At 34.9% G+C, this 144,179-nt stretch overlaps 4 protein-coding genes, 2 long non-coding RNA genes and 2 pseudogenes across 8 annotated transcripts; all 8 read right to left on the bottom strand.

Annotated features, from left to right (window-relative positions):
• Nucleotides 1-2,006: 2,006 nt before the first annotated feature.
• LOC132638145 (uncharacterized) lies at nt 2,007-3,616 on the bottom strand. The gene is made up of 3 exons (XR_009581613.1): nt 3,143-3,616; nt 2,368-2,427; nt 2,007-2,261 (listed from the first exon to the last, which is right to left on the bottom strand). It is a non-coding gene; the product is annotated as an uncharacterized LOC132638145 (long non-coding RNA).
• Nucleotides 3,617-16,399: 12,783 nt separating this feature from the next.
• LOC132635090 (14 kDa proline-rich protein DC2.15-like) lies at nt 16,400-17,152 on the bottom strand. Its single transcript, XM_060351320.1, has one exon. The coding sequence runs from the start codon at nt 17,088-17,090 to the stop codon at nt 16,668-16,670; it is 423 nt and encodes a 140-aa protein (XP_060207303.1). The 5' UTR covers nt 17,091-17,152; the 3' UTR covers nt 16,400-16,667.
• Nucleotides 17,153-20,306: 3,154 nt separating this feature from the next.
• On the bottom strand, nt 20,307-116,170 carry LOC132635093 (uncharacterized). Of its 3 annotated transcripts, XR_009580421.1 has the most exons (4): nt 115,948-116,170; nt 114,923-114,999; nt 22,074-23,331; nt 20,307-20,617 (listed from the first exon to the last, which is right to left on the bottom strand). It is a non-coding gene; the product is annotated as an uncharacterized LOC132635093 (long non-coding RNA). The 3 variants fall into 3 exon arrangements; XR_009580422.1 differs by lacking the exons at nt 114,923-114,999; nt 115,948-116,170 and adding an exon at nt 24,400-24,585 and having other exon boundaries at nt 22,166-23,331; XR_009580420.1 differs by lacking the exons at nt 114,923-114,999; nt 115,948-116,170 and adding an exon at nt 24,400-24,585.
• On the bottom strand, nt 25,267-25,790 carry LOC132638146 (14 kDa proline-rich protein DC2.15-like; annotated as a pseudogene).
• Nucleotides 43,055-43,677, bottom strand: LOC132638147 (14 kDa proline-rich protein DC2.15-like). Its single transcript, XM_060355121.1, has one exon. The coding sequence runs from the start codon at nt 43,644-43,646 to the stop codon at nt 43,236-43,238; it is 411 nt and encodes a 136-aa protein (XP_060211104.1). The 5' UTR covers nt 43,647-43,677; the 3' UTR covers nt 43,055-43,235.
• LOC132635092 (14 kDa proline-rich protein DC2.15-like) lies at nt 95,948-96,623 on the bottom strand. Its single transcript, XM_060351322.1, has one exon. The coding sequence runs from the start codon at nt 96,482-96,484 to the stop codon at nt 96,095-96,097; it is 390 nt and encodes a 129-aa protein (XP_060207305.1). The 5' UTR covers nt 96,485-96,623; the 3' UTR covers nt 95,948-96,094.
• On the bottom strand, nt 103,477-104,213 carry LOC132635091 (lipid transfer protein EARLI 1-like). The gene has a single exon (XM_060351321.1). The coding sequence runs from the start codon at nt 104,160-104,162 to the stop codon at nt 103,740-103,742; it is 423 nt and encodes a 140-aa protein (XP_060207304.1). The 5' UTR covers nt 104,163-104,213; the 3' UTR covers nt 103,477-103,739.
• Nucleotides 116,171-117,141: 971 nt separating the features above from the next.
• LOC132638148 (14 kDa proline-rich protein DC2.15-like) lies at nt 117,142-117,788 on the bottom strand (annotated as a pseudogene).
• Nucleotides 117,789-144,179: the final 26,391 nt, after the last annotated feature.

Below are 144,179 nucleotides of genomic sequence, written 5' to 3' on the forward strand. Positions count from 1 at the left end.
TTTGTTTTCCGAGAATGCAGCTCTCACACGTATGAAGGTCCACCGTCTTCAGCTCCGGAATTAAACCATTTGTCACCAACAGCTTCATCCCCTTCTGGCTGATATGCCCCAGCCGACAATGCCACAAATCTGTCTTCTTTGTGTTGTCAACCACAGCAACAGTATCACGACAGCTAGCCGTCATGTAGAGAGTGTCAATCTTCTTTCCTCGGCCAACTACCATAGCACCTTTCGCCACCTTCCAAGACCCATTACCAAAGTTGAGATCATATCCCTCATCATCAAGCTGACCTACTGAGATCAGGTTTCGCATCAGCTTTGGAACATGTCTAACTTTTGTAATCTTCCATGAGGATCCATTTGACATCTTCAAATTAATGTCTCCCATGCCAACAACGTCTAGCGGCTCTCCATCGGCTAAATAAACTTTGCCGAGATTCTCAGCCACGTAGTTTGTCATTATATCATGATGTGGGGTGGTATGAAAGGACACTCCTGAGTCAAGCACCCAAGAGTCTATCGGGCTGTCAACCGATAGCAACAACGCATCGCCAATGTCTTCCGTAGCAGCGTTGATTCCAGCCCCCTTGTTGTCCTCCTTCTTTGGCGCCCTGCAGTTCTTCTTGAAGTGACCTGGTTTTCCACAGTTCCAACAATCAAATGTTCGTCCTGGTCTGGATTGACCCCTGCCATTCCTTGACTTCGATCTGCCCCTATTTCGGTTGTAGTTTCTGTCATAGTTTCTGCTTCTGTTTTCAACATTAAAAGCAGAACTCGTCGATGCCTCTCCAGAATCTGTCCTACGCACTTCCTCAGCAAGGTTACGATCCCTAACATCGTTGAACTTTAGTTTGTCACTGCCGACAGAATTACTAACCGCTGCTCTCATTGGCTCCCAGCTATTTGGTAGGGATGCCAACAAAATTAGAGCTTGCACTTCATCATCGAAGTCAATTTTTACCGATGACAATTGATTTACAATGGTATTGAATTCATTTACGTGTGCAACAACATGAGCATTTTCCATCATCTTTAGATGAAATAGTTTCTTCATGAGAAATACCTTATTATTTGCCGAAGGTTTCTCATACATGTCAGACAATACCTTCATCATATCTGCAGTGGTCTTCTCCTTTGCCACATTGTGAGCAACGTTCTTTGACAGCGTCAGCCGAATGACTCCCAGAACTTGTCTGTCGAGGAGATTCCAATCTGCTTGCTTCATCTCCTCTGGTTTCGGACTCAGAGGTTCATGAAGCTTTCTGCCATATAAATAATCTTCAATTTGCATTCTCCAGAACGCAAAGTCTGTACCATCGAATTTACCGATGTTGTGCGTCGTACCATCTTCGCCTCCCATCGTTTCTAAATCACAACACAACCTGTTGCTCTGATACCAGTTGTTAGGATTTAAATCCCAAATCCGACCTTTGTAAGCAGGTTCCCAGGAAAGATTGGAGGGTCACAGCTGGACCACTTAAATACCAACCTCCTTAGACAGAACCTACTTACGCCGTGATGTAAGCGAAGAATAAATAGCACACACAGATTTATAGTGGTTCACCCTCAATGTGAGAGCTACGTCTACGTTGCTGCTGCAGATCTTATTAAAGAAGAAATATTACAAGTGTTTACAACACTCAACCTCACAACCTCAATCCCAATTACACTCAAGAATTTTACCACAGAAAATTCTCTCAAAGACCTTCTCTTACTTAGGCCTTTCACTAAGAGTATTTCTCTTAGATTTTTTCTCTCTTGGGATGTGTATAGCAAATGATCTTAATGATATCTTACAAATGAACCATAAGCTACCTATTTATAGGAATGAATTTCCTATGATGAGGTAAGCGCTTACATCACAACTATTATGAGGTAAACGCTTACATCACGACTATGTGAACAAAAGAATTGACTTGTTTGGCCAATTCCACACCTAACAAATACTACCAACCTCGTAAGTTGCATTCTTCTCATTATTTGATAACTGGAGTTTCTAGGTCAGAAATCGTGTAAATCCTTAAGTTCGTAATTGCCAAAAATTTATATTCTCAAATAACAAGGTTCGAAAAAAAGAACACAAACTATGCCAATTCAACATCAGAATTGTTTCATAAAGCATATAGAAAGGGAAGTAGCATTGCTGGAATGCAAAGAAAGATGAGATTTTTCTTGGTTAGTTGCATTTTAAATGAATGTAGATACTCACCCTATATCCACTGATGATGAAGGTTACTATGTCTCACCAACTCATCTGCTCTCTGCAAGTATTCACAAAAATATTAGCTACTACAACTGTAAGCAGTACCTACTTTAATAGAGAATCTTTATTAGAGTTTCTGGATAGAAATAGATAAGCAGGAATACCTTAAGCAATTATGCAGCTATAACAAAGAATCTTGAAGTTTATCTAACTCAACGAGGTCCCTGCCATTCACAAGAAGATAACATGAATATTAAATGCAATGACCAGGGGAATCTCATTGTACTCGCATAGGGTTCAGCTTCAAACAAGCTTATCTACCCGTGTATGACCAGTTACGTGGTGAATTATGTATCCAATTAAAGGTCGTCGAGACTAGTTTCTAAAGCAACAAACCATATTATGATTATCAATGTTTGCAAAGAATCATCGTATCTCAAGTAGTTCCATGTGGAAACAAACAAAACACTCTTCCAGAATCAACATGTAAGCCATCTAACAGAGAGACAATGCTCTTAGTAAAGACGAAACAATATACAAAAAATTGAAGGGACAAAAAGCTTGTACGGGCTTAGTACTACAGAAATCAAGATTCAACCGCTAATTCCCATTGTATACAGCAAAATAATTTAAACAAAACGAAAAAGAAATTATAGGACTTAAAATATTCCAAAACAATACCTAAATTGTTCGTTCATACTAATCTGAGAGATTCATATAGTGAAAAGTGCCATGAATTTAAGAGATATCCAAATCCAAACAAACGAGTTAGGCTGAGAGAATGGTGATTCTCCAAAATCTATATTCAGAATAGACACCACCGCACTGAAAATAATGAAATTGGAAAGAACTATTTTCGTCAAGAACCCACAGAAACCTGGTATTTTGAACAATAAAAAAAATATAAAGAGAAGACTTTGAAAAATTATGGGGCCATACCTTGAAGATTCATGTTTGCCGAGAGAGGAGGGACACCTTAGGGCTGGCTGGTTAAAGTTGCCAAGGAGGGGGGAAATTTTCGTGGATAGCTTTTGGGGGGAAGGGTTTGGGATTTTCAACTTTTGGGTCTTGAGGAAATTGGGAATTCGGGTTGTAGTCTTTTTTTTTTCTTTTTCTTTTTCTTTTTCACTTTGTTCACTTTTCTGCTACTTCTGAAAAGATTAAAGAGTATCCCAATTCGTCCATGTATCTAGTCTAGCATACACGTATCGCTATTAATAATTTCACACTTTACATCCTCCAATTACATGAATAAGAACTTACTAGACTAATCTAGAATTTTCCACCAATTCATGTATCTCCTAATACATTAATTCTACTAGTTCATGAACTAAATTAAATATAATGTGAACAAATTAAATAATGTGAACAAGTTTATTCTTTCAACATCCCCCCTTAAACTTGATTCACTACTCCAAGAGCCAACCACAGCTTCTGAAAAATATCAATCTTCAACGGCTTGGTGAAAATGTCCGCAACTTGGTCTTGAGATTTCACAAACTCAAGCTCTACCTCCTTCTTCGATATGCAATCTCTAATGAAATGATACTTAGTATCAATATGTTTGCTCCTTTCACGAAATACCGGGTTCTTGGTCAACGCAATGGCCGATTTGTTATCAATACAAATCTTAGTTGCATCTTCTTGTGGTTGGTGAAGTTCTTTCAACAAGCTCCTTAGCCAAATTGCATGACAAACACAAGAAGAAGCTGCTACATACTCTGCTTCACATGTTGACAAAGTCACAATTAGTTGCTTCTTGGAATTCCATGTAAATGCAGAATTTTCAAAAAGGAAAACAAACCCGGTAGTACTTTTCCGGTCATCAACATCACCAGCCCAATCACTATCACAATAGCCAACAAGCTTGAAGTCCTTGGAAGATGAATAAAAAATTCCATAATCAAGTGTACCTTTGATGTACCGGAGTATTCTTTTGGCTGCTTTTAAATGAGAAGTTTTTGGAGTTTCCATAAAGCGACTGACAAGTCCAACACCAAAAAGGATATCGGGTCTCGTACAAGTTAAATACCTTAAGCTTCCAGCAAGACTCTTGAAATATGTGGGATTGATATTTTCTCCATTTCACGCTTGAACAGTTTAACTCCACAATCCACGGGGGTGCTAACAGGCTTGCAATTCTCCATCTCAAATTTTTTGAGAATCTCCTTTGCATATTCTCCTTGAGAAATAATGATGCCATCATTCTTCTGCTCCAGTTTAATGCCAAGATAGTATGACATTAGGCCAATGTTCGTCATCTCAAATTCTCTTGTCATTGATTTCTTGAATTCTTTAAACATCTTTGGATTATTTCCTGTCAAGATCAAATCATCCATATACAAAAAACAAGTAATGTGTCACCATCTTCATTAATTTTTACATAAAGTGCATGCTCATGTGGACACTTTAAAAAACCATTTGCTTGGAAGTATTTGTCAATTCTACAATTCCAAGCCTGTGGAGCTTGTTTCAAGCCATAAAGAGCCTTCTTCAATTTCAACACTTTATCTTCATCTCCTTCAACCTTATAGCCCAAAGGTTGATCAATGTATACTTCTTCCTCCAAAATCCCATTCAAGAAAGCCGACTTCACATCCATTTGATGGATTTTCCACTGATTCTGAGCTGCCAAAGAAATAATCAAGCGGATTGTCTCCAAACGAGCAACTGGTGCAAACACCTCATCATAATCAATACCGGACTTTTGCTTGTACCCCTTTGCTACCAATCTTGCTTTGTACCTCTCTACTTCTCCTTTGGAATTTTTCTTTAGCTTGTAAACCCATTTGACTCCAATGGTGCTTTTTCCTTTTGGAAGTTTTGCCAACTCCCAAGTGTCATTCTTCTTGATTGCCCTGATTTATTCATCCATCGCATCTCTCCATTTTGGATTACCGACAGCATCTTCATAACTTACAGGCTCGCTGTCTAGCAATAAACAAAAGTGAGTTAAATCACTTAAATTTTCTGTTACTTCTTTCGTTGCGTCATACAAGTCTCAAAGACTTCTAGACTTTCGAGATACACTGATTGAATTGATTCCCCAACTTCTTGAACTTGCGGTGTTGGAATTTTGGGAGAGCAAGACAATAAAAATAATACTCAAACTCACTAGAAGAGATGATTTTTATTCAACTTGGCTTGGTTCAAATGGCTAGATTACATGACTACTTATAGGTGAATTCGTCCATGTATCTAGCCTAGCATACATGTATTACTATTAATAATTTCACACTTCACATCCTCCATGTGCTTCGAAGCTTATTTTTTGAATGGTTTGTGCTCATTTAGTGCATACATCAAATTAAAAATCTTAAGATGTTAAAGAAGCAAGTTATATCTGGCATACTCTTACGCAAAGAGACTGTTGTGCAGTTTAAACACGACTAAAAAGTCCCAACTAGTTAACGTATAGAACTCTTATGGTGTGAATTTCATTTGTGTAGATACATATTAGATGTATGATCCATTCATATTTTGTGCAAACAGAAGGTGGCAGTCCTGTTGAATTAGGAGGTTTCAATGATGTTTCTTGGTGAGATGATTGATGGAGTATCATAAGATATTATTTACTGCTCACTTTCTCTTGGACGTTCACAAGAAACATTGCCTTCCATGCATTTGACACAATCTACTAACGCCTTCGTGTAGGTTATTCACCAGAGACTTGGTACTGGAAAAGCATCGGAGCACTTCTCGGGTTTCACTTCTCTTCAACGTCCACTGATGACTACGATCACTATCCAGTCTCACATAACTAAATTTTCTCTTCAATTTTTTTTTATCCATGTTGTAGAGAGTTATTATATTGTGGATTTGCGGGGACATGATGAAACTATAATTTCTCTTGTAAAAGCGTACGGATATGCTTGAGTAGAAATAGAACAACATTTTTCTATTTTAATTAATGATATTGTTGAACCTTCAATTATGTTTTCTTACTAATGTATAGCGTTTATTAAAACAATTGAAAATCTTTTGCTATATTTCATGCTAAAAATATGAATTCCTAGCTACGATATATAAATTCTTGTGGCAAATTCTCCAATTTGTAGCTATGAGATATGTGGATTTCTATCTAAAAATATGGCTTCTTAGCTACAACATAAAAGTGCTCGTGGCAAACACTTCAATGTATTGCTATGAATTTTTGAATTCATAGCTAAACGCAGGTACTATTGCCACGAGAGTAAATTATAAGTTTAGCCACAAAATCTGAATTTGCATGGCAAATAATTTTTTTTTTTTTGCTACGACATTAAGAACCTTGTGGCTGTGTTAAAAGATAGCCACAGATTTGATTGGTCGTGGTAGAAGAATAGAATTATTTGATACAAATATATTTTTCATGGCAAAAATGTTTTATCATTATAGCTACAGCACAAGACTTTTGTGGCAATAAGTATTAGGCCTTAGCCACGGAGCATGTAAAGTTTGTAGCTAACTTTTAGCTACGCTACATTTTGCTACGAATGCTACGGGAAAAAAAATTGTGGCTAAAGTGTTTAGCCATGGAAAATTTCATATTTAGCTACAACGTATTTCGTAGCTATAGTTACATTCTGTTGTAGTGTCCAAGTACATGAATAAGAACTCACTAGACTAATCTAGAATTTTCCACCAATTCATGTATCTCCTAATACATTAATTCTACTAGTTCATGAACTAAATTAAATATAATGTGAACAAGTTTATTCTTTCAAATTAAAGTCTGTTTATTAGAATTTAATTAATTAACTCTGAGTCGAGGGGTAATTATGATTTTATTATGGGCATTAACGCTCTTAACTGCACAAATTATCAGCTTCCTATTTCTTTCTCATTTTTTGCCTCTTTTAGCTTCCGTACGTTAGATAACATTTGATATTCTTTTTCAAATTGTATAAATTGCACAGAGCACTTCAAGTTGCTCAATTAGTATCTGTGTATCTTTTTGTCTTATGTCAAATCATTATCTCCTTAATTTTCTTCCCCTCACCACCTTCTGTAAAAGTTTAAGATTCGTTACTTTTCTACAAATCTTTTCACTTTCTCTCTTCAAACCTTTTAGAATTTTGTACTACACCTTTCAAGACTATATTTTATGACAGAGAGTGAGTCAGAAAATTGGAATTAAAAATGGTGGATGGACTGTGCGGAGAAGAAGTCGAGATGGTGATACATATTAGATGCACTTGTATTCTAGAAGGCTTGATTTAAAATTTGAATTTATTTTGTCTAATCCGGTGTTGCATGCTCACACAAAACATGTCGATATTGATTTATTGTCGTGTTATATTTATTATATATATGATTCAACTAATATTTTTGGTCAAATTCACAGATAGAAGGACTCATAAGTTCGAATCAAATAAATGGTACCTATACATGCAATTATGATTTATATATATCAAATTAATTTTCTTATGTCAATAATTAATAAGTATCTCTATAACAAATAACTAATATAGTTTTTGTGAAGGTGTCCACCATGAAATTGATGACAATGCTCTACTAGCAATCCTAATAAAGACATATGTTAATCGAATTTCCATACAACTTCTACAAAATATTACTTTCATTCGACGATAATTTCTTGATATGTATGAGGCTGGAGTAAGACGAAGGTTACAATTTCTTAAAGACAAGGCAAAAACTTTAAGATGCCAAGTATTTGAAACCATAAGTGACGTTGCTCATATTCAGATTTAAACTATGTGTTGGTTGAAATATCAGAGATGTTAATATTTGCTATCTTAAAAAAAACTGCATAAGAAAAGGTTATATAAATTGTTGACTGTGTACAATTACAGATTATAGTATTAGTTACATAAGTAATAGAAAACAATGCTACGAAACTTTTCTCTCTCTTGAAAATGAAGGGCATCATTTCAACTTTACTTGATGGTAACTTCCAGTAAGATAGTGTTTTGCAACGATAATGAATACTGATTGTATAAGTTCATTATTTGTTAATTTGAGCATGCATTCTTCACTTTCCATTTTATTGCAATTCATCGCACACTTATTCAATTACCATTTCTAATGTTTTAAGAAGTTTGAGCTAATAAGCATGTCGAAAACTAGTGTATATATATATATATATATATATATATATATATATATATTAATCGTCTACGAAGTCTTTTGATATAACGAACTAAAGTTCTTACTAAGCTGCACATTTAAATTCTTTCTTAGTGAAGTACTTATACATGATATTGTTCTATTAGAGAACAATTGTTTGAATCTTTTTTTGTAGTTGTTCATTTACAAAGAAGTTGAAACTTTTTTTGCTTCAAAATTTGAATAGAAAGTTGCCCCCTCCCCCCCTTTTTTTTTGGTTGAAAAATTGCAAACAAACAAAGTTGCAAAAGTTGATATCACTTTTCCAAACAAACCCCAATATGTAAACTAAATATGATTATCGTATGTACAGTACGTAATTTTAGTCTCCAAGTGGCCAAATTGGGGAACTGCGTAAAAAGAAAGTAGACCAACATATGATTAAAATGAACGTCATTGAAATTTTGGAATGTTGGATGTCAAGATCAATATGTCTATATTATATCCACCTTTAATTTGTGTCCGTAGGAGTATATATGAATTGACGTGAAATGTCCTCTCATTTTTATTATGAGAATATATATGAATCATGGGCTGTCTATACATACCTGTGGCTAATAATAGTTCTAACAAAGCACCTTGGCCCTATTTATGTAAATATCAGAGACAAATCGCTCTCTTAAGCCTTAAGTCCACTCTCTCCATTCCGCAAAATAATTAAACGACTTCTTGAATGGACATAACACACGAGCATTTAAAAATTTAGCGGATGCATAACTTGTGTTGAAACACAGATATCGAAAATATATGTGAAATTGGATAGAAACCCTAGGTTTCATGTGAGAGAGACGAAAGAGAGGAGAGATTTTCATCTGAAAAATGAGAATTTGTGTTATTGTTCCTTTCTCTAGAATATTCTCCAGCTATATACATCATACAAAATGAAAGCATGTAAGGACCAAATAGCAAAAATTACATTCACTAATTACAATTGGGCCATCAGCCAACTATACTTATTTACAATTGGGCCTATCATTGCTTGGACCTTGACTGAATTGGGCTCACTCCAACATCCCCCTCAAGCTGGAGGGTGTGGACACTGCCAGCTTGCCAGCAAATGGTGATGTAGAGGTCCTGGCAAAGCCTTTGTCATAATATCAGCCAGCTTATCAGAATTGCGAACATAATGAAGGGAGATAAGAGATGAGTGCAAACAATCATGAACATAGTGGCAGTCAATCTCGATGTGCTTTGTTCGCTCATGGAATACTAGATTCTTAGCAATCCGAAGAGCAGCCTGGCTATCACAATGAATAGGAACAAATTATGTAATGGAGAGACCAAGATCACCAAGCAGCCTAATCAACCAAACAATCTCAGCTACCACCTTGCACAAGGCCCTATACTCAGCCTCAACAGATGACAGTGCAATGGTAGGTTGTTTATTGCACTTCCAAGACAAAAGACAACCACCAAGAGTTATATAAAACCCAGTAATAAATCTTGAAATGGGGCAAGAAGCCCAGTCAGAATTAGAGAATGCCACAAGAGAACAATTAGAAGAAGAGTTCAATACAATACCCAAATCAGGAGCAGACATGAGGTACCTCAGAACATGGAGAGCAGCAAGCATGTGTGGTACTCGTGGACAATGCAAACATTGACTAAGGTGTTGTACAGAGAAAGAGATATTAGGCCTAGTGTGTTGTAAAAAATTAAGCTTGCTAATCAGTCTCCTATAAGAACTAGGATCAGGAATAGGGTCACCAACATCTGAAGTCAACTTGAGAGATGAGTCCAAGGGAGATGAAACATGAGTGAAATGAGAACAATGAAACTCTTCCAATAGATCAGATGTGAGCTTGTGTTGATTCATAAGATAACCACCTGAATGAGGAACAATTTCCAAACCCAAAAAATAATGGACAAGACCCAGATCATTGATCCTAAACTGAGCATCTAAGAATGCTTTGAAACTGGTCATTTCAGCAATATCAGATCCAGCCAGTAATAGATCATCAACATAGACCACAAGCACAACTAAAGAATCCCCTGAAGACTTTGTGAAGAGGCAATAATCATTTTTGCTAGGTATGTAACCTATGGATAACAAGGCTTTAGATAGTTTGGAAAACCACTAGAAGCCTGTTTGAGGCCATATAGTAACTTTTTGAGCTTGCAAACCAAAGGAGTGGATGAAAAAAAAAAAGAAACCTGAAGACCAGGAGGTATTCTCATGTAAACATCTTCATGGAGATCACCATGGAGGAAGGCATTGCTAACATCAAGTTGAAAAACAGTCCAGTTTCTCTTAAATGCCAATGACAAGAGACACTTGGCAGTAGTCAACTTTACAACTGGACAAAATGTTTCAGTGTAATCTATGCCTTTCTTTTGGGTATCACCTCTGATAACAAGTCTAACTTTATACCTCTCAACAGTGCCATCAGACATTTGCTTGATCTTATATATCCACTTGCAAGGGATGGCTTTCTTGTGAGAAGGAAGGGGAACAATGTCCCAAGTATGGTTTGCCTTAAGAGCTCGAAATTCCTTTAGCATGGCCTCTTGCCAAGCAGGAGGAGAGACAACCTGTTGGTAAAACTGAGGTTCATGTAAGTGAAGGTGAGAAGTGGAAACCTTGGAGTTTACAGTGATAGAGGAAGGTAGAGGAAAAGTAGAATTACAGATGTAATCAGAAAGAAGATAAGAAGGAAAATAGAAAGATCTGGAACTTCTTCCAGGAGGTGGAGGTTGAATAGTAGAAGGTACAGGTGGAGTAGCTGGAATAGTAGGAACAGGTGGAATAGGAGGATCAGGCGGAATATGCGGAATAAATGTAGATGGAGGGACAAGGACATGATGAACATGATTAGTTGGTGCAGTGTCAACAAAAGAAAGATCAGGTGCAGGAAAGGGAGAAGAAGGTGATATTTGATAAGGGAAAATATGCTCATAAAATACCACATCCCCTGAAAAAAAAATGATAGAATGTGTAGTGAATTGAGTAACTTGTAACTCTTCTACCATAAGGATACCCAAGGAGTACACAAGGAATTGATCTAGGTTGGAATTTATCCCTACCAGGTTTAGGTGTATCAACATAGCAAAAGCAACCAAAAGATTTTAAGTGTTCATAGACGGGGGGATGACCACGTAGGACTTCAAAAGGAGTAAGATTGTGTAGGACAATAGAAGGAAATCTATTGATAAGATAAGTTGCTGTAAGACACACTCACCCCAGTATTTCAAAGGAAGTTTAGACTGGAATAGAAGAGCCCTACATACTTCCAATAAATGCTTGTGTTTTCTTTCTATCGCCCTATTTTGTTTTGGAGGGGGGAGGGGGGGGGGGGGATATGAGGAATAGCATTCTGATGAAGGATTCCATTATCAAAGAAGTATTGTTGGATTTCAGAACTACTCCCCAATTCATAAGCATTGTCAGACCTAAAAGTATGGACATTGGTTTTGAAATGTACTTTGACCATAAGTGATACAAGAACGGATAAGCAGAAACAAGAAATTAAGAAGAAAAGTAAAAATATAGATAGATTGACACAAAAATAGAGATGGTATTTATACCAAACTAGGCTAAGACTAAAAGACTAAGGTTTATTACAAAAATAACCTTAATGAAATAAGGGTCTTCCTTGAATCTTCTTCGAAGATGATGACTTGCATTTAATGAATAGCCACTTTGCACAAATAGCCATATTCCTCTCTAGTTCGACCTCGCCACTCTGTCTGATACCATGCTTCTCTCTTTCAACTGGTAACAACCTAGCGGGTCGTTATATGCGTTTTGATCATTTTACCCCTGCCCGTACATTTTCAAGACTAGGAGCGAGTCTAATGAGAACTTAAAAAATCAGAATTCTACTTTCCACGAAGAGCAAGTCTCATTGAACTGCCCCATAGTCCATAGTTTCAAGTCCAGTTAACAGAATCAAAATCAGTGTAGATCTAGATGTATCAGAAGGTTGAAGATAAAGGACATGATTGTGATTAATTTTTGCCATTGTTGCTATTTTTGAGCTTCGTAACCTAGAAATTGTTCGAATTACTTTGATTTCGATTACAATTACAAGGAATTTGAGATTCTAAGATTCATAACCTAGGAATTGTTCGAATTTTTTACAATTTCAATTATAGTGTAACACCCCGTACCTTTAACCTAAGCTTTGACCATGATCCTTGACTTAGAAAATCAGATAAAGAATGTGGGAATTTGAAATTTCCTCTTCAGTTGTAAGATGGTAGTTTACGCCCATGAACAGTGACCGTATTTCAGTATACGGCCCGTAATTCAAGTCGTAAACTAGTACCAAGGATTTCTGAGCATTCTGGAATTTGACATTTAGATGTCAAATGGTTAAATACGGACCGTATTTCAAAACATATTTGGAATTTGGGAAAACTTCCTTGATGAAAGTTGTAGAAAATTGAAATACCTTTCCAACGGTATATTATGGGGGTCAAACAGACATCTTTGCAAAGAGTTATGGCCATTTTACTGAAGAGACGCAGTGCAGTCCATATTTCAAAATATGACTATGCTCATGATAACCCTAGGTCCATGTCTATGACTATATTATGGTTGAATTGATATTATTCTATCATTGTGTTCTTGATACTCATTATGATTATTGAGAATCTGTCCGTAATCCATGAAAACCCATATTTTGTATTCCATGGGTTCTTGCATGCATGTTTTTTACTAAGAATGATTATTTCATGAATATCCTACATGTCTACAAGTTTTCATGCAACTATATTATATAATTATTTTCATGCTATGATACAAGATACATACATGCTAAATACAAGTTATTTCATGAAACCATGTTTACGAGTTATTTCATGAAACCATGTTTACAAGCTATTTCGTGAAATCATGATTACAAGTCAAGTACAAGTTAATTCACGAAAATCATGGGCTTCTTAGCCAATTATATCATGTTCATGTTTTTGGGAGTTGCTTTAATTACCAAGGAGGGCTTCAGATAGCCTGAAACTACGTAGCCACCGTAGGATGAGGATCGCTCCACCCATGTCCCGGACGATCTCTCATAATGACTGGATCCTTTCATATTTTATTAAATCTCATGTTCCCTGGCAAGGACTGAGTGTTCTGCTGGCGGGATGCAAGCACCAGACCATGGATCGGTTATAAGTTATTGCTCTCCCTACTTATGATATTTTTACCATGTTTTATATATATATATGTATTCATGTTCATGACCAGGTTTCAGTTCTTATCATGTTATTCCATGTCCCATGTTATTTCTTTCAGTTGCTTTACATACCAGTACATTTAATGTGCTGACGTCCCCTTTTATTGCTCGGGGGCTTGCATTTCACGAAGCAGGTACTGATATTCAGGACGACACATCTGCTCAGTAGGACAGCATTCGTATCAGCTTATTGGTGAGCCCCATCTCATTCGGGGTTTAGTCAACTTTTGTTTTATGATTAGTTATGCATCTAAGGTATGCTGGGGCCTTGTCCCAGTAAGTATGTTTTCCAGTCATACTCATGATAGAGGTTTCATAGACTAGACAAGTCAGTTATGTTATGTCAGACATTCGGAGTCGTATAGCCATTTTGGCTCATTCATGTTATTTCCGCACTCATGTTTAAACAAGTATTTTTATTAAGTATTATGATTTGCTACGTTTCATAAAGGCTTATCATGCATTCACGTTATATTCCGCTCATGTTATGCCTCATGATGATTCAACAAGCCATGTGGTTCGCTCGGTCACATGCAGTAAGGCACCGAGTGCCGTGTTTAGCCCAGGCAATGGTTCGGGGCTTGACATATAGTTACCAGAAACTTGAAAAACTAAACTTCAAAATGAGCTAGCTTGATCGATAACTGGTCTGCTACCATATTAGAATATCGATTACACCCTGTCTGTATAATCGGGATGAGAGGAAATGAAGATAGTTAGAAGAGAATGTAATTTGGAATGGAAAGCCTGATCTTTTCATTCATAGAGGTAGTATATATATACATGGCTTAACCGACCTAGGGGTGTCAAGTGGGCCGGGCCATTTAAATGTGGGCCACAAGGGGCCGGGTCGGGGCCGGGCCGGGCCGTAAGTTAAGTGGGCCGGGCTTGGAGAGGGAAAGGGTGTCCGGCCCAGCCCACCTCGGATAGGGGCTACACGTCGGGCTAACCGGGCCCGTTAGTGGGCCGGGCTGGGTTTTAGTTAGTGGGTCGGGCCAAGTTTTAGTTAGTGGGCCGGGCCGGGTTTTAGTTAGTGGGCCGAGCCGGATTTTAATTATTTTTTTTAAAAATTCTAATGCTAAAATTTATTAAGTTTAATACTTTAAAATCTAGTTGTTGTCAACTTTATTTTAACCTTCAAGTTCCTTAAATTATACTTTGGCCCTATTTTCAAACTATAAATACCATTCATTCTTCTCCATATTATCTCACAATTCCCTACTCTCCTCTTTCTCTAAATTTCCTACTCATCTAAATGGGAACAATGCACATGAGTTTTGATACTAAACCAAAGTTCTTAATTTAATTATCTCATCTGATCCTAAGTCCTAATGTCATGTGCAGATTGTCACGTCTCCATCATCGGTGGAGACATTTCAATATGCTAAAAAATATTTAATTATTATTATATATAAAATATTTGAAACTAATAATATTATATTAATATATTATTATATATATAACTAATAGTTTATATTATTATATAGTATACTGTATAACCTATTGAAATATTTTTGAACTTGTGTAAGCCAACAGCAAGATAGTAACTTAAAAGGGGTATTTGATTTATTTCACGCATCAGCAATTTCAGAGGTAAATTATTTTTCATTCAGTAGCAATTAAATATTAACGAATTCGATTCCTCTTCATTTTTATTGTCTCCATTTTTCTCAAGTTCTTACTTGAATAAGAGACACATTACATGAGTTAAAATTAATGGTTAAGTTTTAATTAACTAAAGTAAGATTCTAACTATGGTTTGAATAATTAATAAATATTTCATATATTTGCTTCCAAAATTTTAAGAATCCCACAATTATAGCTACAACTATTTTATTGGGATACAATGTTTTTAGAATACTTATTATTAGTAATAAATGTAATACTTATCTTTTTTTTTTAATTTGAAGTGGGTCGGGCTGGGCCGGGCCGGTGCCCCGATGGGCCATCACCCGGGCTTATGGTGGGCCGGGCTGGTGGGCTGTCCACCTTGTCCGGCCCAGCCCCCTAATAAAACCCACCTAGCCCAGCTCCTTACACCTATTAGTGGGCTTGGGCCGGGCCGGGTTTACCGGGCCGGGTTCGGGCTGGCCCGGCCCACTTGACACCCTTAAACCGACCTAGAAGAAAAGAAAATATCTAGTTTAGCTAAATACATAAGTGGACCCCACGATAACTATCGACCACTAACACTAACCAGTTGTCATTAACCAACTAACCACACTGTTACATTGCTAATCACTCAGTCGACTACACACTCATATTCCAATACAAGGAACATATTTGCAAGCCTAAAACTATTATTATTATTATTATTATTATTATTATTATTATTATTATTATTATTATTATTATTATCTAATCATGCTTTGAAAGCATCACACATTTTAAGAGTTCAGTTTTACGTACTGTACGGGAAAATATAATGTTGTTTTGTTGAAAACTAGGTTGTAGTCATGACATCTCTTGCTAGGACGTATAATAATTTCCTATAGACTTCGAATTAGAATTTTGAGTTTATGAATTCTAGATTATGGGTAGGTTAACTTAATGGGTTCGAGATAAATTATTTATATGTTATTAAGTGAAATTTTTAATACAAATCCAAAGATCTGATCAAAACTATTATATTAATTTTTACTAAACCTGTAACTAATGATGTAAATTCGTCCCTGATCTCTCCTAGCTAGCTTTGCTTATTAATGTACTCGTTGGAGGTGGATATGTTCCCTTTTTAAATGTATATTTCAGTTTTCAATTATTTAATCACTACCTCTTTGATCTGCTTGTATTAAAGTACATAAGCACTTAATATTTGTGATTGTCAAATATCTCACTCGTTCATTTAATAGAGGTGACAATGGTATTGTTAACTCCAATTAGAAATATGAAAGGAACATTCGTACACATATAACAAACGATAATACACATTTTTTATTGACATAAGGAGAAAACAAAATAAAAAACCTTACAACAAATAGACTTCTATATACTGTGAAGTACAATAAGTTTAAAACTAAGAGTACATTATGATGTACAAAGAGGAACTTATTTCAAACTACAACGGGAACGAGAAGTTACCACGTACACACTAGAATTTCTCCCTACATGAGAAATCCATAGCTAAACGTTGATACCAATACATAAGAAAAATAAAATCAAAATATGTAGTAGTTGTTTCAATTAGGACACTGGAAGTCAGATGGAACCTTTTTGCCACATACATTAAGAAGAAGGCTTAGAGAAAGAGGGATATTAAGGTTAATCCCAAGAACATTTAATTTAATGGCAGTGCATAGACAAAGTGCAGCCTCAAGATCAACAAGTCCATTAATGAGAGAGCAACAAGGTTTCTTTGGAGGATTTCCAATTACAAGTCCAAGTAAATTTCCAAGAACATTAGCACAAACACCTAATTTTAGAGCGTCTATAGGGCACTTGCCTTTGGAACTCGGGCTCGGGCTCGGGGTTGGCTTTGGCTTTGGCTTCGGCTTCGGCTTCGGTTTAGGACTAGGACAAGTGCCACATGCACTCACAAGAGAGAAAAAAAGAAGGTTCACAAGAATAAAAAGAGCAAGGGAAGTAGTTTTCTTAGAAGCCATATTTCTAACTATAGTTGTTTTAAAGTAGATTTTTTGGCTTTGGTTGATATTGAAAAGATTATAGGAGGGGGGTATTTATAGGATGCAAAATTGAGCATCATAGTCGAGAGAAATCATAAATATATAAATTAAATAGTTGAAACCATGTGTCCCCAAGGTTACGTTTTAGCTGGCATCACAAGCAAAGATTACTCAAATCTCTTGAAAACATTATTAGATATGAGACGTTGCAAATAATTACCATGTTCTTCGCGAGAGTCTACACCTATGGATAAAAGACGAGAAAAGTAAATTATATTGGGAAAAAAATATGCATATTTAAGACGAAAATGTAAATACTAGATCTACCAATGAGCTACCACTTACACTATTAGAAAACAAGAATTCTCTGTCGCTCAACAATAAAAATTGGTTGCTAATTTTATCTAAAGACGGATTAGCAATGAATTATTTAAATCCTATTAATTAATTATGAGCTATTTAACGATATATTAGCAATAAATTGAGTAGGTAAGTCATATTTCTTATACCGTTAATGAAACATTAATTTATTAATCATATTTACCAAAAAAAAAAAATTATGACTCATACGTAGTATATAGACTAATATCCAAATATAAAACTACATCGTTTAAAAAAAGAATTCGTTACCAGCAACAAAATAAGTACTCCCATACACTTGAGGATTCCGAAAAAAAGAAAAGAAAAAAAGAAAGAATTAACAATACTATTTCAAACTTCTGCGTTAACAGAAAATATAGTATTTCTTGGTTTAAATTAAGATACCCTACTATCTTAAATATATGAACATTTGGAGTTAATTAGCTTTTTATTTCTTTTCTGTTCCTCAATATTTTAGAGTGAACATTACTGGAAAAAAACAAGAATTTAGCAACAATCTTCATAGTTAATTTGTCGTTAAATAACCTGTATCTAACATTGTTCTGTTAACCTGTCGCTACTCTGTCATTAGATAGAATAGGAACGACTTTATTGTTTAGCGACGGAAGTTATATATTCATTGCTAATTCCTCTTTTTTGTACTTGTGTATTTTTTTTATTGGAAATATAGTTTTTCTTTAATTTGTAGTTAGCTTTGTTTATTTATACTGCTTTTAGCCTTTGCCATAAGTAAGATAAAGTTCATTTCTTCTTGGTCCATGTCTTGTACAATAAGGACCAAAAGTTGTTATCTTTAAAAGAAGTTTTGGCCGGTAACGAAATGGTTAAAAAAGAAGAAGAATGGTGACAATTAATTAAGGTTAAAGAGATGCATGATTGAATAATATAACCTTTTCTTTTCTTATTTCTTAGCTTTCTTTTGTTTTTTCTGGGTTGTGTTATTGATAATTCCTTGCCTTAAATTCTGTAAGGTTGTCACTTTTACGTAAAAGGCAAATATGAGGTCAAATCATGCTTAATCATTGAATTCCCTTGATCCAGATCATCAAATGAGAATTGGTTTAGCAGAATTCATGCAGAATATTTTGTCGCTGTGATGGCTGCTAATCTTTGGATTTTTGTGTGATTAAATCGGGACAAATAACGTAATGATTTAATTAGTTGAAACCATGGTCATTTCATTGTAGAAGTATCTGGCTCAAGTTGCATCTTCTGATAGCTGTAGTGGGGAAACTAGGGACATTTTTGAGTCACGGACGCAATAGGAATGTAGCATGGCTCCACCTTATAATTATTAAAAAATAAAGCGTAAGCGTTAGTAAAATTTAGGTCATATACAATGACAATTAATTCAATTAGTTGTATTTGGTACTTCTCTTATTTTCTAATTTATTATATCAGACTTATTATGCAGAACTTTTTTTGTTACTGTAGGTCAATGTATAGCACCAAGGAGTATGGTAAAATGTATGAGATTCTTCATTCTTAATTAGAAAAATCTTTTGTTCAAATCTTCGGAATGAACAAATTCCTAATAGAGAGTGCTTTAAGTCTTTAATAGGTCTTATACTTCACAAATCTAAATTAATCGGGTCAGTAAAATTCTGTATACTCAATAATTATATGAAGAAGGAAAGATTAATGCATAAATTTTTTATATACTAAACCGTGCACGGACTTAAACTCTATCTAAATTTACGGGAGCACTTCCAAATATTCAATGTTACTATTAACTAAAATGGGATTTTATCTTTTGGGATAGTTTTAAAATAGTTTCTTGAATTTATTTTTGAACAGTTTTGACCCCCTAAGTTTTGAAAAAAAGTGATCATGTTAGGTCTCCATCAAATATTTAACAAACTTTAACTTTGAGATTTTATAAGAACTATAAGAAAAAAAGTAGATTTAACCAGAAACGTCAGGAAAGTTGCATCAAATCTCAAAACCACAATACCAAAATCACATCAGACAACAAACATAGATTAAAGAAATCACAGATAAGCTGCACCAAACTCCAAAGCTAGATTGAAAGAAATAGCAGAAACGATAAAAATTGCACCTTCAAATGTGAGTTCTCTTAGCTTAAAGCTGTTTTTTTATTTCACAGTTCCTATTAGATCTAACGTTCAAAGTTTGTTACTCCCTTTGTCCCAATTTATGTGGCACTTTTCTTTTTTCAAGATTCAAACTGTATGAACTTTGACCATCATTTTAAGATGTATTTTTCATCAAATTGATATGAGAAGGTTGCAATTTATAGTACTTTTCATGTAGTTTTTAAATATATAAATTTTAATGTTAAAATATCGAGTTAATTTAATCAAATTTAGCTTCAAAGTTTAGTCAAATTGACTCTCGAGAAGCGAAGTGCCACATAAATTGGAACGGAGGGAGTAATATTTATGGAGATAAAAACGCTCATGTTTTTGACAAACTTACAGAACCAAAACTGCTCGAAATATATTTGAGAGGGACCATTTTGAACATATACACTCCGAATATAATAGACCCTTTGTTGTATTTTTTTTTTCCCTAACCAAACTAATCTTTTCAGTCGTCAACTGATGAGGAAGCAGTTTAATAGCAGGGTAGGAACTGTAAGATTTATGGTTTGGAACGAAAAAAAGAAGGGACAGCGTATACCTTATATTATATTAGACAGATTGCCCTTTGTATGCTTCTCAACATTGTAAATGCAAATAGTTATCTTCGCACAACGATATCATGGTAATATATTCAATATCGTTCCAATTTTATCAAATATTTCTTTTAGAAACTTGTAAACTATTGGAATTTGAATCAAGCGGACATCGATCAATAAAGATACGAATTCTACTATATATATATATATATATATATATATACTAGATGGCCTGTGCCCGTGCTGAGCACGGGCTTTTCCCCAACATCGCTGTACATATAAGATCTAATATTGGAATTTCATGGTGGTTCTAATTGTGTTATAACATTATCCAAAGAAAAGAAAATATCATGCTAGAAAGACAAAAACAGTGAGATTGTCAATGTTCATGTAGGTGGTCCAACTTATGCGTGAGCTATGCTACAATTGGGTGAAATCTAGACTTTAACAGCTGTTGGCAACACATATCTCAGCTGGGTCTCCACTGAAAAAAGAAAGGCAAGAATTAGAATTAGAATGTTGAAAGTGCAATCAAATTTGAAGTATCACTTCAGTTAAAGTTTGATGCTAGAAGTCTCTACTGAATTAGAAAAATACCAACCCACACATTGTAATGCCAGCTAAAATAAACACCAGTTTAACATCACTATCTCTGCTGAAATAAAATCTCTAGCAAATCATAATACCTATGGCAAAATACCCTACAGCTGAGGAGGCACATAAAAGATTAGAGGAAAAGTAAGTATACCATAAGAAAGCTGAGCCAAGAATTCCTTTTAATAAAATGCTAAGCAATTGACCAGAACAGGTACCCCGAAAGGATTTGGACACACAACATACTGATTAAAGCCTTTGGTGTAAAGTACCCTCCCGAAATTTCCTAGTTAGTGTTTTATGTTTGTTGGTTCTTCATCATACATGGATGGTGCTCCTATCTTTTGTGCTTTTGGCTCCACATGATATTTAGCAAAAGGCCATAAGGTACCACAAAAATGCCAAAATCTCAATTAACTATTTATGTTTCAAAGTGATAAGAGATATGATATACAAATGTTCTGCCAGTCACCTTCTATATCCACTCGACAAATGACTTGGTAGACCAAAGAGATCTCCTCACCTCCTAATACTGCAACTCTTCTTTTTCCTTGTATATCTAGTTCTTTTCTTGCAAGGTACCCAGTGTTATTGTTCAGTGAAATCCTCTCTGTTCAGCCCTTTCTTTACACTATTGTACGCATGACTTCACGAACAGAATTAAAATAATATCACATCAAAAACTTAGGTATTCATGAGAATAGATTACAGTGGAAGGAATTAATTCCGTGTCTAAATCCTGAGAGTCTCAATTTTTGTATGATGCTTTGAATCAAAGAATGATTGAGAATATTAAGGTATATGTTAAATAGTTTTTTTTTGTAAGTATATATAAATTGTTCTTCATCCCACCACAATGCAATATTTTTAATAGCATTAATAACATTTAATTATTTTCTAATTATATTTCTCCATAATCTAAGACATGAGAAAGCTTCAGCATAATTGTTAGTTTTTTACCATATATTTATTGATGATCTACTGCTATAATAGCATGTTGAAATACATTGAGACACTAAGGTTGTTCATCCATATTTTAGATTATAGAGTTGCATCTATAGTCGTTGACGCAATTAGCATAAAGTAGAATAATGATCTCCTTTGGCCTTGCACCATCATATTTCCGAACATCAACTAACACTTGTATGAATTTGGTTAAAAAACTAATGACTCGAGCTACATTAATGAGAACTAATTAAGCCAGGCATGTATTTTTCTAGCTAATCTAATGTCAATCAAGGCGTATTATATCTCCTTTCAGCCAAAGATTTTCATTAGGCAATATTTATTTAGCATTTTCTTGTTGGTAAACTGTTCTTAGTTAGCTTGTACAGGACGGAGTCCACCTGAAATGCAATGCTTCCAAATTGAACTCTCTTAAGTGCAGAAAGATCTTTTTAGCTTCTATCAAATACTTCCCATACACACAGTAGCTTACTCTGAGAAAGATCATGATTTGCTTTCCTGGTCTCATTTGCATTATTCTGAATCTTAAGGATTATAGCTTGTACCTTTCTCTTAAGACCTCTACTCTCTTGGATTAAGACTGGATGTCAATGAGATCTGTAGAGAAAGGAAAGGAAAAAAATGTATCACTATCCTAGATCATCACCAAAGGGAAGGCAAAAGTTACCTCATTATGGTGACCAAGTCAAGCCTCAATTTTATCAACTGGGAAATTCACCTTCTTACCCTCATCCTCAAAGTTAATCCCTATCACAACTCAATTAAATTGATCAAATCTGCCAACATGTAACAATTAGTATTCACTTTATTCCAAAAGAATAAGGGAAAAGACTGGTTGTTACATTCCCTTTGTAAGGGATAAAGTGTTTTAATTAAGTCTTTGTTGGAGTAATTGTATTTCAAAAATTGATGAGAAATAGATTTCATAAATTAGTACTCCAATTCCAAATAAGAAAGCAGTACCAGTAGCATTAATTAGATAACATTAACTTTCATGAATCAATTCCCTAATTCAGCCAATTCCAAAAGAAATACTAACTAAATCAAAACTCTAAACAATGAAATAGTACACTCCTAAATATAGCTTCACACGCCGATTATTCCACCTTCTAGAGATCCATTGGTAGCACGAGGAAACAGAATCACAAACGTTATAACAATGCGAGTATTATAATTTACCAGATTTCAGCCTAGAGAAAATCGAACCTAGTTCATATGAATATATGAAATATTTAAAGCTAACAACATACATAAAAGTTATTCAACCACAACTGTGTTAGAAACACTGACAACAATTTTACACTTTGTTAGAACTTAAAACTCATTTCTGCCAGTAATTTCTGCACTCTTTTTGTTGTTGATTCTTTATTCATCTCAATTTTAGTAGCAAGAAAAATTCTCGAATTATAGCAAAGTCCTCATAGAAATTTGCATCTTTCTCCAATAGCATAAAGAGAAGAAGAGAAATTTGAGATGGTTCAACAAAGCGTAGAAGTATCCAGATAGACTTTAAATAAAAATCGAAAGCAATTGGGAAGCTTCATTTAGATTTTTGATCAATGAAAAATTTATCTGTTATAGTCAAAGCAGAGTAACCTTTTCCCCGCTTGAGCGACTTTCAACTTCAGAAACCTGCACCTGCATTCAAAATTGTGCAACCACATATTCCAACTAAATAGATCCATCTTCGGTAATGTCATGTATTAAAATTTTAAAATCCATTGCATTTACAATCTATTAAAGAACAAAAATTGGTAAAGTAGATGATGCAGTCTTTTTTATTTGGTGCAGTAAAGATGAGTTACAAATTAAGGTGTGTGAGAAGTGGAATTGGTGCAAAAATGATGAGGCAAGGTGAATGAATATCTGGTTAACTGACAGAATCTAACTACACCTCTACTGAAATTATATATATAGAAGGAGCAGCAGTGTTTAATTGTTTTTCCATTTTTTCTACTGAAAGGAAATGCATTAAATAAATAGACAACAATCTTAACTAATACCTCACAGATGTTAACTTGAATGTCAATGATGTATTTTAAACGATAATCACAAGGAAACTCAGGACATTTTCGTATACATAATGCTGTCATTTCTCAAAATGTAACATAGTAAACAATGCTATTACCAGAAACTTATGGTGTTGAAATGCTGAACAACAAACTTCAGCATAAAGGAAATTTGTGATGGAAAGCTAGATAAAATATCAAATGGAACTTCTGATAAGATCATAAAAAAGGCGGTCAACCAGTATCCGTCCTTATTTAATACAACTTTTTTCTTAATTGAGATTGGCTTGGTCCTAAATCTACGCTAATGAAACTACTTATCGAGAAAAGCTAGTCAATACTTTTTTCCATCTCTTTGTCGAGAAGAGCTAGTTTTAGAGATAACTTCCGCTCATAAATTTGGATTAATACAAAATAAAGTAATTACTCAATTTCACGAATAATGCAAGCATTTCTTATCATATTCTACCATCATAAAAAGCTTTAGTCAAGATGCAGAAGCTTAACTTCTTTCAGCGATTACATGAAAGATCATGAATTGGTGAATTAGCCTTATATACATCTAAGAAGTTTATCACCTTTGATATTTTAAGAGCTAACTGTAGTTTACCAAGACAACAGAGTCTGGCTTTTGTAAACTGTCACTTTTGCTGCATTATGAGGTGATAATACAACATGTGCAATGCTAAAAGCTCACCTTTATCAACTGCAAACTGCCGACCAATCCTTTGTCACCGATCTGGTTACGTTGCCTTTACTTCTATGTACTATTATCTGCCACAAGAAGGTCGTAAGAAGAATTTTGCAATGAAACTCAATTTAAAAATAGAAAATGTAGAAATTTACTCGCCACAAAGCTTATGCAAACAGCACTGAGAAATGGAATACAATAGCAAGACAAAGATTAATTAATGCCGAAACCCCAGTCCCCAAGCGGCCAAACCTAACTTAACTAGGATTCCTATTTCTTGTAAAAGGTAAACAAATTAGATAAAATAATCCTAAGGTAAATGAAACTGTTGATATAATTAGCTAAACAACGAAATAAAAAGTAAATTTAGTAACCATTAAATGAACAAAAAAAAAACTCTCATTATCAGGCTAAATAATTGAAGATTTTGAGTCTACATTTTCCTCCCGCCTTAAGTGGAAGATTTTAAAACTTGTCACGATATTTGGGATTATGTTCCACCTTATATTTCTAAAAATATATAGCTGAAAATTAATGAATCATAAAATGGATTGCACCTATTTAAGAAATCTATATTTTAAGGGTTGGAGAGAGATATATCTATACTTCTTTTATTCTTTAATTGTAGTATTATGTTTAAACTCTTCACCTCATGTAATTTTTTCCTGTCATTAATAAAAAATAAAATATAGGAGTTCGGCGGAAACCCCACCTACAATGCGGTAATCCTATTTAGGGAGAAAAAAGTGACCAAACGAACAAAAATATATCATAAGCAACGAACAAAAGAGTTACCGAGAAATATATTAATTCGAATGGGAAACACAAATAAATAGCGCAAGGGGCGCTAATTAATTCCAACAAATGAAAAATCCAAAATAAATTAGCCCCATAAGTAATGGGAAACAAATTGAACAATTTAAACCTCTAAAACAAATGAAAATCCAAAAAAAAAAACCTCAAGAAAACAATTTAAAGAAAAAGGTTTAAAAAAAAACATTTATGGACAAGTGAATCCCTTTGGAGCATCCTTACTACAAACATTAAGAAGCAAGCTAAGTGAAATAGGGAGATTAAGGTTAATCCCCAAAATATTAGCCTTAAGTGCAGTGCAAAGACAAACAACAGCCTCTAAGTCCACAAGATTTTCAATAAGACTGCAACATGGTTTAACAGGTGGAGTTCCAAGTGTAACATTCAATAAACCATTAAGCACATTAGCACAAACACCTAATTTTAATGCATCAGTTGGGCATTTGCCTTGTGAATTAGGAGATGGGCTTGGTGTTGGCTTTGGCTTTGGTTTTGGTTTTGGGCCAGGGCAAGTGTTGCATGCACTAACCATAGTGAAAAAAAGGACATTGAATAACTAGAAAGAGGACAAGTGACTTAGCCATCTTGATCTCAAAGCTAGTGCAATATTTGCTAATTAGAGAAATGTGAATTGATTTGTGATGATGAAGAATGTATTGATATGGTGGGGTTTTTACAGGGTGGATTTGTAAGGAGGGGGATTAAACGAATTACAAGACATCATTCTTTAATCCATGTGTAAGTCAGGAATTTAGCCTGGCAATGAGAATTAGCATATTTTTGAATATCTTGGAAACATGTGAAGTAGGAAATTAAAACAAGTTGCCATGTTCCTCTCGCTGAGTTCCAAAATCCAGGAATTTTAATTGTTTTATTTCGTAGCCCGTGATTTTTGCCCGAAATGTCATGGTATATCAGTATTAAACGATTTATTTTATGTACACTTACAATTTTACATTATTAGCGTATTTTAACATGATAGCAGGTAATATACCTTATTTTCTTTTAATTATTAATCCCATTTTTATTTTCTTGAAAGTTAGATATAATTATCTAAGTAACTGTAAAAATTATTTACGGGATCAGTGTATATAGTAACACAATTAGTAATATGCTTTGACGCATGGAAAATATTTAGCCAAAAAGAAATTAGGGACATGACAACATGCATTTACAGGTTAGTCGCCCTCTTTGCTTGAACGTAAATTTTGGCGGGTTATCACTTTCTAGGACAATGTTTACTGATTCTTTTCTTTTTGTTTCTCTTGCAATTTATGGATCTTTTGAATCATAATCTAAAAATTCCGTTTGAATAAACTGAAAATCTTGAAAAAATATTATATCATGATCTAAAAGTTTACAGACGTTAGATGACATTCTAATCTTTTGTCAGTACCAAAAACTATATTTGCACAATTTTATAAATACGGACAAAATTTAGAAAAGGAACATTTGTGTGAATGGTCTAGTAAGCCCAAAAGGAGTTGGGCTGGGGAAACTGGAACAAACCAATACCAAATGCACCATGTGTGAAATAACATAATGCTACATATTCCATATGTTCCAATTTAACCGTTTTAATGATCAAAATTACATTATTTGACCATTAATTTTTTTTATTTGACCATTACATTAATCTTAGTAGTTAGTATATTTAGTCGACTACTGGAATAAAAGCTTAATTTGAATGGTGGTTCTTTTATCCTTATTAATTTATAATAGTACTTCAAAATGTGATCTAATTGTCCAAGAAAGTCAAATTTATACACTTAAAGTCGCATGGAGAAAGCAGAAACAAACTACGATTGTTTAATTATTTAGTTGAACTAGAGAAATTGGGGACATGGTAAGCTGCAGCTAGCCTGCCGCATGCATGCAAGAAGTCATGAATTTTCACATTCATATTTGAACGTCCAATCGGATAGGAAATATACAACCCTGCTATGTATAAGACAAACCTGGCCGTTTTATTAGAATTTTAGAGCCTTAATAGTAAGAAATTTAACTATTATAGAAGCACGGGTTTGGGGCAGGGATTGACGTGGTTGCTTCATGGAATTCCAATTCAATCTAAGGGCAATTTTGACATTTTAGTTATCTATACAAACTTACGTTCTTTACAGCATCAATTAAATAGCCACCTCATTAATTTTGTAACTGACATTCATCATCATAATTCATCCTATCTTCTTCGCCTTCTGTGTCGGTTAGTTCATCGCTGCTTCAATTTCTGGTTTTGTTTTTCTAAATACTTTTGATGCATTCACTGTTTGTTGCCTTAGTCTGTCTTCTGTGAACAAAACTTGAATTTTGCACATTCAACTCTTGTACAGTATTAGAAGAGCTTGATAAGGAAAACATAACTTTAAAGACAAGTGGTCTTTTGAACCTTCTTAATCTATATTTATATATAATATAAAGCTAGACATAGACAAGGTGATGTGGCACCTCTCTATGGCCTAGAATACTAGTTATCTTTTTTCGCCTTTTTTTGAATTTATTCTCACTTTAAAAATTAATTAATTTGTTATACTTAAAAGCCAATAACACAAGTCATGAAAGAAAAAAAGGTCACGACGTCACCTAATTATATTAAAGCAGCCCCTAATTAAAGTCTCATACATAACTGCCAATAAGCGTTTCGGTCCTTTCTTATCTCAGTTTTATCCGTTTTCAGTTTGTATCCTTTGGTATCTCATAGTAATTAATTACTACTATCCTCTTCCTTGATCCTAACATTATATATGATAATTCCAACATTTCCTGTCACTGCTTCCTTTTGATTTTCCCTTTGATTTCTTTAAAGTGTGCATTTTGATGGAATTAGACGATTTCCAATTCGGTGATAAACTTTGAGATGTATGCTTCTGGGGTAAAAGGGGCTGCATCACACAAAGTAAAGAAAAGTCTCCGGTTTGCAATGTTAATGGCAATTATTTGTTCTTGGAATAATAATATTACTTTCAAGGGTCACATGATATATTTTTACCTTAATCACTTTTGTGGTTGTATTCACATTGATATCATTTTATTTATCTAATATATATGATGTATTTTTATATATCTTTTGATTTTTGGAAACAATGTTGTGCTTTGTTTCCGTTAGTAGTAGTGAGATAATGGTATAGCCTTTTTAGTTTGACGTGTACAATTTGTTTTGGCTTTTATTACAGATTAGAAATTCTTTGCAAAGAGACACTCTATTTTCCTATTAATGTTTCTGATTTATTGGAGACAATTTGATGTTTATGCAGGAATACTGAAGGATCAATATTGAAGCATGGTGAGCATTTGTCTCAAACGTGTCATTTATGCATCTAAATATTGTTATTTATACTTGTGTAATATAAGTTTCCTTTTTTTTCCTTTCCCTCAAATGTTTGAACACTTTATAATATGCAGGGGAGGAGTTAGGAAGAGACAAGGGGGTCCATTTGAACCCCTTCGGCGAAAAATTACACTGTGCATATAAGGTTAAAATTATTTTTTACGTATATATCGTAGATGTTGAATCCTCTTGACTTCTTCATGTGTTACTTCTTTATATTTTTCAACCAGTTGGTGAAAATCCCGTCTCTGTTCCTGATATATAATATGTAAATGATTGATGTATCATCATGGATTGTTCTGATTTGCAATTGAAAGTCCAATATTTCTAAAAGTTATCAGTTGGAACATATTTCATGTTAGGTGCTAAGAGTAACAGTGATAGTAATTCTTTGGCCAAGAATTTACAATTTTTTGGTATTTTTTTCTCCCCTTTCAATGTTCTCTTTCTTCAATCTTTTTGCACCTTTTAGTTACTTTAAAGATATTATATTTAACTCTTCTCTAAAATTTATTCTCATTAATTTCTTTCCTAATTAATTTGGACACCATATGAACTTATGATTCTTCTCTTTAAAGGTAGGGATCTAGTAGCTCAGTTGGTAGGCTACATGAACTTTCACCTTGTTGGTGAGGGTTCGAATCCCCACATTGTAACCCTCTTCCCCATTTCCCCATTTCCCCTATCCCTATGTAATAAAAAAATAATTAAAAAAAAAAGATTCTTCTCTTCAAAGTAAATGGAGTAACCAATCCTCGCATTTAAACTAGGGAAAATGTCACGACCCAACTAGGGGCCGCGACAGGTACCCGGGGCTAACTACCGAGCACCAATCGTTCTATGTCTCATCATACTCATTTAATGCTCTTTTATCACTTTTATACTCAAATCGTAGGAAAATCATATTCCATATAAAACATAAATACTTATATATATGCCTCTTGGCCATCAAAATAACATTTATATTAAATAGCATCTCGTGAGACCATCTAATACACACTGCGTATCTACGAGCCTCTACTGGAGTACTAAACATAAGGACGGGACAAGACCCCGTCATGCCCAAAATACATATATACAAAAAGATAATCATAAGCACCTCCGAACAATGGAGTGCTCTCAACTCAGCTGCTAGCTCCTATGAGTCTGGATCAAACTCACCTCCCTGTTTACCTGTGGGCATGAACACAGCGTCCAAAGAAAACGGACGTCAGTACGAATATTGTACTGAGTATGAGAGGCATAACCAATAAAAGAAATAGATCATGCTGTCTTACTCATACTTGTCATCATATCATATATGCATAAATGTAATAGTATAAGCCGCCCGTCCATATAGGTACGGTGTAATAATGTATAAGCTGCCCGTCCATATCGGATCGGTGTGATAATCATAGCCCGCGTCCGGGCCTCCCGCGTCCGGGGTATAAGCTGCCCACTATAGTGGTGTGTATGTCTGCCCGTCCATATAGGAGCGGTGTAATATCATCATCATAATATGCTCATCATTATATACTCATCATAATACATACGTAAGAACTCAAGGACAACTATACTTTGTCGGGGTGACGTAGGGTCGTGATCCCCCGACTTTATTATGGACATCTACAAGTATTCTGCCTCACCATGAAGGAAGTAGTGTATAAGGTGAGTGTATTCCATAACAGACATCTGTAACTTAATAATGTTCTACCTCACCTTGAAGGGACAATACATAAGGTGAGTGTATACAATACATGACATACTTAACTTAATGGTATTCTGCCTCACCTCGGAGGGAACAATTATGAGGTGAGTGTATACTACATACGACATCATTAGCATTATAGGAACGTCATAACATGAACTCTAGAGTCTTTAGACTCAAGTTTATCATCATTGTACTCATAACATATCTCTTATCTCATATAGTTATTCATGATCATAGACTCTTGACTTTCTGGGGTATATATAGAGAATTCATGTAGAGAAAGGAGAATCATACCATCGGATTCATGCCAGAGGCGGACCCAGGATTTTGAGTTCGGGGGTGCTGGACTCAGGAATTTTGAGTTCGGGGGTGCTCTATTAACTATTTATATCTGTTTCCTTTATATTTTCTATACAATTATACACTCCGTGATTAAGTTTAATGGGTGCCGGAGCACCCAAACTTTACACATGGGTCCGCCCCTGATTCATGCCATAGAAAGAAAGGACTAGCCTCACATACCTTTGACGTTTACTATTCTTATCGCTTGCTTGCTTCCCCTATGATGCACTCATGTATACCTTCAAGAGAATTCATACCGTCATTAGCAAAGCAATTATAAGAATGGACTGCTATTTTTAGGGAAAATTGGGCAGCATTTCCTTTGTTTCTACTACTTTTCCCATGTCATATTTCAACTCCCAACACTCACAATACTACTCACAATATCATATCAATAATCTTCATTCATCTACATTTGGCAAAATCTAACATTTTCTCCAATTTCTTCATATTTATGATTATGGCTCATCATCGCGTTTTCGCATATCTAATACTTATTTCGTGATCTAAATATCATTTATAACGTGTTTGTAATCTCAACATATCCATTTTCATGATTTCATTTAACTACCATCCAATTGTGACACTATTCATCCACTCAAGACCCACTTCCCATGCTTTTCTACAATTCAAGTATACTAGCTTTCCAATACCTTAAATAATATGGGAAAATCATGAAATTTACCTCAAATGATAGTGGAATAAGCTTGGAGTAGAATTCCTCCTTTTGCACCAAAACCCTTCTTCACCTTCCTTGGGATTTCTTGAAAGAGATGAACTTTCAATCAAGTTTTATACACCTTGTTCCATGAATTTTGTGTTGTTGATCTTGATTTACCTTTGATTTTTCTTGTGGATGAATATTGGAGTGGGTTCTAGAGGGTTCTTAGAGAGAAGTGGTGTGGAAAATGAAATGAATTTATGAACTTGGGTCCTCTTTTTAATGGCTTGAAATCTGATCCTTCGGACAATTCTACGCCCATTTTTACGGACCGTCAAACTGTTTGACGGACCGTCAAAATGGACCGTAAAATTGCCCAGCAAAAAATGGGTTTCTGTGACCGTTTTACGCTGGTCTGGGTCCATTTTACGGACCGTAAAAATGTTTTACGGTTCGTCAAAAATTTCTACGGACCGTCAAATGGTCCGTAGAACTTCTCTGCTCAGACAGTCTGTCGTATAATGGCCATAACTTTTGATCCCGATATGCTGTGAGGGCCCACGACCTATGGTTAGAAATCTCTTTCAATGATCTACAACTTTCATCCTGTGGTGTTTTTCCCAAATTCCAACTTTATAATAGCATTTTGGCCCCTCCAAACCAGATCATCCGAAAATGTTTTCCTTAACTCGCCTTTTTGGATGGCTTATGCCCATATTTGGCATATGGGTCCTTCTTGACACCTACTTAACACTTCATTACCAATATAAGGGACATTATAACTCTTCTCCAAAATATCATTAAGCCATCATTAATTCGATACTCGAAATTCTTACCCGACACACAACATATATCTTGCTTTCCTTAACAACTTTCGTCTCCTACCTCCAATGTCTTTGAAATCTCATTTAGAATCGTTAAATATTATTTCTTACTTATCAAAACATCATATGTATCATGCCCTTCGTCAGTCAATTCACTGTGCATGAACGAAAAATTTTCCGAGGTGTAACAGAAAAGGGTCAAAAATACCCCTCTACTTTGGGAAAGGGGCTAAAAATATCCTCCGGAATTATTTTGGGTCAAAAATACCCCTCCCATCCTTAAAGTTTTCAAATATACCCCTGTCTTGATGGAAATTATCCCCCAAAATAACCTGAAATCAGTTTTTACACCCGCTCCATCATTTAAACTCGACCCAACTAAATAATAACCCATAAGATCCCCGTATTCCCCCAATATGTAGGTTTGAAGTTTGAGGGAATTGGGGGAATAAGGGGATCTTATGGGTTATTATTTAGTTGGGTCAGGTTTAAAAAATAATTTTGGGTTATTTTGGGGGATAATTTCCGTCAAGACAGGGGTACATTTGAAAACTTTAAGGATGAGAGGGGTATTTTTGACCCAAAATAAGTTCGGAGGATATTTTTAGCCCTTTTTCCAAAGTAGAGGGGTATTTTTGACCCTTTTCCCTTTAAACTATTCTTTTACTGAGGCAACATTCCAGCAGCTTGATTCTTCTATCCAAAGTAAATGGAGTAATCAATTTTCAATCTTGTAATGTACTTGAAGTAAAAGAGAAGATCGAACCAAGAAATTGGGGAATTTTATTAGACAATCAAATCTGTTACAACTAGGGTTACAATTGAATGAATCTAATCTAACTATAAATGTTTTTGAGCTGTGATAAACCCCTGCAGTGGCAGTGGAGGATTATGTAACAATGGAGGAATTGAGTAGAGAATAAGAAGAAGAGAAAAGAGAAAAGAGAAAGAGAGAACAGAGATACGAAGAGAGAGAATTAGCAATAGCAATTTCAGGCCTAACCCTTTTTTAGCCAATTCTAGTGTATATATAAAAGGGAATTGCCACGTGCTTCCCATGTGCATTGGGTTCATTACAATCCATCCCGCTTGAAATCAACCTTGTCCTCAAGGTTGTTGAAGGAGACAATGGCTAGTTGCTAGCGGTTGTTCACTTCTAAATGGCAGGTAACCCTGAACACCTACAAAAGTGCCAATGCCAACGACTACAACGCAAATGTGTGAGCTTGTCCACTGAAGTCGTCTCAGGCTGCCTATCAACTCTCGCATCGGTCTGTTGTATCATTGAAATTGTAGCAAGAGATTTTTCAATCCTTGCATAGGTGCCAAACACAATCATCCCAAAAAGCTCAGTTTTAAGGTCATTCTCTTGATAATAGCAACCGGTTAATACACACCAAGAAACTATACTCTTCTCCATTAAATCATTATCAATTTTATCCTCATATTTCAGGACAAACACCATAGCAGGATGCATCAAAACTATTAGTAACCATGATACCCATTCATGAAGTTTTGAATGCGGGTTACAAATATCATGTGACACTTACAGGCAAATAAAAGTTACTAACCAGAGACGTTATGTGACAAACGTTTGAAGCCTATCAAGATGTCAGATCTAAGAATGTTGCAGGGACTAGATCAGAGAGTGCGATCCGGCAAACAATCGAAAATCTACAGGCTTCTTTTTATGTTTTTTTTCTTTGTTGTCATAAAATTGTGCCCGGTGTTAAACGCCTAAAAGTCTGCAAATTCGAGTTTTCTTACTCTTTCCTATAGTTACTGTTATTAATCTATATTAATTGATGCACTACTTGAAATTCAGGCAAATTATTTATCTAGACTCTAAACTGTTACCGCACTTAAGATGGGAAAAGCTTTCGAAACACACAGGAAAATAACAATTTCCAATCAAAAGAGAGAACTACCTAAGCTATTGGTGTCTTTCAGTTAAGGGAAGAAGAGTCATACGTTTGTTCTTCGGAAAAGAAGAGGGTTCCGAATTTGGCTGATCGAAATTTAGAATTTATTAGGCCATAGTCATTCATAAAGATTTGACGTGTGCCTGTTAATTTGTATATATTCTCTAACAATGCACTATAGCTCGTGTAGTTGATGCCAATTTGCTAATTGCAAAGGTGTGCTAATGATGGTGTAATTTGTAATGAGTTAGCAAGTGAAAATTATATCGTGAATCCGAATATGAAGGGCTTTCTTTGTTGTATGCTTATTGCCATCTTCATGGAGTATTTGTTTCCCTCGATGCTTTTTTATTTTGCTTTCTGTCAAGATTACATGCCTAATTTCTTTGTGCCTAAGTTGCATCATTATGTTAGCACTAATCACCTTCCATTGCCTAAATGTTGGAAAGGCGCTGGGTGATAAAACATGGTGTAGCAATAGGCTACCTCAAAATGTAGACCCATCATCTCCTTCCCCTCTCTTTAAATAACTCATATATAGCTGATATTTAGACCTAACTATAGGGCATTTAATCCCATCCATGTGATGGGATATATTTTCTTTTTTAATCATTTGTTTCATCTATATATATTTTGTTGTTCCTTCTTAGTTTTTTATTTTATTTTTGTTTGAGAGGCATGAACAATGTTAAACTCTTTAATCATAAGTGTCAATATAAGAAACAAAATAATAAGGAAACAAAGAGCAGGTTGGAAAAAGAAAACGACATTTTAGGTTTACATTACCTAGAGTTTTGCATTATTATTATTTCTCCTTGCTATTTTTTCGACTTTTTATATTCTTATTCGAATTCATGTATACTCATTAATTGGTTACTCCATAATTAACTTTGAATGTTTTCACAGATTTTTCAAAGAACTTTATATAAGGTGTTAAATGAATCATCAAAAGAAGATAGAAACATGAAAAAGTAGTTTTGATTTTTTTTTTTAAATATTAGTTTTGATTAAGAAAGATTAAATTACTTTAATATAAAATATGAAATTAATATTCAATTATATATTTAAAAAGTGCACCAACCGCGCGAAGCGCGGGCAAATGCACTAGTATTTATATATATTAAGGAAAAAAAGTTAACAAGAATATAATATCCGAATCAAAACTATTAAGTTCTGCAAATGTGTAATTAATGATATAAAAATTGGGAAAATTTCACTTATAAACAATTTATGGGTCAAAATTACATATTCATAGCCCATATTTTAAAATACAAACCTACAACCCAACATTTCATGGCCCGACTTGAATATTCAACTTTATACAACAATATACAACTTTATACACCTACTGTAGACAATGTATCAACCTTGTATAAAAGTGTATAATAATGTATAAGAGGTGTTTATACACACTTTTACACTGGCATACAATATTATACAAACTCATGCAAGAGGTGTTTATACATAAGAGGGGCTTATACAAAATGTATAAGATGTGTTTATACACACTTCTACACCGTATAAACGTATACACACTTTTACATTGTTATACAAAATTATACAAACTTTTTCTCTATTTGCATATTTTAATTTCTAGATGAACGGGATTGAATTGAACCCCGAGGAAAAACAGCAAATAAAAGCTACCGGTAGCAGTATAATTGCAGTCAAAATTAGAAACAAAAACATAATGTGCATAATATTGTTTCAAAACGACAAAAAAGAAGTTAAAAAAAGAAGAAGAGAAAATTTAAAAAATAAAGAAGCAAGTAAAGAAGAAGACATTACCTGTACGGAATCACATACACAACAACGAATAGCATCTGGCAGTTTGATGTGGGGGGGCTAGCTCGGGTAAAAAGATAAGTATGGGCTACAATGGGTAAATATTTTTCCCTAATTAGCATAGAGTGTAAAAATCCCATAAAAATAAGTCACTGACCTCCTATACTCACCGAAGTTGGAACTTGGATGTGTGTGCTTGTTAAGTGTATCTTTCAACTTATTTTCAATTATTTATCACTACCACGTCTGCTTGTTTTCAATACCTAACCGCTAAATATTTGGGAATCTTAATTATCTCACTACTTCCGTTAATTGAAGTCATAACAATGCTGTTATTAACTCCAATTCAACTATGAACAGAGCATATTTATAAACATATACACATAATGAAAAACAATACACATTTCTCCACATATTATTATATATATAAGGGAGAATATCCATTTTTTGTAGTCCTCGCATGGATTTTTTGTCTCTTTTTATCCCTAATTAAAGTTTTTATTACTTGTGTATTCCTACAAATTTTGGTAAAATTTGAGAACCTTAAGGGCTTTTTATGCCACTAAAAATGATGATCACTACAACATAAGGCATATATAGCTACGAAATCTTAGCTATGAATTTAAAAATCGTAGCTAATACTTAGTAATAGCCACAAAAATTTGAATTCCGTGGCTATCTACAAATTCTTAAAATTTCTTAGCCACAGAAATTAAATTGGCGAAGCTAATTCCTCAGTTTTGCTACAATTGCTAACCATCGTGACAATAGTTACCTAAATAGCTACAATAAAATTTTTGTAGCTGATCATAAGTTTTTGCCACGCAATAGAAGTTACTGTAGCAATAGTAACCTTTTAGCCACGATAAATCATTTGAAACAAAATGTTGTAGCTAAATAAAACCTTTTGCTTCAACACATAAAAGCTTGTGGCAATAATTAAATGATATAGCCACAAATCTTTTCCTATAATAAAATTTCGTAGCTAATCATTAATTTTTGCCATAAGTTGAAACTTACTGTAGCAATAGTAACTTTTTAGCCACGATAAATTATTTGAAACTAAATGTTGTAGCTACATATATATTTTCGCTTCAAGTTATAAAAAAATTGTGGCAAGAGTTAAATGATATAGCCACAGATTTTTTGCTATAATAAAATTGTATAATTAATCATTAATTTTTGTCACGAGTCGAAACTCACTATAGCAACAGTAACCTTTTAGACACAGAAAGTTATTTTAAACAAAAATTGTAGCAAAAGAAATACTTTTGCTTCGAGTATTAAAAAATTGTGGCAATAGTCAGCTTAATCTATACAATTATTTATTATGACAAAATGATATATCCACGGATTTATTGTTGTGATAAATTTTGGTAGCTAATTTTTTTCTTTTTTAACAATGAGTTGAAATTTGGTTTAGTAATAGTAATCTTTTAGCCACATTAAACTATTGGAAACAAAATCTTGTAGCTACTTGGATATTTTTTTCTTCAAGTTATATTTGAGAAAAGGTGAAAAAAAATTCTTAATAATTACAATTATCTGTCATGATAAAATGAATTACTACAATTAGAGTGACAATAAACTTCCACATTTAACTATAATTTTGGTTATACACGTGCGGTTACGATTGCAACAATAGTATTTAACCACAATAGATTAACTATAATAATTTACTAATATGCTTACATCGATTACAAAAATCATGAAAAGAGACGGTCTAACAAGGTTAGGTTATGAAAAAGAAATTAAAAATAAAAGTTAGATTTTTCCTAAAAGATAGAAAATAGTTATTGTATATAAATTAAATAATAATTAACATTCAAATAAAAGAATAAAATTAAAAAATTAATCTTCATTAATAGATCATTTGTAAACCTACTTGTTGCAGAGGTGTTCATGAGTCGGTTTGGGTTGATATTTTGGTTCAAACCAAAATCAAATCAATTTAATCGGTTTTTTAATTATTAAAATCAAGCAAAATCAAATATAATACATATCCATCAGTTTGGTTGTTGTCGGTTTGGTTCGATTTTAAGAAATCTAATGGTATTTATCTCTTTATTGTTTTCCCTATGATTTTCATCCTTTTCCAACTTATAATCCGTTATTATCCTAGTATTGTGGGAGCTATAATTTTCTTAGATTATGGAGTAAATGTTTTAAGATCTATGAGATTTGATTAACACTCTGTTCGGAACGTTGTTACTCATTGTTTCATAATGTACTGTATTGTATTGGACTGTGCTGTTTTGTAGATACAATGTTTGAATAGACTGTATTGTTTGCTGCTGTGTAATAACATATTTTTTGTTTGGATTGAATGTATCGTACTGTATTTTAATTGGTAAGTTTACTAAAATGCCATAAACTATAAGTTTACAAATTCAGATTTCAAATTCAAACCTAAATAGTTAAGAAACGTCATTAACCACTCAAAATCTTTAAAATTTCACAGAAATCACGTACTCTAGCTTATCGTTTTGGTTTTTATCAGTTTTTTCGGTTATTTGGTTTTTTCGATTTTTTTCGGTTTTTAAAAAGAAACACATTGTTCACATAGATGAACAATGAACAAGCAGCATCAACAAGTAAAATTTCATATTGGCATTTAACTCAACATGAACAATACAAGAAATTTCCACAAAGTAAACCAACATTCACATACAGGTGTATTATACAATTTTAGAGTCATGGTTTAACAAAAGCATGGGAAAGCACAGCAAATAAGCAAAATATTCTATACAAAAAAATAAAACAAGAAAGCAAGCAAATTAATGATGATTGTGAATAAGGAGCACAATACAAATAATAACTTACAATTTTGAAAAACGGCAGAATGATAAGAAGTTTTAAAAAGATGGTCATGGAGAACAAGAAGTACCTGTAACTTTGAAACTATGGCAGAAACCTAAACAAAAAGCAAACATATAAAATTAAAAGAAGGAAGAAAAAGCAGGGAGCAGGACAATAAAGAAAAAACGTAGAAGGGGATAGAAGAAGGAAGAAGACGTAGGGAGCAAATAAACCAAACCTAGAAGGAGACAGAGTTACGTAGAAGACGTAGGGTATAGGATTTTGGTTGGAGTTAAATAATATAAGGTAAAGGGTAAAATAGGATTATGAAATATTAAGTAAGGACATAATTGGAAAAAGAAATTAGGTAACAATGGGATAACACCAAATCGGTTGTTACATAAAATGGGGTTTTTCATTGTTACGTAACGACGGAATTTAACAATATGATACACTACCTTTTAAATAACAATCAAAACAAACATTGTTTTTGTGGTAACAATACAATACAATACAATGGGTAACAACGTTCCAAACAGAGTGTAAGTGAATAAAGTTTAAATACAATTTTTAAGGTAAATCTCATAGTTGCTCCTTTAAATAAGTAAGTTTGGATTAAGGTGCAACATTTGCACGAAAGTCGTTGTTTCTTAGGTCATATGTGTTTACTTGCATAGTCTGTTAATTTTCTTCTTGTTGCATATTCGTCGATAAGATGAGTTTGGATTCATGAAATGCTTTTAAGAAATGGACTTAATAGGTGTAAAGTTCATTAGCCTTTTAGACATAAAGAAAATGTTGATGAAAAAGTAAATTAATACATTGCATATATATAATTATACAAATTGTGTATATAATTTGTCGGTTTGGTTCGGTTTGCTTTTTTAAAATCAAACTAAATCAAATATTTTCAATTTTTTAAGATTTAAAACCAAAGCAAACTTAGACAACTATCGGTTTATTCAATCGATTTTTGGTTTGAATCAGTTTTTAACCAGACGTGCACACCCCTACTTACTTGTAACCTCAAAATTTATATTTTATTATAACTTTTTTTTAACGTTAATTATGTAATTTTGTATGTCAAATCATTTTTTTATTATTATAGATATATTTATGTATATCTGGTATTTTATTATTTTCAAATTGAGTAATTTCTTTTGTGTAATCGCTTACTTTCAAAAAGTCTATATGCATACTGAAAATTTTGTAGTTGTAGTTGATTGTTTCCATTTACATTGATATTAATTATTAATTATTCTTTTTATACGTTTTCCTTATCATAATTGGTACTTATTGTATAAAATAAAATTTATATATAAGACAAGTTAAAGAAAGTTAAAATATATATACAAAAAAAAAAAAAAAAGGGAAAAGGAACAACACTGGCGTATTGGCCAAACAATTAATCCCTGAAACCTAAATCTCATTCTTCTTACTCCGTCTCCCTGTACAGCCGCAACAATCCTCCCTACTTTTCCATTCCTTTCTTCAATTATTAATTTTCGAAGAGCAAGAGAGAACTATATATATTAACGGTATGTTCATGGTGTTATATTTTAGAGTTTTTAAATCTCCTTACATCTATTCAATTGACTTAGGTTTTTGGTTTTAATATTGCGGATATAGCTATTTCATAGATATTGTGCCTTATTTATTATTTATAGGGAGTGGGGATTTAAATATTTTATAGTTTTAACATATTGGAAGGAACCATAATTTTTTAAATTTAAGAATAAAGCAACATTAAACAATTGAAATTTTGACATGTATACTTATCATAGCGGATAGCATTTTCGATACCGAGCATATATATAAATGAACTAAAAATTTTATAAGTGCAATGGCTTTAATTGTAAGAATCTTAAAGTTAGAACCATCAAATTTAGTTCTTCGATTCACTTCATTGAACTTATGAAACTTTTGGTTCTCATGTATGGTTCAGTCCTAAAGTTCTTAAATTTTTTGTTTAGATTAAGGTTATTGCTTCAATTGTAAGCGCTTAACCGTAAAAACTCATACTCTTCTTCTGTGCTTTGCATTTTCGATTATGTCATATGTTAAAGTTTACTAAAATAATTATCAAGACATAGTTATTCTCTTCTTGAAATTCTACTAATACTTTTACTAATCAAATTTGCATCTTTGTAGTTAATAGTTAAGAATACATATATGATTGTTGTTTCTGTTTATAGGTAACTTGTTTTGGAATTAGAGAAAAATGACAAGCTAAAATCAATGTTGACCAAGCTAAGGTGCAGTTTGAGACCGTGAAAGGCGAGAAAGAAGACTATGGCTCTTTGGATCTAAAAACGAGATGGTCTCATGGAAGAATTGTGTGTTGTAAATATTTTGAAATTGAAATATAGAATTGTGTAATTTGAACTTGTATTGGAATATAAATATATATATATATATATATATATATATATATATATATATATATATATATATATATGAATTCTTAGCTACGTTATAAAGTTCTTGCTCTTCCATTTGTAACAATAAATTTTTTGACTTCGCAACTAAAGATATAAATAATTGCCACGTACAATAAATTTGTGAGTTCATAACTAAATGTATATATAATATCCACATGAAAATATAGTTTTACTTTTCGTAGCAAAATGAAGAAAAACTTTAACTATAAATCTATGTAAATCGTGGCAAGAGGTATGGATTTTTAGCTACAATATGAAAATATTTGGGGCAAATACTTCAATTCATAGCTATGAAATTTTTAATTCGTAGCTAAATACGAATGCTATTGCCACGAGATTAAGCTATCTAAACAGCCACAAAATTTGAGTTTGCGAGGCAAATAAATTAAATCTTTTGCTACAATATAATATTTTGTGGCTACAATATGAAGATAGATACAACTTTTATCTGTCATGGCAAAAGAATAAAATTATTTGCTATAAGTATATATATCGTGGCAAATTTTTTTTTATCATCACAGCTACGACACAAAAAAGTTCGTAGCAAAAAGTATCAATCCATAGCCACGGACCATGTAAAGTCCGTAGCTAATCTTTAGCTACGCTACATTTTGCTACGAATGCTACGGACAAAAACAATTTGTGGCTAAAGTGTTTAGCCACGAAATTTTTTATGTTTAGCTACATTGTATTTCGTAGCTATAGAGGCATAATGTCGTAGTGGATGTCATGGAAAAGATTAGTGATCCCGCAAAATATGCTTATACATATTTGAGTCTTTTATGAGAAATATATTAAATTTGTTAAATTATATATTTCCTTAAGAATTTATTATAGACACTTAAAGAATATAATTATCATGTCAATCAAATTCTATAATATAGGCTTAATTATTGAATTAAAATATTTTTTTTATAATACTATTTATTATTTGTTGATGTTAATTACCAATTATCATTTCCTATTTACAAATTTCTTCGTCCGATTATAGATAAAGTTTTTTATTTTCTCCTGTAATTTTGTGTCGTACATGCTGGCAAAAACAAGTAATTAACAAAGATTTCACTTAAGGTAAGATTAGGTTTAAAATCAAAAGAATAAATACAAATAGACTATCTTTGTTAAATATACTTAAAAATGAATCGAAATTGTAAATTATAGTCCGAAGTATGTTAGTTAACTATGCAAATTTTACATGCAAACACTTTCAACATAAAACTTATCTAATACTATATTAAAAGAAGAGCTTTATAGTTATAAAAACACTGTAGTTAAAGAAACCAAACAGTAATAATACTAAACAATTGCAAAAAGTGGAGTATATTTTTTACCTTTTTAATATTAAAATATTTTGCAAAATACCGTATAATCAAAGACAAAATAGTTAAATTCAACATGAAAAAATTATTACAATGTGAATTTCATAAAATTATTTACTAAATTAAGAAAAAGAAAAAGATGTTATTTTTTAACATGCATCTTTTGGAAGGAAAATGAAAGCTTAAAGTAAGAAAAATTTAATTTTATGGACTTTTCAATATTTTTTTTCGTGTGTTTAATTTGAGAAAACATCTACAAAATATCTTGTAATATCAAGGGTCTTAATTATTTATATTTATTTATAAGTTAACTTTATTGATTTCATCATATAACATTAGTTTTTTGCAGTAAATATTTTTGACATTAATTGAATATTGTAATATTTTTTGGTAAAAAATAAGTAAGTTTAATTCAAAAAACAAATGAAATTAATTTAACACATGAAAACCCGAATTTGGATCATTGGAGATTTTAGTCTAAAAATATTTAAGTAAAATAGCAATTAGAAAAGCCAATATTTGATTTTTTTAATTTTTTCTAATATATAAACTAAAAAAATGTTTTCCCTTAACATTCGGATAGAAGTCTATTGAAAGTATCAAATTGATGTTAGAAAAACAAAGGAACAATAGAAAAAACAAATTTACAAAATATCTACAAATTGAATTTTGTAAGATCGGTTTGGGTCCAGGCTTAACACGGGCCAAATGACACTAGTAGAAGGATAAAAGAAAAATGAAAACCTTACAACAAATAGACTTTTATATTGTGAATTACAAAATCAAGCGTATATTATGAAATACAAAAAGGTAACTTATTTCAAGATACTAATCAATTCCACTTATTACATAACCATAACAACAAAGAGTTACCACACACTGGAATTATTCTTACATGAGAAATTCATAGCTAGTTGTTCATTTAGGACATTGGAAGCCAGATGGAACTTTTTTGCCACAAGCACTGAGAAGAAGGCTTAGGGAAATAGGGACATTAAGGTTGATTCCAAGAATATTTGCTTTAATGGCAGTGCATAAACAAAGAGCAGCATCAAGATCAACAAGTCCTTGAATGAGAGAACAGCAAGGTTTCTTTGATGGATTTCCAATTACAACTCCAAGTAAATTGCCAAGAACATTAGCACAAACACCTAATTTGAGAGTATCAATAGAGCACTTGCCTTTGGAGCCGGGGCTCGGGGTTGGTTTTGGAGTTGGCTTTGGCGTTGGTTTAGTACCATCGCAAGTGTCACATGCACTCACAAGAGAGAAAAAAAGAATGTTTACAAGAAGAAAGAGAGCAAGGCAGGTGGTTTTCTTAGAAGCCATTTTCTACTAACTTCAGTAGTTTTAAGTAGATTTTGGGTTTGGTAGATATTGAAATGATATAGAAGGTGAGTATTTATAGAATGCAAAATTAAGCATCATTGTCAAGAGAAATAAAAATCACGTCGGAAGGTTGAAAATGAGAATAAGAGAAATAGTGTAAAAGGAATATTACTAAATATATTTGAAAAAAATAAAATAAAATAAAATTAGAAAAGTTACATTAACTTGTAATTACACATTGTAATTACCATCAATCATCACTTCCTCTTGGAAATTGAAGAGTGTAATTACACCCTTTCAATAACATTCAACTTCATGCTGACTTGGTCAGACAAACATACAAAACTGTATAATTACACCCAACTACACACAAATCCAATTCTTAGGTGACTTTCCAAACAGACTCCTAATATAAATTAAGTTGCTGAAACCATGTGTCCCCAAGGTTACGTTTTAGCTGGCATCACAAGCAAAGATTACTCAATTCTCCTTGAATGGTTTTTTTTTTCTCTTAAACCGAAAGATTTTATTTATATATTAAGGTTCGTCCATAGACATACATAAAGGAACTGATCCATATGAAACAGTTCCACAAGCATCTCTATCAAGAGTAGTAGTTACAAAAGAAGGAGATGCTTCAAAAACATAAAAATTGTTTCTTTCCATATCAGGTCTCATAGACTTCCTTCCGTATTCCGCCAGCAGATCTGCAACCATATTAGTTTCCGGGGATGTGGCGCAGCGACAGGTTCCCCAGTTAAAGTAGAAGTGACCTGCAATTGGTGAAGATATTTGAGGTTAATAAAGTATTACCATTCATAGAATTTAATAATACCTACGAATCAGTCTTTACCATTAATGGCAAGAAATTTTTTGATCGAGCTAATTTTAGTCCATGTAGCAATACTAGCAATTCTGCATGAAGAGCAGATCCAACTTTTATGTTGCATTAACCCATGATCCACGATCCTAGATGATCACGGAAGACTCCTCCTGTGCCTCCTCCATTTCCAGAAGTGGACTCAAATGATCCTGAATGTATTATTAACATGACGTGTTGCAAATTTCCACGTTCCTCTCTAATAAAGTCTACATCTATGTACAAAAGATAAGAGAAGGAAATTATATTGGAAGAGAAATATGCATATTTGAGATGAAAGTGTAACTACTCTACCAATGTGTCACCAGTACTTACACTGCTAAAAAGCAGGAATTAACGACAAAAAATCCAAATAATAAAAATCGATTGCTAATCTTATTTAATAATTAAGTAGTGAGGAATTATTAAAAAGATCCTGGTAATCTATTTAGCAACATATTAACAACAAATTCCGTATCTTTTTTTTTTCTTTTTTTTTTTTTACCAAAAAACCATTCATCCGGGCTTTCACTTCCCGGGTGATGGGGGGTTTGGCAAGACCCCTACCGCGTCTATTGAATTCCAAAAATACAACAGTTACAGTTAAATAGAGGGGGACATAAGGCCTTACCTCCGTAATGTTTTTAGGACATGAGCAAACCTATCTTATGAAATTTGATGATCTAACAGATCTTACAATGAAATCGTAATGCATTGAAACAGTGATTAGTTAATGCATTCTAAGGAATAACACTATCAAGGAGGATTAAATTGCCAAGTAGCATTCTTCTTAACTCTCCTCCGAAAAGAAGGGAAATCTAATTTATTCATCCTGAGGGGACCTCTAATAGCATTTGGCAGGTCACATTCTTGCAAAAACATTATTGGAACCTGATTTTGGGCAGCGTGTTTGGCTAGAGAGTCCGCAACTTCATTTGCTTCCCTATAACAGTGCTTGAAGGTAATGTTCCTCTGTAGAGCTTTTGACTGTATATCTTCAATTATGCCCTGAAGCTTCCAAGGAGGTCTGATGATGCCATTGATCATTTGGACCACTATCATGGAGTCTAGTTCCACTTCTAAGGCTTCAAATTGATGGTTGACACACCACGAAATGCCTATTAAAGCAGCCTTTGCTTCACTATAGTTGTTAGTGCATAATTGAGTAGGATAGGAAAATGCCATAATCATATTTCCAATTCCATTTCTAACAATACCCCCAGCTCCAGCTTTGTTATGATTCTTCATGTAACTTCCATCCGTGTTGAGCTTCCAAGCGTTGCCTAATGGTTTGATCCATTTGATCATTTTGCTTGTGATCACTGCCTTGAAATTTTCTGCCATCAGACAAACTTTGCTCCAATTCCAGGTGTAGTCTATAAATTTGAATTTTTTCCGGAAGGCCACCTTGATCTGAAACAGAGATTGAAAACAAATATTAGAGGCAGTAATCTTTTTATTCTCAAACTTTCTGGTGCATCTTGCTGTCCAAATTTCCCAACAAACTATCACTGGGGTGATTAGTAAAAGAAATTTGTGAACAATGTTTCTAGGTTGTTGTCTCCACCACTGCCAAATGATTGCCTGAACAGTGTTTCCTGTAATATTTAGTCCTAGAGGGCTGGTGATCATGGTCCAAGTTTGCTTGGCCAATTCACTAGCTGCAAATACATGATCTCCTGTTTCAAGACAAGCTACCCTACAACAACAACAACTAGGACCCTTGTTAATGTTAAATCTTGACAGAGATGCATCAAGAGGAAGATTATTCATGAGAAGCTTCCACATAAAGAAAGAAATCTTGAAAGGAATTTCTTTGATCCAGATATAGTTATAAATGGGATCAGCCATGTTTTTGTTTCTAAGGAATTCAAAGGCTGTTGAACAGGTAAAAAAACCATTAGTGCTTAACTTCCAAATAGCTTTATCTTTCTGTCCTTCCTGACCTATTGGAATACTTTTGATTAAATTCAGAATATCCAAAGGTATGAAAGGATCATGATTATCTAGCCCCCATTGCTGGTTCTGTATGAAATGTTTCACTTTAACATTGCCAGGTTTGGGGATTGGGTTAATCATCTGATAAAGGGACCCTTGCAGAGTCCAATTATCCCACCAGAAAAGTACATTACCAGGATTGATCTTCCAATTAATGTTGATGTCCATTTTGTCCCTGATATGTAGTAGAAGAGAGAAAAAAAAAAAAAAAACAAATTCCGTATCTAATTCATATTTTCTGTACTATAAATAAAACATTAATTTTATGAATCACAAATAGTATATAGATTCATATAGCCAAATACAAAAGTAAACGGAGGAATTCGAATTGGTTTTCGATTGCCCCATCCCCCACCCTGAAGTCTCTCCTCTTCTGTTTGTACCACTAAAGTCTTTGTTAACATGAGTTAGACTTATGTTACATCTTTTACTGCATTATTTTTTGTCGTGCTTGGATCGAAAGCTTGAATAGGATAGATTATTATCTGCCTTATGATGTAAAACAAGGTACGGTTTTATGTCCCCCTTCATGATTGTAATTTTCCTTACTATTTATTTACGTGGTAGGGTTTTGCCAAACCCTCCATCATTACAGGAGGTGAAAGCGTGAATAGCTTTTGGTTAACAAAGCTATATTTGACCACATTACCTATATTATATTAAAAGCACTAAGGGTTTAGAAATGTTGTTTGAACTTTTTGCCCTTCATTAAAAGACTCTAATAAACAAAATAGTCATTAACTATTTGCCTAATATTTAGGACTTTCAAGTCAACTAAAATTTAAGTTAATAAATCTTTTCTTATACAAATTGGGTAGCAAGAAATAATATTTAGAACTTTAAACTTAATTATGATTTACCTTAAAAAAAGTTAAGATTTACCTTATATAAATGATATAATATTAATAGTTTTAGAATTGCTCCCACGTTGAATTTATGTAAACTAGATAGCAATGTACTAAATTCAATTTGTTCAAATTGATTATGTGGTAGAAACGTAAAATATAAATCTCAAAGGCAACTCTTCCATTAAATATTCTATAATAAAAAAATAATTTTTTTTAGAACTTTACCTTTTATAGGACTTTGATCGTACAATAAAACCCATATATACTCATTCTCATGTTAATAATCTTCCCAGCCGTTCTTTTATTTTTCAACCTTTCTTCTTTATAGGAGTAGCATATGCATTTATGTTCTTAATTTCTTGTGATGCTTTAAGCTTTTTTCTTCTTAAATTTTCGCTTCTTCTTACTTGTGATAACGTCCAAAATGCACTCCTCAAAGAGAAAGTGTACACGGTCGTATGCAATATAATTTACCCAACTATGAGTCGGGGTCGATCCCGCAGGGAACAATATGCTAGGCGATTAAGAAAGTAAGGAACTTTCACCAACTACGCTAAAGCCAAACGATGGATAATATTTTGGCTTTTGATTAAGATTATAACTAATGCAAAAATATAAACTAACCTAGAAAGCGAGTAAAATGATCAATGGCCACAAGCTTGGATATAAGGAGCTCTCAAGTAACGATCCAATATATTTTATGATATTATAACTAAGAGCGGGTTTATGTTAATAGATAATGATTTCTAAAATCTCATTGAAAGTCTTCCAACCAAATCAATGAATTTCACTCTAAGCTTTTCCAAGCCTTAGAGTGTGATATTAGGCACAATCAATTTAACCTCAAGTAACTATCCTCTTCCGAGCTCAAGTTATTAGATGGGTTTAATGACCCAAATTCTTGTTAATTAATCTTTCCCAACCTAGATTTCCTCTTCCAAGCTCAATCTAAGTAAATGGGTGAGTCCTAGGGTTAGCTAATCCTTTTAGAAACATTCAAGAACGAGATTAATTAAATCAACAAAGACCCACTTCAATAGCAATAAGAATCATTCAATACATAAGCATAACAAGAGTTTCAAACCAAACTTTAATCAAGAATATTTTCATAAACAAGATTCAAGTAATGGAATAGAAAGCTACACACTTAGATATACAATACAAAGCAAGGAATTGAATGAATGAATTAAAGGTTTAAGAAATACTCAACCAAATCTTCAACCCCAAAGTGTGGTACAGAAACCTAGTCTCCAAAACTTGTAAAAACCTGTCAAAGATAAAAATGTTTTGCCCCAAGCCTCTCTTTTGTAGCTCCTCAATTTTTCCAAGTCCAAAAAATGACAAAATATGCCCCAACTTTCAGTTTTTGCAGTTCTGCCCTTTTTTGCAGTTCTGTCCCGTTTTTGCAAAACTGTCCACTTTTGACAGTTTTGCAAAACTGTGCAGTTTTTGTCCAATTTGGCCTCTTTTTGACTTTATTTTCGCTTGGTTTCTTCCGATCACTTCTAAATCACATAAACCTATAAAATGGAAGTAAACGACATTAAATGCACTATTTTTTCAATCAAACATTGCAAAAGTTTAAGCTTTAAAGAAGAAATAAGTTGGTAAAATACCAACTTATCAACTTGCTTATGATATTACGTGTGATTTTATTGTGTTTTTGTAATTTAATCTCGTGTTAAAAACTTTAGATTTAGGAGCTAAATTTCTCTCTCTTTACTTGAAGTCGTTAGAAACTATGTCATTATCAATTGATTCTTCAATATTTTTTTGCAGGCGAAAGAAGAATCGAGTATTTGATTGAGACTTCATGCTGATTAAACTCGAATTTAAAGGCATGCTTCTGTTCATTCAGGCATGCTTCTGTTCATTCATATTATTTCTATTTATGTTTGTTAAGTTTTTTTATCACCTATTTGAATACGTAATATGTTCATGTTAATACCTTTTTTGCTAGAACTGTTACGGTTCGCATTTTCGCGGGCGGGGTTACCGCTCGGAAAAGCTACTTTGAACTTGTTGGTGCTCTTTCAGACTTTGTTTAAAAGAGTCGCTACCTAATTTTTAGGAAATTAGGAAAACCAGTTTTGAAGGGTTTATTCATACACCGTGAAAAATCTTTTTTAATCCAAAGTTCTAGGTAAGAGTTCTGGTAATCCCCTACGGAAGGTCTTAGGCACCCTAGTATTAAGGACCCGTACTATATGGTTGACCTTCGAATTTCGATGTGTGACTATTTGCAAGAACTATTTATTTGGTGTTTATTTCCCGAAAAAAAGTCTGTCAGTTGCATATCATTTTTTGAAAAAGAATTGAATATATTCCCTTCACATATAGGGTATTTAGGCTCGGATTTATAATATCCGGATAAAATTAGTTCCTTTCATATATAAGGATAATAGTGGTTTTTTGTAAAGATAGAAGGTCTTTTAAAAGTGTGGGATGAATAAATTTGTTCATACTAGACTCGTACATGGTCCGGGTTAGTCCATTCAGTATGTTTTTAGAACATCCTTATCTAAAAATTTATGTTTATAAATAGTTTACGCGGATTTAATTTACGAGGGTTCGATTATATAACCAATTGACTTTTAGTCTTTGAAATTTGCCAAAACTATTTATATCGTAGCAATAACGTTTTAGACACGGGCTTTGGCTCAAACTTATATTTTCTCTATTTTTAAAAAAAAAAAATGGCCTGTTAGTTTCTGGCCCAACAAATCTCACTTATTTCTTTAGCTACTGGGCTCAGCCCAAAACATATTTTCGCTTATCTCTTTTCTGAAAAAATTGGTTAAGTTGGGCCTAAAAATACAATCTTTGAGTTGGGCCTTGGCCCTCAAAAACTCCATCTTTTGCCTGAATTATTTCCAGAAAACATGTATGTTTTGACGCACAAATACGCTACATATGCATATGTTTTAGAAATCATTTTCTGTCTGATTTTTAGTCCACAAAGAAAGGACTCATTTTTTTAAAGCATATCATTTACACACATTTCTGAAGCCTATTTTTTGCCCGACTGAAAAATAACTTTTTTAAAACGGAAAAGGGCCAAAACTACCCTCGAACTAATGAAAATGGTGCAAAAATACCCTCCATCCACCTTTCAGCCCCCAAATACCCTTATCATCCACCTATTGGGTCTAAAGTACCCTTATCACCACCTATTGGGTCTAAAATACCCTTATCACTAACAGAATCTTTTCATTAAACACATGTCATTTTTCTATTGGTTGGCTTATAAAATTAATTAAACTAATTAACTTTTGCAATATTGACCAGATAGTGCCCCCACCCCCCGACCCGACACCCCCCCCCCCCGGCGGTGAAAAAAATTATTTTTTTTGAAAAAAAAGTTGACTTTTTTTTTGCACCCCACCCGCACCCTACCCCTCCCCCGCACCCCTACCCCCCCCCCCCCGACGCAAAAAAAAATAATATTTTTGAAAAAAAAAGTTTTGATGTTTTTTTTTGGGTTTTTTTAGCTGGGAGGGGAGGGGGGCGTAGGGTGCGGGGTTTGGGTGGTGGGGGGAGGGGGAGGGTGCGGGGTGGAAAAAAAAGTCAACTTTTTTTTTTCAGCTGGGAGGGGGGGGGGAGGTGTAGGGTGCGGGGTGGGGTGCAAAAAAAATATTGTTACGCTGCTCAACTTCCTAGTAAAAAGCACAAGTACTGTGAAATGTCTTGATAAATTAAAATGTCTAATGTAATTGAGTTACCAAAAAAAAAATATATATCTGACCCTAAAAAACATGGTATATTTTCAACCAAAAATCTAAAAGGCACAAGTTGACTTTTTTTCCACCCCGCACCCTCCCCCTACGCCCCCCTCCCCTCCCAGCTAAAAAAACCAAAAAAAAACGTCAAAACTTTTTTTTTTTCAAAAATATTTTTTTTAGTCGGGGGGGGGGGGGGGTAGGGGTGCAAAAAAAAATGTCAACTTTTTTTTCAAAAAAAAAAAAATCACGAGGGGGGGGGGGGGGGCACTTGGGTTATCTGGTCAATTAGTTTAATTAATTTTATAAGCCAACCAATAAAAAAATGTCATGTGTTTGACCAGAATATTCTGTTAGCAATAGGGGTATTTTAGACCCAATAGGTGAATGGTAAGGGTATTTGGGGGCTGAAAGGTGGATGGAGGGTATTTTTGCACCATTTTCAATAGTTCAAGGGTATTTTTGGCCCTTTTCCATTTTTAAAATGAAAAAAAACTGAACTTATAACTAGGAAAAACGTCTTTCTAGCTAAAATGCTTAAGCCTGGTCTTAGAAAAAATGATAACAACGTATGTTTTTTCAGTAAAGATGAAACTAATCCTCTTTTATTCCTTTACTGTTTTTAGCCGTTTTTATTCTTTTTAGAAAGCGTTTATACTAATTCGGGTTTTGAAAATCACGTTCGGGCCTAAGGTCAAACTAAAGGCATATGCACCGTTCACCTAAGATGCCTAGTCCAACATAAATGATTCCAATAATAATGTGAGTTTTGTTTTTACAATCATACAAATACAAACACTTTAATCAAATAAAGGAGCTGACATAATAAAATTTAAGGGAAAAGAAGAATATGTTAGGGGTGTATTAAACCCCTAATGGACCATTTTTATCCATAGTTGGGCCTTCATGCCATTCTCACCCATGACTGGCCTTCAATAATATTAGCTTCCCTTTCCTCTTTTGGACTTAACAAATTTTGAAAGAAGCTTTCCTATTGGGCCTTTGGCACAACAGGTGATGAATCGTGGATTTTAGGCTTTGTACAACCACTACTTATGCCTTTTTTAGATTCTTTACAAGTAATTTTCTGTATTTCTACTAGGTTATCGTGTGTTTTCAGGATTTCTGAGTCCAGGGCACAAAAAGTACAAAATGGCATAAAAAAAGAAGGAAAAGAGCTGAATATGCGTTCAGTATGCAGCACCGCAAACTCTGATATATGGCAGCATACTCATCCTCAGAAGAACCATTGAGTGGAGCTAAATGCGCAAGGATGCGACGACTATGCGGCTCCGCAAACCCGTTTTGCGGTCGCATACCGACTGTCCAGAAGATCGAAGCTGTGGAGGTTATGCAGAGTACGCGGTCGCATACTCCTGATGCGACCGCATACTTTGTCCGCAAGGCGTCATTTAAGCCCACGTTTTCACTTTTTGTCTTCCTTCTATAAATACTAGTCCTTGGTTTTTGTGAAACATTTTTTGAATATTCCTTACACAGCACTTTATTGTGTCTTTTAGCACAGCAAAGAGCATTGAATATTGGTTGTTGGTGCCTTTAAGAAGATTCTCTTCCTTTTGTCATCTTCTTCTATTTAATCATGTAAGCTTTATGGATATTCATTTTTCTCTTGCTTTGCTTTTTGCTTTTAATGAAGATGAGTAGCTAAATCATTTAGCTAAGGTTGTGGGACCAAGTGTGTTTGTTATGTGAATGGGTTTCATATTCATACTTTGCTTTATATGCCAAAGATGTTTTCTATTAACTCTTCAAGATTTAATGTCTTTTAATGGTTGCAAACATTATTTGTGCCTATTCACCTACATTTTGCTTGGAAAGAAAGTGTTGGTTAGGAAAAGAGTTAATAGCAATAATTTGGGGCTTTACACCCATCTAATAGCTTGAGCTAGGAATAGGAAAGCTATTTAAGACTAACTGGGTATTCTCATGTGCAACATTCTAAGGCTCGGAAAAGCTTAGTGATGAAATTTGCTAATTTGGTTGGAAGACTTTTAGCAAGAACGTAGTAACCCATGGTCTATTACATCTACACATATAAATGAAGTTGATTTGATACCCAACCGCATTACTTTCCATTAGAACCACAACCTTTGTTCTTTACTAATAGTGTACATTTCATAACAAAACTCTTAGTCATTAATGAACAAACCTCAAACCAATTACTATTATATTCCCCTCTCCCTATTACTATTATATTCCCCTCTCCCTTGAAATATAGACTAATAGTTGAGCATTACACTTAACAAGTATATTTCTCTATTGTATTCTCTGTGATATTTGACCCTAACCTTATTGGGTTCAATATTTGACAGCGACCGCTTACTCCTAATATTATATGTGTAATTTGGGCGTATCAAATTTTGGCGCATCAAATTTTGGCGCCGCTGCCGGGAAATACGGTCTAGAAATTTACCAATTAGTGTAAAACTCTAGTTTTAGTCTTTATTTCTCTTCTTATTGTGTTTGTTGTTGTTGTGTTGAACTAGGTGCAATGAGGGATAATAATACGAAAGATGATGAAATGATTGTGGAGTCGGGTGATGCAGCCGCTATTCACCTACCTCCAGTTCAAGGAAATGAAAGTTTCCTTGTTAACAATACTATGTTGCACCTGCTCAACACCAAGGACTTATTTGGGGGTCTATCAACAGATGACCCGAATAGGCACATAAAGAATTTTCTTATAGTGTGCACCACTAATATACATCCACATGCCTCCGCTGAGACGGTTAGGTTGAGGCTCTTCTCGTTCTCTCTCACGGGTGAGGCCATCACATGGTTGGATGATCTTCCAGCTAGTTCTATTACTACTTGGACGGAGTTGACTCAAGCATTCGTCGAGAAACTCTTCCCTCTTTCGCGGATGTTACAACTCCGTGATGAAATCAACAACTTTCGTCAACTTCCAATCGAAGCTCTACAGGAGGCTTGGACTCGTTTCAAAAAGAAAGCAAAGAGTTGTCCAAAGCATGGGTTGCCCGATAGTGTTCTTCTCCAGACATTCTACTGATCACTTGATACGGTCAACAAGTCGGTGGCAAATAATATTGCGGCTGGTGGGTCCGTGATGGAAAACTCCTATGCGGTGATGAGTGATATCCTAGATAAATTGACAGAGACCAACGAAGCTTGGCACACTAGGGAGACGGAAGTGATTGGAGGATGTCCTTCCAAAATTGTCTTGTCTAGGGAGACAATAAAGAAGGAAGAAGAGAGAGATGAGACTATGCCAAAGTTGGTTACCAAATGGATATTCTCACTAAACATGTGTTGGGTAGAGGCTCCAAGCGAGTAAATGTGGTAGGATCTTATGAAAGGGATTCTATGGATGAGCAATGATAACGTCCAAATCCACTCCTCAAAGAGAAAGTGTATACGGTCGTATGCAATATAATTTACCCAACTAAGAGTCGGGGTCGAACCCACAGAGAATAATATCCTAGGCAATTTAAGCAAGTAAGGAATTGTCGCTTTCTATGCTAAGCCAAACACTTTTTCAATATTTGGTTTTTGATTTAAAAACTAACAAAGATAAAACTAACTAGAAAGCGGGTAAAATGATCAATGGCCACAAGTTTGGATACAAAGGAAATTATGCTCAAGTAACGATCCAATGTATTTCACGATTTTACAACTAAGAGCGGGTTTATGTTAATAGATAATGATTTCTAAAATCTCATTGAAAGTCTTCCAACCAAATCAATGAATTTCAGTCTAAGCTTTTCCAAGCCTTAGAGTGTGATATTAGGCACAATCAATTTAACCTCAAGTAACTATCATCTTCCCAGGTCAAGTTATTAGATGGGTTTAATGACCCAAATTCTTATTAATTAATCTTTTCCAACCTAGATTTTCTCTTCCGAGCTCAATCAAAGTAAATGGGCGAGTCTTAGGGTTAGCTACTCCCTTAAGAATCATTCAAAACGAGATTAATTAAAGAAACAAAGACTCACTTCATTAGAAATAAAAATCATTCAATACATAAGCAAAACAAGAGTTTCAATCCAAACTTTAACAATGTATACTTCTATAAGCAAGGAAAACTTTAACAATGTATACTTCCATAAATAAGGTTCAAGTATAGAAATGAAATACTACACACTTAGATATTCATTTCAAAGCAAGAAATTAAAGAAATGAAGTAAATGTTCAAGAAATTACTAAACCAAATCTTCAACTTCAAAGTGTGGTGTAAACCCTAGCCTCCAAGAACTTTTGTTTATGCCAAAGATGAGTTTTACAAACCCTAGCATTCTATTTATAGCATTGCGAAAGGGAACAAATTGTGGACAAAAATACCCTGTGTGCACAACATGCTACTCGCATCTGGTGTCGCATGTTCAACCTGCGAGTCGCATGTTGTGCATAACTATAGCATGTTATGCAAGCAGCCGTGGTGCAGCATATGCTGCAGCAAGTGCTACTCGCAGGCACAACATGCTACTCGTATGTGGTTTCGCAGGTGCTGCACCAACTATCTTTAATTACTTATATCTCTGTCAACACATGTTGCAGCAAGTGTTGCTCGCATGCACAACATGCTACTCGCATATGCTGCTAGCATGTGCCGCATTTCAGCTATTTTTTCTCCATTTTGCTCCGTTATGCTCTTTGGGCATCTTATCCTACAAAACGACATAAATACACGAAAAGTAACACTAAAAGTGATTGAAAAGTCACAAAAGCTTAAAGAATTAGCATTGAATATCCCGTAATTTCATGGCACATCAAGAAATGCTTCCAAGTGTGTGAGGAGGAAGCCAACTTTATCAACAATCAAGCGAGGAGTTATCGTCCGAACTACCAAGGTCCTAATCAAGGATCTTCGTGGCAAGGTCAAGGGAATCAAGGGTGGAGCAAAGATAGTGGGAATTATCATTGGTGGGACAACAATCAAGGTGGTTATAACAACAATCAAGGTGGTTACAACAACAATTACAACAACCACCGGAGCTCAAATCCTTATGTCCCACCAAAGGGGAACCAAATTATTTCAAGTCAACCATCCATTAGTGACCCCACTAGTTCTAAAATGGAAGATATGCTATTAAGAGTGTTGAAGAAGGTGGAGTCAACCAATTCCTTTTGCAAAGAAATAAGGGATGAAATAAAAAACTTGGGGCAAATTGTAGGTTCTCACTCAACTTCCATCAAGCAATTAGAATCGTAACTTGGCCAAATCTTAGCCACTCTCAACCAAAGACAAAAGGGCACATTCCCTAGTGATATGGTTGCAAATCCAAAGAATGATGGTGATCACAAATGTCATGCAATCACTACTAGGAGTGGCAAGACGATTGGGGGAGAGACATCGGTGAAAGATAATGCGGCGGTTGATGATGAGAAAATTGTTGAAGAGCCCATTGTTGTTGAGGAAGAAGTGACTCCAAAGAAAAAGCGGGCTAGGATTGAAAAGCCCATTATTATTGAAGACGGTTCGAAAATTGATGAAGCTTCAACAGGCAAGAAAGCGGTAGAGGAAGTGCCAAGGGCTTTACCACCCATTCCAAAGCCTCCTACTCCATTTCCTCAATGATTGGCAAAGAAAGAGGATGCTAGAAAGTTTTTCAAGTTTATCGAGATATTTAAAGGGCTTTTAATTAATATTCCTTTAGTGGAAGCACTTGAACAAATGCCCGGTTATGCAAAATTCATGAAAGATATTATGACCAAGAGGAGATATGCTAGTTTTAAAACAGTGGGAGTTATACATCATTGTAGCTCTATTGTGACAAAAGCCTTGGTTCAAAAGAAGGAAGATCCGAGAGCTTTCACCATTCCTTGTACAATTGGGATGTACAAATTTGCCAAAGCATTATATGATCTTGGAGCAAGCATGAACTTGATGCCGCTTGTTATCTTTAACAACTTGGGTTTGGGCACTCCCCGACCCACAACAGTGAGATTGCTAATGGCGGATAGAACCGTGAAGAAACCGGTTGGTATCCTTTATGATGTGCTTGTGAGGAGTTGATCGGTACATTTTTTTCAACCGACTTTGTGATCTTGGATTGTGAAGTTGATTTCGCGGTACCCATAATCTTGGGAAGACCTTTCTTGGCTACAGGGCGCGCTCTTGTAGATGTGGAAAGGGGTAACCTAAAATTTAGAATGAATGATGAAGAGATCACTTTTCATATTTTCAAGTCAAGGAAACGACCAGCGGACATGAGTGTTGTGTCGGTTATTGATACAATTAATGAAGCCATGGAGACAACTATTGAACATGAACATGTGGGTGATATGTTGGCGGCGGTGATAATGAACTATGGGGGGGGGGGGGGGGGGAATGAAGAAGAGTTCGAGGAGACGGTTAATGCATTGATTGAGTTGGAGTCATACCACTACAATCTAAAGAAGCTTGATCTTGATTTAGAAAACCAAGCAACGCCTCCTGCAAAGCCCTTTATTATTGAGCCTCCTACCTTGGAACTCAAACCTCTTCTTTCACACTTGAGGTATGAATTTCTTGGTCCTAACAACATATTGCCCGTAATTATTTCCGCCCGGTTGACGGATGAGCAAAAGGAAAGTTTGTTGGTAATCTTGAGAAAATACAAGAAAGCTATTGGTTAGTGTATTGCGGATATTCAAGGGATTCCATCCGGTATTTGTACTTATAAAATCCAACTTAATGAAGAGTGTGAACCAAGTGTTGAACATCAAAGGAGGTTGAATCCTCCTATGCAAGAGGTTGTGAAGACCGAGATCATTAAGTGGTTAGACGCCGGTGTTGTGTATACTATATCGGATAGCTTTAGGGTTAGACCGGTTCAATGAGTTCCCAAAAAGGGTGGAATCACCATGGTTGCAAATGCTAAAAATGAATTGATTCCTATTCGCATGGTCACCAGATGGCGGGTTTGCATGGACTATAGAAAGTTGAACAAATGGACCACTTGCCAATGCCATTTATGGATCAAATGCTTGATAGGCTTGCGGGAAGAAATTATTATTGCTTTCTTGATGGCTATTTCGGGTACAACCAAATTACCATTGCTCCCGTGGACCAAGAGAAAACAACTTTCACTTGTCCTTGTGGGACTTTGCTTTTAAAAGAATGCCCTTTGGGCTATGTAATGGACCTGCCACTTTTCAACGTTGCATGATGTCCATTTTCTCCAACATGGTTGAGGAGTCCACTGAAATCATCATGGATAACTTTTTTGCGGTTAGGGATTCTTACGATGAGTGCTCGGGGAATCTCGCCCAAGTATTGAAAAGATGTGAAGAGACGAATTTAATTCTCAATGGGGAAAAGTGTCACTTCATGGTTCGAGAAGGAATCGTCTTGGGACACAAGATTTCGAAAAAGGGGCTTGAGGTTGATCATGCTAAAATTGAAGTTATTGTCAAGCTTCCTCCCCCAATCTCCATCAAAAGTGTTCGTAGCTTCCTTGGGCATGTCGGATTTTATAGAAGATTCATCAAGGATTTCTCAAAAATAGCCAACCCTCTATCTAAGTTATTGGAGAAGGAGTCGAAGTTTGTATTTTATGATGCTTGTTTGAAGGCATAGGGCTTGAAAGAGAGACTCACATCAGCTCGTATCATCATTGCCCTAGATTAGTCTCAACCCTTTGAGTTGATGTGTGATGCAAATGGATTTGCAATGGGGGTCATTCTTGGCCAAAAGCGTGATAAGATCTTCCACCCAATCTACTATGCAAGCAAGACTCTAAATGGTGCCCAAATGAATTACACGATCACCGATCAAGAGTTGCTTGCTATTGTGTTTGCTTTCGAGAAGTTTCAGGCTTACTTGTTGGGAACCCATGTGATTGTTCACACCGACCATGCGGCTCTACGTTACCTCATGACAAATAAAGATGCAAAATCGAGGTTGATACTTTGGGTCCTTCTCTTGCAAGAATTTAACTTTGAAGTCAAAGATAGAAAGAATTGTAAAAATCAAGTGGCGGACCATTTGTCTCGCCTTGAAGAGGGTGGGCGTCTATTGGATGGCCTAGAAATTAATGAGTCATTCTCGGATAAGAAAGTGATGGCGGGGTCATATGATATGATTCCATGGTAGGAGACTTTGCAAATTATCACGCTAGTGACATCATGCTAGAGGATTTGAACTTCCACCAAAGAAAAAGTTCTTGAGTGATGTTCGAAAATTCTATTGGGAAGAGCCATATCTATTCCGAGTTTGGGCCGAAAACATCATAAAGAGGTGCATACCCGAAGTAGAAATGATGCCCATCATTGAGGCGTGTCACTCATCACCGGTTGGTGGACACCATAGTAGCTCAAGAACGAAGGTTATTCAAAGTGGCTTTTATTGGCCAATAATCTATCAAGATGCATATGACTTTGTGAAAGCTTATGATCAATGTCAAAGGCATAGGGGCATCTCAAGGAGGCATGAGCTACCGATGACACCGATTTTTGAAGTTGAATTATTCGATGTATGGGGAATCGATTTTATGGGTCCATTTGTGAGTTCCTACAATGACAAATACATTCTTGTGGCGCTGGACTATGTGTCCAAATGGGTGGAAGCCGTCGCGCTCCCTAATAATGAAGGAAAAAGTGTCACCGCATTCTTGAAGAGGTATATTTTCTCAAGGTTTGGAACTCCAAGGGCAATTATTAGTGATGGGGGCTCTCATTTTTTCAACTGGCTATTCAAGACTCTTCTTGAAAAATATGGAGTCAAGCACAAATTTGCCACCCCTTATCACCCCCAAACGAGTGGGTAAGTGGAGGTGTCAAATAGGGAGATCAAAAGCATCCTCTCCAAAACCGTGAAAGCTAACCGGACCAATTGGTCAAGGAAGTTGGATGATGCATTATGGGCATATCGGACGGCCTACAAAACACCAATAGGTATGTCTCCTTACTAATTGGTATTTGGGAAAACTTTCCATCTCCTGGTAGAGCTTGAACATAAGTCATTATGGGCCTTAAAGAGGTTGAATCTAGATTGGGGTGATGCCTCAAAGTTGAGGTTGGATCAACTAAATGAGTTGGATGAATTCCATTTTAGAGCATACGTTAGCTTTTCCTTCTACAAGGCTCGCATAAAGCATCATCATGACAAGAATATTTTGAAGAGAGAGCTTACTTCGGGGGATCGTGTGTTGTTGTTCAATTCAAGACTCCGGTTGTTTCCCGAAAAATTAAAGTCAAAGCAGTCGGGCCAATTTGAAGTCATTCAAGTGTTTCCACATGGAGCAATTGAGCTTGTTTGCCCAAGTGGTAATGGAATCAAGGTGAATGGGAAAAGGGTGAAGCACTACTTAGACTCCCCTAATGAAGCAAAGATTATTGATATCATCTTCCTCAATGAGCCATGAAAAGAATGATACCGCCGTGCCGCGATGTTAAATCAAGCGTTTCTTGGGAGGCAACCTAAGTTTTTAATTCTGTATTTTTCTTTTTTTCGTTTGTTGAATTGTGTAGGATGCAATGTTGAAAAGAAATGGAAAGAAACATTTAAGAAAAGAATGAAAAATTTGAAGCAGGCTGAAGTTGCGGCCCACATGCAAAATCGCATCTAGAGTTTGCAGCCGCAAACTTCAGCCCATGATTGGGCAGTGAGCTATGCAAAAATGTCAAATATTCGTGCCTGATGCGGTTCCGTATAACTCACATGTGGTCGTATGTCGACTCGAATCTCCAAATGAATGACACGTCAAGTAATCCAACTTGCAGCGAGTTTACGGGACCGCAAACTTTGAATGTGACCCCATACCAACCGCAAGTTGTGTGAGTATAAAAGGGTCTTTTGACTGTCTTATTCTCACTTTCCCTCTTCAATTTTTGTAACGATCCGTTTGGTCGTTATTGTATCTCTGACACTTTTGACCCTTTTTCTAGCTCGGTTATCTTACTTTTGACCCGAGGGGACTATTGACACACTTCCCGAGGAGTTTAGATTTGATTCGGATGACTTTTTGTGAAAATTGGGCTTAAAGCGAAAATGGTTGACTCATAGTTGACTTTTAGTTAGACGGACCTTTTTTGAAAATTCGTCAATTCCGAAAGGTCCAGATGGTCATTTAGAACTGTTGTGCATATTTGGTTTGGTTCCCAATGCACTCGGGTGCATTTTGGGACATGGGTTGGAAAGTTAGTTTTGAGGTATCGGGGGTTGACTTGGTCAACGAGACCTCCAATGGGAATATCGAGGCCACAAGTGCGTTCATAGCGCGTTTTTATGTATATCTACATATTTGGTTTGTGTCTGGAAGGTTCCGGGATGGTTTCGAGTGATAATTCCAAGTTTGGAAGACACTAGAAAAATTCTGGTGTCTGGTGGTCGCCGAAACGGTTTGATGGCGGCCAAAGCGGTTGGCCGCAGAAGCGGTCGGGTGGCCGCCGAAGCGGTCAACGGGCAGAATCTGCTATTCTTAAGTTTTAAAAGCCCCAACCTTAAGTCATTATTTCATTTTCTTAACTCTAAGCTTGGGGAGGCGATTTTGAGAGGGTTTTCACTAGTTCTTCACAAAGGTAACATCCTAGACCTTAGAATCATCTATTCACTTTTCTTAACCATTAATCTATGCTAAGATTCTTCCTAAGAGTATGAAGGCTAAGTGGGTTTTGGGGTTTTCTTCTAAAATGAACTTGTGGTTAAAAAATCTTGATTTGTTGGTTGGGTTAGCTCTATTAAGCAAGGATTTGATGAGAAAATTTATTATTGCATGATTCTAACCTAGTAATAACTAGAATCAAAGAGGGTTTTCATAGGTTTTGGGAGAAAAAGTATTAAAAACGAAATTGATGAATATATGGAGTTTAATGATGAAATTGTTGATGTTTATGATAGATTATCATGTTTCCATGCTTAGTAATCCATAACCCATGATTATTTCATAGAAATTCTTGAATAAAAAACTAGGGTTCTTAGACCCAAATTGGGGGTTTTTCATGTAAAAAGGGTTTTGAGGATTAGTTGAACATTCCTTTGATTTTAATGATGGGTTTGGGTTAATTAGTGTTGAAATTGGTATTTTAATCATAAAATTCCCGTTTTTCCCTTAAGTCCTATTTTCTTAAATTAAAGAGAGGGCTTGACCCGAATAGAATATAACCAATATGGGTGTTGTTCTTCTCGTATTCTTACATAGAATCTCTATTTGATTAGAGTTTGATTGTGTGGAGACTCACCATGAGGGCAAGGAATTAGCTCGTGGTCCGTGATTTGTTGTCGGCGTTCCAGGTAGGTTACGGCATACCTTTGTGGTGAGACTTAGACTAGCGAAGCGTATATTTAGATAATATTGTAGTAGATTTCATGTAAACCTTCGGGTATGAATTGAAGTTTGGGTTGGATGTTGTCTTAGGGTTTGGTATTGCTTGTCACTTGTTTGATCGGGCTTGTGGCCCTTAAACTCCATAGGACCTTGTGTGGTACGCTGAGTATAAATTGATGGATTGTCTGTGAATTGGGAGTCAAACGGAAGTTTGGTATAGAAATTTTGGGATCTTTGGCCCTTATTGTCATGGAAATTGGATATTCATTATGATTACTGTGTGGATCATTTGTGATATTGGTGTGCTATGTTTGGCACGGCTTGAAACTTAATATTGTTCACGGTTTATAGTTGCATTGTCCCATATTCATACTCATATTCATGGCATATTGATTATGGATTCACCCTAGGCTTTGTGACACGGGATGACAAGTCATTCTAGGCTGTGTGATACGAAATGATCGAGATGGAAATACTGATACTATATTGTTAGACTATGTGATTGGTACCGATCATAGAAATAAGAAGGAAACATTGATGAATGTGATATCGTGAGACTTGATTATTAGTAAAATTAAGAGTTATGACTCCTTTGTGGTTTATCTCGTTACCTTGTTGATGATATTATTCCTGTGCCCTTCGTGGCACGGTTAGTTGATATGATTCATTGATATTGTACTTGCATCATATTAAGAATTCATACATTATTGCATTGGATAATGAGTCATCTCTAGGCTGTGTGCGGAGTGATCGATATTCTTCTGAGACATATTTGATATTGAATCATCTCTAGGCTGTGTGCGGAGTGACTGATTTGGAACACTGATATTATAAGATTTTTGGATGTTTGGTCCTCTGAGCTGTGTGCTGAGTGACGGTGCTTGGACTTTACGGGTCCCCTATGGGTTGTGCTACCGAGTGAATGTGATATTGTGAGACTTGATTATTAGTAAAATTGAGAGTTGTGACTCCTTTATGGTTTATCTCGTTGCCTTGATGATGATATTACTTGTGCGCCCTTCGTGGCACGGTTGGTTCATATGATTCATTGATATTGTACTTGCATAATATTCATACTCCATACATTATAGCATTGGATACTGAGTCATCTCTGGGCTGTATGCGGAGTGATCGATATTCTTCTGAGACATATTTTATATTGAGTCATCTCTAGGCTATGTGCGGAGTGACTGATTTGGAACACTGATATTTTAAGATTTTTGGATGTTTGGTCCTCTGAGCTGTGTGCTGAGTGACGGGGCTTGGATTTCGCGGGTCCCCCATGGGTTGTGCTGCCAAGGCGTGGAGGTATTCTGCCATCGGAGTACAAGAGTACAGGCATCGCATTGCATTCATACCTCATATTGCATTGCTTGATTTTACTTCTCGATTGATTATGACTTGGTTATGGTGTTAGTTATACTTCTTGGTTATTTGTAAGTTAGACTACGTTGGTTAGATCGTACTAGTAGACTTGTTTGATATATGTGAATGGTTGGAACAATTGAGATTAGTTGCTATACCATAAGGTTGGACATGAACAGTGATTATATGGAAAAGCATGACTTGTATTCTATCGTTTACTTGTTTTCTTTTACCTTATTGTCATTATATATGTCAACTAGTCTTAGTCAGCCTATGATACCTACCAGTACCGTTGTTTTGTACTGACCTACGCTTACTGCATTCTTTTATGGATGCAGAGTATTAGACAGGTTCACTCCCTTCCCTCGTGGCTGATCGGCGAGGCTGCTGTAGAGTCATTCCAGGGTGAGCACGATGAAGCTGCTGCCCGTATGTTCTTTCCCTTACTTACTTGTCTTACTCTATTTCAAGACAGTTGTATTTTGAGACTTTTTCATCTTCAGACTTGTAGTATTTAGTTAGTGGTCTTGTATGGCCAGACCAGATACTGGGGTGGTTTATGATTACTTTCGCATTTATTATATATTCGAATGACAGGCTTCGTTGCTTATTTTCTTCCGCTATATATATTGTGTTTGTAAAGGTTGAATTAAGGGTTCGCCTATCGAGGTAGGATAGGTAGGCGCGACTTTGTTATATTGGGTTGTGACAGTTAGTATGAGAGCCTTAGGTTACCCGGTCTATTATGCAAGAGCGTGTCTAGTAGAGTCTCGTGGATCAGTACGATGAGCTTCGTATTTATCTGCTAGAGGCTACAGGGCATTTAGGAAATCTCACTTTCTTTCATTTCTCTCGTGCTACTTTATTCTAATTGGTATCTAGAACGATTGAATTGGTATCTGACTCTCATCTCTCCTCCTATAGATGGTGAGGACTCGAGCTACTACAGCCTAAGGTCAGGTGCCAGAGCCTGCAGCCGCGGCTGGCACCAGACACCTCATACGGCTCCTCATTCAATTCTTTCAAATTTATTGGATCCTTTTACGCGTTGACGAGCGACCGCTAGAGGGTGCGGTAGAACTAGAGGCGGCGAGGCTACCCCATCCAGGGGCAGTACTCTTGCGGTAGGACAGCGGCGCGAGAGATCTCCGTCTCCTGAGCCTGAGGAGGTGGCTCTGGCACGGACACAGCCTGAGGTTACTTCTGATCAGGCTATTCATTACACTATGTCCAGGATCTTACGTTATCTTGATACCCAGCAGGCGGCAACTGGGGTTACGACTCCTGGTAGAGGTTCACAGACTAGAGTTGGGGCGCAGACCCCTGAGCAGGGACCTACTCGGGTAGTACACCCCGCTGCAGCTTTGGCTTCCCGCATTGATGCGATACCCGCTCCCGATGATGATATTAGACCCATGGAGGGCGTTGTTATGTCCGCGTCTGATTGGGATCTTATTGGGCGATTCAGGAAGTTAGAGCCACCGAGGTTTTCGGGTACTTCTTTCGAGGATGCTTATGAGTTCATTTTGGATATGCATGAGATGCTGCGTCGGATGGGGATCGTAAAGAACCATGGGGTTGACTATGTGTCCTACGAGTTTTGCGGCGATGCGAAGACTTGGTGGAGGTATTTTGTGACTTGCAGACCTGCGGGTTCCCCTACCCTGACGTGGACTCAGTTTTACCGGGCCTTCCTTGATAAGTATGTGTCACGGTCTTTGAGAAAGGCACGTAGGGAGGAGTTTTTACACCTTGAGCAGAGGGGTATGTCTGTGGAGTCCTATGTGACTCGTTACCTGTATCTGGCCCGTTATTCCACCCCTTTGATCCCTACTGAGCCTAACAGGATTAGGAGTTTCGTTAGTGGGTTAGTCGGTCCTCTTCAAATTCCTTGCCTTCAGATGGACGTCATGGGGGCTTCCTTCCAGTCCATCGTCGAGCATGCTTCTTTAGTCGAGGCCGCTAAAGCCCGTGCATTTGGAGGGGGTAGTGAGAAGAGGCAACGACAGATTGGGAGTTATGGTAGTTCTAGCTCGAGGGGCGCCGATCAATTTTTTTAGGATATATCGGCCTTATGCCTACAGTCCCCTACAGTCAGCTTTACAGGCTTCGTCTAGTGGGCCCTCCAAGCAGAGTGTTCCGGAGAGATCTCATCTCCGACTTGCTGGTAGTGTGTTTTCGCCTGAGTCTGCACTTCCTGTTCGTCATGTTCAGCCTTGGATGATCTGTTATGCATGTAGGGAGCCTGGCCACTTTGCTTAGAGAGTGTACTCAACTCAGGCAGGATATTCAGTCTCCGAGAACTCTGGCACTGTCTGGTGGCCGTGGTGGTGTTTCATCTAGAGACGGTGCTCAGTCAGGCCGCGGTGATTTGCAAGGTCCTCGAGGTGGATCTCAGGTAGGACAGCTAGGTTGAGGCAGATTTTATGCATTTTCGGGTAGATCCGAAATCAAGGCTTCAGATGCAGTTATCTCAGGTACCATTTCTGTCCGACATAAGTTGTGTCTGTATTGTTTAATCCAAGGTCTATCTATTCATACGTGCCTGCCTGCCATGCTATCGGTTGGGCCTTGTCGTACGATTTGGGGCTAGCCACCTTGTTGTGTTGTGACTTATCTTGTTCTGTTTGTTATTGGCTTGCTGCCATGTGGAGATAGTAGATATTGGTGACTAGTGATATATCTTGATCACAATATTATAGTATCTTACTTGTTGACATTGGATACGGGGATAGTGTTATGTTATGGCCTTTTGGCGATACTGTTGTAATGTATTTGCAATATACGGGTTCAGATTGAGTAATTGGGAATTGGCATAATTGGGTTTAGCTACTAAACGTAGGTGATGACGTGTACTGGGATCCGACACTTGCCCTATTTCTTTTTCGTTATATCGGATGGCACCGGCCGAGTTGAAAGAGCTTAAGGAGCAGTTGCAGGATTTATTAACTAAGGGATTTGTAAACATGGATAGTTCATTAAGGGATTAACCGAGTTAATTAGGGGTAACATTTCAAATATTGAGTGAGGCAATTCGGGAAAGGACGCTTCAGTGAGATACATGAGGATATTAGGGAGATGGTTATGCGATACACAAATCTAGAGTGTTCGGTTTAGATTGGTAAGCGTTAAGGAAACTACAATGGATATAGTTTATGGCCTACTATTATCTTCAGATGTGATTCGGTTACTGTGCGAGACTCATGGTTATATGATAGTTTACTGAGTAGGTTCGAGTAATGGTCAGACAATGGCGGTATAAGTGAATCGATGAAAATTGAGGAAAATTCTGTGAAATTCATGATCGGCAGCTAGTCATAGACATATTTCAGTGAACCGGCATGTTGAGATTCATAAGAAGTGGCTTGGCAGTACACCGTTGGAAAAGTTCGTAACATTCTACAGTAGATGAGTTAGCTTGCATTAAGAGAAAGGATTGTGGAGTTCCCATTATATGAGGCTACAGGTTTTACGTCGAAAGGTTCAGGATGCTTTTGAATTTGCGTATTGGGTAAAAGTTAAGAAACATGAAGATCAGAATCATAAGGTATAACTCTTCGGTACTAAGTTGATAACTTGGATAGAACTCAACTTGTGGAGTCGAGGGTTATAGACATGAATTGTTATGCATGGTATGACTGTGATTGGTTTCAAACTTCAGAGTCAGTTCTAACGATTATCGATGACATCCAAGAGCTGTGCATTCATTCAGGGTCAGCGTGGTTCGAATTTAGCCTAATGGTCTATGGTTATAATTCCAGGAAGACGGTTTGAGGTATGACAGATTTACCAAACCTTGTTAGGATTTTCTAATGGATTTGATGATATTTTCTGAGAACAATTACTTGGATAGAATAATGGATTGCAACGAGTTTAGTACAGATTCGGGGAGGAACTGTTGTGCGAGAGGTGATCAGTTGTTTGCTCGACGAGATATTCAGTGGTATGGTTTCTGTATTGTAATTTGAAGGATTAAGAAGATTTGGAACTAGCCAAGTTGGCTGCTGGTAAGATCAGTTTTGGTGGAATTACGTAGAGATAGCAGATAAATCAAGGATCCTTTCTGGCGATAGTAAGTTATGGGTTTAGAATTTTGGCATGTGTGATCATATGTTTCTAAGGAATCGCGGTACGAGAAACGACTCTAGTAAGTGCGAAAGAAAGGTTAGCGAAATCAAAGTATTTCATCGGTTCGGAATGGCCTATGGTCTGTGCTCATGTTTCAAGGGATTGTGATTGGTTTGGGATTCAGTTTGTTCGATAAGGATATTTCCTATTAGGAGAAGACCGATATGAGTTAGAGATAGCCCCAGTTATTGCGGGCTCAGGTATCTTCATCATTCCCTTCCTTGTCGCTCGAGGACGAGCGATTGTTTAATTGGTATCTGATGTAACGACCCGTTTAGTCGTTATTACATCTCTGACACTTTTGACCCTTTCCCAAGCTTGGTTAGCTCACTTTTGACTTGAGGGGACCATTGACACACTTCCCGAGGTGTTTACATTTGATTCGGGTGACTTTTTATTAAAATTGGGCTTAAAGTAAAAAATGGTTGACTCAAAGTTGACTTTGGATAAACGGACCTTTTTCAAAAAATTTGTTGATTCTGAAAGGTCCGGATGGTCATTTAGAACTGTTGTGCATATTTGTTTTGGTTCCCAATGCACTCGGGTGCATTTTGGGACATAGGTTGGAAAGTTAGTTTGAAGGTATCGGGGGTTAACTTGGTCAACGAGACCTCCAATGGGAATTCCGAGCCTACAAGTGCGTTCGTAGCGAGTTTTTATGTATATCTGCATATTTGATCTGTGTCTGGGAGGTTCCAGGATGGTTCCTATTGGTAATTCCAAGTTTGGAAGACACTAGAAAAAATTTGGTGTCTGGTGGCCGCAGAAGCGGTACGGTGGCCGCCGAAGCAGTCGACAGGCAGAATCTGCTATTCTTAAGTTTTAAGAATAGTAGAATCTGCTATTCTTAAGTCATTATTTCATTTTCATATCTCTAAGCTTGGGGAGGCGATTTTGAGAGGGTTTTCACTAGTTCTTCACAAAGGTAACATCCTTGACCTTAGAATCATCTATTCACTTCTCTTAACCATTAATCTATGCTAAGATTCTTCTTAAGAGTATGAAGGCTAAGTGGGTTTTGGGGTTTTCTTCTAAAATGAATTTGTGGTTAAAAAATCTTGATTTGTTGGTTGGGTTAGCTCCAGTGTTTTAAAAGGCAGTTCTAGGACTCGCCTCGGGGCTCGCCCCGGGGCGGGGCACTAGCAAAATGCCGCAGGGTTCACATGCGGGGCTTAATTCCTGCGAGGCTTACGCCCTAAGCGCCCGATTGTACGCCCTAAACACGCCTAACGCCCAACGCTCGGGGCTCTCCTAACAGTTCTTACACAATTATATGTTAAATTCGTTAATTAAAACCGTTGACCCTCATAATTCTTTAACAAATGATTGATACTTAATAATTTTTCATTTACCGAAATAAGAAAATTGGGTATAACTCAAATAACAAGTCGTAGTATTACATATTTACTATATGAGAACATCGTGAGGGTGAATATCACTTAATATTTCTTTTAAGAATACATAACCGAATTGTGAATTTTCACTTGTCATTGGTCTTTTGTCCTATGTATCAAAATTATCATATTTTATTATTTCTCTATTTGAAAGTAATTTTATTTTTATTCATGAAAGAGTTACATTTCAATTATAATACTGATAAAGTTATTTATAGGGAGATACAATGAATAGTCTGATAGTAATATTGTTTTAACAAATTGTGATTTTTTCATTGTTTGAAAGTTAAGATGTTAGAGTTGATTTGCATTTCATAATAGCTTTTATTTCATTGTATTGTTTATACTTGTAAGGTTATATATATATATATATATATATATATATATATATATATATACTTTTCTTTTATTTTTTATGTAATTTTACCTATATAAAAATATTTATTATAATTATATTATTTTATGAAATACAAAAAATTAAATACCCATGGGGTTTACGCCTCACCGAGGCATATGTAAAACGCCCCGCCTTACGCCCATGCCTTTTTAAACACTGGTTAGCTCTATTAAACATGAATTTGATGAGAAAATTTATTATTGCATGATTCTAACCTAGTAATAACTAGAATCAAAGAGGGTTTTGGGAGAAAAAGTATTAAAAATGAAATTGATGAATAGATGGAGTTTAATGATAAAATTGTTGATGTTTATGATAGATTATCATGTTTCCATACTTAGTAATACATAACCCATGATTATTTCATAGAAATTCTTGAATAAAAAATTAGGGTTCTTAGACCCAAATTGGGGGTTTTTCACATAAAAAGGGTTTTGAGGATTAGTTGAACATTTCTTTGATTTTAATGATGGGTTTGGTTTAATTGGTGTTGAAATTGGTATTTTCATCATAAAATTCCTATTTTTCCCTTAAGTCCTGTTTTCCTAAATTAAAGAACAGGCTTGACCCGAATAGAATATAACCAATATGGGTGTTGTTCTTCTCGTATTCTTACATATAATCTCTATTTGATTAGAGTTTGATTGTGTGGAGACTCACCATGAGGGTAAGTAATTAGCTTGTGGTCCGTGATTTGTTGTTCGGCATTCCAGGTAGGTTACAGCTTACCTTTGTGGTGAGACTTCGACTAGCGAAGCGTATATTTAGATAATATTGTCGGAGACTTCATGTAAACCTTCGGGTATGAAGTTTGGGTTGGATGTTGCCTTAGGGTTTGGTATTGCTTGTGACTTGTTTGATCGGGCTTGTGGCCTGTAAATAGGACCTTGTTTGGTACGCTGTGTATAAATTGGTGGATTGTCTGTGAATTGGGAGTCAAACGGAAGGACGAATTTACTTGATATTGATATTAGTACTTAGTGTACGCCTTGTTATTAATATAGAAATTTTGGGATATTGTCCATTATTGTCATGGAAACTGGATATTCATTATGATTACTGTGTGGATCATTTGTGATATTGGTGCGCTATGTTTGGCACGGCTTGAAACTTAATATTGTTCACGGTTTGTAGTTGGATTGTCCCATATTCATACTCATATTCATGGCATATTGATTATTTAGTCACCCTAGGCTTTGTGACACGGGATAACAAGTCATTCTAGGGTGTGTGATACGGAATGACTGAGATGGAAATACTGATACTATATTGTTAGACTATGTGATTGGTACCGATCATAGAAATAAGAAGGAAACATTGATGAATGTGATATCGTGAGACTTGATTATTAGTAAAATTAAGAGTTATGACTCCTTTGTGGTTTATCTCGTTACCTTGTTGATGATATTACTTCTGTGCCCTTCGTGGCACGGTTAGTTGATATGATTCATTGATATTGTACTTGCATCATATTAAGAATTCATACATTATTGCATTGGATAATGAGTCATCTCTAGGCTGTGTGCGGAGTGATCGATATTCTTCTGAGACATATTTGATATTGAATCATCTCTAGGCTGTGTGCGGAGTGACTGATTTGGAACACTGATATTATAAGATTTTTGGATGTTTGGTCCTCTGAGCTGTGTGCTGAGTGACGGTGCTTGGACTTTACGGGTCCCCTATGGGTTGTGCTACCGAGGTGTGGAGGTATTCCGCCATCGAAGTACAAGAGTACAGGCATTGCATTGCATCATATTGCATTGCTTGATTTTACTTCTCGGTTGATTATGACTTGGTTATGGTGTTAGTTATACTTCTTGGTTGTTTGTAAGTTAGACTACGTTGGTTGGATCGTACTAGTAGACTTGTTTAATATATGTGAATGGTTGGAATAATTGAGATCAATTACTATAACATAAGGTTGGATATGAACGGTGATTATATGGAAAAGCGTGACTTGTATTCTATCTTTTACTTGTTTTCTTTTACCTTATTGTCATTATATATGTCAACTAGTCTTAGTCGGCCTATGATACCTACCAGTACCGTTGTTTTGTACTGACCTACGCTTGCTGCATTCTTTTATGGATGCAGAATATTAGACAGGTTCACTCCCTTCCCTCGTGGCTTATCGGCGAGGCTGCTGTAGAGTCATTCCAGGGTGAGCATGATGACGGCTGCTGCCCAAATGTTCTTTCCATTAATTTTCTTACTCTATTTCAAGACAGTTGTATTTTGAGGCTTTTTCATCTTCGGACTTGTAGTATTTAGTTAGTGCTGTTGTATGACCAGACCAGATACTGAGGTGGTTTATGATTACTTCTGCATTTATTATATATTCGAATGACAGGCTTCGTTGCTTATTTTCTTCCGCTATATATACTGTGTTTGTAAAGGTTGAATTAAGGATTCTCCTATCGAGGTGGGATAGGTAGGTGCCCGCGCGACTTTGTGAAATTGGGTCGTGACAATTTCAAACGTTACAACTCCCCCTATTTTCACAAATCGTCAGTTTCAAGCGTTAATCACGCTCAACCGACCCCTTTTAATCATAACCCTCTTCCCAACTCTTGGTATTCTTGCTTTGGTTGAAATTTGAGACCATTGGTTTGTACATACACCTTCACCCTCCTAATCTCTAAGGTATGCCTTGCTCTATTCAATTTTAATGTGAAAATGTGTTGATTCATCCTGATAAGAGCATATAACATATTCTTAGACCTTAGTGGATGCGTTGATTGCTTGAAATAGATTCCATTGCCTTTGGAATCGTGTGTATAATGGGAGGGTTGCTATTATTGCTTAATTCTTGAAATTGTGGGTTGTTAAGGGTTTGTTAAACTTGTGTGGTAGGTTAATCATTCCTTAAAGACTAAAATTTGGGTGTTGTTGGGCTTGAATAGTGGAAAATAAAAGAGTTTGGAGCATAAGGTTGGGAACGACGATAGAGATGCGACGCCGCATAATTTGGATAAAATTATGCGGCGTCGCATCTCCATCGTATTGTGATCTTGGGCCAATCGAGACAAGGGTAAAAGACCTAAATATGCGGTCAAGTTGCGTCACCGCATCTTGCGCCGCATATTCAGTGCCCAAATATGGCAGTGGGAGGAAGAATTTGAGCAAGTTTACGGCCTATTTGCGGGTCCGCAAATTGCGTGTGCGCCGGCATCTTTCAAGATGCGAGGCCGCATACATGCTTTGTGGCTGCAAAACCCTAAATTTCAGTCCTACTCTTCTTCCATTTCCAATGCATCGTTGATAGTTTACTGCTTTCTTTTGCTTTTCTTTAATCAAAAACACAAAAATATTTTCGTTTTCTTTTGGTTAATGGGTGTTGCTTGTACAGTATGACGCGTGGCAAGTCACTTGCGCAGAAAAAACCAAGAAGACATCAGTGGAAGGTCCAATAAAAGGAGGAGGCGATCCTCCGAGGGGCCTAGGTAATCAGCTTCAGCAGAGGGTCCCTCATCTACACAATCTGAACCTCAACCTGTCACCCCCGCCACAGGCCCTATATCAAACAGCGAAAGATTGGCTCGTCAACTAGCGACACGAATTAAGTATGAAGATGGCCTCCGGTTCAAAGACCCAAAGGTGAAGGAACGTTATGACAACAAACATTCTTTTAACCTCGAAAAGCAAATTAGTTTGAAGGGGTTGGCTGAGAATTTCCCACGGATCTTGGAACAACTCAGAACAAGGAACTGCATGGTTTTTATAGAATCCCCTTGGACCTCCGTGCCAGTAATTGTCCGTGAGTTCTATGCTAATTTGGGGGCGGCTATGGGAAAGAAGAAGAGAATGCTGCCGGGGTGCATAATTCGAAGGGTGACAGTGCCCATATTCCATGAGGGGATCAATAGATAATATTTCGGGACAAATAGCACACCTTATCAGGAGTATGAGGAGAAGATACATAAGGACGCGGTTGAGGATTAGCGAACTTGGTTGGCTGAGATTATTGCGGCTCTAGGCACCACTCTTCCGTGAATACACCCAAGGGTTGGGATTTTGAAGGCCACCTTGAACATTCAGGAGAAATTCTAGTTATCATTCATCAGCAGCAGATTCTAGCCTTCCCAGAATGAGAACTTGGTGGGCATTCAAAAGGCAGTTTTGATAGCATGTATCATGACAGGGGTACACATCAGTGTGGAGCGGATCATGTACTACCACATTATGGACAGAGCATGGCAGACTTCGAGGTCCATCTTATTCCCTTACTTGATTATTACTTTGTGCCTACGGTTTCAAGTGCCCGTGTTCAAACGGATTGACAGAGACTGTAAGACTACCGAGGTTGTGGATATTCTACGAATTGAGGATGGGGATAACCCTGAGAGACAGAGAAAGAGAGCGAGAGCTCAGGTAGTTGATCTGACTGTCGAGCTAAAGGACCTTGCGAGGCCTGCCGCTTCTGCCATTCCTATTCTTCCAAGCACAGCTTCCGGGGCTGCCTCCACCAACACTACTGCAGGATCCACAGCGAGTGGCACCCCACCACCTCATGGCACGCTTCCTCCTTCTGTGGCTGATTTCTGAACCTTGGCTAGCACGATCCGCGCGGTGGACTCCAAAGTTGCTAAGTTCATTCAGACTATTCCGGAAATGATCCGGCAAGCAGTGGTTGAGTCCCAAAAGTAGTGGGAAGATCGAGTTGAGAGCCTAAAAAAGTTGATGGACAATGTCGAGGCAGCCGATACTGACCAGATGCGCGGTATGAGGGTGATCTCGCTCAGCTGAGAACAGACTTTTTTGCTTTCCGTACTCCATTACTTAAGGCCATGGGTGCCGAGGGTGCGATAGGTGATGAGGCGGCCGAGAGAGGCCAGAAAAAATCGGAGATCGCGGTGAGTTTGTCTGACCACACTCAGACTACGGCTGGTCCGCAGGGTGTGGGAGATGTCGAGTATGAGGAGCTGGCAGACGTTCAGGACCTTCCTGATGCTTCTGAGGAGGTGCTCTAGGCCACCTTAATAGCTGCTTATAGGCATGAGCATCGTGTGGCTCGCACTGACAAGGAGCTTGAGCGTGATTTGTAGGTCGCTAAAGAGCATTCTCTCGTGGACCTTATGACCCGTCAGGGAAAGGCACTAAGACCACAATCCCACCAACAGATGGAGCGACTTCTTCACAGCCCCTGGGTCCAGACTCTTCACAGGTTGTCACCACTACTGGGACTAGCACTCCCTCGATAGAGCCTATTTTAGCTCTTTCTGATGAGGCTCGACCCGACGCTTGATTCGTCGCAGGGAGTTCTTAACCTCTTTTTTATTATATCTGATGCATTGGGGACAATGCAATGTTTTTAGTTGGGGTGGGTAGCCCTAGTCTTTTGTGGGTGGATATTTTTTGATGATGATGTACATATGATACTTTGGTTGTTTTTGTCTAGCTATTTGTTTTGTTTCAGTATTTTGTTAATTATTGAGGTTGCCCATATTTTGTTTTTATTTGTTGTTTGGTATTAGCTATATCCTTAGCTTTTCTTAGCCGCGGTTCTTTTCCTAAGGATGGTAATGGTCTTTTGAACCTGGTATTTTTAGGTAGTTTTGAGTCGGCTTGTCTCAATGATAGATATTTAGGCGCTTTCTTAAGGGAACTAAGCCTTGTAGGTTCGGAATGTGAGCATGACTTGTTTGATATCAATACAGTTAGAATATGACATGATATTGCATGCCCCTTCAAATATTGTGAGCTTTAATGGAAAATGATGATTGTGACAACATATGCTTCATCTTGTGACTCTTGATTATTCATTTGGGAATTGCATGAATTGAGCTTGTCTTAAAAGCTATTGACTCATTTTGAACAATGCATGTGCCATGAGCGATGACGTCTTGTAATAAACTTGTATGATTGCTTGTGTCCTAGAACTTGCCTGGTTTGTCTTTCTAAGCTAAACTTAAATGATCGGATGAAGAAAGGATCTTAGGCACTCTTTGAATTTCCATGTGAAACGCCTTGTACACATATGTATCACTAGTCACCCCTTCGAGCCTTTAGCCTTTTTCTTGTTGCCATATCATAAGTCGTACCACTTCGTGTATCTCTTTTGAATCCATCCTTCCTTGAACTCTAAAATCTCAACATAGGCTATTAGCCTAAGTTGGGGGTGAGAAGTCATGTGAGTAAGGTTGACGAAAATGAAAAGTGGAATGGCGGTTGTTAGAAATGAAGAGGTTGCCCTTGCACGAAAGAAAATTAAAAAAAAATTAAAACAAAAAAAAAAGTTTTGCTATGTTTGCTAGAAAGGATTCTAATGAGTGCAAAAATGGGCGGTTAATAAAAAGGTAATAGAAAGAGGTGACTAAGGAGAGAAAAGGTGGAAAGAAAATGAAATCGTGGTGAATTAAAGAAAAGACCTCAACCAAGTCAAATGTAGTGCTCAAGCAAGGGAAAGTCACTTTTGTATCCAAATATGTATCCTACCCAACCTAAAGCCATCATTACAACCCGGAAAGTCCTTTGTGATCTACAATCGATTGTTTTTGAATTATTATGGAAAGAAAGTAGGGGCAAGCATATTGTTTGATACTTGTGACACGTGAGATTCTTTTTGAGTGTGAGTGTTCTACTTTTGTTCCTCTATGTTGATTGTTATTTGTGTGAAATAGACTTTCTTTATAGTGAGGGCACATGTGTTGTAATATTAGATGAACAATGAAACCATGCAAGCGAGTCAATGAAATTTGAATACAAATAGAGTAATCTTTAGACACAATGTGAAGCGTTTGAGTGTCATAAGGTCATGGTTAATGCATTTTTGAAATAACAAGAAGGGGTGGATACAGTAGAATGAGTGTGCGCGCTTTCTAATTATTGATACCAACCAATAATCATGTACATCTCATGTAGGCCAGTTGGCGATTTACGAGTCATGATCTTGAGTTGGTTGCTGGAGGACAAGCAAAAGGTTAAGTTGGGTGTTGATAAGTCGTGGATTTTAAGCTTTGTACATCCATTACTTATGCCTTTTTGAGAGTCTTTACAAGCATTTTTCTGTATTTCTACCAGCTTTTCATGTATTTTCAAGATTTCTGAGTCCAGGGCACAAAAAGTACAAAATGGCGTAAAAAAGAAGGAAAGAGCTGAATATACATTCAGTATGCGGCACCGCAAACTCTGATATGCGGCCGCATACTCATCCTCAGAAGAACCAGTGAGTGGAGCTAAACACACAAAGATGTGATGACTATGTGGCTCCGCAAACCCATTTTACGGTAGCATACCGACTGTCCAGAAGATCGAAGCTGCGGAGGTTATGCAGAGTATACGGTCGCATCAGGAGTATGCAACCGCATACTTTATCCGCAAGGAGTCATTTAAGCCCACGTTATCACTTTTTGTCTTCTTTCTATAAATACTAGTCCTTGGTTCTTGTGAAACATTTTTTGAATATTCCTTACACAACACTTTATTGTGTCTTTCAGCACATCAAAGAGCATTGAATATTGGTTGTTGGTGCCTTTAAGAAGATTATCTTCCTTTTGTCATCTTCTTCTATTTAATCACTGTAAGCTTTATGGATATTCATTTTTCTCTTACTTTGCTTTTTGCTTTTAATGAAGATGAGTAGCTAAATCATTTAGCTAAGGTTGTGGGACCAAATATGTTAGTTATGTGAATGGGTTTCATATTCATACTTTAATTTATATGTCGAAGATGTTTTCTATTAACTCTTCAAGCTTTAATGTCTTTTAATGGTTGCAAACATTATTTGTGCCTATTCACCTAGATTTTGCTTGGAAAAGAATGTGTTGGTTAGGAAAAAAGTTAATAGCAATAATTTGGGGTTTTACACCCATCTAATAGGTTGAGCTAGGAATAGAAAAGCTATTTGAAACTAAATAGGTATTCTCATGTGCAACATTCTAAGGCTTGAAAAAGCTTAGTGACGAAATTTGCTAATTTGGTTGGAAGACTTTTAGCAAGAACGTAGTAACCCATGGTCTATTACATCTACGCATATAAATGAAGTTGATTTGATACCCAACCGCATTACTTTCCATTGGAACCACAACCTTAGTCTGTTACCAATAGTGTACATTTCATAACAACAACTCTTAGTCATTAATGAACAAACCTCAAACCAATTAATATTATATACCCCTCTTCCTTGAAATATAGACTAATACTTGAGCATTGCACTTAACAAGTATATTTCTCCATTGTATTCTATGTGGGATTCAACCTCAGCCTTGTTGGTATCTATATTTGACAGCGACCGCTTACTCCTAATACTAAAGGTGTAATTTGGGCGTATCAACAGGCTGGTTGGACTCTGGCCTAATTGGCCGTGCAGTAGGGGAAGGGGGAAAAAAAGGAATCTAATTAGTCTATGTTTGATGAACCTATCATTAACATAACTATACACATATATGCATATACATCCCATTTGATTACAAGTGCACAACTAAAGGACTTGATCACACACTATTGGCTTCATTGAAAACTCCAACTTAAGCCATACCAAAGGGAAAAGGTTGTCACCACCCTTATTCCTGACACTGCACAAGTTCCAAGGGGTTTCACGAACCCCAGGCATGGCTGGATATCGGAGAGTGGCTAGACCTCTCCCCCAAACCATCTCAAACTCTCAAAACCCAGTGTTGCCACGATATACAACCAGAGTCCCAAAGTTGTGCACAAGCATCATTACATAGAAAGTAGTTCACATAAAAGTAACATTAAAAGTAAATTCAAAATCATGGCAAAGAGACTGAGGCAGATGTGATAATGCATTGATGTATAAAATAACACAACAGCTTCAAGATACATAGTTAAATAGGTGATACAAACAAACCATCTGCTTTTACTCATATATTCATGCTAACTATAACTGGCTCATCCTCTAATATATACACAGTATACTTATGATATACACATGATATGTGTATACCAAGTGAACACCGTGTATATATTTTCCTTCCTTTTTGTTAACATGTATATATTTTGTGTATATCCACATTTTATGTGTTCAACTTTAGGGCTCAAGACTATTTTCTTCACTTAATTAATCCTTGACCCTTAAAACGATGTCCAAATATATAAACCAAAGCTGATTCAAGTCTAATTTAATTCTTACACTTCTCAACTAAATGATTCATTAATTTCCCATATTAACAGACCACATAGTAGTACGTGAGAGCTGCCTAAATGTAATAACAGAAACACAGTAGAAGGATGTAGACAAAGAGGAAAAATTATATAACTTATGATCACCAAAACAGAATTGGAGCACCAAGAAGTCTGGACCAAATAACATCAAATGAACTGAGACTGTACAACCTTATATTCCTAGAAAAAAAAAGGAACCACAGAAATGAAACCTTTGTTTCAGTACAGTAATAAGAGCACATTCACAACAAGACTTCAGGTAAGTTACCACTTGAGATAGACATGAGAAAGGATCATCTATGTATGTTACCAAGTCTCACAGAAGAAGGGAATGTCATGATGTTTAGCACAATTCTTAGCAACTAGGTATTTTAACTCCTAACAGGACACTTATTATCAATAGTCTTAAACCAGTTCATTTCCCTTTAAAGGAAGGCAAAGATCACTCTCTTGAAACAACTAGTTTCCTTTTCCTTAACTTCCTAAGTTACCTCTAGACCTTTAGACAAGCTAATTTTCCCAACTCTTCTATTTCCATCCCTTTGATAAAATGGTGAAATTTAAGGAAAGCAAATATACCCTTAAGACAGGAATGTCCACCATGGTCCATAGGTTCATCATGATACCCCTCATTTGAAGGGTAGGTGTTATGAGTCAAACTAGGCTTGGCTCTTCCCTACCCTCTCTTTGAGGTGTTTTGAAAAGACCATCCTAGGCTAAGTGGTTCAACCTGCTTTTAAGAATACTCACCATATCCCCAAACAACAACATCAAACCAATTTCAGCTTATCACTATTCATTTTTTAGAACACAGACTCAATATTCAGCTATCTCGTTTCATAGTTCCTAACATGACAAAATTTTAAAACACACCAACCACATATAATTAAATCTTGCTAGACAGAGTACAACTTTATCTTTTTAATCCAAGTTACACTATGATGCCCGACTAAAGTCTAAGTGCCACAGTTCAGGTCTAAGAACAAAGGATTCTCACCAATCTTAGGTTAACTAAATGCCTTTTCCATAAGTTCAAACTAAGGTTAGTACATCACACAAACAAGTACACACATAAATATATCACACAAGTTTTAAGCATATTCATCATGAAGCAAACAAGAAAAGCAGCAGATTCAACTTCTGGAAAAAAACATGGATTCAGACCCTAGTGAGTAACTTACTTCTTTAGTACTTGGTTAATAGTTTTTAAGCCCCTTAATTATGACAAAATGTGACAGACTCTTACCCTTTGTTTTAACTTAGTCTTAAATAGCATGAAGTCTCAAGAATCCCCTCATAGGCATGATAAACTATCCTTGACCAATCCCAAGATCTCAATGAATCCCACAGTCATGAGAACAGGGTTTAGGAAGACAAGGAAGCCTCAGGGTCCTAAAAGGGAAATAGGATGGGGTAAGGCCATCACCTCTCCATCCCTCTCCTGAGTCTTACTTTCAGTAAAAAGGGATCAAAAGCCCCCCTGGTCACTACCTCCAGTTCATGCCTAAGCTCACATTTTACTTTCTCAAGGCAACCGCAGCTCTCTTACCTTATCCCCATACCTAATGACAATCACCAAGAACTTATGGTCAAAACTAGTTTGACACTGCCCTTAAATTGAATTTCATCTAAACACCTAATTGATCACATAAGTTAGCAGCTTTTTATCAACTCATCCTAGGGTCACAACTATGCAAAATCATTTGAATTCTTTCCTAGGGTCCCAACTATGCAAAATCATTTGAATTCTTTTTGGACATTAACACTTTTAGAAAGTTTGAACATTTAATCACTTAAAAGCTTAAGTTCAGACTGAACCTCAACCTTCAGACTCAAAACAACTCCTTTTCACCAATTGATGAATCATTTTCAATAGCCAAGAGCACATCAGGACTCAATTATATTTTTAAATGCCTTTAGAATTCTTTTGAAAATTCAAGCCTGAATTAGATATGAAAAAGAAAAGGTCTGATGACATGAATGTCAGGACTGAACTCTGTTTAAATGAAGCAAACAGTACACACAATTATCCTTGTGGCATCTAAGTATTCTGATTTATTTTTAGATGATTTTTACAACTTCATGAACCTGCATTAGTTCCTAATGAACCATTTAAGAACCTGTTACCACATGGATGAACCTTAACCCAAAACTTCATTTTTAGACTTCTATACCATATTCTAGAAGGTTGTTGCTTCAAATTACCTTTAATGTATAACATACAACTACTCAAAATCATTTCACTAATTCAAACATATTCAAACAGACTTGGGTAGATTCAGACCCATACAAATGCAAGCAGACCCCACTTATCCTAACTCTAATGCCTTAAACACATCAAAGATTCCTATAAGTATGCCTAGATTTCTTAAGCTTTATTTCAGCCTGATCATGATCTTTTCTAATTTTTTTATCCCAATCATAACTTTATGTTATCTAATTGACATTAGACAAGTATACATACTTATGAAAACAAATTAAGAAAATCAAATTTGTCATAGTCTTATTCAAGAAAAAGCAACCGCCTTAAATGCTTTAAAATAGATCATCACAGTGCTTTAGCATTCCATTGCATTCAAATAGGATCAACATCTTATTTAAAGGTTCACTAAATTACAATCATGATTCATATAATCACATTCTTATCATGTTTAAGTATTGAGCAGTCATGTTTAAGTATTGAGTATCCAAAACAGGAAACCTCAACATCCAATAGAGTACTTAAAGTCTGTTTCAACCATATCTATAGAAACAACATCAATACGTTATTTGAAACTCATACACTTGGTCTATATCAACAACTATTTACTAGTGTTAAACATGTACTTTGAAAATAAGGGAAGTAATCTCCACATCCAAACAAACTAATGAACCTTAAACATCACTCAAGCAGCACATTATCATTTGGTTGAACCAACAAGCAGTCCAACAACCAACTAACATCAAACAGGCCACTATCACCTAAACTAACTACTAAACCATAATAAAATAAGTAAAAGGGATAGAATATTACCTTTTAACAGTGCAGCCTTGGTCAAAATCGAATTTGGAAACCCTTTGTGCTTCCAAGACCACACCCAGCCACACAGTTTCGAAGACAAAAAGGGAAAATAAATTTTTAGAACTCAGAAAACCTCAAACTAGTCGAAGTCTTAAAAAATTTTACTTCGAAGTTTCCAGCCTTCTTTTAATTTCTCCAATTTTTCTGACCTTTGAAAACTCTTTTTTTAAACTTCTAACTTTCAAAAAACTCAAACTTTTTAAAACTCTCTTTTTTCTTTCTCCAAAAAACTTTTTTTGTAAAGGGAGTTGGGGTTATATTTATTGAACCCCAAAAATTGTTCAAAGCTTTAAACAAACAATGTGGGACAAACATATTTTCTCCAAAATTAGCCTTTGTAGGCCTTTATACGGCTAAGATTATCTCAAATCAATAATGGATGGTCAGATTTGAGTCTTGCTTGACTTGATCTGACCCATTTTTGGTCAACCAATGATATTCAAGCAAAGTACAACAACAAAACACATAAATCACAGAACAACGAAAAAACGTAAAGCAAAGGGATGATTTATTAACGTGTTTGGATTAAATTTCGTGAATCAAGTGAAACATTAAATGTTTTCACTACAATAGACATGCAAAAGTTGTGCTTATCTGCTACACCCTGTATTTTTGCCATTTTTGGCGGAGAGAGAAGAGGGAAACACGAGGCGGCGCTAGGGTTACACGAAAGAGAAAGAGAGAGAAAGGGGAGGGGTAAAGGGGCGTTTGAGGAAATGAAATGAAAGAAAAGGGGGTATACCCCCTTATCTGTATTAAGTGGTTTGGCCGGGTCTCAGCCTAGCTTGTGCTGGACTCGGTCCAGACCTTAAGGAATTAAAAGGCTGGCCCTTTTTCTTTTGTATACATATATATGTATACTAAGTGTATACATGTATATCATGTATACTATATATATATATATATATATATATATATATATATATATATATATATATAAAGATTAAAATTGATGATATTTTAATTATAGATAAAATTTGGACATAATTAACCTATTAAAGTAATTAAAAAAAATTGGCCAATTGTGTTAATGGGCTTTAAATTTCGAATATGACCTTAATTGATTTTGATCCAACTAATTATATCAATTATGTCCAAATTTAGCCTCAATTGATTTTAATCTAGCTGGTTATTTCAATTATGGCCATATTTGGCCTAATTAGCAGGTTTAAAAATTAAATTTCATTAATTACCTCAATTAATTTAAGCCAATGAATTTGGTTATTTCAATCAAGGCCATTAAGAGGCTAATTTAAAAAAATGACCCCAATTTTCTTGAACCGTGAATTAGTCAAATTAATTGTGGCCATAACAAAAAATAATTAAATAATTTAAACATCAATTTACAATAAGGACCACTTAATTGACTAATTAAAATATTTATAGATAATTATAAATACATTTTGACAAATTACACAATTATGGAAAATTAAAGATTAAGGGTGAAATGGTTCATTATATAAATTACTTAAACTCTATGGAGTAAAGGGAATAAAGTATTTGCTAATTTTGATTTTGACAATTTAACAATTAAATGAATGATTATTATTTTCTTAAACCAAATGCCTTCTTTTTCTTTGATTAAAATCAAATAAGTATCTCTTAAATGTCATAAAAATACCAATTAATTTCTAAACAACTTTGTGATGTCATGAAAAACCTTTCACCAATTTAAAGGAGCAAAATATTGTTCTAAAAAATTTATAAAAAATATTTAAACCCTTTAAGGTGCATAGCTTATTTTATTTATTTTCCAAGGACTCTGAGTAATTAAGATAAATTATGAGAGGTCAAAAATTAGATATCAACAAGAACCATACTTGTAAAGGAAATAGAGAATTGTTTGCAGAAAGAAAATTGTGATTGCTCTAGGGCAACCAAGCCATCAAGCTAAGGTATGTGACATTAATCCACTTCCACGATCTATTTTTTAATTATATTTTAATCTTTCTGGAAAGAGTAATCCCATTCTTCAATAAATTATTTATATGGTGCACTTTATATATAGATATGTGTTTTTGGTAAATTGCATATTATGCAGTGTATCTGTGGAAAGCAAATCTAAGATGTATTTTTCCTATACTTTTTTATGTAACATAATTTCAATCAAGATGTTAGATGAGCTTTCAGAAAATTAAGAGGCTACAATTATGATAATATTATAAAAAAAATCTAGATTGTTGTACGGAATTATTGTAATTTTATAATAATTGATTCTTTGTGTTTGTTCTTGTTGTTTGTGTTTGCTAGGTAAAATTTGTTTGACATTTGTAATTGTTATACTATATTATAGAGGTAACATAAATGGTATAAAAATCGTCTTAAAAATGTTGATTGAACTTTTTGTCATTCATTAAAAAGCTCTACCATAAACAAAATTTTCATTTACTATCCTCCTCAAATTATTATTTAATTATGTCCTCTAATATTTAGGACTTTAAAATTAACTAAATTTTATTTATTAAATCCTAAAGTCCTTCGTATATAAAAAGTTTATAGGAGTCCATTTCTTCTTCAAGTCGGTGTCCTACTTTGGGTAAAATTTTCGTCACAAAGTTATTCAATTTGTATTTTGTCCAGTTGATTTCCTATTGTCCTTCTTTGGGTAAAACTCCAAATAATTTGATTTGTACGTGTTTAGGCTTTGTTTGTCCGTGTATATTGTCACACCCCTTTTTTTTTCACCCCGCTTAAGAGGATTTAAAAAGAATTTTTCCAATTGAAGTGACGTTTTGAAAGGGATTATTTATTTGTTACAGAGTCGTCACTTGAAATTGAGTTTTGGTGTTCTAAGTCACCTTATTGAATCCCTAATAAAAAGTAAATGACTCTATTTATTATTGGTCTGCGAAAATAAAAGTCCGGGTAAGGAATTCTGTTGACCGGGGAGAAGATATGAGGCATTCCCCTAGTCCCGTGGTTCTAGCACGGTCGCTTTATCGACTTGTATTTGGCTAAAATTAATTCTTGGATAAATGTATTTATTAGTTATGCCTATGATTCACTTAATATTGTTGAACTTTTGTTAGTCTTAACTATGACGCATAATTGTGACCTCAGCTTCGACATACCCCGGTGAATCGATTAATAACTAAATCGAAAATTAGTAAATCTCTAACTTTTTAAAAAAAATAAATGACCAAGGCAATGTAAGAACGATTCGAGGGATTTAATTGGTGACAATAAAATACCTTTCTGTAGCTAACATGCTATTCATACAAGATATATATATATATATATATATATATATATATATATATATATTACTGTGTCAAAAGCACTATTAAAGATTGACGCTTTTGTTATCGGTAAATATAGATACATTGTAGAATTTGATTTTTGAAACTTTTAGCATATATAATCCAAATGTAGTATGTTTATTATGTCGGTTTCTTAGACTTGTTATTTCATGTGTATATCGTGTTTTTATCCTAACAGTATCCTATAATAATATTGTTCTATAAAATATTAATTGAACATATTTCAACTCAAAAGATTATACCATTCAATTTATATAATTGTTCATACATAAACACCACCGAATTAAATCAAATTCAAACTTGCTTACTTAAACAGCGGTTAAACATGCAAGAAATAATCACACGTTTTTCTAACTTTTACTCTAAATTTGATGTTACACAAATCTAAACATAATTTATAATATGACGTCAAAGAAATAATAACAGGTTAGACATGTGCGAAATCTGAGAAAACTTCATAACATTGGAATCAAGTCTCATATAATCATGATATTAAATTATACAAAGAAGATTGAGTGTTACCTTTTGCGATGATTAATTCACAACTAGAAAACGGCTACAATCTATTGATTTCCAAAGTTAACAATAGCTAACTTTTAGGTCCACAAACTAGAAACCACGAACAGAAACCCCGAACTCGAACAAAATCATTCAAAATAAAAATCCTCTTCTTTTTTCCTCTTTGTTTACTGGGTTTTTTTGTTTTTGTTTTGTTGGGTCTCCTCTTCTATTTCTTTGTGTACTGTATTTTTGTGTTTTTGTACTCTGTGTAATTTATTTATTTTACTGTGTATGTGTGTGTTTATACAGGTATATATGTGTGTTATGTATTGCCATATTAAAGGGAAGACGTGAGGGAGTAGGACTTTGAGAGATAATTTTGGTTTGAGAGTTTTAAGGGAGAGGGGCTTAGGGGGATTGGCTTGGGTGAGAGATCGTGAGGGTTAGGGATGGAAGGAGTTAGGATTAGTTGCAGGTTAATATATTTAGGCTAGTTTCATTTTTCTTTTGGTTATTTTAAATCTTTTTGTGTTTTTTTGTAATATATATAAAAAAGAACTTTAAATAACTAAACTAAGATAAAATTAAGCTAAGAAAAATAGAAAATCACTAGCTTATTTATTAAAACCTAAATTAGAAGAAAAATATATTTTTTTGTAAATTTTCTATTCTTTTGAAAAATGAGGGCAAAACTTACCCTAAAATGTGACTCTATTTTTTGTACCTTTCAAATTTTAAAAGTAAGACTTACTAAAAAATAAAAATAAAAATATTTAATTAAACCTAAAAGAAATATTTAAACGCTAAAAATGATGTAAAAAATTTATGTTTGGTCAAAAATTAGGTGTTCACAATATTTATATTTGTGATATGATTTATTCTAAAATTTGTGTAGGTCTTTAACACTAGATTTCATATGGGATAAATTTATCATTTAATAATAATATTTAATAAAGTAGTAGAAATTACTTTACATCTAAAATAATTTCAAATGCAAAAACTTGATATTATGTGTTTTATTTGGGAATTCTTGACAAAATCATTAGAAGATATTGGTATTTAAGAAAGAAGACATAGAAAGCAACCTAGAATAAATTGGTCGTTGTAGGCTTAGCTCGATTGGAGGAGAGTGAAATTGAAGATGATATATAGTAATAAACGATCGATCAAATAAACTTATATTCTATTTGTGTTAGAAGTATTAACTTTTATAATTAAGAACATTTGACTACAAAAAATTAAGTGAAACTACCTGCAAACCATTTACATCACTTGTTCAGACGTTGAATGTTTTTTTGCTGACACCATATAAGGTTTCAATATGAAACTCCAATTTTTTGTTGCCCAAGAGTTTTTAGGAAATTTGCAAGATTTTAAAAGGTCAAATCTCCAAGAAAAAGATATTTGGTCGTTACGACACACGTCTTTCAGGTTAAAAAAACGATGCCTATCACATATACACCTTTTAATAATAATAATAATACTTGAATAACAATTTAATGAACTTCCCCGTAAAAAAGAATAACATGTTTGCATGAGAGAAAAAAGAGTAAAAAGATTTTAAAAAGGATAAAATTAAAAGAACCAAACTAGGAAAGTTCGAATAGAATTCTTATGGAATAAAATTATAATTACAATAAATATTAAAATTTGTGATGAACTAATATCAAGAATTTGAATTAATAAAAAATAAATTATTTCCTTTGATATTGCAAACAAATAACTACAAATTTTGAGTGAATAATTAGCAAAAAATAAATTCTATTCCTTTTCAAATTCCTCACATTAGTAAATTTATTGTCAAATTGACAAAAAAAAAATTAAGTTTACAAATTTGATAAATGAGAACAAGATTAGTGCCGAAAGAAATTAGAAAAATAAAAAAAATCGAATATATTATAATGTTAAATGTCAAATTGGTAAAATGCAAATGTAAAATAATAAGGATGAGATTGTAGAAAAAACATATTCTAAATTATTTGTCATTATTTTTTTGTCACACTTATTTAACAAATGAAAATTCTCAATATTCTCTATTACATTAAATTATTTCATTGCTAAATAAACATGAATTATCCGTATATTTTTCGAATAGCTAAATTATAATTTTAAAATATTGAATCGATCCAACTTAATTTAGCTTCGAAATTAGTCAAATTGACTTTATATTTTAGGATGGAGAGAATATATTATTTGTCCTTATACGTTCAGGTAAAATTAGGTAACTTTGGAGACAAATGTTTTTTTACAACTGAAGCGTTTATTAGGTATTACAATATCTTTTATCCTTACGTCCAATATTTTGCTTCTTTAGTGAGCTCATATATGCTTATTATCCTAAAATTATTTTCAAATATAGTTTAAAATATTTTACATTTTTAATGTACTTTAATTTTTATTTACTAATATTCTTGTAGGATCACTATGTTAATTTGCGTAAAGATTCTAAATTAAGGTTATAGTTATTGCAGTATATATTTGAAGTTAATCGATTTTTTTTTTGTCGTGTTAGATTATTTTAAAAGATGAAAACATGAGTTTACTAATACAGGTGAAAATAAAATACATTAGTAAAATCTTAAATGAGTTTAAGTTTGGCGCAAAATGAGTTAGAAGCAGGGCGGAGCAAGAGTGTCGGCGACAGTTTCGATTGAATCTAGTAGCTTAGGTTCACAAACTGTCTTTGTCTATAGATTATTAATTTAGTATTGAATAACTTAAAAATTAGAATTCAGAACTCATAAACTCCAAATCCCGGCTCTGCATCTGAATTGAAGTAAATAATTTCATTAACAATGAAAGTTAAAATGTTAAGAGTACGTTTGGGCCTGGGCTTAACACGGGCCTAGCGAAACTAGTAATTTAAAGATACAAAGAAAAAAAAGGCAGTACTATTTCAATTTTTGTGTTCTAAAATAAATGTCGTAGCTGGTTTCATTTAAGAATTAAAAATACCCTACTACCCTAAATCTATGAAAATTTGAAGTTGATTAGCTTCTCATTTTTTGCTTTTCCTCGAAATTTTTGAGTAAATGTCACTAAAATAATAGCTATGAAATTAATTAGTCGCTAACATGATTTTTTTTGATAATTTGTTATTACCTGTAGTTAAATGAAATTAACGATGGTTTTTTTGTTGTTTAGTGGCAAAAGTTGTCCATTGCTAATTCATGTTATTTTTGTAGTACTCCTTCGTCCTAATTTATGTGATGAGATGATGTTTATCTGTGCACAAAATTTAAGAGTGAAAGAAGTTTTGAAATTTATGGTATGAAACAAGCAATAATTTTTTTTTTTTTGGCTATATATCATTGTCACGACCCAAATCATGGATCGTGCGGGCACCCACACTAACCCCCCCCCCCCCTGGTGGGCGAACCCTTCCCCCAACTACCTCAATTGATACAAGACGCGGAATAACAATATGTAAACACACTCTAACAGTTTAAATATTAAAACCAATGCGGAAGAAATACTTTTATTATAAGAATTTCCCAAGACCTGATCTAGACTCGTACAAGAGCTTCTAAGAAGTTTACAATTTGAAGTAAATAACAGACTCAAACTGGATACGACTTCTGTTTAAGGATAAGGAACAACAAAATTCTAACAAGGGAATCTAGGTTGCAAGATCTCAAACAGCTCACCCAGACGCCTCTGACGAATGCCTTGAAACGGTCTCGAGACTCCGAACATCACCTGAAAACAACTCTACACTCCACAAGGGGTGTAGCAAGAGTAATATGAGCACAACACAAGGCTCGTAGGTATCATAGGCCGACAATGGTTAGTTCACGCATATAAATAAGAAGCATCTAACAAATAAGCAAATAAGTAATCAAACACAACACAACTCTAGCAAATATGGAAGTCTTGCAATAGCGATAGTTACAAGGGATTTCAATAACTCAGGTGGAAATCTCTAAACCTCGAGTCCATCAAGCCTCCAAAATAAATACCTAACAAACAACAACAAATCAATAATTCACCAATCAAGAATCAATAAGAGAATGTGCCAGGCAATGGCATGAGTATCAATTCAAATGGAGTGCAATGCAATGCAATACCGTGCTATGCAATGCAGTAGTCACCTCTCACGCTCCACTCTTGTACACACATGCTATGGCAATGCCTCATAGTCATGACCCATAGGGAACTGCGAAGTCCATGTAGCACTCGTGCTCTCCGGCAGAAACCTCGGAGTTTCTCAATCACTCTCAATCTCCGGTAAAGACCTCGGAGTCTCTCAATCTCCGACAAAGACCTCGGAGTTTCTCAATCACTCTCAATCTACGGCAAAGACCTCGGAGTCTCTCAATCACTCACCTCACCATCAGGACAACATAAGAGTAATATGGAAGCATGTCATGCATGATATCAGTCTCAACTATAACACGAATATGCAATCAACAAGTACAAGTCATGTTATTGTCCATGGTTCGATCATCAATATTTACCCTTCCCTTTCATGAGATGAGTGAGTTAGTATGTGACAGAGATACAACTAGGTGATAATCACATCAAATAACACATGGAATATGGGATGCATGCCTCGCATGAAATCAACGTCAATAATCACCGCAATCATAGGTTCCACAGATTCATATTATGAAATGCAATTCAATATTCAATTTCTCAGTAATAACCTTCCTCTTCTATATGACAAGTGAGATAACAAGAGAGAGAGAGAAAGATAATTATATCAAGTACATGAAATCACAACCATGGTGCCTTTATCTTTCCCAACAAGTGAGATAACAAGAGAGAGAGAGAAAGATAATTATATCAAGTACATGAAATCACAACCATGGTGACAAGCCCACATAACAAGAGAGAGAGAGAAAGATAATTATATCAAGTACATGAAATCACAACCATGGTGACAAGCCCACATAACAATATCGTAATAATGACGACAAGCCCACATAACAGTATCAAAATAATGGCGACAAGCCCACATAACAGTATTACAATAATGGCGACAAGCCCACATAACAGCTGACAATACCAACCTTCACCTCCACACCATGCCTGAAAGCCTATCATGCTTTCCCCGTCAATCACTACTATCCACATACGTTTCGCTAACCGGAGTCTAGTCATAAAGTAAGCCGTAACCTACCTTGAAGCCGAACAGGAGTCTTGAACAATCAAACTTGAGCTTTCCCCCTTTTGTAACGCTTCCGAATGATCGAAATCTAACAATTAAATATTCTACAGTAGAATACAATTCCATCCACCATTCTCTCAAATCATAAATTCTCATTTCTTAGGGCTAGGACTCGAAACCTTCAATTACTCCAGAATCTTAACTTAGGACTAACATCTCACTTTCCACATCTCAAATACCATAAATTTGAAAGTGTACACGTAATCCAATACTCTAATATTTAATTACAAGTATAGTACATTAAAGAGAAAATAAAGCTACAACCTAATGAATCTATTCTATATAATATGTAACAGTTAGTAGAATCTTTCTACTATATCATTTATCAAGTAATGTACAAGATTATTAAGAATAATTATTAATAATAAGTTGAGTGAACATCCTAAAAAAGAAAAACAAAAAAAAAAAAAAAAAAAACAGTAACAATAGAATTCTAGCAAAACCTTAACTTATAACTTTCCTTTATCCTCATCATTACTACCTAATGATTACCTAATCATTATACTGACCTAACAAATTTATTACTCCCTCCATAAAATCCAACCAGTAAAACCAAAATTGTACACAGCAACATTCATTCTATCACTTTCTCAATTATTAGCAAATCCTTATTCTTTTTAATCATTACTGATCATCATTATACAATGATTCCTTTGCCCTCTTTTAGTAAACAAATATAACTTAAATCAAGAACTATCATACCTGATGCTCACGCTAATGTACCCATAAAAATTGATTAAAAAATATATATATATATTCTTCGCTCTTTTCCGTCTGTTATTATGTCAAGAGGTTTTCTACTAACTGCTTCATTCTTTTAAAAATTAAGAAAATTAATTACCTTGATATTTTATCCCCACAACCACTATAATGTGGTTTCAGTCAGAATAGGCAATGGGCTTGGCCCACTTCTTTACTGCAATAGCCTCCCTAATTCACTTATTCAATTAACCATTTTGTTTTATTTAAAAATTATCCACTTTGTCAAATACCATATTTACCAACTTATACCTTATATGTGTGCAAATAATATTTCTATGAATAAATTATTCACACACATTAAATACATATAATCTAAAATTTACTCGTCAATTAAATAACCGAATCACCCGTTATCGCAAGCTATAGACACCAAAATTAGACCACGAAAAGAGTGTTTTAGGGATATTAGGCCTAAAAGTGCTAAACGACCAAATGGGTCGTTACAATCATCTCATTAAGGGTTTAATGGAAAGTTTGTTAATGCCAAATATAGAAAAGTTTCATTCTTTTTGGGTAGAAAGAGCAATGTATTCTTTTTATTGGATTTGTAGTTTTTTTTTTTCTTTTCTTTTTAGTTGGTATTGTTCATTTGATGCTTAATTTTAGCGCCTTTGCCATAAGTAGTTCAGATCAAGTTCAATTCTTCTTTGTCTATGTCTCGTACAAAATTCTTCCTTCTGAAGTACCAGAAGTTGTTATCTTTAAAAGTAGTTCTGAATGTAACGAAACGGTTAAAAATAAAGAGTGGTGACATTTGATTAAAGATTAAACAGATCCATGATTGCGTAAAGCAATGAAACCTTTTTTTTTTTTTTGGGTTGCATTATAGATAAATCTTGTCTAGGTTGTCATTTTACCTAAAAGACAAACATGAGGTCAAATCATACTTAATCAGGTCATTCTCTTGATCCAGATCGACGTTAAATTTAGTTACAAGAGTTCAATTCGTTGCAAGCCTATATTCAAAGTTTCGGGATAAATAAAAAAATTAAGATTCTAAAGTCAAATCTAAAATAATGAATCTTAAACTTCAAATTTTTATTTGAACAACTTTTTATTTTTATTGATTCATTTGACTCATTACTAAACTAAAATAGTTTCCTCAATCTCGACGATTGCTTATTCATAGGCTATTATGAGTTCAAGACAGGCCGCTATGGTGAAATCGGTAGACAATGCTGCTCTCAGGGGCGACTCAATGAAATTGATGACCTAAAGTCGATTTAAAAAAAAGGCCCTGATTTTAATAAAACTTATATATGTTTATTTGATTTCTTTTCATTTTTGTTTTGTTATGATCATGTACGGACTATCTTTTACATATCTTCACCCGTGCCGGATGCTACATGTAAATATTCGGATTATCTGAATCGAAAATTTTGACCCGGAGCATAAATGTATGTATAAAAAATTACTAAAAGGCAAGAAATAGTCACTCTAGCTCACAGTTTTACAAATAAAATGAGTTTAATACAAAAAAAAACCTTAAAGATTGAACTCATAAAATTTAAACTCTGAATCCACCTCTAATCTTGATCATATTCAACCACTTGCTAGCTCCCGCCGTTGAAGCTATTTAGTAACTCTATTCACCAAAGTTTCGGATTAGATTTGCAACAAACATCATAGTATATATAATAGTTTTTAAAAAAACAAGCATAAACTAGTATTTTTTTTATTTTATTTTTTAATAATAATTATTCTATAATTTAAAAAATTGGGGCCCTTAATTTTGGGAGGCTTAAAGCAACTGCTTTAGTTGCTTCCCCCATGTGTCGGCCTTGATCGACATATGAGGATGCATAAAGCTGAATGTGTGCAGAATATATTGACGATGTGGCTTCTAATTTTGTAATTTTGCGTGATTAAATCTGGACTAAAATAATTGTATAATTAGTCGATGACATGGTCATTTCCTTGTTGAAGTAACCGGCTCAAGTTGCATCTTCTGATAGCTGTAGTGGGAAACTGGGGACTTTCTTGAGTTACGGGCACAATAGGAAGGTACCACGGGCTCCACCTAATAATAAACAGAGGGGATAGTTTCAAAGACTTCCTCGGTTTCGTTTCACTCACTTCTCTTATGATTTATGATATTACGCTTGCCTTATTTATTTTAATTTTTTTTGTAACGATTCATTTAATTTATTAGTTATTAATATAAAAAATTATGATATGACTAAGTTGCCCTTTTTAATGTACTATTCAATTTTAAAACTTTTTAAAAACTCCTTTAGAATCATTCTTTTTCCATCTTCCATAAAACTTATTTTTGTTTAAAATGGTCTTATTATTCATAATTCGTGGTAAAATCGCTCATAATAGTGTCAGCAATTAGGATGATATTTAAAACATAAGAATGTTAGTTTAATATGACTTTAATCATGGAATGGGAAAAGAAGATGATTAAATTAGGACAAAGGGTATGTTAATTTGTTTGCATTCCAACTGATATGAAAAGGGTTTTGAGTTATTCAACATTTGATATTAAACTCTTCATCTTCAATAAAAATTACACAAACCAAATTAATTTCCAGTATCGCAGAGATCTTGACAAATAATGAATAAAAATATTTTTTTTCTTAATTCATAAAAAGGAAGCTTTGAATTTCATGATTCTGGTGATTCTGGACTCTTATATTCACAAAAAACTCTACTTGAAAGCTTATTAGAATAGGTCTTTACAATAATGTTTCAAAAGTTACATGTGGATTTGGGGGGTGAATAGGTGGAACTGTGAATAAATCCTCTGCCTAATTAATGAGGCGACGGTGGCCAAATCGGTGTCATCAACTCCGAGTGTTATATGCCTTGAACTAATTCGATCTTCTTATCATGTTTAATTTTTTCTTAAATATTTTATCTTTGTAGTTGGCTCATTATCTTCACGAGTTTAGCAGAAGGTTTAATGGGAGATGGAATATTACTTTAAAGGAAGATGAAATGGAATTTGTTTAAAAGAGATTTTACAAAAATAAATTAAATAAAAGGATATATTAAAAAAGGGCAAATTAGTCGGATCATAATTTTTTACATTAATAATTAATAAATTAAATCAACTATTACAAAAAAATCAAAATAAGGGAGGTAAACGTAATATCGTAAACCACAAGGGAGATGAGTGAAACGAAGCCAAACCTGAGGGGAGGTCTCCGAAATTATCCCTAAAAAGAGATAATTACCATTCAATGCCTCTCAATGATCTAATTTACAAAATAGTCAGCAAATACATAGGTTATGTATATTAAATATAAAACATACATATAATATACAAATAATATATATAAATATACATAATCAATATATATGTTCCGTATATTTTGATTAGCGCCCATAATCAATATCGGCCGATCGAGGGGCCAAAATGAAAAAATTCCTAACAAAAATATGTGCTAAAACTTTAAGCTATTCATACTAACAGTGTAAATTATGCAATTACTTTCCAGTTTATCATATCAGACTTATTAGGAAGAGTTACTTGCTAATGTATAGGCCAATGTATGCAAATAAATTAGGAGTATGATGAAATGAATAAAATCTCTCGTCCTTAACACGAGTTTATCTAGTTCAAGTCCTGCGAATGAGGAACTCCTGATAAGGAGTAATTCTCCTTATGAGTGCTATGGGGAGCAAATTCAAATTAACCAGACAATAAAATCTAAACACCGAATGATTATATGGATAAAAAAAAATCAATATATAAAAATAAAATATATGTCAAACTGTGGGAACCCAAACTAATCTTTTCAACAGTTGGCAAAGGAAGCTGCTAAATAGCAGAGTAAAAACTGTAAGATTTATCGTTTCAAATTATTATTATCCGTAGAAAAGAAGGGATAACGGATCTATTCTCCTCAATATTGCAAACATAAGTTTTCAATTAATTAATTAAGTTTTCAATCTTATTCTACGGGAAATATAATAAAAATACTATTATAAGTAATTGTGAACCACATACCTAGCTTAATTAGATTTGGATCACAATGAGAATATATTTCTACACGTAAATTTTCTTAAAATGTAAGAGTTATAATCCTTAAAATAACATAAACTACCTCGTAACTACATGTAAAGATGTTTTATGGTATTACTCATTTATTATGCTACGTTATATAACTTGAACACATAAAATATACAGATTTGCCAGAACCTCGTCCGTACATGTAAAAACTTACCCAAACCTATACTATTTGCCAAACCAATGAACATAGAACATATAGGTCTGCTATATAGTACGTTGTTATTACTTAACTACTATGATTAAATTAGTAGATATTCTCACCTCAATTTTTGATATTTAACCTAATAAATTTATGTGATTTGACGTAAATATTAGGTGTAAAAACTATACTCGTAAAACAAGGGACGAAACGAACAAAAAATATTTAACTTCATAATCCGAGAAAAACATAAAGGAAAACCCAATTAGAACCGCATGAGAACTGCAAAAAGGTCATACTACGAAATATAATTCATTCAACGAGACATACAAACAAATAGCGCAACTGGCGCTAATTAATTCCAACAATGAAAAATCCGAATCAAATTAACCCCATGAGTAATGGGGAACAATTAAAAAAATGAAAATCCAGAAGCAACTTCAAAAATAATGAAGAAAAGGGTGCAAATCATTTAGGGACAAGTGAAGCCCTTTGGTGCATCCTTACTGCAAACATTGAGAAGTAAGCTAAGTGAAATAGGGAGATTAAGGTTAATCCCCAAAATATTAGTCTTAAGTGCAGTGCAAAGGCATACTGCAGCCTCCAAATCCACAAGATTTTCAATAAGACTGCAGCATGGTTTAACAGGTGGAGTTCCAAGTGTTACATTCAGTAAACCATTAAGCACGTTAGCACAAACACCTAATTTTAAGGCATCAGTTGGGCATTTGCCTTGTGAATTAGGTGAAGGGCTTGGTGTTGGCTTTGGTTTTGGTTTAAGGCCAGGACAAGTGTTGCATGCACTAACAACAGTGAAAAAAAGGACATTGAATACTATAAAGAGGGCAAGTGACTTCGCCATCTTGATCTCAAAGCTAGTGCAATATTTGCTAATTAGAGAAATGTGTTGATTTCTGATGATGAAGAATGTATTGATATGGTGAGGTATTTATAGGGTGGATTTGTAAGGAGGGGGATTAAAAGAATTACAAGACATCATTCTTTAATCTATGTGTAAGTCAGGAATTTAGCCTGGCAATGAGAATTAGCATATTTTTGTAGATCTTGGAAACATGTGAAGTAGGAAATTAAAACAAGTTGCCATGTTCCTCTCGCTGAGTTCCAAAATCCAGGAATTTAATTGTTTTATTTCGTAGCCCTTGATTTTTGCCCAGAATGTCATGGTACTTAATCAATATTAAACGTTTTATTTTATGTACACCTACAGTTTTACATTATTAGTGTATTTTAACATGATTTAGCAGGTAATGTACCTTATTTTTTTAAAATTATTAATCCCACTTTAATTTTCTTGTTAGTTAGATGTAATTTTCTAAGTAACTGTAAAAATTATTTACGATATTAGTGTATATAGTAATCAATTAGTAATATGCTTTGACGCATTGAAAATATTTAGCAAAAAAGAAATTAGGGACAAACAACATGCATTTACAGGTTAGTCGCCCTCTTTGCTTGGACGTAAATTTTGCTGGGTTATCACTTTTTAGGATAATGTTTAGTGATTCTTTTCTTTTTGTTTCTCTTGTAATTTATGGATCTTTTGGATCATAATCTAAAAATTCCGTTTGAATGAACTGAAAATCTTGAAAAAATATTATATCATGATCTAAAATTTAATAGACGTTAGATGATAATCTAATCTTTTGTCTGTACCAAAAACTATATTTGCACAACTTTATATATACAGACAAAATTTAGAAAAGGAACATTTGTGTGAATGGTCTAGTAAGCCCAAAAGGAGTTGGGCTGGGGAAACTGGAACAAACCAATACCACATGCACCTACTATGCGTGAAATAACATAATGCTCCATATGTTCCAAATTAACCGTTTTAATGATCTAAATTACAATATTTGACGATTAATTTTTTCTTATTTGACCATTACATTAATCTTAGTATATTTAGTCGACTACTGGAATAAAAGCTTATTTTAGTTGGTGGTTATTTTATCTTTATTAATTTATAATAGTACTTCTAAATGTGATCTAATTGTCCAAGCAAGTCAAATTTTTACATTCATATTTGAACGTCAAATCAGATAGGAAATATACAACCCTGCTATGTTTAAGACAAACCTGGCTGTTACATTAGAATTTTAGATCCTTACTGGAAAGAAAAGCAAGAAATACAGTATTAGAAGAGCTTGATAAGGAAAACATAACTTTAAAGACAAGTGGTCTTTTGAACCTTCTTAATTAAGGAGTAAACTGAACCAAAGATTTATAGCTTGTTTGGCTTAGGAGGTCAAAAATGTTTTTTTTTTCTTTTCAAAAAGTGCTTATTTTAAAAAGTGAGGTGTTTGTCAAAGCTTTAGAGAGAAAAATAAAGTGCTTCTTGGGAGAATCAAAAACTGTTTTTTTAGAAGCTAAAAAAATAGTTTTTCCCGAAAAACACTTTTTAGAAAATATATTTAGAAGCACTTTTTAAAAACTTGGTCAAACACTAATTGCTGCTCAAAAGTGTTTTTTAAATCGATTGGTCAAACACAAATTGCTTCTCATCAAAAACACTTTAATATTTTGAAAGCACCTTTGAAAAAAAAAACACTTTTCAAAATAAGGTGATTTTAGAAGTTTGGCCGATAGATTATTATATATACTTATTAAGGTTGATTCCCCGAAATGCTTGCCGTAATTAAGTTTAGTGGGAAGGACACATGTATATATAGACCAAGCAATTTGATCTTAGCAGTTAAATATTAAAGTAAGAATACATATTATTTAACCATAAATTGAATGATAACTATGGATTATGGATATGAAAAAAAAAAAAAAACTTGTATTTATGATTCACCGCAAGCGCAGGAGGCAGCTAAGTTTTTATGATACCTTTCTTGTCCTTGCATTTTTTAATGAAACAACTTGTTAAAATTGGTTGATAATATAAATAAGTTTAATACTGTTCTACTTGTCCAGATTTAACCACACAAAATTCCAAAGATTAGAAACCACGTCGTCAAAGTATTCTGCACAAATTCAGCCGTATGCATCCTCATATGTCGATCAGGATCAAGGGAAATGAGCTGATTAAGCATGATTTGACCTCATGTTTGTCTTTTAGGTAAAAATGACAACCTAGGCAAGAATTATCAATAATACAACCCAAAAAAGAACAAAAAGAAATTAAAAGAGGAAAGCACTTCCATCACGTTATGCAATCATGCATCTCTTTAACCGTAATCAAATGTCACCACCTTTCTTTTTAACCGTTTCGTTACATTCAGAAGATATTTTCACTGGTAATAACTTTGGTACTTCGGGAGGAAGAATTTTGTACAAGACATAGACACAGAATAATTGAACTTGATCTTAATTACTTATGGCAAAGGGCAAAGGCTAAGAGTAGGAGTATACAAAGAAAAATGGCAAACCGCATTAACCAATAATCGAGTCAAACTTAGAAAAAAACCCGACTAGTGACTTAGTTTGGGTGCCAAAAAAAAAGGAACTTCGACCATAATTGGTTTGATTTGGTTTTAACTAAAAAGGACAAACCAACCCGACGTTACATGTATACAATTTTTATAAATATTTTATATATAAAAAGATTTATTGTAATGTAATTTATAAATATTTTTTTAAAATTTTCATAGTTTTTGTCTTTTAAAATATTATTTCAAGATTGGACTTAAAATTTAAATGATCCAATAAGTTTTGTAGCGGTATAGATGCTCCAATTAAGCCCAAACCAAAACCAAATCAATAATATTTATAACAAAAGAAATTATTTAATTCAACACTAGGAATGACAATAATATAATATTGGATATCTATTCTTTAGAATTGCATATATTTAGACAATGAAAATACATAACTTAATTTTATATTGTCTTTAATGTTTAGTCATGTACTAATATTAATTAGCCGTACTTATTATAGCATGATTGAGTCCTTTTAGATTATGATCATTTTCAATATGGATTATTATTGATGTATCTTACAAGGACTACAGAAAAATTTGAAATCATATTTTTTGTATGAAGACTTTACTGGAAAAAAACCCGAAAACTCCGAGAAATCTGAGGTTGAAAAATCCCAACTTTTTCTTTTGGTCGAACAAACTGTATATATTAATCAAAACTACAAGTTCCTTAAATCAACAGCAAACAAAAACAAAAACCCCAACTTTTCTTGATTTGCTTTTGTTTATAAATTTAAAAACCCTACATAATTAATTTGATTTGATATGTGAAAAGCCCGAATCAACTCCATTTATGTTAGCCACTAGCTAAGAGCATCAAATGAACAACGCCAACTAAAAAGAAAAGAAAAAAAAAACTACAAATCCAATAGTAAGAATACATTATTCCCTCTATCCCAATTAATGTGATACTCTTTTTCTTTCAGTCTAAAAAAGAATGACACTTTTCTATATTTAGTGACAATTTAAATTTAAACTTCTCATTTTATCTTTAATGAAATGATTTATAGCTACACAAATATCTATTGCTTGTTTTAGACCACAATTAAGTTTCAAAACTTTTTCTTTCATCACAGTCAAACACATAACATAAATTAGGACGAAGGGAGTACTACAAAAATAACATGAATTAGCTGTGGACTTTTGCCTCTAAACAATAAAATATCCATCACTAATCCCATTTAAACATAGTTAATAACGAATTATCAAAAAAACATGTTAGCGACTAATTTGATAGCTAATTACTTTTTAGTGACATTCACTCTAAAATTTTGAGGAAAAGAAAAAATTCGAGAAGCCAATTAACTTCAAATTTTCATAGATTTAGGGTAGTAGGGTATTTTTAATTCTTAATCGAAACCAAATGCTCCCTCTGCCCCAATTTAAATGAGGGAGTTCAAGTACAAGGATCAAAGCAGTTGATTTTTTTATTGAATTTTAAGTATAGATTATTCAAGTATTTTATAATAAAATTTACATATTTGAAAACTACATAGAACATACTATAAGTGTACATAACTAATAATTCATAATATATGAAAAGTGTTGAAGAAATCGTAATCAAAGAAAGCACTGTTGAATTATTTAATCGCTACCTCTTTGATCTGCTTGTATTAAAGTACATAAGCACTTAATATTTGTGATTGTCAAATATCTCACTCGTTCATTTAATAGAGGAGACAATGGTATTATTAACTCCATCTATATATAATATAAAGCTAGGAATAGACAATCCTATGTGACACCTCTCTATGGCCTCCATTGACATTTATCTTTTTTCTCAATTTTTTGACATTTTTCTATTCATTTCTCTATTTTACCAAATAAAATAAAATATTAAAAATTCCATCCATCCACCCATAATAAAGACTCACTCACCATTTAATAGCATTATATATGTCATTACTTCCCCTATAATTATTGTGATTACTTTGTATTAAATTTATTAGTAAAAATAATTTATCTTTTTTTTATTCATTCTTTGGTTTATTATTGTATTAAAGAAAGACAATCCTATGTGACACCTCTCTATGGCCTCCATTGACATTTATCTTTTTTCTCAATTTTTTGACATTTTTCTCTTCATTTCTCTATTTTACCAAATAAAATAAAATATTAAAAAGCTCATCCCTCCACCCATAATGAAGACTCACTCACCATTTAATATCATTATATTTGTCATTACTTCCCCTATAATTATTGTAATTACTTTGTATTAAATTTATTAGTAAAAATAATTTATCTTTTTTAAAATTCATTCTTTGGTTTATTATTGTATTAAAGAAAGACAGTGGAAAATTGTAAGAAACTTTTAAAATTCCATCAGTCGCCTCATTTCTTTTTAACAGAAATCCCATCAATTGCCTCATTTATTTATAAGTAATTACACCTTAAATATCATTTGTAACCTCCACACCCAAATACAATCCTCTATTAATAACTCTTATGAGTTTTGACCGGACCTTTCCCTCTTCATATTACCCCTCCATTTTCTTAAAAGTTTCCAGCCTTTTGAAATTGTGATTCAATGTTGTCATTCTATCTATAATTCTATATGTTAGGTAGATTTATATATATTTAGATTTGTATCTGGGGACTTTTTCCAAATGCTTAACGTTAGAATAATAATCATCACTCTTTCGTGTTTTTGTCACCTATATTAATTGATATTAGCTTGAAATGTTGTGCTTTAATTTTTGTTTGCGGCTTTTTATGTTTGAATTACTGAAAATTGAAAATCAAAGGTGATGAAAGTCTTAGTTTCCTGTATTTCTTTCTTCCCATTATGGTTTAAAATTTTTCATATTTTGTTGATTTTAGGGTTCTTATTTTCTGCAGGGATCGACGTGTGAATTTAGTGGATTTGGACTATTTTGGTTTTGAAGATATTGTTAAAGTTGTTTTTAAGAGCCAACCATTTACGTGGAAGATTATTTGTGGGAGACGGAGTCGCTCTTCAAGTTTCGACTACCCATTCCTATGAAGGCGGAACTTCATTTCTCGGTGTTGCAAAGGTCATAATATGGCCTCCTTACAAACTCTCAAAATGTAAGTAAAGCTTGATGATTTCGTGCTAACGACTTCAATATATAGTAGAGAGAGAGAGCGGAAGGAGATGAAAGTCAGAAATTCTACCGCGAATCATCTTTCAGTGGCAACGAAGGGACAAGAAATGAAATTGGGTTTTGTTTCTATTTTTGAGCTGGAAAACGAAGAGCTTGACGGCTTGAGGTGCTTTTTATCTTTATATCTTCATTGTTTTCTTTTGGTGGATTTTCTCATGAGCAAATATTTTTTAGACAGTGAAAGTATGAAGTTTATGAAGATTATTTTAATTTCTGGTCAATTCAAAAAATTATTCAGTAAGATTAAAAAGGAATATGACCGATGTATTATTTTATTATAAGTATTATCTAAAACAAATCATGTTGATCAATTTCAAGAATTTTATCTTTAGTTATTATGTGATAATTATCTTTGGAATTTAGAAAAATAAAATAAAAATATAAGGTGACAAAAAAACATGAAAGTTGAAGTCCATTTTATATTATCTCTGACTTAACAACTTTCACATTTTAATTACTTAAATTTCCACATCATGTTAATATAGCTGGCTAAACTAACCATTTTTTTAGAAGTTTAAATTAATATAGTTTATATAATAATAGCTTTTTCTTTGTGATATAGTCTCCCTATTTTTATAGGGTTATATTTTCCATTATCCACCTACAATTTTTTTTTAGCATTTCATAGGGTTATATTTTTCATTATTCACTTACTCATTTTTGTTTACTTAAAATTTTATATTTAAATTTCTAGATAATTTTAGACTTAATTCAATTGGATTACATATATCATTATCTTCAGTTTGCTAGGGATTAATGCACAGGCTTACCTACTATGTATGAACGTTTTGAATTTTTATCTGCATAATCTTCTCTTTTTGTCAATATCTTTTTTTTTTTTTTTTTGAAACTGGTAATGTTGATTCTAATTTTGGGCAATAGTTAGGCAGATTTGCTTTGTCATTTGTTTGACTATGAAAGTGGGAGAGTTAAAAGATTAGATATAACTTCGATCTTCCTTTTAAGAATTAAGGTAACTTTACTGTATGTAATTTTCAATTGTTAGCAAATTGTACTTTTACATGTTCTATCTCTAGACCAAGAGTTTATAGATTTTTTTTTTTTAATTAGACTGCTTATTTGATTACTGATTAGTTTATGTCGTCAAGAAAACAGAAGGTGTTACTCACCACATTATGTAATAAGAAGTATTATTGAAACTAAGATTTTAGTTATAGAAGCTACTCTAATACATAGATTATTTAATTAAAAAAAAAATTAACCGTGCGAAGCGCGGACTTATTCACTAGTTAGAAATACGAAAGGAACATTCATACACATATAACAAACGATAATACACATTTTTTATTGACATAAGGAGAAAACAAAATAAAAAACCTTACAACAAATAGACTTCTATATACTGTGAAGTACAATAAGTTTAAAACTAAGAGTACATCATGATGTACAAAGAAGAACTTATTTCAAACTACAACGGGAACGAGAAGTTACCACGTACACACTAGAATTTCTCCCTACATGAGAAATCCATAGCTAAACGTTGATACCAATACATAAGAAAAATAAAATCAAAATATGTAGTAGTTGTTTCAATTAGGACACTGGAAGTCAGATGGAACCTTTTTGCCACATACATTAAGAAGAAGGCTTAGAGAAAGAGGGACATTAAGGTTAATCCCAAGAACATTTAGTTTAATGGCAGTGCATAGACAAAGTGCAGCCTCAAGATCAACAAGTCCATTAATGAGAGAGCAACAAGGTTTCTTTGGAGGGTTTCCAATTACAAGTCCAAGTAAATTTCCAAGAACATTAGCACAAACACCTAATTTTAAAGCATCTATAGGGCACTTGCCTTTGGAACTCGGGCTCGGGGTTGGCTTTGGCTTTGGCTTCGGCTTTGGCTTCGGCTTTGGTTTAGGACTAGGACAAGTGCCACATGCACTCACAAGAGAGAAAAAAAGAAGGTTCACAAGAATAAAAAGAGCAAGGGAAGTAGTTTTCTTAGAAGCCATATTTCTAACTATAGTTGTTTTAAAGTAGATTTTTTGGCTTTGGTTGATATTGAAAAGATTATAGGAGGGGGATATTTATAGGATGCAAAATTGAGCATCATATTCGAGAAAAATCATAAAGATATAAATTAAATAGTTGAAACCATGTGTCCCCAAGGTTACGTTTTAGCTAGCATCACAAGCAAAGATTACTCAAATCTCTTGAAAACATTATTAGATATGAGACGTTGCAAATAATTACCATGTTCTTCGCGAGAGTCTGCACGTATGGATAAAAGATGAGAAAAGTAAATTATATTGGGGAAAAAATATGCATATTTAAGATGAAAATGTAAATACTAGATCTACCAATGAGCTACCACTTACACTATTACAACAACAACAACCCAGTGAAATCCCACGACGTGGGGTCTGGGGAGGGTATAGTGTACGCAGACCTTACTCCTACCAAGGTAGGATGGATGTTTCCGAAAGACCCTCAGCTCAATAAAAAAACATAAAAAGAAGTCAGATAAGGCTAAGAGATTCAAAGCGATATGGAAATGAAGTAACGCAAGCGACACAGATAACATAGAATAATCAAAGCACAGGAAATAACAGATAATAGCATAAATCAGAGAACAAGAAATTATACTTCGATAATGCGACTACTAATAAGACAGGATAATGAGACTATCTACTAGCCTTCTACCTAATGTGGGTCCTCCAAACCCTACTATCTAAGGTCATGTCCTCGGTAAACTGTAACTGCGCCATGTCGTGTCTAATTACCTCTCCCCAATACTTCTTTGGCCTACCCCTACCTCGTCTGAAACCATCCATGGCCAACCTCTCACACCTCCGCACTGGGGCATCTGTGTCTCTCCTTTTCACATGCCCAAACCATCTCAATTTCGCTTCTCGCATCTTGTCTTCCACCGAGGTCACTCCCACCTTGTCCCGAATATCCTCATTCCTAATCCTGTCACTCCTGGTGTGGCCACACATCCATCTCAACATTCTCATCTCAGCAACTTTCATCTTTTGAACGTGAGAAATCTTAATTGGCCAACACTCCGCCCCATACAACATAGTCGGTCTAACTACCACTTACACTATTAGAAAACAAGAATTCTCTGTCGCTCAACAATATAATTGGTTGCTAATTTTATCTAAAGACAGATTAGCAATGAATTATTTAAATCCTATTAATTAATTATGAGCTATTTAACGATATATTAGCAATAAATTGAGTAGGTAAGTCATATATCTTATACCGTTAATGAAACATTAATTTTATTAATCATATTTACCAAAAACAATTATGACTCTTACGTAGTATATAGACTAATTCAAATATAAAACTACTTCGTTTAAAAAAAGAATTCGTTACTAGCAACAAAATAAGTACTCCCATACACTTGAGGATTCCGGAAAAAAAAAGAAGAAAGAATTAACAATACTATTTCAAACTTCTGCATTTTAACAGAAAATATTTCTTGGTTTAAATTAAGATACCCTAATATCTTAAATATATGAACATTTGGAGTTAATTAGCTTTTTATTTCTTTTCTGTTCCTCAATATTTTAGATTGAACATTACCGGAAAAAAACAAGAATTTAGCAACAATCTTCATAGTTAATTTGTCGTTAAATAACCTGTATCTAACATTGTTCTGTTAACCTGTTGCTACTCTGTCATTAGATAGAATAGGAACGACTTTATTGTTCAGCGACGGAAGTTATATTTTCATTGCTAATTCCTCTTTTTTGTACTCGTGTATTCTTTTTATTGGAAATATAGTTTTCTTTAATTTGTAGTTAGCTTTGTTCATTTATACTGCTTTTAGCCTTTGCCATAAGTAAGATAAAGTTCATTTCTTCTTTGTCCGTGTCTTGTACAATAAGGACCGAAAGTTGTTATCTGTAAAAGAAGTTTTGGCCGGTAACGAAATGGTTAAAAAAGAAGAACAGTGGTGACAATTAATTAAGGTTAAAGAGATGCATGATTGAATAATATAACCTTTTCTTTTCTTATTTCTTAGCTTTCTTTTGTTTTTTCTGGGTTGTGTTATTGATAATTCCTTGCCTTAAATTCTGCAAGGTTGGTGAAAATCCGTCTCTGTTCCTGATATATAATATGTAAATGATTAATGTATCATCATGGATTGTTCTGATTTGCAATTGAAAGTCCAATTTTTCTAAAAGTTATCAGTGGAAACATATTTCATGTTAGGTGCTAAGAGTAACAGTGATAATAATTCTTTGGCCAAGAATTTACAATTTTTTGGTATTTTTTTGTCCCCTTCAATGTTCTCTTTCTTCAATCTTTTTGCACCTTTCAGTTACTTTAAAGATATTATATTTAACTCTTCTCTAAAATTTATTCTCATTAATTTCTTTCCTAATTAATTTGGACACCATATGAACTTATGATTCTTCTCTTCAAAGGTAGGGATCTAGTAGCTCAGTTGGTTGACTACATGAACTTTCACCTTGTTGGCGAGGTCTCGAATCCTCACATTGTAACCCTCTCCCCCATTTCCCCTTCCCCTATCCCTATGTAATAAAAAAATAATTTAAAAAAAAAGATTCTTCTCTTCAAAGTAAATGGAGTAACCAATCCTCGCATTTAAACTGGAGAAAAGGGTCAAAAATACCCCTCTATTTTGGAAAAAGGGCTAAAAATATCCTCCGAAATTATATTGGGTCAAAAATACCCCTCCCATCCTTAAAGTTTTCAAATATACCCCTATCTTGATGGAAATTATCCCCAAAATAACCCGAAATCAGTTTTTAAACCCGCTCCACCTTTAAACTCGACCCAACTAAATAATACCCCATAAGATCCCCTTATTCCCCTAATATATAGGTTTGAAGTTTGAGGGAATTGGGTAAATATTTTTCCCTAATTAGCATAGAGTGTAAAAATCCCATAAAAATATGCCATTGATCTCCTATACTCACCGAAGTTGGAACTTGGACGTGTGCGCTTGTTAAGTGTATCTTTCAGCTTATTTTCAATTATTTTATCACTACCACGTCTGCTTGTTTTCAATACCTAACCGCTAAATATTTGGGAATCTCAGTTATCTCACTACTTCCGTTAATTGAAGTCATAACAATGCTGTTATTGACTCCAATTCAACTATGAACAGAGAATATTCATAAACATATACACAAAATGAAAAACAATACACATTTCTCCACATATTATTATATATATGAGGGAGAATACCAATTTTTTGTAGTCCTCACATGGATGTTTTGTCTCTTTTTACCCCTAATTAAAGTTTTTATTACTTTGTGAATTCCTACAAATTTTGGTAAATTTTGAGAACCTTAAGGGCTTTTTTTATGCCACTAAAAATGATGATGTCAAGGAAAATATTAGTGATCCCAACAAAATATGCTTATACATATTTGAGTTTTTTATGAGAAATATATTAAATTTGTTTAAAATTATATATTTCCTTAAGAATTTATTATAGACACTTAAAGAATATAATTATCATGTCAATCAAATTCTATAATATAGGCTTAATTATTGACTTAAAATATTATTTTTATAATACTATTTATTATTTGTTGATGTTAATTACCAAATTATCATTTGCTAATTACCATATTAGAATATCGATTATCCCTATAATCGGGATGAGAGGAAATGAAGATAGTTAGAAGAGAATGTAATTTGGAATGGAAAGCCTGATCTTTTCATTCATAGAGGTAGTATATATATACATGGCTTAACCGACCTAGAAGAAAAGAAAATATCTAGTTTAGTTAAATACATAAGTGGACCCCATGATAACTATCTACCACTAACACTAACCAGTTGTAGCCAGTTGTCATTAATCAACTAATCACACTGTTACATTGCTAATCACTCAGTCGACTACACACTAATATTCCAAGAAAACTAAAAAGGTTCTCAATATTCTAATAGTGTAAGTGGTAGCTCATTGGTAGATCTAGTATTTACATTTTCATCTTAAATATGCATATTTTTTTCCCAATATAATTTACTTTTCTCATCTTTTATCCATACGTGTAGACTCTCGCGAAGAACATGATAATTATTTGCAATGTCTCATAGCTAATAATGTTTTCAAGAGATTTGAGTAATCTTTGCTTGTGATGCTAGCTAAAACGTAACCTTGGGGACACATGGTTTCAACTATTTAATTTATATATTTATGTTTTCTCTCGACTATGATGCTCAATTTTGCATCCTATAAATACCCCCCTCCTATAATCTTTTCAATATCAACCAAAGCCAAAAAAATCTACTCTAAAACAACTATAGTTAGAAATATGGCTTCTAAGAAAACTAGTGTGTAGTCGACTGAGTGATTAGCAACGTAACAGTGTGGTTAGTTGATTAATGAAAACTGGCTACAACTGGTTAGTGTTAGTGGTAGATAGTTATCGTGGGGTCCACTTATGTATTTAACTAAACTAGATATTTTCTTTTCTTCTAGGTCGGTTAAGCCATGTATATATATACTACCTCTATGAATGAAAAGATCAGGCTTTCCATTCCAAATTACATTCTCTTCTATCTTCATTTCCTCTCATCCCGATTATATAGACAGGGTGTAATCGATATTCTAATATGGTAATTAGCAAATGATAATTTGGTAATTAACATCAACAATTAATAAATAGTATTATAAAAATAATATTTTAAGTCAATAATTAAGCCTATATTATAGAATTTGATTGACATGATAATTATACTCTTTAAGTGTCTATAATAAATTCTATCTAAATTCATGGGGGCACTTCCAAATATTCAATGTTACTATTAACTAAAACGAGATTTTATCTTTTGGGATAGTTTTAAAATAGTTTCTTGAATTTATTTTTGAACAGTTTTGACCCTCTAAGTTTTGAAAAAAAGTGATCATGTTAGGTCTCCATCAAATATTTAACAAACTTTAACTTTGAGATTTTATAAGAACTATAAGAAAAAACAAAGTAGATTTAACCAGAAACGTCAAGAAAGTTGCATCAAATCTCAAAACCACAATAACAAAATCACATCAGACAACAAAAATAGATTAAAGAAATCACAGTTAAGCTGCACCAAACTCCAAAGCTAGATTGAAAGAAATAGCAGAAACGATAAAAATTGCACCTTCAAATGTGAGTTCTCTTACTTAAAGCTGTTTTTTTATTTCACAGTTCCTATTAGATCTAACGTTCAAAGTTTGTTACTCCCTTTGTCCCAATTTATGTGACACTTTTCGTTTTCTGAGATTCAAACTGTATGAACTTTGACCATCATTTTAAGATGTATTTTTCATCAAATTGATATGAGAAGGTTGCAATTTATAGTATTTTGCATGTAGTTTTTAACTATATAAATTTTAATGTTAAAATATTGAGTTAATTTAATCCAGTTTAGCTTTAAAGTTTAGTCAAATTGACTCTCGAGAAGTGAAGTGCCACGTAAATTGGAACGGAGGGAGTAATATTTATGGAGATAAAAACGCTCATGTTTTTGACAAACTTACATAACCAAAACTGCTCGAAATATATTTGAGAGGGACCATTTTGAACATATACACTCCGAATATAATAGACCCCTTTCTTGTATTTTTTTTTTCCCTAACCAAACTAATCTTTTCAATCGTCAACTGATGAGGAAGCAGTTTAATAGCAGAGTAGGAACTGTAAGATTTATGGTTTGGAACGAAAAAAAACAAGGGACAGCGTATACCTTATATTATATTAGACAGATTGCCCTTTATATGCTTCTCAACATTGTAAATGCAAATAGTTATCTTCGCACAACGATAGCATGGTAATATATTCAATATCGTTCCAATTTTATCAAATATCTCTTTTAGAAACTTGTAAACTATTGGAGTTTGAATCAAGAGGACATCGATCAATAAAGATACGGATTCTACTATATATATACTAGATGGCCTGTGCCCGTGCTGAACACGGGCTTTTCCCCAACATCGTTGTACATATAAGATCTAATAGTGGAATTTCATGGTGGTTCTAATTGTGTTGTAACATTATCCAAAGAAAAGGAAATATCATGCTAGAAAGACAAAAACAGTGAGATTGTCAATGTTCATGTAGGTGGTCCAACTTATGCGTGAGCTATGCTACAATTGGGTGAAATCTAGACTTTAACAGTTGTTGGCAACACATATAGCTGGGTCTCCACTGAAAAAAGAAAGGCAAGAATTAGAATTAGAATGTTGAAAGTGCAATCAAATTTGAAGTATCACTTCAGTTAAAGTTTGATGCTAGAAGTCTCTACTGAATTAGAAAAATACCAACCTACACATTGTAATGCCAGCTAAAATAAACACCAGTTTAACATCAATATCTTTGCTGAAATAAAATCTCTAGCAAATCATAATACCTATGGCAAAATACCCTACAGCTGAGAAGGCACATAAAAGATTAGAGGAAACGTAAGTATACCATAAGAAAGCTGAGCCAAGAATTCCTTTTAATAAAATGCTAAGCAATTGACCAGAACAGGTACCCCGAAAGGATTTGGACACACAGCATACTGATTAAAGCCTTTGGTGTAATGTACCCTCCCGAAATTTTCTAGTTAGTGTTTTATGTTTGTTGGTTCTTCATCATACATGGATGGTGCTCCTATCTTTTGTGCTTTTGGCTCCACATAATATTTAGCAAAAGGCCATAAGGTATCGCAAAAATGCCAAAATCTCAATTAACCGTTTATGTTTCAAAGTGATAAGAGATATGATATACAAATGTTCTGCCAGTCACCTTCTATATCCACTCGACAAATGACTTGGTAGATCAAAGAGATCTCCTCACCTCCTAATACTGCAACTCCTCTTTTTCCTTGTATATCTAGTTCTTTTCTTGCAAGGTACCCAGTGTTATTGTTCAGTGAAATTCTCTCTGTTCAGCCCTTTCTTTACACTATTGTACGCATGACTTCACAAACAGAATTAAAATAATATCACATCAAAAACTTAGGTATTCATGAGAATAGATTACAGTGGAAGGAATTAATTCCGTGTCTAAATCCTGAGAGTCTCAATTTTTGTATGATGCTTTGAATCAAAGAATGATTGAGAATATTAAGGTATATTTTAAATAGCTTTTTTTGTAAGTGTATGTAAATTGTTCTTCATCTCACCACAATGCAATATTTTTAATAGCATTAATAACATTTAATTATTTTCTAACTATATTTCTCCATAATCTAAGACATGAGAAAGCTTCAGCATAATTGTTAGCTTTTTACCATATATTTATTGATTATCTACTGCTATAATAGCATGTTGAAATACATTGAGACACTAAGGTTGTTCATCCATATTTTAGATTATAGAGTTGCATCTATAGCCGTTGACGCAATTAGCATAAAGTAGAGTAATGATCTCCTTTGGCTTTTCACCATCATTTTTCCGGACATCAACTGACACTTGTATGAATTTGGTTAAAAAACTAATGGCTCGAGCTACATTAATGAGAATTAATTAAGCCAGGCTAGTATTTTTCTAGCTAATCTAATGTCAATCAAGGCATATTATATCTCCTTTCAGCCAAAGATTTTCATTAGGCAATATTTATTTAGCATTTTCTTGTTGTTAAACTGTTCTTAGTTAGCTTGTGCACAGGATAGGAGTCCACCTGAAATGCAATGCTTCCAAATTGAACTCTCTTAAGTGCAGAAAGACCTTTTTAGCTTCTATCAAACACTTCCCATACACACAGAGTAGCTTACTCTAAGAAAGATCATGATTTGCTTTCCTGGTCTCATTTGCATTATTCTGAATCTTAAGGATTATAGCTTGTACCTTTCTCTTAAGACCTCTACTCTCTTGGATTAAGACTGGATGTCAATGAGATCTGTAGAGAAAGGAAAAAAATGTATCACTATCCTAGATCATCACCAAAGGGAAGGCAAAAGTTACCTCATTATGGTGACCAAGTCAAGGCTCAATTTTATCAACTGGGAATTCACCTTCTTACCCTCATCGTCAAAGTTAATCTCTATCAAAACTCAATTAAATTGATCAAATCTGCCAACATGTAACAATTAGTACTCACTTTATTCCAAAAGAATAAGGGAAAAGACTGGTTGTTACATTCCCTTTGTAAGGGATAAAGTGTTTTAATTAAGTCTTTGTTTGAGCAATTGTATTTCAAAAATTGATGAGCAATAGATTTCATAAATTAGTGCCCCAATTCCAGATAAGAAAGCAGTACCAGTAGCATTAATTAGATAACATTAACTTTCATGAATCAATTTCCTAATTCAGCCAATTCCAAAAGGAATACTAACTAAATCAAAACTCTAAACAATGAAATAGTACACTCCTGGATATAGCTTCACATGCTGATTATTCGACCTTCTAGAGATCCATTGGTAGCACGAAGAAACATAATCACAAACGTTATAACAATGCGAGTATTATAATTTACCAGATTTCAGCCTAGAGAAAATCGAACCTAGTTCATATGAATATATGGGATATTTAAAGCTAACAACATACATAAAAGTTATTCAACCATTACTGTGTTAGAAACACTGACAACAATTTTACACTATGTTAGAACTTAAAACTCATTTCTGCCAGTAATTTCTGCACTCTTTTTGTTGTTGATTCTTTATTCATCTCAATTTTAGTAGCAAGAAAAATTCTCGAATTATAGCAAAGTCCTCATAGAAATTTGCATCTTTCTCCAATAGCAGAAAGAGAAGAAGAGAAATTTGAGATGGTTCAACAAAGCATAGAAGTATCCAAATAGACTTTAAATAAAAATCAAAAGCAATTGGGAAGCTTCATTTAGATTTTGGATCAATGAGAAATTTACCTATTATAGTCAAAGCAGAGTAACCTTTGTTGGGAAGAAACAAGCAATAATCAAATTGCACGACGAGGTAACAGCGGAAGAAATACCCAAGTCGAAACTTCCCACACTATTTGAACCAAGAGAAGACAATAAACGCTAGCACAAATGGAAATCCAGGCAGCAGCTATACCAACAATAGCAAAGTAAGCAAAAATAAATTGAATGGAAGAGACCAAATTTACGTGGTAAAACCCCTTAAATGTGAAGAGGAAACATCCACGGGACCTCCGGCCCACAAAAGCTCCACTATAAACAACAAGAGTTACAAAAATGTTCTCCAAATGGCTACAACAACAAAGCCAAGCACGGAGCAACAATACATAAGGGATAGCACCAAAACTAGCGAAGAAAAGAGAAAAATCACCCCCAAAAAATGAGCTACTGTTCGTACTCGAAAACTGGAGATACAGACCACAAAATCCGATTGTCACCGTTGAAATCGAAGAACCAGATGTTTAGAATCCCCAGTTCAAATTTCAGCACGATCCAACGGTTAACGAATCAGGAAACGTAATTTAAAGCGGACTGCTGTAGCAAAAAAATTCTGGACGAAAATCTGCTTTCTCTCTCACGTTTTTCTCTCTATATGGCTGCTATGAATTCACTCTTGCGTTGTTAAAATAAGACCTAAATTGATCCTATATATAGAGGAAATTTTGGGCAAAATTGGTCTGGTCCAAATTGGATTGGGTTTTATTAATCCAATTCCACATAGGAAGGGAAAATCCAAAAACCTAATTGGATTGGGTTTTATTAATCCAATTCTACATAGGAAGGGAAAACCAAAAAACCTAACAACCTTTTCCCGGCTTGAGCAACTTTCAACTTCAGAAACCTGCGCCTGCATTCAAAATTGTGCAACCACATATTCCAACTAAATAGATCCATATTCGGTAATGTCATGTATTAAAATTTTAAAATCCATTGCATTTACAATCTATTAAAGAACAAAAATTGGTAATGTAGATGATGCAGTCTTTTTTATTTAGTGCAGTAAAGATGGGTTACAAATTAAGGTGTGTGAGAAGTGGAATTGGTGCAAAAATGATGAGGCAAGGTGAATATCTGGTTAACTGACAGAATCCAACTACACCTCTACTGAAATTATATATATAGAAGGAGCAGCAGTGTTTAATTATTTTTCGATTTTTGCTACTGAAAGGAAATGCATTAAATAAATAGACAACAATCTTAACTCATACCTCACAAATGTTAACTTGAATGTCAATGATGTATTTTAAACGATAATCACAAGGAAACTTAGGACATTTCCGTATACGTAATGTTGTCATTTCTCAAAATGTAACATAGTAAACAATGCTATTACCAGAAACTTATGGTGTTGAAATGCTGAACAACAAACTTCAGCATAAAGGAAAATTTGTGATGGAAAGCTAGATAAAATATCAAATGGAACTTCTGATAAGATCATAAAAAAGGCGGTCAACCAGTATCCGTCCTTATTTAATACAACTTTTTTCTTAATTGAGATTGGTTTGGTCCTAAATCTACGCTAATGAAACTACTTATCGAGAAAAGCTAGTCAATACTTTTTTCCATCTCTTTGTCGAGAAGAGCTAGTTTTAGAGATAACTTCCGCTCATAAATTTGGATTAATACAAAATAAAGTAATTTACTCAATTTCACGAATAATGCAAGCATTTCTTATCATATTCTACCATCATAAAAAGCTTTAGTCAAGATGCAGAAGCTTAAATTCTTTCAGCGATTACATGAAAGATCATGAATTGGTGAATTAGCCTTATATACATCTAAGAAGTTTATCACCTTTGATATTTTAAGAGCTAACTGTAGTTTACCAAGACAACAGAGTCTGGCTTTTGTAAACTGTCACTTTTGCGGCATTATGAGGTGATAATACAACATGTGCAATGCTAAAAGCTCACCTTTATCAACTGCAAACTGCCGACCAATCCTTTGTCACCGATCTAGTTACGTTGCCTTTACTTCTATGTACTATTATCTGCCACACGAAGGTCGTAAGAAGAATTTTGCAATGAAACTCAATTTAAAAATAGAAAATGTAGAAATTTACTCGCCACAAAGCTTATGCAAACAACACTGAGAAATGGAATACAACATTAGAGCAAACGTATTTACTTCCACTGTTTAATCTCAAGAAATAGCCAGCACATGCAGCGGAAAGAATAATTTGGTGAAAACCAAAGAAGATCATACGCCAAAAATTTTGTTTTAAAACAGGATCCAAACATATGACATAGGAAAATGCGCTCAGTGGATCTACTTTAACACAAAAGATCCAAAAAAAAGAAAGCTATTCCTGAGGTATGAAAATTAACATATACTCCCTCTGTCCCAAAAGATTGACACTTTTCGCTTTTTGAGAGTCAAACTTTTTAATTTGACCGTGTGATTTAACATAGAATCTTTTATTTTTTCGAAATAAAATTTACATATTTAAAAACTACCTAAAAAGTAGTATAAGTCACCATAATTAATAATTTAGAATATTTAAAAGACGTATGAAAAAATTACGATCAAAGAACAACTCATTTGACTCTCGAAAAGCGAAAAGTGTCAATCTTTTGGATGAAGGGAGTAGTACATTCAATCAAGAAAAAGTAATAAACAAAAGAATAGCATAGTCCAAAAAGAATCACAACAAACTGAATTGAGAGCTAATCTACTACATACCAGAACATGGATATGAAAATTAGACAAAAAAAAAAAAAAGGAGATAATTTACAGATTCCACAATGCATGCAAGTATCATGGAGCAAAAGAGAAAAGATGATAAAGTTCTGAGATTGGAACTTGAGGAGAAAAAAAAAAGGTTTTGGTATCAATTCGATGAAGAATAATATAGTGAGGTATAGATAGAGAGCGGAAAAAATAAGAGTAAAGTAGAGAGAAATAAAAGTAAAGAAGCACGGAGAAGAAATGACAATACTCAGCTTCAATTGACGGAAGGTATAGTATAGACCAGAGCTTCATGCAAATATGTTAATTTTTGCCGGAGAGAGGTTAGAGGCATGGAAGAAGCTTTCTCAAAGTGAAAAGAGAGTAGAACCAGTTGTATCACACGTTTCACCAAGAGATGTACACAACTGAGTTGTAATTGAAATGAGTACTGTTTTACCCACTCCAGCTCTCCCCGAATAGTCCGATTTTTCCTCCACGGCGATAAGGCTTAAAAGATCTACTACTTTAATTTCTGTTTCAAAAATAGATAATTTTGTATCCAACTGTATAAAGGCGGGCGCAAATCTATGAATAGAAGACATTGTACTGAAATGCCCAAAGTGCCCTTCCTCGTACCAACAAGTCTCACTTATTATATAGGTACAAGTCTCACTTATTATATAGTTAAATATATAGTTAAAATTAAAATTTGAATTGATTTCTAATATTAAAATAGCGGTATGGTCCAGCCATAATAAAGGTTTCTCTTTTTTTATTATTATTGTTCACCTATTAGCAGTAATTAGCAAGCTTGTCCTATTTTATCCTCTCTTTTTTAATTCATCCTTAAGACCTAATTAAGATGAAGTTGATTCAATTAAGATTTATTGTTATTCTACGGGAAATACAATAGCAAGACAAAGATTAATTAATGCCGAAACCCCAGTCCCCAAACGGCCAAACCTATCTTAACTAGGATTCCTATTTCTTGTAAAAGGTAAACAAATTAGATAAAATAATCCTAAGGTAAATGAAACTGTTGATATAATTAGTTAAACAACGAAATAAAAAGTAAATTTAGTAACCGTTAAATGAAAAAAAAAACTCTCATTATCAGGCTAAATAATTGAAGGTTTTGAGTCTACATTTTCCTCCCGCCTTAAGTGGAAGATTTTAAAACTTGTCACGATATTTGGGATTATGTTCCACTTTATATTTCTAAAAATATATAGCTGAAAATTAATGAATCATAAAATGGATTGCACCTATTTAAGAAATCTATATTTTAAGGGTTGGAGAGAGATATATTTATACTTCTTTTATTCTTTAATTGTAGTATTATGTTTAAACTCTTCACCTCATGTAATTTTTTCCTGTCATTAATAAAAAATAAAATATAGGAGTCCGGCGGAAACTCCACCTACAATGCGGTAATCCTATTTAGGGAGAAAAAAGTGACCAAACGAACAAAAATATATCATAAGCAACGAACAAAAGTCATACCGAGAAATGTATTAATTCGAATGGGAAACACAAATAAATAGCGCAAGGGGCGCTAATTAATTCCAACAAATGAAAAATCCAAAATAAATTAGCCCCATAAGTAATGGGAAACAAATTGAACAATTTAAACCTCTAAAACAAATGAAAATCCAAAAAAAAAAAAAAAACTCAAGAAAACAATTTAAAGAAAAAGGTTTAAAAAAAAACATTTATGGACAAGTGAATCCCTTTGGAGCATCCTTACTACAAACATTAAGAAGCAAACTAAGTGAAATAGGGAGATTAAGGTTAATCCCCAAAATATTAGCCTTAAGTGCAGTGCAAAGACAAACAACAGCCTCTAAATCCACAAGATTTTCAATAAGACTGCAACATGGTTTAACAGGTGGAGTTCCAAGTGTAACATTCGATAAACCATTAAGCACATTAGCACAAACACCTAATTTTACTGCATCAATTGGGCATTTGCCTTGTGAATTAGGAGATGGGCTTGGTGTTGGTGTTGGCTTCGGCTTTGGTTTTGGGCCAGGGCAAGTGTTGCATGCACTAACCACAGTGAAAAAAAGGACATTGAATAACTAGAAAGAGGACAAGTGACTTAGCCATCTTGATCTCAAAGCTAGTGCAATATTTGCTAATTAGAGAAATGTGAATTGATTTCTGATGATGAAGAATGTATTGATATGGTGGGGTTTTTATAGGGCGGATTTGTAAGGAGGGGGATTAAACGAATTACAAGACATCATTCTTTAATCCATGTGTAAGTCGGGAATTTAGCCTGGCAATGAGAATTAGCATATTTTTGTATATCTTGGAAACATGTGAAGTAGGAAATTAAAACAAGTTGCCATGTTCCTCTCGCTGAGTTCCAAAATCCAGGAATTTTAATTGTTTTATTTCGTAGCCCGTGATTTTTGCCCGAAATGTCATGGTATATCAGTATTAAACGATTTATTTTATGTACACTTACAATTTTACATTATTAGCGTATTTTAACATGATAGCAGGTAATATACCTTATTTTCTTTTAATTAGTAATCCCATTTTAATTTTCTTGAAAGTTAGATAAATTATCTAAGTAACTGTAAAAATTATTTACGGGATCAGTGTATATAGAAACTCAATTAGTAATATGCTTTGACGCATGGAAAATATTTAGCCAAAAAGAAATTAGGGACATGACAACATGCATTTACAGGTTAGTCGCCCTCTTTGCTTGGACGTAAATTTTGGCGGGTTATCACTTTCTAGGACAATGTTTACTGATTCTTTTCTTTTTGTTTCTCTTGCAATTTATGGATCTTTTGGATCATAATCTAAAAATTCCATTTGAATAAACTGAAAATCTTAAAAAAATATTATATCATGATCTAAAAGTTTACAGACGTTAGATAATATTCTAATCTTTTGTCAGTACCAAAAACTATATTTGCACAATTTTATAAGAAAAATTTACAGCTCATAACTACTTCTAACACTTATTTATTAGTAATAGCTATCTTTTTTTAAAATTATTTTTGGTAGCTTAATTATTTATCAAATTATCATCTATAACTTATTTTTGTTACTGCAGTGTATTTCCCTAAAAATAAGGTATCTCTCTCTCACTTACCCACAATCTTCTTCTTTTTTTCAAATATTTTTCTCTCACCTATCAAATTTATTTTCTCCCTCACCCCTAGTTCTCTCTCCGTTCCATCTCCTAGATTTTCTCTCACCTACCAAATTTATTTTCTCCCTCACCCCTCTTTCCTACTTTGTTCCATTACCTACCCTAGATCTCATTTTCTCTTACAAATCAGAAGAATCCTACAGTAGTAGCAGCAGCCATGGTCGACGAAAAAACGAGCTCTACAACGGTGAAGGACGACATAGTGAAGCTTTATTAACTAGTCCAATTGAAAGTCTTTGTTCATTGTCTCTGAAAATCAACAGCACTTTCTACTACTTGAATGTTCATGCGCAACACTCTCTTGGCATCTCGTTCTTTGTAGCCCATACCCAAAAGTAAGGACAAAGCTTCATCTAGAATTTGAAGCTGCAAAAACTTGGCTTGAGCAAATGTCAAGGTTTTCTAGATTTTTCAATCTGACTACTATGATATGCCACCACTCCTTTTAGTAGCTCCAGCTTTAAATGTAAGGCAATCTCCGGATAACGTCCTTTTTGTAGCAATCTGAGACGACTCGCTTCTTTCCCATGAAAACACCATTGATGAGAGTTGTGGAGCTTTATGCCCACCAAGTGTTTGATAAAATGTTTCAGTATAATTCAGTATATTTCAGTGTATTTCTGTGTATTAACAAACAGTATATCTAATTTTTAGTATATTTCTGTGTATTTCAATATATTATTTATACAAACTTACGTTCTTTACAGCATCAATTAAATAGCCACCTCATTAATTTTGTAACTGACATTCATCATCATAATTCATCCTATCTTCTTCGCCTTCTGTGTCGGTTAGTTCATCGCTGCTTCAATTTCTGGTTTTGTTTTTATAAATACTTTTGATGCATTCACTGTTTGTTGCCTTAGTCTGTCTTCTGTGAACAAAATTTGAATTTTCACATTCAACTCTTGTACAGTATTAGAAGAGCTTGATAAGGAAAAAATCTATATATATATATATATATATATATATATATATATATATATATATATATATAATATAAAGCTAGACATAGACAAGGTGATGTGGCACCTCTCTATAGCCTAGAATACTAGTTATCTTTTTTCGCCTTTTTTTGAATTTGTTCTTGTCACACCCCATTTTTAACCGGGAGGTTAAAGTAGAAGTATGACGTATTGGAGATTCCTATTTTTTGTCGGTTTGTTAAGGAGTCGCCACCTAATTATTTACGGTGAATTAGGACACCTAAAGTTTATTAAAGTTATATTTAAAGTTAGCTCTGTTTAAGGTCTGCGAAACTTAAGATTCTAGGTAAGGGTTCAATTAGTCTAAAGGGAAGGTATTAGGCATCCTTTAAGACCCATTAACAATGGTTAACCGACCGGACTTATAATTAGCTAGGCTAAGTGTAAATATAGTATTATAGAAAAGGAAGTAGCTTTGTAAGTATGGCTAAAGTTATAGATAAGCATGTAAACATGCTATTTATAAAAATAGAACTTATAAATAATAATTTGTATAAAAGAATACTCATTATGTTATTTTAAAAATACAACTTATAAATGTTGTTGAAATTTTAAATGAAAGTGTAATAGTATGATTTAAAATAATACTTGTAGAAAACACAATAACTTGTTTAAAGAGTGTAGTTAAAATAAACTAAAAGAAACAGAATATGTAATGATTATATGTATTCGACGAAAAGTGAGCTATGCCGACTCACAAATTCAAAGAGTTATCATAAGATTAATGTGGAATAAATATTAAAGGCTTCATATGAAGATTAGTATTTTAATATATATATATATATATATATATATATATATATATATATATATATATATATATATATTGTGCTAAAATTATCTCAAACAATTATGTATTTCAAGTGTTAGAAAGGAATTAAAGTGAGAAAGTTATCCGTTGAAACTAATTTGCCTTTATTTCTTAGAATAGGCTAACGTTAGTGCAAGATTTATGACGTTTTAGACTTCTAAAATAGTAAGCATAAATTATGATTCCCTTAGCCGAAAGATGTAATTATGCTATTTTGAAAATTAATCATTCTAAAAAAGTATAGATATTATAGATATTATAAATAATTTTAAAAATAGGAGTGAATGTGATTTGTGGAATTAACTACCCATTATTAAACTACAATCCTTAATATACTGGAAATTTTCTAAGTTAACAAAATAAAATGTTAGTCATACAAAACAGAGAACAATACACAATCATAAAATAAGGAAGGGAGTAGAAGAATAAACGAGTTTGGCCCATTTTTTCATGGGCTCAACTGCTGAACTGTTTGCGTTTATTGGGCTTAGGCCCAATGAATTTTCTCTATATTGCTGCTGTGGGCCGTCTTGTCTATTGGGCTTTGGCCCAGACTTTGTTTTCTTGTTTGGCTGCGGATTGGATGACTCGAGAAATACGTCGGGCTTTAGCCCAACACCGAATATGGAAAATGGCGAGTCCTTCGGACTCGTATGCGAGATGATCATGCATAAAATGAAAAGAAAAGGGATTAGTACATAATCAATAGATGAAATTAAACGTATATAATGTAAATTCAAAGACAATTTCATTCGTGTCTTCTTATCACAGTATTACATCATTTACGGGATACGAACTAAATCAATGAGACATGCAAACATTCAGGAATTCCCATCAGAGAGATCTCCATCGACAAAAATCATCCCACCCCGAGGGGTTGATATCCCTATCTGTTCTATTAACATTGCAGGGACAAAATGAAAAATGATAATATAACAAGAAGGCTGGAAAGGAAATGTCTATCATCAATTCGTATTTGAGAGAAAACTAGTGCATGTTTAGTTCTAAAAGAGGGTAAACTCAATTTTAACAAATGGCGGAGGACAGACAAATACCACTCATACAGATTTTAAAGAATCGAAAGAGGATATCTTGCAAAGTTCAAGTTAAGACCCCTCTTTCATTCTCTCTTAACACTGGATTTATACTTATTATTTTTTGTCTTTCCGGAACCAGTTTTATCTTTTGCGCGCAGAAGCTAAACAAACAGTTCAGCTTAATACTCCTACGTTTCGCACACATGTAACATAGATCTTATTCCTCAAATGAAGAACAACCAAAAAACATAGTCTCCTCACAAGGAAACAGAGTCAAACACAGGTATATTTCACAGATTTGAGTCACATATGAATATATTAGTACTGTCAGATATCCATATACATCTTACAGGATGTTTTTTAGACTGCTGGTACCTAAAACAACATCTGATCATGCTGAATCAACTAGATCAAACTCTAGTTTCAGAAGCTAATATAATGCTGACAATACATAGGTCGAACTTTTGTATTTAAAACTACTTTTTGGCAATGTGAAATCTTAAGACTAGCTGAGGTAAGGATAAGAGCTTAACCAAACATACGATTTTGAGAAGACTTGCATTAATATTCTGTCAAATAAGCCATACCACAGCAAACCTCTTATTCAAACTGAAATAAAAAGGGTGACTGCTTCTTTGGTTTTTAGGCAAAAATGAAAAAAAAGATCTATGATTCATGATTAGGGAGACATTACTACTGCAGATTGGAAACTGGTATGAAACTCGACTAGAACTCTACCAGCTCATGAAGGGAAAGCATCTAGCAAACAACATTTGTTATGGACTTAAAGAGGAGCATTCTTTGTAAAGTTAAGGAGTAAATTTGGTTAGCGACTGATTCACGATATCATTTGTGATAGCAGCCACATGATTAGATAACAACAACAAATAACAAAAACAACTCATGGAAAACAGCAGCTGTGTAGGTGGTCTGTGGGAGAGGAAATACTTAAACAAAGATAGCATCGATTTCTTTCAAAGGTAACAGGTGTAGCCAGACAAACAATTTGATTAACAACTGGATATATGGACAAACATAGAGAAAGCAATCCCCAGCTGCTCTAAGTGTAAGTATGTATCAGACCACACACCTATTTTGAGAAACACAAGATTAGATGGACATTTCTAGACAGGTTGCCAAACTTATACATTAGACGAATATGGGCAATGCTTCAGGGATATACATCATTTTATATATCACTCATTATGTCAAAGTATAAAAGCCATAGAAAATAAGCACTAATCAAGCTCAGATCACACACAGGAGGTTCAGAGCTGACAATATAACAACAATAATTCAAAACCCAATGAACGCAATTCTTGATCACTGTGAATCAGAAACATCAACATGTAAACGTTATTCAAACTAACATAGCCAGCAAATGAACTAACAAATATCGTCGACTAGACAAAATTACCGCTTGATTAATTACTATGTTCAAACCAGGTGACATTAACTTAGTGAAAGGTAATGAACCTCATCGAGCTTAAATTCATACTACGCTATATCAACTAAGACCAAATTTAGCTGGACTAAACAAACATCAACATAATTGTTAACATAATACATGGACAGAAATCAGACTAAACAAACAGAATACCAAAAATAAAAAAAAATAAAAAGAAGAAAAGTTTACTGACCTTTTGTAGGTGCAGTGAAGTGGGTATCGATGTCTCGAATCTACACTCGAACGCGACGAATTCGAATCTAAACCCTATAAAGTAATTAGAATCTTAAAACGGAGGAAAGGGAAAGGCCAATAGAGTTATTGTTGGCTCCCTTTGTTGATTAAAATTGATGTTTTTGTAGAGGATTTTTTGAGTTTCCAAAATCCTTTTCTGTCCATTTTCTTTTCTTTCTTTACTGATTTGAAGATGGCCATATATAAAACGAATTAGGGGGTTTTCGTGTCAAGAAGAGAGAGAGGGGCGTGGGGGACAGAAGAAGTGGAGTGACAGACGGGGTGGGGAACAAGACATGGTGGTGTCAGAGCAGTGGGGCGTGGGGTGATGGTGAAGTCAGAGGTATGGTGGAGGTAACGTGACGAAGTGGGAGTGTCAGAGATGGCAGTGGGGATCACGTGGTGACGGAGATGGGAGATGACGGAGAAGAGGAGACAGAGGAACGGCGGAGATGAGGTAAAAGAGAAAGAGAGAGAGAGAGGAGGCGGAAGAAGATTGAAAGGGAGAAGAGGAAGAGGGATTAGGGATTAGGAAATTAAGAATGGGTCGGGTCGCGGGTAATGGGCTGGTCCGTTTGGGCTGGCCCATTAATTTAAACATGGGCTGAAAATGTGGGTTTAAAATGTGGGTTGGGTATAAAAAGTGTGGGTTATTTATTTGGGTATGAAAATAATATTGTATTTGTATTTTAAGCCATTAATTGGCTGAAAATTGTTGATCCTTCCTCCGCTATTTTAATTATTTTCGGGCTTCTAATTTAATAACTAGTACCATATTTATTATGTGAAGATAAATAGTAATTAGTATATAGAAAGTAAGGATTTTACAAAGTGCTGTCTTGTAATTAATTTAACGATTCCAGACCCGAAAATGAAACGATGACTAACCGTTTAAAATTTGTGATAAAGTAATGCTCGTAATGTTTTAAAAAAAAAAAATAAGAGTAGTGAAAATAATAGTAGTGAAAATAAAGTATTTAGCTCGTTAGTAAATTTAGAAACCCGGGTAAATGAAATAGGAGAGGGACAAAATTGGGTGTCAACAGATGCCCCTCTTCGACCGGAGATGATGTAAGAATCTTCGGGCGAAGAAGTTGACGTAGTAGCCAATTTTGTTTGGACCGACGAATATGGGTTTGTAAGAAAGTACGGTTTAGGAAAATTGATGGGAAATATTATGAGGACCGAAGGAATTATGGGAAATTATGGCCGAATCTATTGAGCGAATGTTATTTATGGATTTATGATTTGTAAGAGTTGTAGACGGGTGACGAGAATGTTCAAGAATGGAACATATGCTTATAGCCTCCTAATTATAAATGTGGCGCGCAACACCTTTAAGTAGGACTCTACTAGGCACGATGTAAATCCTTCAAAGATGCCCCAGTGTTTGAGTTTTGGAAACGCTGGGGATGTGGAAAGGAATATGAGATTGTGAAAAGAGTAGATTCAGTAGAGTTTTAGCGGGAGATATGAAAGAGAAATTAACCTACGTATCACGTGTTTGTGGACATAGGCGGAATTGAGTTCGAGAGTAGATTCGTGACCCCTGCTTATGAGTTTGATATTCCTCTTCAGCAAATTTGCCCCAGTTCACTGCGTAAGATAAAGTTCCACGTTGTGTTGCGTCCCTGCAGGTTGTATTTTCTGCCAAAACTGAAATTCATGTCAAAATTAGTAACAAAGTTGAAATTATAAAGAGTGTAAAATGATAAGAAGTATGAGTGTGGGAATGAAAGTGAAGCCGTGTGGCTAATGTTGTCTCTGATTGTCTTCAGGGACTTGAATGAATGCGTGATGCGTATGCTGAGGATGTGATAATATTTCCAGTTGCATTTGCAGATGATAGTGATAAGGTCTCCGGCTGTCTTCCGGGACTCGATGATAAATGATATCTGCGAATTTTAAGGTAAATTCATTAAAGTGGTAAGGTAGATGATGAAATAAAGGAATGAAGTAAGGAGTAAAATAAGTGTGTAGCCGTTTGGCTTATGCGGGTGAGGCCGTATAGCCGGGTGATGTCTCCGATGGTTGTCGGGACTCAATGATATGCTGATGAGGCTGTATAGCCAAACGATGTCTCCGGTTGTCTTCGGAGGCTCAAAGATAATTCCTGTAAAGTTCAGGGTAAAGTTGTTAAAGTTGGTAAAGTAAATGATGAAGTAGAAAGTAAAGTCAAAGTGTAGCCGTCTGGCTTATGCATATGAGGCCGTATAGCCGAATGATGTCTCCGGTTGTCTTCAGAGATTTGATGATGATTCCCGTAAAGTCCAGGATAAAGTTGTAAAGTGGATGATGTCTCCGGTTGTCTTCGGAGGCTCAATGATAATTCCTGTAAAGTTCAGGGTAAATTTGTTAAAGTTGGTAAAGTAAATGATAAAGTAGGAGGTAAAGTTGTAGTGTAGCCGTCTGGCTTATGCATGTGAGGCTGTATAGCCGAATGATGCCCCCGGTTGTCTTCGGGGACTTGATGCTATGTCTCCGGTTGTCTTTGGGGACTTGATGTTGTGTCTCCGGTTGTCTTCGGGGACTTGATGTTGTGTCTCCGGTTGTCTTCGGGGACCCAATGATAATTCCTGTAAAGTTCAGGGTAAAGTTGGTAGAGTAAATGATAAAATAGAGGGTAAAGTCATAGTGTAGCCGTCCGGCTTGTGCATATGAGGCCGTATAGCCATGTGATGTCTCCGGTTGTCTTCGGAGATTTGATGGTAAATCCCTCCGGTTGTCTTCGGAGACTTAATGTTGATTCCTGTAAAGTTCAGGCAAAATGGTTAAAGCAGATAAAGAAGGTAATAGAGTATGTAGTAAAGTGATAGCATAGCCGTTTGGCTGATGAAGTCGACGCTATCGCAACAGGCTGAATTAACGACGCGTAATCCTGATTTGATTCGTCTTTAACCTACAAAACAGGTATATTCGTTAATGAAGTCATAAAGTTGTTCTGATAAAATAAAATTAAAGATAGAGTTTAGAAATAAAGTCGTTTGGCTCTTGAAGCGAGGCCATATTGAGCCAGATGATGCTTTTCGGTCGTGATAGACTTGACTGTTGATCTCGCGGTCTTTTAAATCCTGCACTCAAAGAAAAATTCTTAGTTTGGGAGGGGGAAGTTGATTCGTGTTGGCTCGAAGCTTGACGTTGTTGGCGTTCCATTCGTCTTGTTTGTTTGGATCTTGTGATCTCCGTTCAAGCCTCGGTAGGTGAACAGTAGTGAAATAATTGCAAGAAAGTATTTGATTTGAAAGGTAGGTATGCAAGTATATGTATATAAAAAATGTAACTATACGTATATAAGTTGTGAAATATGTATATGTAAACGTATGTATGTAAGGAAAGATATATATGTAAACGTATATATTTGTAAGTTGTAAAATATTCTGCCAACTTCAGATTGTGACACTTCTAAAGTAAATGGTCTATAATACTTCCTGTCTGATAGCCTTAATCTTGTCGATGTCCAACCGTTCTTTCGTCTGTATCTTTTCCAAAATATGCTCCAGTTTTGGGTTCAGAAGGGTGTGCTAAATTTATGTTGTGGTGTGACCGAACCTTATATAGGTTGCCTACGTATCCGCCAAGGAATCAGGTCAGAACGTAGTTCGTAAAATACATAAAGTGGTCTGAGTTTTCTAATAAAGGGACCGAACCCGATGTGGATTGCCTACGTATCCCACCAAGGGAATCAGGTCGGCGTAGTTCTGCTATATAAGTGGTAAAAGGTTTTGTTGGATTTTTATCTAGGTGTGACGGATCTGTATGTTAATAGTCTATGAATCCCGCCGAGGGAATCAAGCTCTGTGTGGTTTTCTTTGTGTAAGGACTTTGGATTTTCTGTTATAGCGTAACCGAACCTTATGTGGGCTGCCTACGTATCCCCCATGGGAATCAGGTCAGCGTAGTTCGTACGGATAAGATTTTTTGGTTTTTTTCTTTTTTTTCTTTTTTTTTTTTGTTGTAAAGCAACCGAACCCTTTGTGGGCTGCCTACGTATCCCACCAAAGGAATCAGGTCAGCGTAGTTCGTATGCATGCCAATGGGAAAAATTCTAACCTAGTATGACCGAGTCCCTATGTGGGCTGCCTACGTATCCACCGAGGAATCAGGTCAAGCGTAGTTCGCATGCATGCCAATGGGAAAAATTCTAACCTAGTATGACCGAGTCCCTATGTAGGCTGCCTACGTATCCACCGAGGAATCAGGTCAAGCGTAGTTCGCACCTAAAGGAAAGGTTGCAAACTAGGTTGTCTAACCTAATGTCGTACTTTGATTTCTTCTTGAATTACTAGCTTTTAGGCTTATGTTATCACCTATCGGCTATTTCAATTCTTGTGAGTGGAATCTTGTCTTGTCCCCCTAGTTTCTTTGTTACTCTCTCGGAATGTGTGTTGTCTATTCGTACATTTCATGTCACAATCGTAGAGTTGACAGTTTTGATAAATAAAGTAGAAAATAGATGATTAAGAAAAATCAGAAATGCATTCATAGTTTTGCAATTCAAGCTTCCACAAGGTGAAGCAAAACAAACAAAATTTTTAGTACGGTTCAAGCATCAATAAAAGAAAACAAGTTCACTACATGTTCATGCTACCAAGGCTCCCGACGGATCGAGGACGGAGTACAAGTCCAATTCTTCAGAGTCTTTCCTGGTTCGGCGCCCCATATTGTCAGTGCCTTGGTGTTGCGAGTAGTTGTATTGGATTGTTCCCACGAGAGCGACAAAGTTGTTGATCTGACTCTTTCCGCACTGGACTCCTCTAAATCTTGGCATTTCCGTGAGCAGGCAAAGGATTGTTGACCACATTGGGCTTAGCTTCAGCGAGCTGAATTACTCCTTCCTTAATCAGGGCTTCGATTTTGTTTTTAAGCCCATAGCAATCTTCAGTGGCGTGCCCAACAACTCCAGAGTGGTATGCGCAGCTTTTGGAACCATCAAACCATTTTGGGATAGGCTTGGGAATTTTTCCTTCTATTGGTTGTATTATGCCTGCTGCTTTCATTCTTTCGAACAATTGAGCCAAGGGTTCAGCGATCTGAGTGTAATTACGGGTGTTTTTGGTGTCAGGGTTTGGACGGGCTCTAGGTATAGTATGTGGTCGATTTTGGTAAGTTGGAGCTTGGTTGGGTTGATACGGGCGTGGGTTTTGATGCGGAGGCGCTCGGGGTTGGTAGTAGTTTGCTTGGGTGTTGTAAACGGGGTAAGGAGGTAGTGGAGCTTGGTAGGGTTCAGGGTAGTGGTAAGGGTGGAAAGTTTGTTGTGGGTGGTTAAAGTATGGAATGGCTTGGCTCGGCTCATGTCCTTGAGCGTTCATGACTGCAGCGACATCTTCCTTCTTCTTTTTAATCCCGTTGATAGAACCAGATTGTATAGCTTTGTTCATTGCTTGTAAAGCAATAAGATCCTGAATTTTCCCCGATTTGATTCCTTCTTCCAAGGCTTCTCCCATTCGAACAACTTCTGTGAATTTTTGTCCCATCATACCTATCATTTTCTCGTAAAATATGCCAGCCTGGCATTCAATGAAGGTAGCAGTCATTTCCCTATCATTCATCGGAGGTTGAACCCTGGCTGCTTCTGACCTCCAACGTAACGCATATTCGCGGAACGTCTCAGTTGACTTCCTGGTTAACTTAGTCATGTAAACTCTATCTGGTGTGATATCGGTGTTAAAACTGAACCTGTCCATAAAGTCTTGCGCCATGTCACTCCAACCACGCCATTTACGGACATCCTGTTGTGTATACCAAGTAAGTGCTTCGCCAGATAAGCTTCTTATGAAGAGCTTCATCCTTATGCTCTGGTCTCTGCCCACTCCAACCAGTTTGTCACAATAAGCCCTTAAGTGTGTATGAGGGTCGCCTGTTCCATTGAATGTATCAAATTTCGGCGGTTTGTAGCCCACGGGTAAATCAACGTCAGGTTGAACACAGAGATCTTCGTATTCTACACTCTTAGTTCCTCTAGCAACTTGAAGGTTCCTCATTGCTTCTTTGAGACTGTGGATCTCTTTTAGCAGTATGTTATCTGCCCCTGCCTTTGCATCCTTTTCCATTTCCTCGTATTGATCTACCTCGGGTTGGAACCTGACCGTTATTGGATTGGTAAAGGCTTGTGTTTCTGCGGCATATACCGGAGGAACGCATTGTGCATTAGGGGTGACAAAGTGTGCCCCGTGTATATGTTGGGTTGGATAAGTTTGGACGATGGGGGTGTTTTGGACAAGAGGTGGTGTGTTGTAATTGGTGTTTATAGGTGGTTGATTCGGTGGGTTTAGAGGAGTAGTTATAGGTGGTGGGTTAGTGTTGGTGGATAAAGGAATGTAAGGAGTATGACCTAGTGATTGATTTGGTGGGTTGACGGGTGGCGGATTAGGAGTAGCATAAGCAGTGTAGATGGGTGGTTGACTTTGTGGAGGAGTATAGTTAGTGTAAGCGGGTGGTTGACTTTGTGGAGGAGTATAGTTAGTGTAAGTGGGTGGTTGACTTTGTGGAGAAGTATAGGCGGATGATGGATTTTGTGGATTTGCGGGGGTGATCGGAGGTAAGTTGTTGTTGGTAGGTGCATTGTTTTGGGGAGGAAAATGCTCAGCAACTGGGGATTCGAGTGATGGGAAACGAGGTGGGTCTGGTGCAGTATTTCTAGGTTCAGGAGGTGAATTTTGGAGCGTGATGGATAAATTGGTCAAGTCCTTAACCCGATTTAGTTCTCCACGTAGATTCTCAATTTCTTGAGTCAGGCGGGCGATATGTTCATCCCGTTGAATAGCAGTTCCGTGTTCGGAAGTCTCGGGCGGATCGCTAGCGATCACGATGTTTTCTACACCAGTTGGAACAGATGCGGCCGGATCAGACATAGTAATTTCATTTCCTTGGACAACCCAACTACGTTCAGGTAACGATGACGTCTTTGACCTCGTGATGTAAGGATGGTCGGCCATCGAGTGTCAACACGAATCAACTCTCTGTTTTGGGAATAAAATAGACATACAGTATAAACGATGTTAATCTCATGAACATATCTAGGTAAAGTCATGGTCACGTAAAGTCGAGTAAGGCATGTAGCAAATAATTTATCAAGTAGAGTCAAACAAGTTGTCAAACAGATGTAAATGATTATATCAAACAATAATAATGCGTCCTAAGATGCATGTGACCTCTTTGTGCCAGAGGTAGGCCTAACGTTTGTTTGAAGGGTAAAGTGTGTCATAATATGTCATCCCGTTGCTTTTAATTAATTAGACAAATTCTATTTCTCAAAAAATAAAGTAAAAAATAATATAACATTTATTACACGTCAAATGAATACAACGTAAAGTGTTTCCTAATCTAAATAAAATTTCCTAATTTCTAAATTTCAGCTCCGTTTTGCGATGTCCTTGATCTTCGTCATTTGTTGCACTCCGATGCAAATGCATACCTGTCATAGAAATGTTAATCATTCCCTCCTTCCTAAAGTTTAATTAATTAGAGCAAGTAGTCAATATTTAGGCACAATTATCCTTCAAACATGCACATAAAGTATGATTGGTGTCACTCGGGGTCGTGAACCCGCTTGGACGTTTGGGTAAAGTCGTCTAATGGGCTTAATACACCAAGGGCATTAAACCTCCTAGGATATGAAATGTATGCTCTTAAATAAAGGTGTTGGTTTAGCTCTATCCTAGGTTGACTAGGAGTGGGTTTACTAGACGCAAGGTTCCCGAGTGGACTACTCGAGTGAGAAGGCTACGCGGTCACCGTTATTCGGACACCCCCGCGCACGCGCCAACTCTCCTAAGATTTGGATTCTACGAAGAAATTTGCGGGTGCGCTAAGCACACCTCGCGTGTACGTGTGATAGTGTGAGATTTCCAAAAGTGGAGGAAATATGAACGGAATGACAATTTATCAAAGCAGTAACACATAAACAGTTTATATCAAACAAACAGTTAATAGCATGTAAAAATAGTTAACAAATAAATAAAGTGATTCCAAATAAACACACAAAGCCTATTTAAACTAAGTCCGTTATGGTTAGAACCTAATGATTCCCCAGCGGAGTCGCCAAGCTGTCACACCCCATTTTTAACCGGGAGGTTAAAGTAGAAGTATGACGTATTGGAGATTCCTATTTTTTGTCGGTTTGTTAAGGAGTCGCCAGCTAATTATTTACGGTGAATTAGGAAACCTAAAGTTTATTAAAGTTATATTTAAAGTTAGCTCTGTTTAAGGTCTGCGAAACTTAAGATTCTAGGTAAGGGTTCAATTAGTCTAAAGGGAAGGTATTAGGCATCCTTTAAGACCCATTAACAATGGTTAACCGACCGGACTTATAATTAGCTAGGCTAAGTGTAAATATAGTATTATAGAAAAGGAAGTAGCTTTGTAAGTATGGCTAAAGTTATAGATAAGCATGTAAACATGCTATTTATAAAAATAGAACTTATAAATAATAATTTGTATAAAAGAATACTCATTATGTTATTTTAAAAATACAACTTATAAATGTTGTTGAAATTTTAAATGAAAGTGTAATAGTATGATTTAAAATAATACTTGTAGAAAACACAATAACTTGTTTAAAGAGTGTAGTTAAAATAAACTAAAAGAAACAGAATATGTAATGATTATATGTATTCGACGAAAAGTGAGCTATGCCGACTCACAAATTCAAAGAGTTATCATAAGATTAATGTGGAATAAATATTAAAGGCTTCATATGAAGATTAGTATTTTAATATATATATATATATATATATATATATATATATATATATATATATATATATATATATATATATATATATATTGTGCTAAAATTATCTCAAACAATTATGTATTTCAAGTGTTAGAAAGGAATTAAAGTGAGAAAGTTATCCGTTGAAACTAATTTGCCTTTATTTCTTAGAATAGGCTAACGTTAGTGCAAGATTTATGACGTTTTAGACTTCTAAAATAGTAAGCATAAATTATGATTCCCTTAGCCGAAAGATGTAATTATGCTATTTTGAAAATTAATCATTCTAAAAAAGTATAGATATTATAGATATTATAAATAATTTTAAAAATAGGAGTGAATGTGATTTGTGGAATTAACTACCCATTATTAAACTACAATCCTTAATATACTGGAAATTTTCTAAGTTAACAAAATAAAATGTTAGTCATACAAAACAGAGAACAATACACAATCATAAAATAAGGAAGGGAGTAGAAGAATAAACGAGTTTGGCCCATTTTTTCATGGGCTCAACTGCTGAACTGTTTGCGTTTATTGGGCTTAGGCCCAATGAATTTTCTCTATATTGCTGCTGTGGGCCGTCTTGTCTATTGGGCTTTGGCCCAGACTTTGTTTTCTTGTTTGGCTGCGGATTGGATGACTCGAGAAATACGTCGGGCTTTAGCCCAACACCGAATATGGAAAATGGCGAGTCCTTCGGACTCGTATGCGAGATGATCATGCATAAAATGAAAAGAAAAGGGATTAGTACATAATCAATAGATGAAATTAAACGTATATAATGTAAATTCAAAGACAATTTCATTCGTGTCTTCTTATCACAGTATTACATCATTTACGGGATACGAACTAAATCAATGAGACATGCAAACATTCAGGAATTCCCATCAGAGAGATCTCCATCGACAAAAATCATCCCACCCCGAGGGGTTGATATCCCTATCTGTTCTATTAACATTGCAGGGACAAAATGAAAAATGATAATATAACAAGAAGGCTGGAAAGGAAATGTCTATCATCAATTCGTATTTGAGAGAAAACTAGTGCATGTTTAGTTCTAAAAGAGGGTAAACTCAATTTTAACAAATGGCGGAGGACAGACAAATACCACTCATACAGATTTTAAAGAATCGAAAGAGGATATCTTGCAAAGTTCAAGTTAAGACCCCTCTTTCATTCTCTCTTAACACTGGATTTATACTTATTATTTTTTGTCTTTCCGGAACCAGTTTTATCTTTTGCGCGCAGAAGCTAAACAAACAGTTCAGCTTAATACTCCTACGTTTCGCACACATGTAACATAGATCTTATTCCTCAAATGAAGAACAACCAAAAAACATAGTCTCCTCACAAGGAAACAGAGTCAAACACAGGTATATTTCACAGATTTGAGTCACATATGAATATATTAGTACTGTCAGATATCCATATACATCTTACAGGATGTTTTTTAGACTGCTGGTACCTAAAACAACATCTGATCATGCTGAATCAACTAGATCAAACTCTAGTTTCAGAAGCTAATATAATGCTGACAATACATAGGTCGAACTTTTGTATTTAAAACTACTTTTTGGCAATGTGAAATCTTAAGACTAGCTGAGGTAAGGATAAGAGCTTAACCAAACATACGATTTTGAGAAGACTTGCATTAATATTCTGTCAAATAAGCCATACCACAGCAAACCTCTTATTCAAACTGAAATAAAAAGGGTGACTGCTTCTTTGGTTTTTAGGCAAAAATGAAAAAAAAGATCTATGATTCATGATTAGGGAGACATTACTACTGCAGATTGGAAACTGGTATGAAACTCGACTAGAACTCTACCAGCTCATGAAGGGAAAGCATCTAGCAAACAACATTTGTTATGGACTTAAAGAGGAGCATTCTTTGTAAAGTTAAGGAGTAAATTTGGTTAGCGACTGATTCACGATATCATTTGTGATAGCAGCCACATGATTAGATAACAACAACAAATAACAAAAACAACTCATGGAAAACAGCAGCTGTGTAGGTGGTCTGTGGGAGAGGAAATACTTAAACAAAGATAGCATCGATTTCTTTCAAAGGTAACAGGTGTAGCCAGACAAACAATTTGATTAACAACTGGATATATGGACAAACATAGAGAAAGCAATCCCCAGCTGCTCTAAGTGTAAGTATGTATCAGACCACACACCTATTTTGAGAAACACAAGATTAGATGGACATTTCTAGACAGGTTGCCAAACTTATACATTAGACGAATATGGGCAATGCTTCAGGGATATACATCATTTTATATATCACTCATTATGTCAAAGTATAAAAGCCATAGAAAATAAGCACTAATCAAGCTCAGATCACACACAGGAGGTTCAGAGCTGACAATATAACAACAATAATTCAAAACCCAATGAACGCAATTCTTGATCACTGTGAATCAGAAACATCAACATGTAAACGTTATTCAAACTAACATAGCCAGCAAATGAACTAACAAATATCGTCGACTAGACAAAATTACCGCTTGATTAATTACTATGTTCAAACCAGGTGACATTAACTTAGTGAAAGGTAATGAACCTCATCGAGCTTAAATTCATACTACGCTATATCAACTAAGACCAAATTTAGCTGGACTAAACAAACATCAACATAATTGTTAACATAATACATGGACAGAAATCAGACTAAACAAACAGAATACCAAAAATAAAAAAAAATAAAAAGAAGAAAAGTTTACTGACCTTTTGTAGGTGCAGTGAAGTGGGTATCGATGTCTCGAATCTACACTCGAACGCGACGAATTCGAATCTAAACCCTATAAAGTAATTAGAATCTTAAAACGGAGGAAAGGGAAAGGCCAATAGAGTTATTGTTGGCTCCCTTTGTTGATTAAAATTGATGTTTTTGTAGAGGATTTTTTGAGTTTCCAAAATCCTTTTCTGTCCATTTTCTTTTCTTTCTTTACTGATTTGAAGATGGCCATATATAAAACGAATTAGGGGGTTTTCGTGTCAAGAAGAGAGAGAGGGGCGTGGGGGACAGAAGAAGTGGAGTGACAGACGGGGTGGGGAACAAGACATGGTGGTGTCAGAGCAGTGGGGCGTGGGGTGATGGTGAAGTCAGAGGTATGGTGGAGGTAACGTGACGAAGTGGGAGTGTCAGAGATGGCAGTGGGGATCACGTGGTGACGGAGATGGGAGATGACGGAGAAGAGGAGACAGAGGAACGGCGGAGATGAGGTAAAAGAGAAAGAGAGAGAGAGAGGAGGCGGAAGAAGATTGAAAGGGAGAAGAGGAAGAGGGATTAGGGATTAGGAAATTAAGAATGGGTCGGGTCGCGGGTAATGGGCTGGTCCGTTTGGGCTGGCCCATTAATTTAAACATGGGCTGAAAATGTGGGTTTAAAATGTGGGTTGGGTATAAAAAGTGTGGGTTATTTATTTGGGTATGAAAATAATATTGTATTTGTATTTTAAGCCATTAATTGGCTGAAAATTGTTGATCCTTCCTCCGCTATTTTAATTATTTTCGGGCTTCTAATTTAATAACTAGTACCATATTTATTATGTGAAGATAAATAGTAATTAGTATATAGAAAGTAAGGATTTTACAAAGTGCTGTCTTGTAATTAATTTAACGATTCCAGACCCGAAAATGAAACGATGACTAACCGTTTAAAATTTGTGATAAAGTAATGCTCGTAATGTTTTTAAAAAAAAAAATAAGAGTAGTGAAAATAATAGTAGTGAAAATAAAGTATTTAGCTCGTTAGTAAATTTAGAAACCCGGGTAAATGAAATAGGAGAGGGACAAAATTGGGTGTCAACAGATGCCCCTCTTCGACCGGAGATGATGTAAGAATCTTCGGGCGAAGAAGTTGACGTAGTAGCCAATTTTGTTTGGACCGACGAATATGGGTTTGTAAGAAAGTACGGTTTAGGAAAATTGATGGGAAATATTATGAGGACCGAAGGAATTATGGGAAATTATGGCCGAATCTATTGAGCGAATGTTATTTATGGATTTATGATTTGTAAGAGTTGTAGACGGGTGACGAGAATGTTCAAGAATGGAACATATGCTTATAGCCTCCTAATTATAAATGTGGCGCGCAACACCTTTAAGTAGGACTCTACTAGGCACGATGTAAATCCTTCAAAGATGCCCCAGTGTTTGAGTTTTGGAAACGCTGGGGATGTGGAAAGGAATATGAGATTGTGAAAAGAGTAGATTCAGTAGAGTTTTAGCGGGAGATATGAAAGAGAAATTAACCTACGTATCACGTGTTTGTGGACATAGGCGGAATTGAGTTCGAGAGTAGATTCGTGACCCCTGCTTATGAGTTTGATATTCCTCTTCAGCAAATTTGCCCCAGTTCACTGCGTAAGATAAAGTTCCACGTTGTGTTGCGTCCCTGCAGGTTGTATTTTCTGCCAAAACTGAAATTCATGTCAAAATTAGTAACAAAGTTGAAATTATAAAGAGTGTAAAATGATAAGAAGTATGAGTGTGGGAATGAAAGTGAAGCCGTGTGGCTAATGTTGTCTCTGATTGTCTTCAGGGACTTGAATGAATGCGTGATGCGTATGCTGAGGATGTGATAATATTTCCAGTTGCATTTGCAGATGATAGTGATAAGGTCTCCGGCTGTCTTCCGGGACTCGATGATAAATGATATCTGCGAATTTTAAGGTAAATTCATTAAAGTGGTAAGGTAGATGATGAAATAAAGGAATGAAGTAAGGAGTAAAATAAGTGTGTAGCCGTTTGGCTTATGCGGGTGAGGCCGTATAGCCGGGTGATGTCTCCGATGGTTGTCGGGACTCAATGATATGCTGATGAGGCTGTATAGCCAAACGATGTCTCCGGTTGTCTTCGGAGGCTCAAAGATAATTCCTGTAAAGTTCAGGGTAAAGTTGTTAAAGTTGGTAAAGTAAATGATGAAGTAGAAAGTAAAGTCAAAGTGTAGCCGTCTGGCTTATGCATATGAGGCCGTATAGCCGAATGATGTCTCCGGTTGTCTTCAGAGATTTGATGATGATTCCCGTAAAGTCCAGGATAAAGTTGTAAAGTGGATGATGTCTCCGGTTGTCTTCGGAGGCTCAATGATAATTCCTGTAAAGTTCAGGGTAAATTTGTTAAAGTTGGTAAAGTAAATGATAAAGTAGGAGGTAAAGTTGTAGTGTAGCCGTCTGGCTTATGCATGTGAGGCTGTATAGCCGAATGATGCCCCCGGTTGTCTTCGGGGACTTGATGCTATGTCTCCGGTTGTCTTTGGGGACTTGATGTTGTGTCTCCGGTTGTCTTCGGGGACTTGATGTTGTGTCTCCGGTTGTCTTCGGGGACCCAATGATAATTCCTGTAAAGTTCAGGGTAAAGTTGTTAAAGTTGGTAGAGTAAATGATAAAATAGAGGGTAAAGTCATAGTGTAGCCGTCCGGCTTGTGCATATGAGGCCGTATAGCCATGTGATGTCTCCGGTTGTCTTCGGAGATTTGATGGTAAATCCCTCCGGTTGTCTTCGGAGACTTAATTTTGATTCCTGTAAAGTTCAGGCAAAATGGTTAAAGCAGATAAAGAAGGTAATAGAGTATGTAGTAAAGTGATAGCATAGCCGTTTGGCTGATGAAGTCGACGCTATCGCAACAGGCTGAATCAACGACGCGTAATCCTGATTTGATTCGTCTTTAACCTACAAAACAGGTATATTCGTTAATGAAGTCATAAAGTTGTTCTGATAAAATAAAATTAAAGATAGAGTTTAGAAATAAAGTCGTTTGGCTCTTGAAGCGAGGCCATATTGAGCCAGATGATGCTTTTCGGTCGTGATAGACTTGACTGTTGATCTCGCGGTCTTTTAAATCCTGCACTCAAAGAAAAATTCTTAGTTTGGGAGGGGGAAGTTGATTCGTGTTGGCTCGAAGCTTGACGTTGTTGGCGTTCCATTCGTCTTGTTTGTTTGGATCTTGTGATCTCCGTTCAAGCCTCGGTAGGTGAACAGTAGTGAAATAATTGCAAGAAAGTATTTGATTTGAAAGGTAGGTATGCAAGTATATGTATATAAAAAATGTAACTATACGTATATAAGTTGTGAAATATGTATATGTAAACGTATGTATGTAAGGAAAGATATATATGTAAACGTATATATTTGTAAGTTGTAAAATATTCTGCCAACTTCAGATTGTGACACTTCTAAAGTAAATGGTCTATAATACTTCCTGTCTGATAGCCTTAATCTTGTCGATGTCCAACCGTTCTTTCGTCTGTATCTTTTCCAAAATATGCTCCAGTTTTGGGTTCAGAAGGGTGTGCTAAATTTATGTTGTGGTGTGACCGAACCTTATATAGGTTGCCTACGTATCCGCCAAGGAATCAGGTCAGAACGTAGTTCGTAAAATACATAAAGTGGTCTGAGTTTTCTAATAAAGGGACCGAACCCGATGTGGATTGCCTACGTATCCCACCAAGGGAATCAGGTCGGCGTAGTTCTGCTATATAAGTGGTAAAAGGTTTTGTTGGATTTTTATCTAGGTGTGACGGATCTGTATGTTAATAGTCTATGAATCCCGCCGAGGGAATCAAGCTCTGTGTGGTTTTCTTTGTGTAAGGACTTTGGATTTTCTGTTATAGCGTAACCGAACCTTATGTGGGCTGCCTACGTATCCCCCATGGGAATCAGGTCAGCGTAGTTCGTACGGATAAGATTTTTTGGTTTTTTTCTTTTTTTTCTTTTTTTTTTTTTGTTGTAAAGCAACCGAACCCTTTGTGGGCTGCCTACGTATCCCACCAAAGGAATCAGGTCAGCGTAGTTCGTATGCATGCCAATGGGAAAAATTCTAACCTAGTATGACCGAGTCCCTATGTGGGCTGCCTACGTATCCACCGAGGAATCAGGTCAAGCGTAGTTCGCATGCATGCCAATGGGAAAAATTCTAACCTAGTATGACCGAGTCCCTATGTGGGCTGCCTACGTATCCACCGAGGAATCAGGTCAAGCGTAGTTCGCACCTAAAGGAAAGGTTGCAAACTAGGTTGTCTAACCTAATGTCGTACTTTGATTTCTTCTTGAATTACTAGCTTTTAGGCTTATGTTATCACCTATCGGCTATTTCAATTCTTGTGAGTGGAATCTTGTCTTGTCCCCCTAGTTTCTTTGTTACTCTCTCGGAATGTGTGTTGTCTATTCGTACATTTCATGTCACAATCGTAGAGTTGACAGTTTTGATAAATAAAGTAGAAAATAGATGATTAAGAAAAATCAGAAATGCATTCATAGTTTTGCAATTCAAGCTTCCACAAGGTGAAGCAAAACAAACAAAATTTTGAGTACGGTTCAAGCATCAATAAAAGAAAACAAGTTCACTACATGTTCATGCTACCAAGGCTCCCGACGGATCGAGGACGGAGTACAAGTCCAATTCTTCAGAGTCTTTCCTGGTTCGGCGCCCCATATTGTCAGTGCCTTGGTGTTGCGAGTAGTTGTATTGGATTGTTCCCACGAGAGCGACAAAGTTGTTGATCTGACTCTTTCCGCACTGGACTCCTCTAAATCTTGGCATTTCCGTGAGCAGGCAAAGGATTGTTGACCACATTGGGCTTAGCTTCAGCGAGCTGAATTACTCCTTCCTTAATCAGGGCTTCGATTTTGTTTTTAAGCCCATAGCAATCTTCAGTGGCGTGCCCAACAACTCCAGAGTGGTATGCGCAGCTTTTGGAACCATCAAACCATTTTGGGATAGGCTTGGGAATTTTTCCTTCTATTGGTTGTATTATGCCTGCTGCTTTCATTCTTTCGAACAATTGAGCCAAGGGTTCAGCGATCTGAGTGTAATTACGGGTGTTTTTGGTGTCAGGGTTTGGACGGGCTCTAGGTATAGTATGTGGTCGATTTTGGTAAGTTGGAGCTTGGTTGGGTTGATACGGGCGTGGGTTTTGATGCGGAGGCGCTCGGGGTTGGTAGTAGTTTGCTTGGGTGTTGTAAACGGGGTAAGGAGGTAGTGGAGCTTGGTAGGGTTCAGGGTAGTGGTAAGGGTGGAAAGTTTGTTGTGGGTGGTTAAAGTATGGAATGGCTTGGCTCGGCTCATGTCCTTGAGCGTTCATGACTGCAGCGACATCTTCCTTCTTCTTTTTAATCCCGTTGATAGAACCAGATTGTATAGCTTTGTTCATTGCTTGTAAAGCAATAAGATCCTGAATTTTCCCCGATTTGATTCCTTCTTCCAAGGCTTCTCCCATTCGAACAACTTCTGTGAATTTTTTTCCCATCATACCTATCATTTTCTCGTAAAATATGCCAGCCTGGCATTCAATGAAGGTAGCAGTCATTTCCCTATCATTCATCGGAGGTTGAACCCTGGCTGCTTCTGACCTCCAACGTAACGCATATTCGCGGAACGTCTCAGTTGACTTCCTGGTTAACTTAGTCATGTAAACTCTATCTGGTGTGATATCGGTGTTAAAACTGAACCTGTCCATAAAGTCTTGCGCCATGTCACTCCAACCACGCCATTTACGGACATCCTGTTGTGTATACCAAGTAAGTGCTTCGCCAGATAAGCTTCTTATGAAGAGCTTCATCCTTATGCTCTGGTCTCTGCCCACTCCAACCAGTTTGTCACAATAAGCCCTTAAGTGTGTATGAGGGTCGCCTGTTCCATTGAATGTATCAAATTTCGGCGGTTTGTAGCCCACGGGTAAATCAACGTCAGGTTGAACACAGAGATCTTCGTATTCTACACTCTTAGTTCCTCTAGCAACTTGAAGGTTCCTCATTGCTTCTTTGAGACTGTGGATCTCTTTTAGCAGTATGTTATCTGCCCCTGCCTTTGCATCCTTTTCCATTTCCTCGTATTGATCTACCTCGGGTTGGAACCTGACCGTTATTGGATTGGTAAAGGCTTGTGTTTCTGCGGCATATACCGGAGGAACGCATTGTGCATTAGGGGTGACAAAGTGTGCCCCGTGTATATGTTGGGTTGGATAAGTTTGGACGATGGGGGTGTTTTGGACAAGAGGTGGTGTGTTGTAATTGGTGTTTATAGGTGGTTGATTCGGTGGGTTTAGAGGAGTAGTTATAGGTGGTGGGTTAGTGTTGGTGGATAAAGGAATGTAAGGAGTATGACCTAGTGATTGATTTGGTGGGTTGACGGGTGGCGGATTAGGAGTAGCATAAGCAGTGTAGATGGGTGGTTGACTTTGTGGAGGAGTATAGTTAGTGTAAGCGGGTGGTTGACTTTGTGGAGGAGTATAGTTAGTGTAAGTGGGTGGTTGACTTTGTGGAGAAGTATAGGCGGATGATGGATTTTGTGGATTTGCGGGGGTGATCGGAGGTAAGTTGTTGTTGGTAGGTGCATTGTTTTGGGGAGGAAAATGCTCAGCAACTGGGGATTCGAGTGATGGGAAACGAGGTGGGTCTGGTGCAGTATTTCTAGGTTCAGGAGGTGAATTTTGGAGCGTGATGGATAAATTGGTCAAGTCCTTAACCCGATTTAGTTCTCCACGTAGATTCTCAATTTCTTGAGTCAGGCGGGCGATATGTTCATCCCGTTGAATAGCAGTTCCGTGTTCGGAAGTCTCGGGCGGATCGCTAGCGATCACGATGTTTTCTACACCAGTTGGAACAGATGCGGCCGGATCAGACATAGTAATTTCATTTCCTTGGACAACCCAACTACGTTCAGGTAACGATGACGTCTTTGACCTCGTGATGTAAGGATGGTCGGCCATCGAGTGTCAACACGAATCAACTCTCTGTTTTGGGAATAAAATAGACATACAGTATAAACGATGTTAATCTCATGAACATATCTAGGTAAAGTCATGGTCACGTAAAGTCGAGTAAGGCATGTAGCAAATAATTTATCAAGTAGAGTCAAACAAGTTGTCAAACAGATGTAAATGATTATATCAAACAATAATAATGCGTCCTAAGATGCATGTGACCTCTTTGTGCCAGAGGTAGGCCTAACGTTTGTTTGAAGGGTAAAGTGTGTCATAATATGTCATCCCGTTGCTTTTAATTAATTAGACAAATTCTATTTCTCAAAAAATAAAGTAAAAAATAATATAACATTTATTACACGTCAAATGAATACAACGTAAAGTGTTTCCTAATCTAAATAAAATTTCCTAATTTCTAAATTTCAGCTCCGTTTTGCGATGTCCTTGATCTTCGTCATTTGTTGCACTCCGATGCAAATGCATACCTGTCATAGAAATGTTAATCATTCCCTCCTTCCTAAAGTTTAATTAATTAGAGCAAGTAGTCAATATTTAGGCACAATTATCCTTCAAACATGCACATAAAGTATGATTGGTGTCACTCGGGGTCGTGAACCCGCTTGGACGTTTGGGTAAAGTCGTCTAATGGGCTTAATACACCAAGGGCATTAAACCTCCTAGGATATGAAATGTATGCTCTTAAATAAAGGTGTTGGTTTAGCTCTATCCTAGGTTGACTAGGAGTGGGTTTACTAGACGCAAGGTTCCCGAGTGGACTACTCGAGTGAGAAGGCTACGCGGTCACCGTTATTCGGACACCCCCGCGCACGCGCCAACTCTCCTAAGATTTGGATTCTACGAAGAAATTTGCGGGTGCGCTAAGCACACCTCGCGTGTACGTGTGATAGTGTGAGATTTCCAAAAGTGGAGGAAATATGAACGGAATGACAATTTATCAAAGCAGTAACACATAAACAGTTTATATCAAACAAACAGTTAATAGCATGTAAAAATAGTTAACAAATAAATAAAGTGATTCCAAATAAACACACAAAGCCTATTTAAACTAAGTCCGTTATGGTTAGAACCTAATGATTCCCCAGCGGAGTCGCCAAGCTGTCACACCCCATTTTTAACCGGGAGGTTAAAGTAGAAGTATGACGTATTGGAGATTCCTATTTTTTGTCGGTTTGTTAAGGAGTCGCCACCTAATTATTTACGGTGAATTAGGACACCTAAAGTTTATTAAAGTTATATTTAAAGTTAGCTCTGTTTAAGGTCTGCGAAACTTAAGATTCTAGGTAAGGGTTCAATTAGTCTAAAGGGAAGGTATTAGGCATCCTTTAAGACCCATTAACAATGGTTAACCGACCGGACTTATAATTAGCTAGGCTAAGTGTAAATATAGTATTATAGAAAAGGAAGTAGCTTTGTAAGTATGGCTAAAGTTATAGATAAGCATGTAAACATGCTATTTATAAAAATAGAACTTATAAATAATAATTTGTATAAAAGAATACTCATTATGTTATTTTAAAAATACAACTTATAAATGTTGTTGAAATTTTAAATGAAAGTGTAATAGTATGATTTAAAATAATACTTGTAGAAAACACAATAACTTGTTTAAAGAGTGTAGTTAAAATAAACTAAAAGAAACAGAATATGTAATGATTATATGTATTCGACGAAAAGTGAGCTATGCCGACTCACAAATTCAAAGAGTTATCATAAGATTAATGTGGAATAAATATTAAAGGCTTCATATGAAGATTAGTATTTTAATATATATATATATATATATATATATATATATATATATATATATATATATATATTGTGCTAAAATTATCTCAAACAATTATGTATTTCAAGTGTTAGAAAGGAATTAAAGTGAGAAAGTTATCCGTTGAAACTAATTTGCCTTTATTTCTTAGAATAGGCTAACGTTAGTGCAAGATTTATGACGTTTTAGACTTCTAAAATAGTAAGCATAAATTATGATTCCCTTAGCCGAAAGATGTAATTATGCTATTTTGAAAATTAATCATTCTAAAAAAGTATAGATATTATAGATATTATAAATAATTTTAAAAATAGGAGTGAATGTGATTTGTGGAATTAACTACCCATTATTAAACTACAATCCTTAATATACTGGAAATTTTCTAAGTTAACAAAATAAAATGTTAGTCATACAAAACAGAGAACAATACACAATCATAAAATAAGGAAGGGAGTAGAAGAATAAACGAGTTTGGCCCATTTTTTCATGGGCTCAACTGCTGAACTGTTTGCGTTTATTGGGCTTAGGCCCAATGAATTTTCTCTATATTGCTGCTGTGGGCCGTCTTGTCTATTGGGCTTTGGCCCAGACTTTGTTT

Source organism: Lycium barbarum, chromosome 4 (assembly GCF_019175385.1).
Source record: "Lycium barbarum isolate Lr01 chromosome 4, ASM1917538v2, whole genome shotgun sequence".
Lineage (NCBI taxonomy): Eukaryota > Viridiplantae > Streptophyta > Magnoliopsida > Solanales > Solanaceae > Lycium > Lycium barbarum.

Coding starts and splice junctions, on each gene's coding strand:
- LOC132635090 (XM_060351320.1), bottom strand. CDS start 17,090: ATGGCTTCTAAGAAAACTACTTCCCTTGCTCTTTTTATTCTTGTGAAC.
- LOC132635091 (XM_060351321.1), bottom strand. CDS start 104,162: ATGGCTTCTAAGAAAACTACTTCCCTTGCTCTTTTTATTCTTGTGAAC.
- LOC132635092 (XM_060351322.1), bottom strand. CDS start 96,484: ATGGCGAAGTCACTTGCCCTCTTTATAGTATTCAATGTCCTTTTTTTC.
- LOC132638147 (XM_060355121.1), bottom strand. CDS start 43,646: ATGGCTTCTAAGAAAACCACCTGCCTTGCTCTCTTTCTTCTTGTAAAC.